This window comes from Pleurodeles waltl, chromosome 7, assembly GCF_031143425.1.
Source record: "Pleurodeles waltl isolate 20211129_DDA chromosome 7, aPleWal1.hap1.20221129, whole genome shotgun sequence".
Classification (NCBI taxonomy): Eukaryota; Metazoa; Chordata; class Amphibia; order Caudata; family Salamandridae; genus Pleurodeles; species Pleurodeles waltl.
In genome coordinates, this window is record NC_090446.1 from 798328676 (window position 1) to 798472854 (window position 144179).

The following is a 144179-nucleotide window of genomic DNA, read 5'->3' on the forward strand; positions in this document are numbered from 1 at the left end:
CCATTTTTTGCTTTGTGTTTCTGACATGTGTGTGACACAACAATTTGGTCAAAAACTTGTGATTGTAATTGCTTGATTTGTCTCTTGCATCCATACAGGCAAACGCCCATCAGAAGAAGAAGATATAGAGGGCCATCACCCGGAAGGTGCGGGCCCTGGGGATCCACAGCCGGTAGAGCATTCACTATTGCAAGAGGTGGGAGGACCTGAGACAGTGGGTCTGGAAGATCACTGGGGTCCAACGAGGGCTGGCCTCCCAAAGTGGGCAGGGTGCACATCGGACTATGACCTCCTTAATAGGCCGCATTCTGTGGGTGGCATACCCAGACCTTGATGGGCCTTTAAGTGGAGCACAGCAGCCACTAGGGGGTGAGTACAGGGCATATTCCTGCCTGTCAGATTGCCAATTTAATGTGCTAAGTTCTGACATTTTCCCCTGATGATTAGGGATGAGTCATGTGTGACACAGTAAATGAACAACTGTATGTGTAGATATGTCATGTGGTGCATCCTGATGTGCCTTGCCTATTTGCCCAGGGACCTAGGACACAACTGGGTACATTCCACAAGCAATGTGTTCTCCAGGGACAACACATGACTGTGTACATTGCTCAATCAAGTAATGTTTGGTGTGATTGTGGGTGCAAATTGTATCCTACAGACCATTACTCTTCAGTGTTATAGGCCAAAGGAAAAGAAGTGATGGATCAGCCAGGTGTCTGGTTAAATGAGTAACTTGGCATCTGTCCCCCCAGAGGCTACTTGTCTTCAATGTAGGATGAGTGCTGGTGCCTCACCAGTGTCTGTAATGTGAAGATGCCCATCATACATGTGACAGAGAGTACATTATTCTTTGGGTCAGTTACAGATCAATACTTTCCCTTGGTAAGTGGAGAATCTCCATTGACGTGATTTACGTGCCATCACTGTTGCCAACATTTCTAGTACCTAAATCTTAGCATGTGTCCCTTTCTCTTTTGACAAAATGTGTACACTGTTGTTTTATTTGTGGTCTACCTGTGTTGATGGGATGATTTCTGTATTCCCTGACATATGTGCATGCAAACCTGTGTTCGTAGTAGGACATTTGCAAGGGGGCTCCATTTCATGTGGTGCCACAGACAGGAGTGTGCCACCATTAATTGTTGGCTGACACATTTCCTCACCCATCATAGCATGTCATTTGGCATGTACAGCTGCAATAACGATGAGTGACATGATGGGTAGGACAAGGGCTTTTACACACAATGTGAATTTCCATGCCATTAATGTGGCATCATGTAGAAAAGTGCACTGCACTTATGTAATGGGGAAGGTTTGTTACCTGACTGTTGGCATGCATCATGGAGTGACTTGCAGTTATGTTAGAAGCACGTGCGCTTGGGTACAACCATTCATCCACAGACTGAGTTTGCAGGACCAAAATGGAGACAGTGATGTAGATTACCATTGGCAAAACAAGTTGAGGACCTTCTACAAGTACTTGCAAATCTCGGTGCCTCTCCAGAATTCAAAGAAGTAAGGCCCATATTTATCATTTTTTAGGGCCACATTTGCATCATTTTTTTATGCAAAAGCAGCGCAAACTTACAAAATACAACTGTATTTTGTAGGTTTGCGCCACTTTTTCACCAAAAAATGATGCAAATGCAGCCCTAAAAAATTATAAATATGGGTCTAAAAGCTTCTCCTGATGCAATCAGAGTATGTCATTGTATACGGTGCAAGACATTAGTGTGATTTCCATGGGGCTTGATGATTCATTGTGTTGTAGAGTTTAGGGACATATCTCCCTGACATTTAGCACAGTTTGTCTACAGTGTGCATTTCCATACTAGGGGCCAGATGTAGCAAAGAAACATTTTGCGACTTGCAAATAGCGAGTCATAGCGACTCGCTATTTGCAACTCGCAAAATGTTATGCAGAACGGTGTCTCAGACACCCTCTGCGAGTCGGTATGGGGTCGCAATGACCCACCTCAATAATATTAATGAGGTGGGTCGCAAATTGCGGCCCCATACCGACTATGGGCACTCACTGACATGGAGGCCTGCTGTAGTCAGCAGACCTCCATGTTCGTGACTGCTTTTAAATAAAGCAGTTTTTTTTTCTTTTAAGTGTAGCCCGTTTTCCTTAAAGGAAAACGAGCTGCACTTTAAAAAAAATCCGAAACCTTTAGTTTCGGTATTTTTTCAGGGTAGGTAGTGGTCCCGTGATCATATTTATAATCTATACAATCTACATCCCTTGGACCACTACCTGCCCTGAAAAAATAATTTGGGGCCCATTCACAAAGAGGAAGGGGTCCCATGGGGACCCCTTCCAATTTGCGAGTGGGTTACCATTCACTTGAAGTGGATGGTAACTGCGACAATATGCGGTCGCAAATGGTATTGCATACCACTCAGACTCGCAAATAGGAAGGGAACACCCCTTCCTATTTGCGAGTCGGAAATGCATATTGCGAGTCGGTACCGACTCGCAATATGCATTTCTGCATAGCAAAGAGGCATTTGGACCTCGCAAACGGCGATTTTCGCCGTTTGCGATGTGCAAATACTTTGCTACATCTGGCCCCAAATGTGTAGCATATCTGAGCAACATTAGTACTACCTCCGTGACTCCATTAGGACAAATTTCACATTATGAATTGTGTATTGTTGGTATTTTTCTAGTGTGAAATAAGTATTTCCATGTCACCTTCTCTAGGCTACTGAAATATTGTCAGCAACATGGCACGTTTTAGGAGCATCATTTCTTATTGTTGTGTTATTGTGTATGTGACAAATAGATGTTTGCCTTACCTTGTATGGGATCTGTGAGAAAGAAGTTGGTATTGGCCTACCACTATATGACACCTGGTATCTGAGGGTTGCTCCAAAAGGCAAAGCACTGAAGGTGATGTGGTCTCCTACTTGTTCAATGATTTCTATGATTACACAACTTCAGCCATGCAAATGTAGTTGTCTGAGATTCTGATTTTCCAGTGGGCAACTCTTGGCAGTTCAGATGGCATGCATGCATATGGTATGGTACATGTAGGAGCCACTTTGGTGTAGTTTGTTGCTGGGGTCTACTTGACGTCATGGTAATGTTTGCTAATCACAGCTACTGTTCAAGTATGATCAGGAACATGTGGTGACTATTTTACTCTTTGTGTTTGTGGCATCATCCCAGGCAAATGAAGGTGAAAGGACACAACCAAGTGAGGAAGCATTTGGCCGCAGTGCCTCCGATCATGACACCTCCGACATGTAGGAACCCAGTGGCCCGGAGGGTGAGGGGAGTGTCACGGAGGAGACAGGATCAACGTCTTCATCATCAGATTCTACCTCCAGTGGCCACTCCCTAGTGGTGGCAGACCCATCAGGACCTACTCCTGTGCCATCTTTGTCCACCACCCCCATTTCTATTGCCAGCCTCCGTGGTGCTGGTCACCCAGTTGGCCATGCCCGCTCACACAAGAGGGTGGGCATCTCCTTTGCCGCAGGCACATCCCTCCCAGCCCCTCTTACTCCTGCTGCCCTGAGTGAGGAGGCTATTGACTTCCTGAGGAGCATCTATGTGGGGCAGACTGCCATTGTGAATGCCATCCAGTGGTTGGCCAGCCAGCTTCATGAGACCAATGCTTTCCTGGAAGGCATTCATGGTGCCATGTCTGGCTGTCACCCACCACATTCCCCCACCTCCTTCTTCCAAATACTAGTCCCCTATTCCCCTACCTGTCCCAAGCACACCGGCACATACGCTCGCACCCACCTTAACACGCATAAGTAGCACACATCGACACAAACACCACCAGACACACCGGCACGCAGGCAGTCAACATACACCCACAAACATGACATCAGCAACCACTTCAACAGACATCCCCACCAACCCACACACCACATCCAACATACCCACAGACACCACCACAACACACACAGACACATCTACCACATCCAGCATGTCCATAGACATCACCCCAACAGACACACAAACATCGACCACATCTAGCATTCCAAGAGCCACCACTCCAACAGACACACAAACATCCACAGCATCCAGCATACCCACAGACTCACACATCCACAACTCCATCACCCAGCACCTCCACCTCCCAGCCCCCAAGATATGCAAATGTCCTCACTTACACATGCGCAGACACCACCCAAACAGTAGCATACCTCACACATGCACACACCCAAGACATCTACACCCACACACCAGACAACCACTCCCCCAACCTCCAAATCTCCAAGCCCTTCTGCAGATCATCCCTGGGTTCTCAAGGAGAGTTTCCATTTTGAGCTTGCCCTTTCCCCTGTTCCCTCCACCTCACCTCCCAATCCCAAGAGCTCCCCATCCACATCCCAACCAATCCCTTCTACATTGAAATCCTCCCATGTCACACCTGCCCCCCATAAGCACCCATACCCCTCACCCCGAAGAAGACCACCCCTCCAAAGAAGCAGCTCCCCCTCCCAAACCCAGCCATCCCAAATCTGACCCCACCTTACCCAAGGTTGGTCCCTGAGAGGCCTGTCTGCCCACTTAATGCCCCTTCCTGTGGTGAGTCCCTGGCAGTGATTGGAGTCAAGCGTGGTCCCATTGACATGCATGGATATATCTATATGGACTGGCCAATGACCTTTGCTCTTATGCAATTTGAGTTAATAAACCCAAGAAGTTGTTTTTTGGGTTCACATTAGGGCTGCAAATTTCTTTTCTACCTTTATGTTATCCATAAGTAACTTGTGTTGTATGCCTACAGTTGCATGTGTTTCAGCCTGATTGCTGATCCGTTTGCTGTTCTTTGCAATATTTAACTTCTTGGGCAGTGCTGGTGTCACCCAAGACTAAGGTAGATATTGACTGTATGGATATGTGGGTGTTAATCCAAATTGGGTGTATTTGCATAGTGTTATATTTAGTATGGTAAGTATTTCATCTTGTGCTGTCCAATGTCAGCATTTATGGTGTTAGACTTGCCCCCTGATATGGATTGTACGTTTGTCTCATGTGTGGAAGCTTAAATTTTGTTTGTTCAGACATGGAGGGTGTTTAATTGTGCTAGCTTCATTTGCATTCGACTGTGCATGTGTCAATTTTGCTGTGTGTAACTTGCAGCTACTTCATCTAGATGTATGGTCCATGCTGTTGCAGTTGTATGTGCTTTCTTGACTTGCACTTCCATATTATGCAGATAGGCATGTCACTTGGCTCTACTATTGTTTGTCCCTGAGACACCTGAAGGGTCAGTTCCTTTGCAAATGTTGTTTTAGGGGCATGTTCCAAGTGGAATGTATCCCAGGGCAGCATCCTTTCCTGGGTGTTCCTGATGCCCCAATCCCTATTGTGCAGGTATTGTTGGCATAGTGAGCTTTAGAAGTTTGGCACTCTAACTATTGTGCATCCCTTTGCCCATCCATTTTGTTGAAATGTGGGTGATTTGTGGGTCCATTGCAGGGCTGTTTCATTGGAGGGGTGTTTGTGTTCAATGGCACATCCATACATCTGTGTGTTCAATCTGACAACAGTCCATGGCATGTGTGCAATGTGAGGGTGTCAGTTGTATTGGTACATGTGATGTTGATGTGTTGTTGCTGTTGTGTTCACTTTGCTGTCCCTGTGCCTGAGATGGTAGGATAAGTGTTTTTGTGTAGTTTGGCAGTGCAGCGTCAGTGACTTATCCAAAGGGGGCATTTGATAGTTGTGAATGTTTCATTCTTTGTGAATGACTCCAACTGTGGACAAAATGACAGGTGTACTTAGTGCCTATAGCGTGGGCCCCACATCATGTGGACGACCTCATGACGATCTGTTGTTAAGGTTAATAATAGAGGTAGGTGTGTGTACTTACCGTTGATTGTGTCCACATCGGCGTGGATTTTGGACACCTTCCATAAGCAGCAGCAGCGGCAGGATGTGTGTGATGGTCTGCATGGCGACAAAGGATGTGTGATGCTGCCTGCAGGTGAGTTGCTTCCTTTATGCTCTCCGTTTCTGTCAGCTTGGATGTGGTGGTTGGGCCGCCACAGTTACGTTGGCGGTGTCAACATCATAATGAGTCCGGCAGAGACACTGGCACGGTGGACTGCACTGCCTGGTTGTGCGGCGGCACCATGGTGGTCCTTGCTCCATAGGCCTGCCAACATCATAATACAGTGGTTCAATCATCAAGCCAATGGTGGTCGGACCGTGCCATCGCTATGGTGGTGCATGGACCACCAAACTTGTAGTTATGTACGTAATCTCTATTATTGTTTTCCTCCAAATTGTCCTTCTCTCATTACTAAGATCACAAGCTCTCATTGTTTGAAAGTCACACCCTTGCTACTTATGCCTAATATCCTCAGACTATTGATTCCACCAATTATCTGCATTAACTCACATATGCCCTCACCTTATGATCACACCTAAATCCTAATAATTTGATCTACCACAAAGGACGTTTAGTAAATGTATGGTATGGTTTCCTTGAGGGCACATGAGTAATTCCAATATCCAACAAAAAACAATCGACATTTGATCAAACACTAACCTTGGCAGAGAGCTGCCGGTTAACAAGTGCTCCAACTCCTCACCAAGTGTGGTAAGTGGGATATAAATGCAATAGTATTGCAGTATGTGATTTAAAACAAAGTCTCCACACTTCACTGAGTAGCACAGGAATTAAGAAGGAGGTTTCAAGTTTTAAAACTGGAACCATGTTGAAAAAGGGTGCACTGTGCATACAGTACCAGCACTGAGCTGGTTAATCCCCTCTGCTCCCTGTTTTCTGTATCCAATATTAACTTAATGCAAACTGCTTTTCTAGCCACATAACAAGTCAGGCCTTGAGCTACTGCTCAAAGCCTGGATAGAAAGGTGGTTGAATCAAATCATTTTGAAAAAAAAACTTTCCTGATGAACGTATGAACATTTTTTTAAAACTTTTTTTTCAAATTACTTAATATTCTTTGACCAAGCTCTATAGCTTTCAATCTTTGCATGCCTATTAAGCACACAATTTACTCCACTATTAATATGTTTCAATTAGCAGCAGAAAACAAATAGTTTTATAACTTTACACAGCTTCAAACAGATCAGAACAACAGTTCTCATTTCACAGCTCAGTGCTGACATCTAAGGCATTACCATTTTCAAATAATTATCTCTTAAATACTTTAAAGTCGATGCAAATGTACACAGCAGTCTTTAAATATATGTGCAGAGGAACTAAATGACAGAGACTCAACTATTATCATGTATTTTAGCAAAAATATAATCCAGTCATGCAGTGTATAAAAGAAATAGTAGAGGTAATGCAAAGAAAATGCTGAATATTAAAAACACATGACAATATCTGAAAAGGATGAGTATGAATTTGCCAGCTTTCTTTTTAAATCAAAACATACATGTAAGAAATTGGGCTATTGGTAGAGGGATGAAACACTACTCACGCAGCAACCACAATCCTTCACGTGGTAAAGTCATAAGCAAACCCCAAATGAACCTGCGTTCAACCCTCTGGTAGCTTTGCATAGAGCATTCAGGCTTAAATTGGAGGCAATGTGTAAAGTGCAGATGCAGTACTTCAAGAAGTAATGAAGTGAATACATAACACAAGGAAATCTCACAATCTATAAAAACAGAGTAGAAATAATAAATAATCTGACACCAAAACAACAAAGATCCAATTAGTAGAGCCGGAGATATGCAGTTTTAAATAATTAAGTGACAATAGTGCCAAAAAGCACAAAATGCCACTTGCGGCTATCTGGTCAGGCCATCCGCCATAAATCACAACTGATACAGTGGCCAGGTTAGTCCCACTGAATGAATTATCTTCAAGTCCAGGGCATTGAGTTCCATTCAGGGGAGAAGGGGTTGCAAAGAGGTAGGCGAGCATCACAGATGGCCATCAAAGTAGCACGAAGAGCAGGCGCTGCAGATGATCGTCGTTGTAGTGCGATATTCCTGTTGGCATCATGGATGGTCCTTGCTGGCACTTCACTTTGACAGCCCCTGATACATCAGAACATGGCATTGATGATGGGTGCAGGGAGCAAGGTTTTAACTCGAACAGGGCTGTTTGCAGTGGAGAAGTCCCACAAACTTTAGGGGAGCTCAACTGATGCCACACCAACTGTCCAGGCCCTGAGGGGCTACACTTGGGAGTCAAGAACTCACTCCAGAAGAGGTTAGAAAGGTTCAGACAGGTCAAGTTGCGGGTCTAGTCACAGGTCCAGGCAGCAGGTCAGCTGTGCAGTTGTAGGAAGCTTCTGGAGCGTGTTATGTCTCTTTAGCTCAGAACAGGAGGTCAGCTGACTTGTGGAGTCACCTTAGCCTGGGATCAAGGTTTCAAGTCCAATCTTCCTTCTGAGTAAGCAGGGCAGCAGGCAGCAGAGGAGCACATTAGCAAGACAGCAGAGCAGCAGTCATTCTGACAGCAAAGCAGCACAGTAGTCCTCTTCTTCTGTTGGGTTCAAAGGTCCTGAAGCGAACTGAAGAGTGGGTGCCTGAAGTCCAATATTTATACCTGTTTCCTTCCTTGAAGTGGGAGAAACTTCTAGAGGATTGAATTTGAAGTGCTCTTGTTTCCTGCCTCCCCTGCCCAGGTTCCAGACTAAATATCGGGGGTTTGCAATGTTTTGTGGGAAGGCAGGGCACAGCCTATTCAGGGCGAAGTAGGGCTGTGCCCACCTCAGCCCTCCCATCCTGCCAGTGATTGCCCATCTAGGCAAACCTAAGCTCTCTATTGTGTGTTGCTCTCTAGTATGAAAGCACAAAGAGAAACAGCCAACTACACCTAGTCATGTGAATCAAAGACTGCTAAAAGGCTAAGGCAGGAAAATGCCAACTTTTTAGGAGGGGCAATTTCAAAATGATAATTCAAAATCTGATTTTACCATAAAAGAGGCTTTTTCACTGCAATTCCAATATCCAACATGAACTGTCTACCGGTTTCCATTTAGAAGATTTCATTATTGAATGTAACAAGTTAACTCCAATTTGTGAGACTTAGACCTTGCAATAGTGAAAAACTAATTTGAGAGTTTTTTTACTGTCAGGACATGTTCAACTCAAAAATACATGGCCTACATTTTGAATACATTGCACCTTGCCCTGTAGGCTGCTGAGGGCCTACCTTAGGGGTGACATATATTAAAAGGGAAGATTTAGTCCTGACAAAAGGTTTATTTTGCAAGGTAGAAATGGCAGGTTAAAACTGCGCACACACACACACACACTACATTGGTGAGCCTGAGACAGGTGCAAGTATACTTAAGTGGGTGGCACACCAATTGCTGCAGGCCCACTTTTAGCATATGATTTGCAATCCCTGTGTGCATGCAGACCCACTTTCCTAGGAACTAACAAGTAAGTTAAAAATGCCCATTGGGTGTATGCCAAGTTTACCATGTTTAGAGGAGAGAACACAAGCACTTTATCACTGGTTAAAAGTGCTAAAGTGCAAAAGTCCTGGAGCCAACAAAAACGTTTTGTAGATGACTCTGCACAATGGGTAAAGTCCAATAATATACATTCAAATCAATTCGATGTTCACACCTTTTTACCACTATTCTTGATGTGTGGAGCAAACATATATCTGCATCAATAAATTTTGGGACATTGTGAGAAAATAATCAAATTGATAGAGTACCATTTTGTTTCATGTAGTATTTGCCAGGTTTATATTTGTAGACGTATTGGAGGAGTTTAATCATGAGAAAAATAAATGCATACTTTTAATTCTGATGAGATTTTCTAAACATATAACTAATAATTTAGCCTTAGGTAATTCCTGAACAACTTTAAAAGAATTCATTAAAAGGCTAAAAAATATAAACAACCTTCTAACATTGACTAGTTAATCTACCCAAGATTTGGATCTTGCAGGACTTTTGCGTGTGTTTCATTTATTCCACGGTTTGCCCAGTAAGTTGAATGATTTTAAATTATCCTTTTTAATGAATCTCTTATGCTTATTTTCTGAAATAATTGCAAATGATTAAACATGTATTTTTCTAATACCAGCGGGAGGAATCATGGAAAATTGTAAAACTTTTAAAGGAATCCCCAAAATGCAGAGATCTGTTAAATCGATAATGAAAACATTTTAAAGCTGTATATTTGTTTTTTACTGTCAGACATGAGCATTGTAACTTTTAGAGCAGAAAGAATGCTCAAAAGGACAGAAGTGGTAAATAGCATTAAACGCTGTTACTGGGAAACACAAACCTGACTAAACGCTTGCAGCATGGTACAAAGATGCTGAGTTGCGAAAAGTAAACATAGAAACAAATACTACACAGACACAGGATATGTGGTATAATTTCAAAACAGAATTATGGAAAAAAGTGATGGATGGAGTGCTTGAATTGCTCTGTGCAACATCCCAGTTAATGGTCATTTTGCACACAATGCCACCTCAGTTTGGACCTAGCCACTTGCAAATCATTCTTGACCCTGTTCCAATAGCAACATCTGAACTGCCAGGCTAGGTCTTCCCTGAACCAGACACAAGCAATCTAAGACTGGTCCCGCCCTTATTAGGACTCACCAGTCAGGTATAGCTTGGTTCCAGTGGTACAGCGCGCACGATACCCACATCTGGACATATCCTTGCCACTTGAAACATAACAACAAACACAAAAAGTTAATGGGAGGAATGTTTGCAATGAGTCTAATGATAAGCAATCACTCAGGGTAGCATTCCAATTTTTATTCTTTTGCCTGGAATCCTACTTCAGGTTGGACACAGTCATATGTAAATTAGGCGTGACCCTGCTCTCATTGAGACAGTCTAACCAAACTATTAGGCGAGGTCCTCCCTGGACAAACTGAGGTTGCATGGCAGGAAAAAGAATAATGGGTTGGAGTGGTACCTTAAGTGATTTCCAGTTGTTAGACTTACTGCAAGTACTCCTTACTTCACTTTTTGTGTGTATGATAGTCTTAAACCAGACTTATTTACAATGAATATGTGATGTGCATCTTTATATATTGCTTCCCTTCAATCTCATGACATGGCACTTTGAATTCGTTTTACACTCAGTAAGCATGGGGTATGCTTAGAAAGCAGGAGGCAGTGTGTTCTAATGATGGGGTCAAGCAGATGGACAGATCGAAATCTGGAAGCTGAACGAGATTATTTAGATATGAGAATCAAGTTCTAGTTTGCATGTAGCAAGTTCCTAGAGAGTTTGTAGCAGGTCATAATATTGGTGACGTATTGTGGGAAAATACTAGGAACCACATTACATTCATTGTCAATATCGTGTAGAGGACCTTGTTTTAAATTGAAAACCACCCAGCATCATAAACACAATTATCAATTCTCTGGGCTTCATACTGGATCAAAAACTTCATCATCACCTCTGTAAGAACAATTTGTTAATAATGCACAGTACCATTTCACGTAACTAAGATGTATCAACGACGTCATGCTTGCCTATGATAATGACCTGTGGGCCAATATTGTGTTTTTTTTTATTAGACTGCCAAAACGGTCTTCATTCCACTTTAATAAAAATTCACCAAACCCATTTTAAAGGGTTCTTCAGACAGAAGCTAGATTAGCGATTGGCATGAGACAACTAAGCCACATTACTCTAGTTCTCTTAATCTAAGCAGGCTTTCCATTAACTTTAGCTGAATCATCAAAACCTTTTCCCTTACTCACAGAATTCAGTACTGGGGCTCACCCTTATGTTTAGAATGAACTCCAGCTATCTCAGGGAATGATTGACTCCTTAGCTGCCCAGATATTCTGAAAATCTAAATTCAGATATTAAGATACAACCATACTCATTTACCATTATACCTCAGGCTGTACTCCTATAATATGGAACTGTCTACTGGGCTCCAGCCGACTTCCTGCCACTTGATATTCAAATTAAACCTCACAAATGTCCTTTTCAGTTGTCAGATGTCATCATAGAAGACATAACCTCTCTCTGTTGTATTAACAATTCCCTGAACTCTACTAACATTATTGTCCCCATTTTCATTCACCTTTTTCTACACCCTCCACCACTAAATGTTGCTGCAAAGTCTGCAGGCTTGGGAAAATTCATGACCAACATCACAGACTAATTCACAAAGGTAAATCTACATGTGTAGATTTACTACTAGTACATTTACTCAAATACGTTTGAGTAACTTTACGACTTTGGATCATTCAAAAATCCAAGTGTAAAGTTACTCAAAATTGGGGACTTACATGTCTCCAATCCATGACACAAGGGTGGAGCCAAATTACACAGTAGTAAGTCGAGCACCGCAAATGGCCAACCAGTGGCAAACCATCCTATAGATAATACTGAAAGCAGGGATTTATATTAGAAAGTAGAAAGTAATGATAAACTAGGTTAAATGATTCTGACTTTTTAATAAACTTGATGTTAAAAAATGTAAATATAAAATATTATAACATTCTTTCATTATTTTATTAATCTTTTTTAATTTAAAAAACAATGTAACTTTTATTTGAAAATATAATTAAATTAATATAAATAAATGATATGCATAACGTTTTGCATTTTAAATACAAAATAAATACATATAAACATTTTAATGTAGATGCAATATTTTTTAATAATACATTTTAAAAAATAATGTTATTTAAATATAATGTACTGAAAATAATTGTTATTTAATTTAGTATTAACACCACTGAAGATTTTTTATTTTGCTGTACATTTTAAATAGTAATTTAACATTAGAGTAATATTTAAGATAACTGAACATACATTTTCTTAGTATTTTATTTCAAATTTTAATGAAAGTTTTACATTTTTTCATTTACCATGGGATATCTCAGCCCTGGTGGTGTCGATCTCCTTATGGTAAAGTATAGGGGAAAGTTAAAAAAAAATCACTTTGATGCACCCAAGGCCAGCAAAGCCTGACATAGGGCCTCATTATGAGGCTGATGGGCCGCGTAGCTGCAGGTCTCCCCCACCTGGCCCCATTACAAGGTTTCCACTGGGCTGACCAGAAGAAACCTCACAATTCTGAGGTTTCTGACGGTCATCCAAGTGGAAATTGTGTGGCGATATTGGCCTCAGCTCCTCATGGAGTCGTGGCCAGTGCCACCGCACAGAGGGTGCCCCCAGCACTCTTGGATTGCACACTGTCTGCTCTAGCTGCAGTGTGTATTTTGAGGGTGTTGGGTGTAACAGTTAGTGAAGGATATCTTGGGGAGGGCGCCATGCCAAATACTAGTCTTGTATATCTTTTTTTCCTGCTAACCACCGGGGTACCAACTGTAGCTGCACTGCCAGGTAGTGAGAGTCAAAAGATGGAGTGCCCAGTTCAGCCTGTCTCACAGGTAACTGGAGCCTGCTGAGTGCCACCAGCCATCGCTTGCTATCCCAAAGTAGGTCTCCCACCATCTGGTTTAGGTTACAGAAGAATTGCTGGTGGGGATTTACAGGTACGTTGATAAAATAATACAGAAGGTGGGGGAGAACAATCATTTTTCAAGAGAGCAATTTTGCCATGAGGGTGAGCAAATGGCATTGCCAGAACCGTGTTTTGGATCTGATGGCTGTAAATGTCCTTTTTAAGTTTTAAGTTATCTTCAAACAGATCCTGCTGCAAATAACATAGATGAATGCCAAGGTAGCAGACCACTGCTGTTGTCTAGGTTTGTGTCTCACCTCCCACGCCTATGACCCGGGGTAGTGCGTACAATCAGAATGGGAAAACGTGTGATTTCCCCCAATTCTCCCAAAGATCTACAGCCTCCTCAAAGTCCCAGAAAGTTGCGATTATTGTCTCAATGTCTGCTGCTGCATCCCAAAGGTACAGCAGCATGTCATCTGCGTATCATGACACGACATGGGTGATGTCCTCTAAGGGGATTATTCAATGCAGCCTTCCAGTCGAGGGCGGATGTGCCAGCGGCTCCATGATGATGGCAAAAAGGCTTGGAGATAAGGGACAGCCCTGACACGTACTGCAGCTGATGGGAAAGGGAGGTGAAATCAGGTGACTGATACATACTCAGTAGTTGTTTTTGATATGAGTGAGCACATGTCCAGCCTTTTACGGTCTCCACAGAGGTTACAGATAGCAAGCTTCTTCTTCTGTTCATATGCAGATTCAGATGTGTTATGAGGAACTGAGGGTGAGATGCTAGATTTTTACAGTACGGATGACAGTGGGTGGGGATGAACACTGTACACTCGCTGACTAATGGGTAAAAAGTTCTCAAAGATAAACCTCCTTTTTTCTGCACACCCTATTTGTCTTACTGTAAACTATCCAACAGTACACAATTTACTGGGGACATCAATATGCTAGAAACTGTTTACGCTGGCAGCAGTGTTGATCTACGGAGGGCGTGTGTATTGTTACAAGCATTCTCATCCTCACTGGCCCTCAGCAGAACTTCTGGAGTTTTATTCCACGGAATTTTGCAGGCTTACAAAAAAGCTCAGCAAGATTCTACAGAATTCTGCAAATGGTAGAAATAAGCATGTTGCGCAGCTCATGTTCTGATTTAGCACCGGGATCACATTCTTTGCTGAAAAATCACCACAAATGGCACCACACAGAGCACCTGAGGATGCAGCTTCTCAAGTTAATTTTGCTGCAGCTAAAGTAGATTTTCTATACAAGTGACAGCTTTCTGACTGTGAACGGTCGTCACCGCCTAAGACTGCCCACGTTGGAGAAATCTTGCTTATTGCCCTCCTAGTGACCAAAAGTCACACTAGGGGATGCCAAATCTCACTTGCTGTAGATTTTTCTAAGCCAAAGTTACAAAAATAGCAATTAAATTGTACTTTGGATTTGTTTATAGAAAATCCCATATCAACAATACAGTGAAAGTAGCTTTGGAAATAAGATACTGTAGGAATATGCCAATCCTCCACTTTTAAATACTATGGAAGGCTTTGTAGTGCTGCCACCACGTTTTCCTTGTACGCCTAGTAGATGGCACAGTGTGGAACCACGCATGCCTGAACAATGTGGTTGGAACAAAGACCGCGTTGTTACCACTAATGCCTTTACCACGAATGCCTTAACAAAGATTTTTCGGCACAGTTCCAGCATGCAACCCTGCCCCTAAAACTACCACGACCCCCCCACTCACACCCCTAAAACCTAAAACTACCCCGACCCCAACTCCACCCCTAAAACAAAAATGTACCCTGAGCCCCCACCACCACCACCCCTAAAACCTAAAACTACCCCGACCCCCCCACCCTGCCCTTAAAACTACTGTGAACCCCATGCCCGCCCCTAAACCCTAAAATTACCCCAACCCCCACCCCTAAACCTTAAAACTACCCTGACCCCCCACCCTGCCCCTAAAACCTAAACTACCCAAACCACCACGCCTAAAACCTAAAACTACTCCAACCCCCATCTCAGCCCCTAAAACTACTGTGAACCCCCTCCCCTGCCCCTAAAACCTCCTAGTACCTGACCCCCCACCTCCACCCCTAAAACTACCCTGACCCCCACCCCTCCCTTAAGAACTAAAACTACCCCCCCCAAACCTACCCCTCATCCCTACTTAAGCCCCACTTACCTGTCTGCATCCTCTCAGATCCGGAGTCTGTTTTTCTCTGCCTTAACCATGTTCATTGTTCAGACATGCTTGATTAAGGCAAAGGAAAACATGGTTGTTGTTCAGGAAAGCGTTGGTCCGCTTTCGTGGACAGCGCCCATGTTGTTCAGCCATCATTGTTTAGGCTGCTTCCCCCTTTACCTTCCATGCCTTGACTGTATTTCCTCAATTATATACAATGACATTTCTGGAAAGATAAATTGGGTATTTTGGGATTAGCCAATTTCATCATGTTTAGGAAAATGAGCACAAACACTAGGGACTGCACAGCAGTGACCCAGTGTGCAGAGTTTAAAAACCAGCAGCATCAGTTCACAAGAATTAGGGGTGACCATACAAAAAAATACATTTTCTCATAATAGTTAATCAACTTGATCTACTTGTTAAAAGAAAGGAAACATGAAACATGAAGAAGGGGCACATGACAAAGTCTTCTGATATACTGTTCTAAGTAATTGTTAAACAGAATCATTGTGAGTTGCAGGTTATATTCAAACATTGTACATGCTATGCTACGTCTTTCACAGAGGTGGTAAAGATGGAATGTGGGGTCAGACTTGTCATTATTCAAAATTGTGACGTGCAAATCACATTATATATTACTGGTGTGTGTCTAGCTCTCTCGGCTACTCTACTAGCATATGCTGAGACTGACTTCCAGAGACTTTACATATACCTCTCAATGGCAAGCAGCCTATTGTGATGTGTGCTAAAGTTCTGGGCCATTTAGACATTTGTGAATGGATCCTATGCGCCATTTCAATGACAGTCACTTTGCGAGATAATGGGTCTGAGTAGCGTCTTACTAACAGTTAGGGCCTTATTTATACTTTTTGGTGCAAAACTGCACTAACGCTGACCGCCAAATTCACCTGGGGGACTCCACCGTCATACCGGTGGTGTCCGCCCCAAACATATTACAATGTTCCCGCTGGCATGACCGGCAGGAACATTGTATTATGTGTTCCTCCTCGGCTGACTGGCAGGAACAGTGATACGATATTGGTCTTGGTTCCCTTAAGGGAGCTGAGGCCAATACCATAGCAAACCAGCACCATCAGAATGCACACCGTCTGCAAAGCAGACGGTGTGCATTCTGATGGTGCTGGGCAGGGTGGGGCCCTGACTGTCTGCCAGACTTTCCATGGAGGGTTGCCTGCCATGAAAAGGCTGGTGGAAAGCTGAGTTGTAATTAGCCAGGTGACGCTGAGTTCAGCGCCTCTGTGGCTGAGTAAAACTCAGACTGCCGTCAGCCCGTTAGGAATGATGTTCCTGGTGGTGAAGGCAGTCCCCTGAAGGGCAGTTGTAATGTGGCAGTTGGACTGCCTGAAGCACAGCCATCCTCAGACCGCCAAACTAGTAATGAGGCCCTTAGTAACGGCTCCAGTGGGGAAAGGCTTGAACCCATAAACTGGACAATACTTTAGTATTGCCACTTTTTGTAGAGCATAATGTGATAGCAGGGACACCGTCTACCAAAGGAGAGCACAGGGCACATTCCAGCTTTATCAGTTCCTGTCTCCTGCCAAGGCAGTTGTAAATTCCTTTTGAAGTGACCTTTGTTTATCAGACAGCAGCTCACATTAACTCTGAACATAAGCTCATGAAAGTGCTCTGTTTTTGCCACCCTTCCTGACTTTTCTTTCTTTCTTTTTTCTTTTATGCTTTTGTTCTTTCTTTCCTAAAGATAAGAGGCTGCAGCGAAGCCAGACCAATTGACTATTTAAAGTCTGTGTTAGCCAAGACCTTTTGATTTTACTGGAATTATGAGTGTACCATAGTTATCTTCAGGGGCATCCACCTCAAATCTGAAGGGGAGGGGTGCAGGGGAAGGGACGGAGACGTAGGGGGAAAAATATTTAATAAACTTACCTTACCACTGTCTCCGTCTCCTGACACCCTGCCCTTCTTCCCTCCATGTTGTGTCCCAGCATTCACTGTGACACAGCACCGGCTCCCCAGCAATCCTGGTGCTGCTTTCATGATAAACATAGCATGAAAGCAGCATCAGGATTGGACTGAGCAGCAGTGACTGCCACTCAGACACAGCCCTGAGATCTACACAGTTTCTCCAGTCCAGTTATTCAACACAGCTGGGCTGGAGAAACCTGAGTGCCCTTGTGTGTTTGGCCAGCCTGAGACAGCTAGCCAAACATGCATGTGCACTTAGGTGCACTCTTTCCTCTCTCCCACCCACCTCCCATAGCCCTGTCTCCCCAACCCCCTCCACCCTTCCTGTACTGCTGGCTGAGCCAGCAGATGGAAAATAAAATGATAGTGCAACTATCGTTTTTTTTCATCTCCTGGCTCTTGGCCAGGAGGCGACACTGCCGTCCCTGGTTCTGTGTTATCTTTAGGGGTTTTCAGCCAAACTTTGCCCATTAGTCTGTGGATCTGTCATTCACATTTTTCTTCCATCCACTCCAGCATGCATCAAGAGGCAATGTGTCGGGCCACAAGAGCCACTTGTTGACTTCACTATGAGTTACAATTTGCTTTCCTTCACAAGGAGCACATCAACACACAAAGTTGTTCCTTTCAGTACCAGGAAGTGCTATGGCAATGTGTTTTTTTAGACCAAAACAATATTTTTGGCCTAAGCCAATGTTTTTGTTTAGATCGATGATGGTCTGGCAGCTTCCCAACAATAAAGTTTTGCAGAAACCGGGACAAGATAAAACAAGAATTGGCAAACAGCTGTCAGCCAACACCAGACCTTTGCCAAAGCTTGTTGTCATATTTGTGGGTGATGTAAATACACACTTCAGCCCAGGTATGATATTTAAATTTCTATGTTCTATTTTCAGCTCAGGAACCATGTACAATAATTTATGGAATGGAAGTTAAATAGGCCAAGTAGTGTGTTCCAAGGTACAGCATACATCTTAAAGGGGCCACACATATAATTAACTGTTTAGCAGTGTTAAAGTGTCGAGTCCTTAAAGCTAGCAAAAGTGGGATCCAGAAAATAGTGAACAATATCAGTGACCATGCAGAAAAGGTGGATTTTCTGTATTGCTGTTGCGACATTGGTATTGAGTGCACTCTCTTCAAATCTTTCCTCTGCATCAAAACTTTATGAGTGGTTTGTTTGTCTATTTCTAAAGAGACCTATCGGCTATGAGAGCACAATTTAATGTGGTAGTTTAGATTGTAATGTGGTAGTTTAGCATGTCTGAATTTAGGTCACAAAGTACATTTTAGAGCTATCGACTGCTAGGTTATGTACAATGGTGCTTCAGGGTGAATCATTGATCTGCTTTCAAGTTATTTGGTGCTTTTACAGTGCTGGTTCACTCACGCGCTCAGGCAGTCGCTCTCTACCTCACCCACCTGCTAAATCGCTCCTTTATTCGCCCACTCAAAAATTAGTCCCATCACTTGTTTTGCACCCATACGTCTGATCACATGGGTCAAATCGTGCCCATCAGATAGTTGTCGGGGCCTTGAATGTCATATGAGGGCGAATTCAAAGACTGTAATAAATAGATACATGAAACAGAAATTATTAAAGAAAAGTAGTGGTAGCTGAGTCAGCCCTGTAACTCTATGAAAAAACTGACGTTTCTCGTTGTATGTCGCATGCCGTGTTTATATACGCTACGAGTTTCATCGACTCAGCCCTGGATGCAGGTCGTTCATTTTAAGCGTCCGCTCTTTCATACCTTACCTTTTAAGGACAAAGAAAATTACAATGGGCTCTAATAACTTTAGAGATGAGTTTAGCTACCACAAAACAAACCAAGCGAAGACCTCGAAAGACAGTTCCCAGTCTATCGCAGCTGTACCGTTTCATGGAGAATAGAGTTTTGCTCAGTCAGAAAGTTTTTAATAAGGCGAATGAACCACAGACGACTCGACACAAAAGTAAGTACATCAATATTAATAATAAGTGCTTATGAGCCTGTATGAGTAATAGTTTGTGTGTTGTATTGGGCATTTAATTGGCACCTTCGTGAGTTACAGGTGAACTCTTACCGACGCTGGTGACAGTGGAGAAATGGCGCCACTGATGGGATCTCCCTTACACCACATGGTCACGGGTTCGAGTGAAGTGCATTCAGCTTTTCATCCTTTAGATTTTGGTAACAAGAAACTTACAATGACTGTTAATAGTGCTAAGTGGCCCAGGGGCATAACGCAGGCCCCTGTTGCGCAAGGGCGCGCCGAACCCTGTAGGGGGCCCCAACCATTCAGAAGGTCTCCTTCATTCAAAGGTAAATGCATATCTGTAGGCCATAGGAGACTCAGGGGCCCTCATCACACCCAGGAGGGGGCTATCACTTTGTTTTCCGCTATTGAAGCGCTCCGCCTCTGGGACGGAATGGATGGTTTAAAAATACGCCGTTTTAGTTAAAACTGGCGAGAATTGCGGAAACGCTCGGGGCAGGTTCGAATGTGAAAACCGTGTCATGGTTTAATTATATGTACCTTACTTGACACGGCGATCCCTCACTTGAGTCTGTGAAACAAAGCAACTCATCAGGCAGGAGGTGGACATGCAGTGGGTAGCAAGGGTGCCATGGACCACCTTATAGGCCAAGGAGATGCCTCCCGGTCCTCTGTTTCACAGAAAAAAACACAGCCACAGCAGATTAGGGGGTCAGAGGACCCCAGGGTCCGGTACTACTGCGCCTGCTGCACCATGGATAGCTACGCACATGTGCATGGTGCTCAAACATTTGTCCAATTTCGAGTATTTTTTCTTGGGAACATAAATGAGAATGTTCTGCGAACCACTTTCCAGATAGAGAGCATCTACAGCCATACCTTTTCCTTGGTTGTAAAATAAGCGCCATGAAAAGGTTGGCTTCGTGAGCACTTGCTGCATGGTAACTATACAATGTAATCCTTCATATGGAGGCTGCACGATAACAATAGCGGTTTAATAGAAACATGCTCAGAGGCTGTGCTGCGGTGATCCGGAGCTCTGTAAAAATAGCCGTGGGAAACAAATGGAAAAGAAGCAAAGGTCATTACTTCAGAGTGCTTAAGGCATGTTGTGTCCAACGCTAGCTAAAAAATAGAAGTGTAGTTATTTTTCCCCTTTGACAGTGAAAAACTGTCCCTTACATTCCTATTTCGGTTCCAGTGCATGTTCAATGGAGAGGTGAAACACTGATTTCACAGGATAGCGTTTATTATTGCTGCCAGGCTCTGCAAAGCAACATTGGATATCTCAAAGTGTCTGGTAGTTGTACATCTGAAGCCCTCCTGTTGATCCGTGTGTGTGTGGAAGTGCGTGGCTGACCAGGGTTGTGCACTGAGAAACAACAGACCCGCTTCATATGCACCCGCCCGTCCAGTGTGGGTGTTGTGGTTCAGGTGAGTAATGTGTCATCATTTGAACCCGTTCAACATTGAAGATTAACCGGCTGTGGATTTGGCAAAGTCAACTCAGCGTTTAATCCTGGAGTAACTAGTTTCAAATGTTAAATAATAGTTGAATGCAAGATTTACTCCTTATAATACATGGCTGTATCATAACCCTATCCACAAACCACTAAAATACTTGATGTTTTCGCTTTTTATGTGAAAGAGTATGTTCATGTTCATGAAGAATAAATTAAGATTCTGTAGTACAAAATTAAACACACTAAAAAGCAGCGAGATATTTGTTGCAAAAGATAATAGGATCAGGTTAATACAGGTCAGATAAAAAATGGCAGTAGTTTTGCATGTGTAGAAACCTGCAGAGAGACTATTTTTCCTCAGGTTCCTAAAGCATGGAAAGAAATCAGACAATTGACGTAGATATCTCAATAATTCTGCCTACTACTGTTCACGGAAGAGCCACGTTTCATTTTAATTTGTCAAATTACAGCTTTAATTACGTCCCTTGACCTGCCTTTCAACTCTGCTGCTGGCAGGCATGGTGATATCAGAAATCAGATGTAATAAGTTATTGAAGTTGAACTGCTAAGTCTTTTCATTATTACAGGCGACTAGATGAGTCACAAATGATCTGTAATAAGGAAATACAAGATGGGCTTTTACACAGGAATTGCAGGTAGTTGTAGATGGGTAACAGTGAATTATGAGGATGCTCTTTACCAAGGGGTTCTCAGTAACATTACTAGACAATGAGAGTGAAACTTGAGTTTTCTCAGAACTCACTTAGAAGCCCATGGTGAAACATCCTTGTAATTCACTTTTTACCGATCTATAATTTTGTGTTATGTATGGCTCTCAAAGTCATCTGCCCTTGCTTTCAGCTGCTATGCGGGGCAGATGAGCAATAGCAGAACTATACATAACGTAGCCTCACTTCCTTATTCTAAACTAGAAAAAAATACGGTCTCCTGCCACCTACACCACCCCTCTCTCTGACTTTCCTTCCCTCACATCTAGAAGCATAAGCGTCTTTGCCCCACAGATAATTAGAATCAGTCAAAGAAGAAAACATTAAAAAAGATATTGTTTTTTATACAGTCCGTATGTCAGACTTGGTTTTATTTGACCACGGTTTCTCAAATTGTGGGTCGGGACTGGCTAGTGGGTCATGAACTGGGAAAGTCCAAGCAATAAAGATGCTTTCAGATTCTGTATTTATCTTGTCACATTTGCTGCAGTTCAAAAACAGAACACAAATATCAGGCTATGTCCTCTGGCAAACTGCTGCTTATTTTTTAACATGGGGATTGGTGTTTACAAACTCCTCTCTCCTTGCAGTCAGAGAAAGAAAAGTAAAATGAGTATGTGACAGCGTTGCACATATTTAATTGTTATTATTGTTAAAAAAATATAGATCTCACCAAATACTCCACAAAAGGAATTCACACTATAACAAAAATAATAACAACAAATTACGCTGCTCAAAGCTCTTAACATACTATAACAAAAATAACCATGAAGCAGGAGTATGGAAACTGCTATTAAAAGACATTTTAAATAGAATTTGAACAAAATAAAGATATATCCTGAACCCTGTTTAGACAAACATATTTTGAATTCTTTCTAAAAGGCCATTTAAGATAGGCTTAATCTCTAAGAGGCTGACTTTTTATGGATCACAGCAGTAGTGCTTGGCAAGGGTAACACCATCACCAGGTACAGTAAGCTGAATCTGGCTAAATACATTGATTTCTTCAAGTACACAGGTGATATGAATTTTATTGTTCTGTAGGATTGTCTGCATGGTTCTTGGAGGTTAACTGCACAGAAGAAGTGTGTTTTATCTATCTGCCCATGTCTTTCGAGAGCCACAAACAGAAGACCTGTATCCAGGAGATATTGAAACTTATACCTTAGTGTGATAGGGCTATCAAGACATACTAACTGCTGGTCATTTGGGCATGATGTACAACCAATTTTCCTGGCTATCCCGTTGAGAAGTGGACTGGGACATGATCACCTCTGCTAAGGTAAAGGAAAAGGTTGTAGTCAATGAAGCTTTTAAGATTGCTGAAAATATCGATCAAAACTACTAAGCATTAAGCTGTCTTGAAGAACCCTGCTTGCAATCATGAATTTATAGGGCAATAGAATTTCAGAATTGATGCAAGCATGTACTTACACTTATTAGTAAATCACATTACTCTGATTGTGGCGTAGGGAATTATTTTACATGGTTCTATCGTGAAGACGTGTGTGTTATCCCAACTGAAACCCCCAAAGAGAAAATAGTAAAACAGAGAAAGAAGTTTCTCTGTCCGTCTGCCTATGCTAGAGTGGGCTGACACAAGGCCAGTTTTCACTGGTTGTCAGTGCCATAAAATGTGGAGGTAAGGGGCAGTGAAAACCATTAAATTACTTTCACACCATGGGAGAATGATCCCATGGCTAAGGGGTCATTGTTCTATTTATTTTCAAAAAGAAAACCCTGCTTTGTGATTTTCTTTTTAAAAATGAAAAAAGAGGTACATTTGATGTATGGCTGCGTCATATTGAACTGTCAAACTTACAATACATTTTCAGGAACCACTGTGACAGGGTTCCCTGAAAATGCAAGAGTTATCTGCAGGGGAAGCAAGCATATTTAAATATGGCAGGTGAGATACTGTCGCCATGGTGGGAGTGAAGTACTTCACCATGGAGATGGTAATTTCTCCATCTACCAAGAATTAAATCATTCCCCATGTATGGAATTTGTAACTGTGGTTGATCAGAGGATTACACAGATGCATTCTTTCCACTTAGCAATGTAGTGGTGCATATGTTTATTAGACAAAAGTCTTCATGCAAATAGATTTACATCTGCTCATAAAAGAAGTAAGTCCCTTTACATTTTCAGAGTGCAAGTCTACCTTCAATTGTTTGTAGGTTTGGAGCAACATTCACTCTTAGACAACTCCATAAATATGCCGGAGCCCAGATAAATTGCATGTTTGATCACAGGGAAGTATGACCATGCTATCAGAAACTTCCTGTAGACATAATTATTTTATAAGAGCAGAATCACATCCCAATAGTCATGGTTGTCAATTTACCAAAAACGCAGACGTGACGTCACAAAAACTTTGACTTTAATAAAATCACACCCAGTGACTTTAAGTGCCCTTTGACCCTGAATCTTCCAAGCAGTGATGTCACATGACCATATTTGATGACATCACAATAAATGACATCACCGAAATTCCTGCAACACAATTATAACAAAATATAAACAAATCTCAATTTTAGATACAAACTTTGTTAGGGTGCTGACATGTTCTTTGAAAGTGATGGTGCATAATAGATAACCTGAACCATAGTGAGACAATAAGATGAGCAACATCTCTTCTTGGAGAGTTGGGGGTCTCACTCCTGAGAAAAGTTTGAAAACCAATGCAGTCAAATAGTGCATTTTCACATACATTTCCTAAGAAATCATAGGCTCCAAAAGGGCACTTCTTAAAGATTCAGGAGCATATTTAAGAGCCCCTAGGTCCAGTCCGACGCCACATTAGCGTAATCTTTTGATGCTAATGTGGTATTAGAATGCCAAAAATGCTGTGCCATATTTATAAAGTGGCACTATGCAATGCAGTGTGCCACTTTGTAACCTCTTGCACTACATTATGCCTGTGGCCATTTTTTTCGGCACTTTTAACGCCTGTTCAGAGAAGGTGTTAAAAGGAGGCTTCTATTGCTTACTCTGGGTGCATTGCAGTATTAGCGTCAGAATTTTTGCCACTAATCCTGCAAAGCACCGGACTAGTGTCAACAATTTTGACGCTAGTCCCCTAAATACTGCCAGGGTGCACCGTATTTTAAATATAGCGCACACATGGTGGCATGGGGGGGGGGCTAAAGGGTGCAAGAAAAGTGGCACAACACTGTGTGCAGCGCCACTTTTCCTAAATATGCCCCTCAATTTCATTCATGATGTGTTAAGCCGGAGACACCTGGGACTCTGAATAGGATTTGATCTCATGTTGTACAGAATGTGCTATGGGTGATCCCAAATGTCAGAAATGAATTCCATTGTGCCAAGTCCAGCAGATTGTCATGGGTGCCCACATGTGTCATTGGTGCCCCCTTATGCCAAAAATTACATAGAACCTGTCAGTGCCAGAATTTTAGCATTAAAGTCATGCGTATACCACGGGTAACCCTTAAGTAAAAAATTACCACTGTATATCACGCCCAACATTTTGTCATGATTGTCCCCTTCCATATGCCACGGTAGTCTCACTTATGCCATGAATTACTTCCAAGTTGATAGTGCAAGCACTTTGTCACAGGTTTCCCCTATGCCAGTGTCAGCATTTTTCTATGGGTGCCAAGTATTACCTCTGTTTTGGCAGTCCTAATGTTTTACCATTTACCTTCTCACTCATTCATACTCACCTGTACAAACTATTATGCTTGACTCATTCATTCACACTCATGCTTACTCACATTCCCTTTTACTGATACTCTCAGTCTCATCCTTTTCTCTCACTCAGTTTGACTTACACACTCACACATACACACACTCAGTTTCACAGAAATAATCACAAGCACAAAAACAACATGCATCTTTTTACTTATCTAATCTGTCAGTGAAAGTCCTGTTCTAGCACTTGGTGCTTCACTTTTTATTCCGCTAATAGTGAATAATAGACTATTGTTCATTATTTTAATGGCAAAAATAAGCCTCCTGTGTTCTTAGCACCTACGAGATCAGGGGTCAGAAAGGCAGTGCCGAGGTAACAAGATGCAGCTCTTGGAAACTCCTATTTCATGTCCATACCAATGGTTAAAAATCATTCACCCATTCTAGCCATGTGCCTATCTAAAATATCATGTTCTATAACCCTTACCAACACACCCAAAAGACCATCTACCGTTCTCTTGGTGAACACTGGAAGCGTTTCTATAACATATTATGTTAACACAATGATTGTACAATAAGTAAGTTAATACAACTTGATTGGTCTACTATGCACAAAGACTCCATGCTATAGCAATTGGCATGCAAATAACATTGATCAAGGGAAAGGTGACTGATGTACTAGCTTCCTGAAACGTTCTCTTAGAGAAGAGGTATATTCTCTGAGGTTGAGGACGTCCCATCACATAACTTTTCATGGCATTCTACCCAAAGAAGATATGGTTGAAGGAAGAACCACCACTATTTGTCACTTTTAGGGGCTTATTCATTGCATTTGAAAAGGTTGATAGACTCAGGGGTAGAAAGATTCATAAGGGGTGATTGATATGATTCATGAATCTATATTCTAGCACCTTTTCAAATAAAGAGGTTGAAACCTGGGGTCCTTTTTTGAACATCCTCATTAGTGAAAGTCTAAAACATTGAGCTAATACAGTTGGCTGGATGATAGTAGTAAACCTTTTGTGCATTCTGAAAAATGTATCTTGCTGTTCAAGAGATGCAGGATAAGAACAACCCCCCAAAAAATGCATATTGGAGCCCATTAAAAAACACAAATCAATTTTTAACCTTTTATGAAAGGTGTTATGATCAGAGACAGGCTATAGAGTTGCACAGATAAGGATCCAATATTTGCTGCAATCAGTAAAAAAAACCTACCTCTAAAGGTGTTTGTTCTGATTTTGGAAACCAAAACAAGGGTTTTTGAGGTAGAACAAAGGGGCCTATTTAGATGTATTTCTTGATACAGGCCCTCAGTGTAGGATCCGACTCTCCCTGTAGAGCCTTGTGAATCAGGCAGTGTGTCTTAAATTATATTCGTTGGTTTACTGGAACCCAGTGTAATGTAGGTCTGTGTTCAACAATATGGTCAAATGCATGCAATCCATAGGCCAAACTCATAGAAGTGTTCTGAATAAGTTGTAATCAATTCAGTAGCTTAGAAGGTAGCTTAATGTTGCAGTCATTAGCATAATCAATAAATGCATGAATAGCAGCAGGTACTACTACAGGCATATGTTTAAGTGACATCATCTTCAAACTCTTTCTCAATGATATGAATTGATATGAACAAGCGGATATCGCTGAACTGATCCGTGCTTCAAGTGATAATTCTTTATCCAGTTTAAAGCCTAAGCTCTGCACCACCTATAGTGGTAGGAGGGGGAGTCAAGTCTAGCCAGTCAAAGATTAGCCACCCAAGAACTACACATCAAAAGCTTGATTTGAAGTTATTTGAAGTTATTTTAGCTCATCCATAATTCACAGAGCAGAGGCAAGGGTTATGTTGATTTTGAATTTCATCCATTAACGACTGAAACTGAAACACTCCTGGGTGTCATCTGCATACAACACACATTTTAAGCCAAATTACTGAATCAAGGAAGTCAGAGGGCGTATATAAAAAATGAACATAATGAGAGACAGGGATGATCCTTGTGGACCCCATGAATGACTTGTCTCTTCTTTAGTCTGAAGGTTGCAAATGCCAGAGTCTGATAGTGACTTTCAAGAATGGAAACAAACCAACGAAAGGCAGAGCCATGTAGACCAATGTTTGCTAGATGATCAATCAGATTGGCCTGGTCAATCATACTGTAGGTGTCTGAGAGGTCTAAGAACAGCAGGCTGTTAGCAATGGGGTCTCTCCTTGGCAGTCAGTTTGCACTCTGTCCAAGCAGGGAACCTCACTCCAGGCAGGCCAAGGGAGATACTCACTTAAGATAACCCCTTCTCACCACCTTGGTAGCTTGGCACAAGCAGTCCAGCTTATCTCAAAGGCAATGTGTAAAGTATTTGTACCAACAGACACAGTAACACAGTGAAAACACTACAAAATGGACATCACACCAGTTTGGAAAAATAGGCAATATTTATCTAAACCAAACAAGACTAAAACAACCAAAATAATAAATTCTCACTCCACAAAAAAACAATGGAAATGTTATTGTTACACAAAGAACCTGATTTGCATCAAAAATAATGCCACATGGGCGAACATGCATCGAAAAAGTCAGCGATACGTTGTTTTTTTTTATCCCACAAGGAAGCGATGCGTTGATATCCGGACGGGGCACCTCGGGTCCATGCAGGTTCACCTTGATTTTGACGCCTAGAGAGGATGCATGTGAAATTTGGCCGCACAGTGATGGAAAACCGCGCTGCGTAGGGTTTGCGTCATTTTCAGCAGCCGCAAGCAGGTGTTGCGTCATTTCTCCTGCCGCAATGCAGGTGATGCGTCAATTTCCCAGCCATGATGCAGGTGGTGCATTGATTTCAGCCGCAAAGCGGGTGGCGCGTCCGTTTTACAGCCGCACTGCAGGTGGCGCATCAAAATTTTGCCTGCACGCCTTCCTGAGCGTGGATTTCAATCCTTGTTCTACCAGCTTCACCTTTCAGGGGCCCAAGAACTGGATAGGGCACCCCTTGGCAGGGCAGGAGTCTTATCAGAGAGTCCAGGTGCTGGTAGAGGAAGCTTTTGATGGCCCTGAGACTTCAAAACAGTAGGCAAGCTCAGTCCAAGCCTTGGAGACACAGTGAAGCAGGAATATACCACAAAGTCCAGTCTTTGTCCTCTTTCAGGCAGAAGTAGCAACTGCAGGCCAACCCAGCAAAGCACAATCACAGGCAAAGGGGTAGTTCTCCTCCTCCAGCTCTTCAGCTCTTCTCCTTGGTAGAGTTTCCTCTTGGTTCCAGAAGTAATCTGAAAATCTGTGGTTTTGGGTCCACTACTTATACCCCTTTCTGTCTTTGAAGTAGGCAAACTGCAAAAGAAAGTCTCTGCTGTTCACAACATCCTGCCTTGTCCAGGCCAGGCCCCAGACACATACCAGGGAGTTGGAGACTGCATTGTGTGAGGGCAGGCACAGCACATTCAGGTGTAAGTGTCAGCTCCTCCCTCCACTCTAGCCCAGATGACCCATTAGGATATACAGGCTACACCCCTGCTCCCTTTGTGTCACTGTCTAGTGTAGCTACTAATTCAAATATGCCAATCATGGGAAAGCCAATTACACATATAATTTACACCAGGAGCACTTGCACTTTAGCACTGGTCAGCAGTGGTAAAGTGCCAAGAGTAACAAACCTAGCAAAATCAAAGTCCAGCCCACAGTCAAAACATGGGAAGCAGAAGCAAAAAGACAGGGGACACTATGTCAAGGATGCCAGGTCTAACACAGGCCATTTACGTGGTCCCATCACCACTGTTTCTAAGATCATTCAGTAAATAGACTAAAACAGTCTTGGTACCATGTTGGGTCTAAACCCATTCTGTGCTGTATCTTACATACTTTAGAACTCACGATGATTTGAAAAGGCATGTAGCAAGAAAACTTTGGCTGTTTTTGCCAGCATGGAGGGCAGCAAAATCAATCTGCAGTTAGAAAACAGGGAGGGAACAAAAACTGGCTTCTTGAACACAGATTTGACATTACATTCATTTAAGGTTTGAGGCACCTTTCCTGAAGCAAAATGTTCATTTATAGTTTTAGCCATGGCCAGAACCACTATCTGCACAAAAGTAATTGGGAAAGTCAGATTGTAATGACAAAAGTAGCTTCAGACTTTATCCGTAGCTGGCATATTGTCAATGATAGGAATACCTAATTTCTTTATCACAAGACAATGTGATATTTACCCACAACCATGCCAATATAATTGTATATTCTTGGGATTTTGTTAATAAAGAGGTCCAGTGGGGTAACAATAGCCCTCGCAGCCCCTGTGGTGTGGGCAGGCCCCAAAACTCCAGGGGGCTCCTTCAACTCTGTGCAGGGGTGAAGGACCCCTCGGCGAAGAGCTCCTGACTGGGTCTGGAGCATGCGGGGGTCCCTTACCATGTATATTGCAGGAGGGACCCCTCAAGTTTTGTTACACCACTGGAGAGGTCATGATAATTTTAAAGAGAGTTCCAGGAAAGTTAGAAGTTTCAGAAATCATGGAGTCTTGTTATGGTGTCTTTGCTTGCATTTGATAGATATTGTACTTTTTAAGTTGCAATTTGTAAAATTTTAATGTGCCATACGTATGGATTGGTGCCAGTCTCTCTCCATTTACTTCCCCTTCAGCTTTTCTGCCTTCAGTAATGGAGAAAATCAAGGCTGCTAGAGCAGTGCTCCTTATCTGTGGAACAGTGTCCTTAAAAGAAGAGGCCAGTCAGTTACTGATGTCCACAAGAGACATTTCTGTGTCAGGTCAGCAGGGCATACCTGCCCATTGCCTTTCAAAACATTCAGAAACCTCAGTCAAATTTCTCCTATTATAAAAATGAGATAGAAGTATATATTCCAAAGAATATTTAAGTTTTTGAGAATGACGAATGAAAAGAAAACATTTTACAAGCTTGTGGTTTGTCCAACCTAGTGTTGAAGTATTGACCTGATCCAGTCCTTCAGAACCAAACAATTCCATCAATGATATGACCAACGTGATGAGTTGAGTGACTTTCTAGTTGCGATAAACCCCAACTAAATACAAGGTGAAAAAGAGACCAAGAGTTACCCATTTTGGGGCATGGCCAAGATGACAATGTGGGTTGAGCGCTCCTTGAGTGAGCTCCGCACCAGGCCCACCTTTGTCAATCCCATGATTGCCACCCTGAATTTACCCCCCACATTTCCCCGGGACACGTGGCTAATGGCATGAGCCACTGCCATCTCCCGACAGGGCACCCTGGTGCTGCCACTACTTGGGCAAACTGCGGCCTGAATTGGGCTTTGCAGCAATTGGACCCACCGAGCAGGCGAAACCTAGGTGGGGGCCCTGCCAGAGAGGCTGATAAATAGGCCTGCACCCGGTGGGAGACCCAGCGGATTGATGGGGGGCCGAGGGAACCCAAATTTTGTTGGTGGCTGGTGCCTGGAAGCATTGTTGGGATCTATGGGCATGAGATCACCAGCAGGATTACGCTGGAGGTGAGGGTTTCCCCCGGGACACAAACATCGAAGCCCCGACCAGGCTGATCCCCTTCGCCCTGCCTGATTGCTGAGGCTTACTGGGAGTGTTGCGGACACCTATGGCCTGCTGCGTTGGTGCTGTCCAGAGGGAGCAGTGGAGAGGCGGTGTTGGATTTGCGCAGCTGGGAGGTGAGTGTCCACTGGCCTAGTGCTTTCTTGGTTGGGGTGGTCCCAGCCCGGGTGTCTGCAGGGGTGAGAATTCCCTGTCATCCATCCTCCCACCATCTCTATACTTATGATAGGCATCCGGGGAGGCGGTGATGTGAGGGTCATGAGGACTTGCCTGGATCCACTCAGAGTAGGGGAGGGCCCGACTCACTGGGGTGTGCCTGACCCATGCAAAATGGACATGCAAAATGAACATCATCAGTGTGTTCTAGGACTGGTGTCTGCAGCAAGGTATACCATCAGTCGAAAGAGACCTGGGTGCAACTAGAGACCCTACCACCAAAACAGCAGCGTGGGATATGGTGGGGGCAGGCCCTCTGACTCACCTGCAAGATCGCAATGGAGCCCCCCCCCAGATTCAGGGCCTAGTTAGACTTGGACTGGCCAGGCAGATACAGTGATCTGAGAAAGGGACCTCTCCTCCTTGACTGTTTAGCCTCGGGGGGGGGCATACTCGGAGCCTGTGCAGGCAGTTCCTCCTAGTGTCATTCTGACACAGATGGGGATAAGTGAACATGAGGATGGCCTGCCCCCTGGACTGAGGAGCAGGCGTTATGTCCTGTACTGCACCTCGTGCCTGTAGTCCTCTGCTTGGGATACTGCCCTATCACAGCCAAGCTGAACGGTAGCAAGGAAATAGGGGTAGTGGGCTGAACATGGGAGTATGGCCTGTGACAAGGACCATAAGCCCCCACGTCAGGGGAAAATGGACTGCTACGGGAAAGTGGTAACACCCTCACGGATGATGCCCCATTGGTGATGCAGGATAATGCTGCCCTTCTTGTAGCATCCAGTTTTCCCGGGAGGCCCTAGAGGAGAGAATGCACTCCAAAGTCACCCTCCTGCACCACCTCTGCAATGTGGCGGAGAGAGTAATCTCAGCAGAAATCAGGATCTCCGAGCTGGAGGACACGGTCCAGGGGTGCATCTGCAGATAGTGATGGAAGCCTGAGCCACTACTAAGGATGTGGTGTGGAGGCTAGAAGATCCTGACAACCACGCCTGGCTGAACGACCTCTGATTTGTAGGATTCTCTGATGGAGTTGAGGCCCAAATATGATACAATTCCTGGATGGGTCACTGTGACGTATCCTGCCCCAATACAGTCTCTCCTCTCACTTCATTATTGAAAGGGCGCATCAAGCACAGGGGGTCAGCACACCACCCGGAACCCCCCTGAGGCTGGTAATAGCACACTTCCTGAATTTTCAAGATAGGAACACGATCCTCATAGAAGATAAAGATGGGGGAGGTGTGCCTTTAGAACTCTAGGATCCAAATTTTCCCTGACTACACCAGAGAAGTCCAGCAACAACTGCACACATTTGACTGTTTGAAAGCCAAGCTTCAAAGTTTTCAACTCCCATATATGCTTTTACTTCCTGCCAAGCTGAAGATCTTATTTCAAGGGGAATTGTTTTTCTTTCAGACACCTGAGGAAGCATGGGAGTTGTTCGAGGAGCATCCCAGGCTGCACAGGAGGAGGGGGGCTGGTCCTGGCACACACCCTACTGGTGGAGAGGGAGCCTGACCTAACGAAAGACAGCAACCTTGGAGGAAAATCAATGTCTCTAGATGAGAGTTGAGGGGACACCGGAGTGGAGCACGAGCCCTGAGAGGTGACCAGAAATCTCCTCTGACTCAGAGAGGGACCGAACCATGACTATTTAACAAAGCAAAAGTACAGTTTTTTAGGGGAAATCCATGCATGGATATACAGGGGATGACCAGGAGACTGGCCTAGAGACCCCACACACTCTGGTGGTCGTCGTCTCTGACCTGGAACCTGAATCTGGGACCCACCCCGATGCCACAGCATCCAGTCTTGCAGCAGCACTATAACTCATGAGACTGATGATGAAATCCGGGGCCATGAAGTGAGAATCTCCTTGCCCTAACCTGGACAGCTCATTGAGTTGAATTAGACTACATTTCTATAGCAGGTACAGAGCCACTGCGTACAGGGGCAGAAGGCTCTAACTGTGTGACATTAAGTTAAAGGTTTGAATTGGAGAGGGTGGTGGGCTACAGACCTCTCAGACTCCTTTGTTGACTAGTTATTAGTTATGTTCATTGACACACACACTTGCAGATGTCCTTTGGGGTGGGTTAGGGGCAGGTCAGCCACTAGTTATAGGGTTTAAATTTGATAAAGTTCAGAAGGGGAAGGCTCAGACATGTTGGCCGCTGTCTGGCCTCTGAGGAGGTCACACGCATTACAAGATCATTAAGCTAGCAACCTGGCAGATACCCCTTTCTCCACATCTCATGCTACCATCAACACAGACAGGATGAGTCCCCTACCCCCAGAGGACAAGACTTTATCTGTCCTGTCTTGGAATGTGAATGGCCTGGGGGACAAGGTCAAGACAGGCTTGGTGACCCAATACATCAAACAAACACGAACAGATGTGGTGCTTCTACAAGAGACCCATTTCATAGAGACACAGTGCATTTTACTGGGAGGGGAACTTACAGCACATTGGCACATTCGGAGTACCCGTCCGGGTCTGGGGGGTGGCAATACTGGTCAAGAACAGCCTGTCTTTTGGAGTAACAAAACAGTGGCATGACCCTTTGGGTAGATATGTGGGAGCAAATGGGCTTGGAGGACGAACAGAAGACACGCTGATCAGTGCACCTCCCCAGTTACAGGCCCATGCTCTGGAGAAACTTGCTGAGATTCTTCTGGAGGAAAACGACTGACTACACATTAGAGGAGGAGATTTCAATGATGTTATGGCAACAGAACAGGACAGGAGAGGAGAGGGACCACTAGTTCAATCACACAACCTAATTCACTTTTCAGATTCGCAACCCCCTTGGCCTCTCAAACTTTTATAGGCATCTACACCCTACCCTTAAAAGATTCTCCTACTTCTCCAGAGATCAAAGAGTGCTCTCTCCTAGACTATATATTTGACCTTGCTGGGGAGGTGGGAACCACGCAGCATGAAGAAGACTAGGCCCGGGGTCTCTCGGATCACTCCCCTCTGCTGGTGAATCTGGGTAGGCAATGTGGTGGAGGATTGGGCTGTTAGCTCAACGCATGGGAGTTATGGGACCGGGAGGTGGCAGTAGGGTTATGGGTTGACTCTGAGCTTTATTTCAAGGAAAATTAACACTCAGTCATGCCTACAATAGTGCTCTGGGAGGCATATAAAACGGTCCTCTGGAACAGAACCCAGAACTTGATTGTGCAGAAAAGGAGGAGGGAGGTGGAAACCATAGAATGGCTTGAGAGTCAAATTCTGGACCTCGAAGGAGGCCTGGGACCAAAGCCGGATTCCTCAAGCCTTAGGAAATTAGAAATCCTTAGAGCTAAGTGCTGGCTACACTACCCAGGTTATATGACACCAGGGACAAGGATAGGAAGCTTTTGGCAAAGTTGGGATGAAGAGAAGCAGAGGCCAGTTAGGTACACCAGATAGCTGACCCAGAGGAGACTGCCCAGATACCGATGGAGCCATAGCCCGGGCCTTTGCTCGCTACTGTGAAGACTTCTACAGGGCTGGGCCACTGCAGGAGCTGCCACAAATCAAACAATATCTGAAATACGTAACCACTCCTATATTAGAAACCGAGGGAAGTGCTGAGCTTGATGCAGAAATTACACTGGCAGAAGTTCAAGCTCCTACAGCGAAGCTGAACTCCAACATGACCTGTGGGACCCAACAGGATCCCTGCGGAATTCTATGAACGCTATACAGAATTGTTGGGACCCCACTTTTTAAATATATTCTCAGAAGCTGCCCAACAAGGTATTCTCCTGCCAGATCTTAGGAAAGCTGTCATAGTGGTTATCCATAAAGAGGGCAGACTGAAGGAGGGTTGAGTCATATCGACCAGCCTCACTTCTCAACATCGAAGTCAGTCTTGGTCACGGTGTTGGCCACTAGACTCCTCCAAGTCATCATGCCCCTGATCCATAGAGATCAGCCAGGCTTTATACCCGATGGGTCAATGCGGTACAATCTCAGGCGTATGCATAATTGGCTGAATGAGGTAAAAGACCGTCCAGAACCTTATGTCCAACTAGCCCTTGATGCAGAAAAGGCATTGGTGAAGTTTGGGTTTGGTCCCCGTTTTTGGAAACGGGTAAAACTATTATACCAGGCCCCACTGGCTGCAGTTAGAGTAAACAGACTGATGTCCCAATCAGCAGAGGTATATGACAAGGATGTCCAATGTCCCCTCTCCTATTTGTCCTCACTATAGGGCTGCTGAAGTGTATGGTCCATGACCATTCCGGGATACACAGCTTCAGGATAATGAGAGAGACAACTGTGGAGGAGAAGATCTCCCTGTACACAGACAATATTCTTCTATATAGAGAAGCATTAGAACCATCTTTGACCCTCATCTTAACCTTTCAATTATTTGAAGAATATGGGAGTTATTATAGTTGTTGAAATAACTGGGACAAAATGGTTCCTTACCTTACACAGGACGGGACGGACATGCCTGCATGTCCCCGTAGCCTGACCAGTGAAAGGGACGAATTTAAATATGTAGGTATATTCATGACACTGAGTAAGGAACCCTGCTTTGAGTGCAACCTGGGGAGGGTGTTAAAAGCCTGGCGGGAGGAGATGAAAAGGCGGCAAGGGCTCCCCCTCATGATAATGAGGAGGGCAGCCATGCTTAAAATGATTTTACTACCGAAATTACTATGGGGGTCATTCTGAACCTGGCGGTCCATGACCGCCAGGGCCGGGGACCGCGGAAGCACCGCCAACAGGCTGCCGGTGCTTCCTGGGCCATTCTGACCGCGGCGGTAAAGCCGCGGTCAGAAAAGGGCAACCGTCGGTTTCCCGCCGGTTTACCCCTGGCCCAAGGAATCCGCCATGGCGGCGCTGCTTGCAGCACCGCCATGGGGATTCCGACCCCCTTCCCGCCATCCTGGTCCTGGCGGTAAATACCGCCAGGAACAGGATGGCGGGAACGGGTGGCGTGGGGCCCCTGGGGGCCCCTGCACTGCCCATGCCACAGGCATGGGCAGTGCATGGGCAGTGCAGGGGCCCCCTAACAGGGCCCCATAAAGATTTTCAGTGTCTGCTGTGCAGACACTGAAAATCGCGACGGGTGCCACTGCACCCGTCGCACCCCTTCAACTCCGCCGGCTCCATTCGGAGCCGGCTTCATTGTTGAAGGGGCTTTCCCGCTGGGCCGGCGGGCGGCCTTCTGGTGGTCGCCCGCCGGCCCAGCGGGAAAGTCAGAATGACCGCCGCGGTCATTTGACCGCGGTACGGTCTTTTGGCGGTGACCGCATGGCGGGCGGCGACTGCCGCCCGCCGCTGTCAGAATGACCGCCTATATGCCTTGCAGAACACATTCTATCAGATATCTCCAGACATTTTTACTCAGATCGAAATTGACATGCTGTTTTTATTGTGGGATGGTCACTGTTAGACCTGACAGCCTTAGGGTGGTCACCCATAACTTTTTGCCTTCCTCCCTCCACTTTTTGGACACTGTTTTTGCTGGTTTTTAGACTCTGCACACTTTACCACTGCTAACAAGTGCTAAAGTGCATATGCTCTCTCCCTTTAAACATGGTAACATTGGATCATACCCAATTGGACTATTTCATTTACTTATAAGTCCCTAGTAGAGTGCACTATGTGTGCCCAGGGCCTGTAGATTAAATGCTACTAGCGGGCCTGCAGCACTGGTTGTGCCACCCACTTAAGTAACCCCTTAACCTTGTCTCAGGCCTGCCATTGCAAGGCCTGTGTGTGCAGTTTCACTGCCAATTCGACTTGGCATTCAAAAGTACTTGCCAAGCCTAAAACTCCCCCTTTTCTACATATTAGACAACTCTAAGGTATGCCCTTGGTCACCCATAGGGCAGGTCCTGTGTAGGCAAAAGGCAGGACATGTACCTATGTAGTTTACATGTCCTGGTAGTGTAAAACTCCTAAATTCATTTTTACACTGCTGTGAGGCCTTCTCCCTTCATAGGCTAACATTGGGGCTGCCCTCATACATTGTTTGAGTGGCAGCTACTGATCTGAAAGGAGTAGGAAGGTCATATTTCGTATGGCCAGAATGGTGATATAAAATCCTGCTGACTGGTGAAGTTGGATTTAATATTACTATTTTAGAAATGCCACTTTTAGAAAGTGAGCATTTCTCTGCACTTAAACCTTCCTGTGCCTTACAATCCACGTCTGGCTGGGTTTAGTTGACAGCTCCTTGTGCATTCACTCAGACACACCCCAAACACAGGATACTCAGCCTCACTTGCATACATCTGTATTTTGGATGGGTCTTCCTGGGCTGGGAGGGTGGAGGGCCTGCTCTCACACAAAGGACTGCCACACCCCCTACTGGGATCCTGGCAGACAGGATTGAACTGAAAAGGGACCTGGTGCACTTCTAAGCCACTCTTTGAAGTCTCCCCCACTTCAAAGGCACATTTGGGTATATAAACAGGGCCTTTGCCACTTCCAACCCAGACACTTCCTGGAGAAGAAACTTGTAACCAGAACTTGCATCCTGCCAACAAGAACTGCCTGGCTTCCCAAAGGACTCACCTGACTGCTTTCTGTGAAGGACTGCTGCCTTGCTGTTGCCCTCCTGCCTTGCTGCTCTCTGGCTGTGGTGAAGAAGTGCTCTCCAAGGGCTTGGATAGAGCTTGCCTCCTGTTCCATGAAGTCTCAGGACCAAAAAGACTTCATCTCTTCAAGAAGGACTCCTTGTGCGACTCACCTCCTGTGACTTCGTCCTGCCAGTGCAGGAAATCCACGCACCGTCCCCAGGGCATCGGAAAACCCAGCAACCCGAAGAGGATCCATGACCGAGCACTGTCCCTGCGTGGAAGCTAAATGACACCTCGCCGTGTGCGGCCCAAGATATTGACACACGCCCCTTTGTTTCCACGCTTCTCCTCCTCTGCGGCTCTTTGCGTAGATTTCTCACACGAACCAAGTACTTTGTGCTTGAAAGAAACTTTGTTTGCTTTAAAAAGACTCAAGACACTTTATAACACTTTTCAGGTATATCTCTACATTTACTTATTGCATCTTTGATCGTTTTGACCTGCAAATATCCAGATAAATATTATATATTTTTCTAATCACTGTGTGGTGTATTTTCGTGGTGCTATATTGTGTTATTGTATGATTTATTGCACAAATACTTTACACTTTGCCTTCTAAGTTAAGCCTGACTGCTCAGTGCCAAGCTACCAGAGGATGGGTACAAGACCATTTGGATTGTGTGTGACTTACCCTGACTAGAGTGAGGGTCCTTGCTTGGACAGGGGGTAACCTGACTGCCAACCAAAGACCCCATTTCTAACAGACACCACCCCAGAATAGCTCTAAAAACTCTGTAACATAATCCATACAATGGAGGACTTACTCTACCTTATCACAAGGCATACTACTGGGCAGCCAAACTCATTAATATTAATGATTAGCTCTTCAACCTGTTGGATCACTCCACCTTTAGATTTGAGTGGACACAATGGGGGATGTGGTCCGGCCTGCACTATTGTTATGGAGGCGTGGGGATACAAACATTTCTCCCGGCTACCAAGGTTGGACTTGCAGCCTGGGACAAGGCTATAAAATTCATAGGTGGGAATCGTAGGTCTTTGCGGTAAACACCCTTGTGGGAGGGACAGTGGCTTCCAGAAATGTTGAAGTTGCAGGGATTTGAAGCCTGGGATCTGATTGGGATATCCAAAGTTGGCGATTTAATGGAAGGAGGCAACATTATGCCACTCTCCTAGCTCCAACATGAGTTCAGATTGCAAGCTAACCAATTCCTAAAATACGCTCAAGTAAGACACGCATGGCAGGCCGAGGGGCACCCTGGAGGTGGCATTCCAGAATAATCCCCGTTAGAATTTTGACTAACAGATGAGTTTATGAAGGACACAATTTCCCTAACTTACAGCACACAAACTGCGGGGGAAATGGGAAGAGGAAGTAGGCGATTTGAGAGATATTGACTGGGAGGCAGCCCTGATGCACCGGAGGGAGGTGTCAATGAAGGCAAGACTTCATCTAGTACAATTCAAAATACTCCACATAGTGTATTATGATAGAAAGAGATCACATCTCATGGGGAAAGCACAGACCCCACTTTGTTTAAGGTGCCATGGGGAATATGGGTCCTTCCATACCACTTGGAGGTGCCCCCATATTCAGGGCTACTGCATTGCAATTACCAAGGAACTTGGGGAGACTCTCTGCATCGATCCTGCTTGAAACTAATTTCATTCTGTTGGGGATCCCTAATGATATCGACCTACCATGGGCTCAGCTCCTGCTTTGCAGCGTTGGCCTCATCATGGCCAAGAGGGGCATAGCTAAACGGGGGTGGGGGGTACAAGAATGCCCAACATTATGGGAGTGGAGACAGGGCATGAACATACTTATTCCAGCAGGGGATGTCCCCAAAAGTTCCATAAAGTGAGGGTAGCTGGATTTAATATTACCCCCTGGATGTACTTGAAGAAAGTAAGGGACAGAGCCAGGGAATACCCTAATGGATGTTTGTATGCTGTGGCTAGGTGCTGTCCTGAGTAGAATTTTGTATTCAGTTTTGAAATTGCAATTGTACTGGCCGACTGTTATCTGGGGATCTGGGGATCTGGGGAGGGGTTGCGGGATAGGGTGCTGATTGAAGTTTTGGATTGTCGATATTGCTTCATTGATACTTGAGTTGGCCTTCTGATAATCTGTGTGGTGTTTTTCCACGCTATTATTGCAATAGTTTGAAAAAGAAATAAAAATGCATTAAAAAAATATATATATTAAAAAAAGAATTATCTACTTGAGAATCGAACCTCCCAAAATAGCTAAACGAGAGTTAAAAGAGATTAAAAGGCTTGCAACTTCTGTTAATATATCTATAAGTGAAGTAGGTGATTTTAGGGGCCTCTAAATGACTAACACCTAGATTGAACCTGGGGGGAGACATAATTAATCTTCAGCCAATATCTTCTTCCATATAAATAAGATTATCAAATGAATAACTCATATTTTTATGAATAATTCGGCTTCCCAGTGGAATGTCAGTGGACGCATCAAGAGTAAATGTCTCATGCATGCATTGCTCAATAATCTATCTATCTATCTATCTATCTATCTATCTATCTATCTATCTATCTATCTATCATTCTCTCTATCTGACCGTCCATCTATCTCTATCTCTCTCCGCACTCTCTCTATATATATAATCTATATCTCTATCTATCTCTATCTATCTATATCTATCTATATATATTAATAATAAATAAACATGATAGAGGTTTAATATAAAGCAAGCATAATTTATTCAACACCTTGGTTTGCAGCAAATGACTCCCTTAGCAGTTTTACTTTGTATTTGTAGGCCAAAAAGGGCCTTCTTAGCAGTCAATGTTACAGAAGTAACAGCAAACGTGTACTCTATCATCCAGAAAAAATACAATAAAATCAGCAATAAAGGCCACTGAATTGTTTTGACTTATACCACAGAGGATTTTTGTTCTTAGTGAGGAAGGATGAACGTTACGGCATCCATTTTCTAGAGATTTCTACAATATTTGCCCAGTATTATGTCCAAATAGCCGATGGCCAAAGATTCTGTTAATCAATGAAGATCGTGTACTTTATCTGTGTTTGTGTGTGTCTGTTTCTGTGTGTTTAGGTGAATGCTTCCTGTTGACTGTAGCAGGTTGCTTTTATTTCCGACCTCTGACCAGCCCTTTAGGGGTTCTCGCATTCTCTATATTTTCTATTCAGCCTAGTGTGAACTACATATAGGCCAGTATATGTGTGCTATTTTAATTCCAGTATAGTTCCAACATCAACATCTTCGATTATAAGCTTGTCAATGTTCATTAAATGCAGAAATATTTTCCTAAATGTCCTATTTTTGAGTTTAGTAAAAAAATGCGTTACATAAACACCAGCTTTAAATGTCTTACAATTTATTGAGCATCCAACAGCCCTATTTTACGTTTTGTAAACAAATGTTTTTCCTTAACATCATATTTCACCTTTTTAAAATATGTCTCAAAAATATGAGTTTTTAATTTCTCTTTAATTTACTATATTTGTCACTTTACTATTCCTCTGCTTAAAGAGATGCTACCTAATTTGCCCATATCTTGATTCAAATGCCCAGGTTTAACCATCAAGTCGGGTGAAGCTTCACATGCCCATGTGCTGGCTGGTGGTAATGACAGTCGTAATCAAGCACAGCCTCTCATGGCCTGGCACTGTTGCATATGGCCATATGCTACCTCATGCGACCATGCAAAATTATCATTTACCAGGAACAGCTTCTTACTGTAGCTTCACATGTTCATACATGTCCTTTTATATATGTTTTTCCATGATTTCCATACATTGTTCTACATGATATGTTCCTCCTGCTCATATGGTATAATGTGTATACAGCTTCAAGTGCCCAGGTTTAGCTTCACATTTCCATGTATTGCTTCATATATCCATGGACCGGTATCATATTTCAGGTTCAGGCACATAAGTCTAGTTTAGCCTGGCATACCCATGAACATATTCATATGTTTTTGTACAACCATAATATAACAGCTTTATATGCCAAGGTCTGGCCTCACTAACTAATGTATTGTCTCACATACACTTGTGTTAACTCATATGCCCAAATAAAGCAGGCATGTTCCGGAAATACCTTTATTTGTCTGGGTTCTTCCTACATATATTCAGCCTTGAGCCCCTATAATGCCAGTGTGCTTCCAGCATTTGCCAGCAGGAACATCATATTCCCAGATTTAACCTAGCAAACCAATATGCAGCCTCTTGTGCCAATGTGATGCCTCATATGGCCATGTACAGACTTATGAGCCTTAATGTAACAACAACAATCTGCCCATTCACAGCATTTCTGACTAGTGGTGCCTGATGTGACATTATACTCGCTCATTTGCCGGCACTTCAACATAAAATGACAAGAATACTGTCACATGTCCAAGCTTAGCCTCACATGCGCTCGGGCTCCTTATGTTCGGGACCAGGTGTGCTTTACTACAAGGAAGGTGAATGCTGGAATGACTTCAATTCTGCGTGCGGTGGAGTCTGTTCTGTGGGGCCTAGTGCTCTTCAGGCAGTGCACAGCACCTTTCGAGGCCTTTCCCCTTATCCAGGCTTGCATTTTTTCTTTGCATCTTGGAACTTATATTAGTGTTCCCATTATAAAAGGGAGAGCTGAAGTTACCAAAGTTAAAGAAAAATAGACAATGGGCCCGATCATGAGTCAGGAGAAATGGTATCCCCATATAAGAAAACACACTGCCTAACTACAACAGCAGCCAAGTCTCGTACCCCTGCTCCACCCTGGCTTTTTCTTTGGCAAGGGTGGAGTATTCAATGCTCTCCATTGCCAGAAATAAATTTTCCCCTACTCCCCCCACCTTCACTACCTCTCTCCTTAGAGTCTCAAACCACCCAGGAGCTGCCACATAGATTTAACTGCTGCTCAGAGCAGGTGGGAATTGTGTGCAGTAGGCCCCTCTGAGAAGGAAATACCCCAAGGAATATTGCATGGTAATTCTGTGTTCACACATTTATCCCTAATTTCGACTGACTTAACTTGTAATTGCACACACTGGTAGGGTGTTATCGCACGGTAATGTTAAACACTTGCTCCGAGTTCCCACCTTGCCAATAGCGTGCAACCTGTAAACAAGGCCCAAATTTGCTACTTACGCCTGTCTATTTGTAAAAAAAACAGAAAGGCATTAGTATCCCTTTTTAATGCATTTATGATATTTGTTGCTTGTGGTTCAAAACTATTTGCTGTTAGATTCAGTATTTAAAACGGACTGTTTAAAGTAGGTAGTCAAGAACACGTCTAATATAAGAATTTGAATATGTGGCCTCTCTTCTTCACAATGATAGCACCTTTGGCTTTCCACACCCTGAGAGCAACGCTCCAGCCCTCTGTGAGGTATTTTATTTGTTTGAAACATAAAGCTGCAGTAGTGGCATTCCCAAAAAAGGGGGTATATTCAATAAAACCTCACGCAGCATAGAAACCAAAGCCTCTGCCGAACTCTGTGTTGGGTGAGAGGCAGAGAGCTGGAAAGGAGCATATCTACTAAGGTAAGGCACTGCCCTGCTCCCTCCCTAGAGCTAGGGCACAATAAGGCTGCCTAGCACCATGCACTCACCTATGCACCATAGTTCAAGGGTATGTGTATGATGTTTAGTACAGGTTTTGCACTGGAAGGGTATCTTTCCAGTGAACATTATAATGCTTAAACAATCTTTAAAACTTTACCCACTTTGGATGGGTTCTGTGTAGTGCAGCACACTTACAAATTCGGAAACGTATGGAGAAATAAAAAACATTTCATTAGGCCAACACCACTCTCAAAAAGGTGTTATTTTGGGGGGCAAAGTCCTGATTACTATTGTCTGTAGATAGTGCTTTATGTCAAAACAGATGGATGGTTGCATGGAAACAGCCATGCAAAATCCATACAATGCCCCTCTGAAGCAAAGTCATGCAAATCAGTGCAAAGATAAACATAAAAGTAAATAGCACTTCTTTCTGCTATGCATAAATCACTGCTATGGATGGGAATTAATTTGTACATCATTGTTTTCAGCATACACTTAAAAAGTGTATGAACTTTTCACAAAAATATAGTAGTGGAGCATGGACCAAAATGACAGCTCCAGCCCTCAGAACTTTTGGACATTCCCACAGTGGTGCAAGGCTTTTCAACAGCACTAGGGATCCTGCAAACTGACTGGCGCCATATATGAGGTGATCTGATTCTTATTGCCTACTTTCTCACCATAAGCAAGGCTGACCAGGACTCTTAGTAGCTTTCCATGAGGCCCCTGAATTTTCTCCTGAATCAGCCTCCTTAGGGAGCAGTGATTACTTGGCGCCCCCACAGTGAAAAATTAAGTTATTTGCCCATATGCTGCATCATTGTGGTCCTGTTATGCTGCTGTGTGAAGCATGATGAGTGCTGTCTTCTTGCTTTCTAAAACGTTGTCTGTCTCTCCATCTTTGAGACATGTCCCAATACTACCAGAGCTGAATGCTCATCCTTTTAATGGGTCTTGGGGATTTGTTTCTATATTTTTGAAAGACTCTCTTGACACACTCCATCTCCTCCCACCACTGGGCTGCCGGGAGAACTTTCATAGATTTCTCGTGGTTGCATCTATACATTACACTGATACTCATAATGTGACCTTCACCCAATCTGTCCAGTTGACTCTCCAAAAAACATTCTTCCTCCAGGACTAGAGTTGTCTGCAGCATTCCAATTAGCACTGCAGTTGCGTGACAACTCTATGTACTGATGGTAGGCCCATTGGGTCTGAATTCCACCCCCACATTTGCTCCTCTCTGGCATTCCCAGGTTTCTTTCCCAATTTGTCAAAAAATACTATTTTCTGAGGCACTGTCTGGTGGCAAGCAGCCCGATCACTCACATCAGCCTAAAATGCCTGATGTTACCCATGACAGCCTTAATGAAAGAGGCACTGAGTTGGGCAAATTTAAGACCATGACGAATTAAGTATTCTCAGAAACCAAATCTATGTTATCTGACTTTGCCTCATTGCACAAACACCTCCGTTCCATTGAGATAAGGTTCAAAGATGTTGAGCAGCCGGTAAATACCATGGTGGACTGGGGCTCACAAGTTTGGCACCGCTTATGAAAGTTTATGGACCTGTACGAATGTTCATGGATAGACAATGTATAGCGTACTAAAGTAGGCCATGAAAGTTGATATGATCACATTCTTCAAAGAATGCATTTCTTGTTCACTGGTTATACAATTTCTGGAACCACTTGAACTTCAGAAGTTATACAAACCCTGGTCTCACTGTCACAAGAAGCTGGATAGTTCATGTTCTACAATAGCTTGGCTACTGAGTCATAGACACACCCGGGGCAGATCCAGGGTCAACCCACTCATTCAAGGCCCATAAAATCATTATTTTGTGCTAAAGCTATCCGTGCAATCATCACAAATCATGATGCCTGCCCTAATGTCCTTAATTGACTCCTTGCAGTGCTCAAGGTAAAAGATGAATTACCACCATAGCTAGTATTGCCAGCTTCTCCATGAAATGCATCCAGAAAGGCTTATGCTACATGGGTATCGTCTTTACCTAAGACCTTGTCAAATTGGTTGATGATAACTTACTCTCTTTGATAGTCATCTCTTGCTCTGATATTGGTAGGTGGTCTATCTTCAACTGTCTTTATGGAGTAGAGTGGAGTAAACTAAAATAGTGGGTGCACTAAGGTGTAATTACATTTTGGGTGTTCTACCCCTGGTGGACCATAAATTGATCCTCTCATTGTTTTGAACATTGAGTGTTCTTTGGGGTGGTTCAAGACAGATGCTAAAACCTCCAAGAAAGGTTGAAACCCAACAAATGACATGCCCACACAGAATTGGATGCCCTGCGCATAACCCTCATGAAATCTTATTATTTTGCCCACCACTTCTCCCAGCTGATGCAAATGATGATGTCCATGCTTCATCTGCCCCATTGGGTTAGCAAAGAGAAGGACACTCTGAACAGTAAGCACCCTCTTTATGCCTTATTTAAATCCGTGTCCCTACGACCTTTGCTTCTGATCCCATCATAGGAGCCATGCTACCTTGGAAACTGGCACACATATGTGTTATAGTGGAATGATGATTCCATACAACATCACAATTCTTGCCCAGTGTAGGCCTGAGAGTGGACAGGGCCTTCCATGTTTTGGGAGGTCTGGAGCTCAACTGGCATCAACCAAATAGACACATTACTTCTGGACAATATGCTAAAGCCGTACCAAGACCTAATATCTGTATTCAGGCTTGGTCCATCCCATCTGAGGAGCTATTGCCAGATTGACCATTTGTGGTCGACAGGGTAAGAATTCAGTTAACATCCACATCTCTTCGGTAACTTCATACCTTGAAATACTGATTTTTTTAGGAAGTATTAATTGAGCACAGCTTCTCTGCCCTGTGAATACTGCTGCCAGTCTTCTGCCAACACCCTACACCATGACTATATGGCTGATGGGTGAGTGGCCTTGCTTGCCTTTCATAGCAAAATTCTAAAGGAGTCAATATTGAAACTGGAGAGTGCTACATGTATAAGACAAGTGACTAGATGTTTTTCTTTGAGGAGATATTAGATCCCACTCTTATAACGCCAGCAGATGCAAGCTGTTCCTGATTGTGGATCTGCTTTAAGGCCATGCGGTGATTCTTCTGATGGCCACTGGGTGATCCTCGTCCCGGGTCATTGATGGGGGGGGATATTCGTATGGTGCACCAATATATGGATGGGATTTTGATGCAGATCCATTTTACACAGCCTCAGTAACTTGGGCCAATATACTTGGACCCTCGATGGGTTAGGATATGTTTGCATATTTCCTTTAGATGACATTGTTGACAACCGACGTGCTCCTGGGACAAATGTCAACATCCAGTAGGCACTTCTACTCTTCCTCCTGCTGCCTTCACCTAATTGATAACAGGAGGAACCTCACGGTAGCCAAGTCACTACAGGGCTGATGTTGTGCACTTCATCTTGGGACTGCAAAAACCCGGCTAATTCGATGTATATGGCGTTGTGGTTTGTATCTTTTTTTTGATGCTTCAGATTTTCCTTTGCTAAAGTGTTTACTTGGCCATCTTTATGGTGCAAATTGTTGATCTGATTATGAGTTCTAAGGGACTATTTCTGTCAGCATGTTTTTTTAATTCTGAAATGCCAATAAATGTTGCAAAAATGAGAAAAATATGTTAGTTGGCAATGTGATAACTTTTGCCCGATAGTACTGTTTTAATTAAGGAAAAAACACGCACATTTCCGTGATGCGTGCATTTTTTTTTTCCAAGCAAATGAATTACAGTAAGAAGCCAAAGAAAGATCAATGTTTACTTTATTGGGGCTGTATAGAGTTGTTACAGGAGCGCAAAATAAGTGTGCAGTTACATAAATCAAACATTCCTATGCACTTCAGTGCACAAACGCATCGTCCAGTTCACTTGCATTAATAAAATACAATACTGAAACTGCTGGACAGTTCGTAGTTTCTGCCATTGTACTGACTGGTAAATTATTTCTCATTTAGGAAACACACGCAGAGATTCTATAAAGGTTTGCACCGGCACCTTGGGCAAATTCAGATTTAACTGCAGCAAGCAGGAGTAAGCAGGCTGCCTTCGTTTTATTTAAGGTTAAATAAAGGGTACGCCACTAAATTAAACACAGGAGACTGCGTGGAAGGCAGAGTGTACAACATAAACGCTATGTATTGAGTCTGAATTGATTATTGAACCTAAATGTGTCCAAAAAGACCCAGTTATGCAAAACGGACAATCGATTGATTGTATTTCAAAGAAAAGCAGAGTTGCAAAGAGACTCGGTGAGTTAGGTCCCTCCTGGGGCACGAAAGTCTTCGGTGTCAGCTAAAAGAAGACAGACTGCATTATTGCACTGCTAATTAGAGAGCTTTTAAATGTCTCGCTTCAGTTGTTGATGTCGCTGAAGCTCGCGAGCCGGACAAATGCAACGGAAAGAGAGGCAGGCTCCTCCTAAAAAAACACAAACCACGCTCTCAAGAATGGAGTAGCCAGTTTTCATGACCGCAATGAACTGTCTTAAAGGAAGGTTGGATTGACCTGTGAGCAAAAGTAATAATAATAATAATAATAATAATAATAACAAATACATTGAAATTTGTTTTACAGCATTTCTGCTGCTCCTAACCACAGCAAATAACAGGTGTCAATTGTCCCAACTAGTCCAGGGCCACTAAAATTGTGTAGAAACGGTGGACTAAATTATGCAGCAAAAAAAGGCAAATTATGCAGCACAATGGAGCATATTTTAAAGCAGAATCACTTCACTATTTTGCCACTTTTCCAGGTTAACCATGTATGGACAAAGGTTTCACATCCTTAACATCAGTACAAACATCTAAATATGGCAGGGTGGCTTGCCTCCGTGTGAAAAAAGGTCAAACATTTTGTGGTAACATGTCTGGTAGTGTTTTGGTAACTTTTGATCTGTTTCAGCTAGAAACTATTTTTTGTTAAAATATGCAAATTATGCAGAAGATGATAGATTGAATCCATTTCACAATTATGTGGAAAACCAGTGTATGAAGATTTGCATAATTTCAGAGGGCTTGACAGGCATTCCTATAATTTTATGTTAATATATGTTGATTGTTTAGCACACTAATCTCCAATGAGGGTATCCAGGTGCTTGAGCAGGTGTATAGGCATGAGGTTCTTGCAGGGTTATTTGAGGAGTCAGGTCTTCAGCCTGTTGCAGAACTCAAGAAGCAAGGAGGAGGCACTGATGTTTTTAGGGAGGTCATTCCATGTTTTGGATACAATATATGAGAACGAGTGACCTCCTTCTCCTTTTTTGTGAATGCGGGGTGCGTGTGCAAGTGAGCCTGAGGCTGAACTAGGTGCCTGGTGGGCTAGTGAAAGTGTATGCAGCTTTTCAGATATGTTCGTCCAGTGTCGTGCAAAGCTTTGTATGTGTGTGTGTGAAGAGTATGGATTAGCTGCGTCTGGGGAGCCAGTGAAGTTTTCTGAGGTGGGATGAAATGTGGCTGCAGTGTGGGTGGTTGAGTATGAGTCTTGCAGCGGCGTTCTGGATGGTCTGAAGTCTGTGTAGGAGCTACTTGGAGATCAAGCAAAGAGTACATTGCCGTAGTCAAGTCTACTTGTGAGTGCTTGCATTACAGTTCGTCTGGTCGAGTGTGGCAACCATTTGAAGATCTTTGTGGTGTATGAAGGATGTGAAAGCAGGCAGCACTCACTGTGATGAATTGTACCATCATGTTAAACTTGTTGTCTAGGTTGATCCCCAGATTTCTGGAATAGTCGGTGGGTGTTGATCCTAGCTCTTGTAGAATCACATGGGGAATTCTTGTTTCCAAGGACTAGTACTTCTATCTTGTCAGAGTTGAGCTTCATGCAGTTGGTAGTCTTTGTCCTACAAGAATGCCTCTATACAGATGGCAGTTTCCAGAGTGGGATGTATTGGTGAGCAGTTGACCTATATAGAAGAACCTTTCTGACATTGCAATTTGAAGTAATATCAAGCTTTTAAGAAGTGCCATGTCAGGCCAGAGGAAAGCTGCAGGGAGAGAGCCTTTTGATGTCTCACAATGGGAAAGTCACTGAAACAGACTCATAGTGCAAATACATGTAATATATTGCATAAATACTTTTGTATGTGCACAACTCTAATGGGAGAGAAAATAAAGAGGGGATAAATGTGCTCTACAATACACAAAAAACAACTATTCACAAATGGAAGTAGGGGAAAATGCATTCCCAATTAGGTCAGGGTTTCAGACAAACACTCTACCTCCTTTCTTCCCTCACCCATCGTGGGGAAATTATGAGATATGGAGGAAACTCAATAAATTCTCAAATCTGCTGAACAGAGACTACCCTCTACTTACTCCTACAGGAGTACTGTAGTCTTCTCACAGTGGGGAGTGTTCAAAATATGTCTTCTTTCAAGGCACAACAGCACCCTACCCAGAGATCAAAATTCTATACAGAAGCTCATGAGCTCAGTCTCTGTTTCAGTCATGCCCTTTAGATTTTACAGAATTGAGGGAGCCATTAGCCACAAGTACAAATCATGCAGGCCATGATCACTCAATTAAGGATACGGTTCTGCCTTCAGTTCAGACGGGAAGGGATGGATCATATTCCTTTGTTTATACTCACAAGATTGCTTTCAAGAGATAGGTTAAGAACGTGGGTTCACATCTTCCATACCACTGCTGTCCCTGTAGAAAGACACAGCTGATCACTTACACCCTGGGCTACTCAGCTTCCGGTGGAGCTTATACTTCTGCTCAACTGCAATATGAGGATTGCTATGTGTACTAAGCACACTATGTTGTCATTGTCTAAGCCCAGTACCCATTAACTGCTATCTCATTGTGCAGGCTGAAGTTATCATCCATGGAGGCCCGGCTCTCCCACAAAGAAGACCAGCATGTTAGTGTTTCTAGTTTTTGTGCCATCCTGTGGATACTGTTTCGCCTCTTAGCTTAGAGATACAAGTAAAATTCCAACAGGGATCTGTGCTGTAAAAGACTAAACACCGATATCTTCCCTTTATAAATCCAGGCATGGGATTCTCACTTCCATGAAAACATGGGTGGAGACAATTGTTTGAGTATAAGTTACTACTGTCAAAAAGAAAACAGTATTAAGTCTAGCACTACACATAGTCAACCACAGATAATACAACAACCTCACTTAGAAAATAATGGATGGAGGGACTTAAAATAAAACCTGATAAGAAATTATGTTAAATTAAATTAACAATTTTAAAATAGTTAAATATAAATACATATAAGTTAATGTTAAACCAAATATCCAAAAGAAAAACATTTGTACGATTTATTTATAAAATATTAATATAACATCAATTTATATTAAAGTATAATGACATTTTTCTAATCCATTCTATATATCACGTTTAATGCAAACTATGTTTTTATTTAGTAGATTTAAATCAATTAAACACAGTTTAAAATTAGCGGTGCTGTAGCATCATTTTATTTTGTTCTACATTGAAAATAAAGTTATAAAATTAATTTATATTTCCCTATATTTTACCATAAGGTGGACTCCACAGTAGGGGTGAAGATCTTGCTGAAGCAGATGTCTTAATTAGAAATTATTAATGAGTGTTTATGTATTTTGAATAATGACTTATGTAGAAAATGAATAATGTAGAAAAAATAATGTACACGTTTGAAATTGTGACCTCGAAGAATGGCCACCAGTGTTCACAAATTGTACTAATTAATGATTAATACTTATGAAATATTGAAAATGTATTAGATTAATGTAGTAATATGTCATATTAAGGTTTGTGAAGTATGCTCTTGCTTATTAATTGTAGGCCTTAACTTAGTGTTGCCATGCCTCATGCAGAAGCTGTATTTTTTAGCGCTTAATAGAAAATGTTGACAGAGTAAACTGACTGTGAGTTGTTCATTGTTTTAAGAAAATGCTTAGCAGAAGCTTGCCATGAGAACCAACTAACAGTAGACAATGTCCTAAAATTTGTAACAAGTTATGTGTAATATGTGTGAGAAGTACTTCCCCAGGACGCGAACAATGAAGACACTGACTGGAGAAGAAGATGCAACAAATTCGATACCTGACGAGCTGGATGTGAGAACATCGTAAAGCAGACCAATCCACGTCGTGTGAAGGGTGAAATATTAAAATTCATAGATTTGGTGTAGAAATATTATTGGGTAGGGTAATAACGTATGATTAATTGATCAATTGGGAATTAGGGGATAGTTTGAGTGACTTTGATATAACAACGCGACAGCAGAAACTTAGACAGACGATGAGACCAGAGATCTAGAGTGACTTTGGGAGAAGAGGAGATTTGAGATTCTGTCATTAGGCTCATACTCTCTGACTGAGGGCCTGATGTTTGCTATCGATTGATGAACTGAGGACGAAGACTGATTCTGTTTGCTGACCCATACTGTGGATAGGTAGATATGACAATTAGGGCCTGATTACAACTTTGGAGGAGGTGTTAATCCGTCCCAAAAGTGACAGTAAAGTGACGGATATACCACCAGCCGTATTACGAGTCCATTATATCCTATGGAACTCGTAATACGGCTGGTGGTATATCCGTCACATTTGGGATGGATTAACACCTCCTCCAAAGTTGTAATCAGGCCCTATAACTGAAATGTATTTTTATGCCATTTCTTTTTAGGTACCAGCTGTGCTGTCTTGATAGTTTTCCTAGCTAGATGTTTTCTAAAATTGGGTTCTGAATTGTTTTGCATGAAGCCCCACATGCTGATGCTAATCCAGGTTAGTTGAGGCTATCTACATGACGACTGACAGTTTGCAGGGACAGATGTTTGACAAGCTATCTTGCTGAATTCTATGTATCATATAACACTATCGCAGCTGACTTTTCTATTGATTTGCACCGTTGCCTTAGAATGTATTGTGATTCAAACTTTAGTTAGATTGCATTCCTTTCGTCGCTTTGGTCAACCAGTACTGTTCTTATATGTGTTTCATTTGATATTGAAATTAATCTACATGACTTTAGCATTGTTAATATAAGGGAAATAAAATTGCTAAACTTTACCAAAGGTGTGGTTATTCATGGCTGAAAAGTCATGGTGCATGACAACTACTGACTCCATTGATTATTGATTATTAATTTGACTAATGATTATTGATTATTGTGTATTGATTTTTGTTTCTGTTCTGGAGCTATGGTAAGACCATCTTAAACGAGTCAAAAAGGTTCATCGACCTATAAGCGTCCCCTTGTAAGTTTACTTATTAAGGACCAACACGCTTACAATCTCCTTATGGTAAAGTGTAGGAAAAATGCAAAAGGGTTGCATAAAATAGTGTACACAGAATTTTATGCTACCTTTGTGAATTTTCCCCTTAGAGTCAAAAGAGGTGAGATTTTTCGTTTTACCAGTCAGGAAAAAGTCTTCTTCATATTTTCTTTGCTCATAGAAGATCACTTCCTCCTTATTGAGAATTGGAATCAACAGGATCAGAACACGAAGATCACACAGCAAAGTGAATCCAGTCACAAAATCAAAAACTAACAGGGCTACATCTACCTTTCAATCAAACTCAGAAACAAATTTGTGTCAGTAAAGTATGGATAATATTCACTTCTGTGCCTGTAATAAAATGTAACTCTCACACTTATTAGAGAGATTCTGTTACGAAATTAGAGGCTCTATTATGCTCGTTCAAAGCACATCAATCATCTTTTGAAGTTTCTAACACAATACAGGTTTGTTAAGTAATCTGTATCTTTTAGATCATCATCCAGTGTTCCTGCAAGTTCAAGAATATGCTTCCTCACAAATGGGGGAGCAGAAAAAGACAGATGATGTGTCCACTAGAATTGGTGAGACTGAATGATCAAGTGCAATCTGAATGGAAACAAAAGAAACCCTTGACATATTCTGACTTTGTTGGGCCACGTCCTTGAGGTCCACTTGAGACGTTTTGCAAGAATTGTGGAAAGCAAACTTTGTAGGTCTTTACGCCTTATTAAAGCAAATGGAAGACATCATTAATGACATATGAATACTAGAAACAGTATGAAGATCCAAGTGTGCCAACAATTTGTGAAAAGATGAGTTTGACAGTCACTTAAATACAATATAGGAATTCGCTCAAGAGGTATTTTTTCTATTTTGGTTCACCCTATAAACCATTGGTGTTGTCATGGCTTCCTGTCATGCTGTGTGGTTATCATAAACATCACCCTTCTTCTATCGTTCAGCTGGTTAATCTCCCCCTTCCCGTACTCCGCATGGATTCAAGTCTTCCTCTTGATCTCTTTAGCAGGCTTCTTTAACTACATAGTTTGTCTGACAGTCACTTTGCTCTGTCTTACGTTATGTGGAAATCACAGTAATAACCTACGGCATCCATGTCACATTTTCTACATTTAGATCCACTTATTGATTATTCTTTTGCATATTGCCTTGTGTTTTGGCATACAACTACATTTCATAAACCTTTACAGTTTGCGATGCGTCCATTTTATTATAAGCAATCTGAGAGATATTTGCAGAGAAAAGGTTGTTCCATTGGATTTGGATAGCTACTTGTTGGAAATGGCCCTTCTGCAGGGTTGTCCCCAGACTTTTTGCCTTCCTCCTTCTCTTTTTCTGACCTCATGTCTGCTGGCTTTTAGACTCTGCGCACTTTACCACTGTTAACCAGTGCTAAAGTGCATATGCTCTCTGCCTTTAAACATGGTTACCTTGGATCATACCTGATTGGACTATTTAATTTACTTATAAGTCCCTAGTAATGTGCACTATATGTGCCCAGGGCCTGTAGATTAAATGCTACTAGTGGGCCTGCAGCACTGGTTGTGCCACCCACTTAAGTAGCCCCTTTACCTTGTCTCAGGCCTGCCACTGCAAGGCCTGTGCGTGCAGTTTCACTGTCACCTCGACTTGGCATTTAAAAGTACTTGCCAAGCCTAAACCTCCCCTTTCTCTACATATAAGTCACCTCCAATGTGTGCCCTAGGTAACCCCTAGAGCAAGGTGCTGTGTGGGTGAAAAGCAGGACATGTACCTGTGTAGTTTACATGTCCTGGTAGTGTAAAACTCCTAAATTCGTTTTTACACTACTGTGAGGTCTGCTCCCTTCATAGGCTAACATTGGGGCTGCCCTCATACATTATTGAAGTGGTAGCTGCTGATCTGAAAGGAGTAGGAAGGTCATATTTAGTATGGCCAGAATGGTAATACCAAATCCTGCTGACTGGTGAAGTTGGATTTAATATCACTATTCTAGAAATGCCACTTTTAGAAAGTGAGCATTTCTTTGCACTTAAATCTTTCTGTGCCTTACAATCCACATTTGGCTGGGTTTAGTTTACAGCTCCTTGTGCATTCACTCAGACACACCCCAAACACAGGGTACTCAGCCTCACTTGCATTCATCTGCATTTTGAATGGGTCTTCCTCGGCTGGGAGGGTGGAGGGCCTGCTCTCACACAAAGGACTGCCACACCCCCTACTGGGACCCTGGCAGACAGGATTGAACTGAAAGGGGACCTGGTGCACTTCCTAGCCACTCTTTGAAGTCTCCCCCACTTCAAAGGCACATTTGGGTATAAAACAGGGCCTCTGCCCTACCACCTCAGACACTTGCTGGAGAAGAAACCTGAACCAGAACCTGCATCCTGCCAAGAAGAACTGCCTGGCTGCCTAAAGGACTCACCTGACTGCTTTCTACAAAGGACTGCTGCCTTGCTGTTGGCCTGCTGCCTTGCTGAACTCTTGCCTTGATGCAGAAGTGCTCTCCAAGGGCTTGGATAGAGCTTGCCTCCTGTTCCGTGAAGTCTCAGGACCAAAAAGACTTCTCTTTTTCAATTGGACTCCTTGTGCGCCGAAAAATTCAACGCACAGCTTGCTCCGCGGAGAAAAATTCACCGCACGCCGATCCGGAAAGACGGCGTTCGACCCTGCAAGGAAAAGATCGACGCGACGCCTGCGGTGCGACCGGAACTTCGACGCACGGCCCGCCTGGACAACGCCGCCCGACTTCCAGAGAGGAAATCGACGCAACTCCTGCTGTGAGGGAAAAAGTTCCACGCACAGCCCACCGGAACGACGCGCAGCCAGATAACAAGCTCAGGATTCCACGCACAGACCCCGGGACATCTGGTAATCCCACGACCCACAGAAGGAGACCTCCCACACGCCGGAAAACGACACATGTCTTCCCCGCGTGAAAAATAACGACGCAAGTCTGTGTGTGAAGGGGCAAAACTGACACACACACCATTTTTCCCGGAAGACAACGCACGCCTTCCCCGCGTTAAAAATAACGCCGCAAGTTTGTATGTGAAGGGGCGAAACCGACGCACACACCATTTTTCCACGCATCTTCTCCTCTGCGGCCCTCTGCGGAGATTTTCCACTCCAAACCAGGTACTTTGTGCTTGAAAGAGACTTTGTTTGCTTTTTAATCTCTACAAATTCATATTGCATCTTTTATCATTTTGACCTGCAAATACCCAGATAAATATTATATATTTTTCTAAACACTGTGTGGTGTACTTTTGTGGTGCTATATTGTGTTATTGTATGATTTATTGCACAAATACTTTACACATTGCCTTCTAAGTTAAGCCTGACTGCTCAGTGCCAAGCTACCAGAGGGTGGGCACAGGATAATTTGGATTGTGTGTGACTTACCCTGACTAGAGTGAGGGTTCTTGCTTGAACAGGGGGTAACCTGACTGCCAACCAAAAACCCCATTTCTAACACTACTAATATGTGATATGCAAATGAGGCATAAACAGCCGTCATTGGAATGCTTATATCTTATTAATAAAGATACGGATAGCAATTTACTTTGCTTCCTCCGAAAGGACGTCTTAAGAGATGTGGTGTTGCCGAATCTTTCCACCTTACAAAACATTTTCAATAGTGGTTATGCTTACCTAGCACTGAAGTGGTTCAGTCAAACAGTTGCCAATGGAGTGTAAAGGCAAAGAAGGGCTTAAAAGAGAGATGAACAGGTTTAGGGACAGTTAGTCACTGGTAGCCGAAGTAAAATACTTGAAGGGAATCCATAGGTATTTTTGCTCAACTTGCATTACTGTCATTGATCAGTGTAAATTAGGTAAACCATCCGTTCACACACATTGACTAAATTGCTATTATTCTGTGATTATCAATATGCTATGCCTTCTTAACGTCACCTGCATCGACAAATGTTTGAGGGTTGTCAATTTACCTCAATGTATTTTACTGTAATTTAATTTACTGTCATTGTAAATAGGATGTCGACGTAGTTTAAAGATTTGTGACCAAACGATATACTAAAAAAAGAATGCTAATGATCTCTAATGAGTGCTCTGCAGCCAATCAACGAATAATTATTCAAACTGAACTCCATGTAACTGAATAGAAGGAAACCACGTTTTGCTCAAAATTGGTTTTCTCAGAAAATATTAACCTGAAGGTGGTACTGTCCTGTAACTTAGCCAGCAATCAAGCAACAAGGAACTTAAGAAATAATGAACTTAAGGGTCCAAACTACATACAAATATACATTTTAGTGTGCAAAACACTTTTGAAATGATAATACTTGCATCATGGGAATCAATGTTATAGCAAAAATGAAACTGATAAAAAGTGAGAAAAATTAAAAGCATGCTTAACACTAATGACCATCCAAGGACAGCAGTGCATAGAGGCTGATCCTTGAAGGGGAAGAATGAAACTCAAGGGAAATTTCAACAGGCCAGACTGACTAGATGATGGTAAAATACATTAATTTCATGCATATTGCTCTTCTAATTTGGACATCACAAAAAAGATTCATCCTTTTTCACCGGTATTGCAATATTTAGGTGTTCTGCATGTGTTTTAAAAGACTCATACATCATGGAAATTTCTTAGTAGGAACCATATAAGTATACGTTTGTCATATCGTTTTCAGCACCTGAGGTAAACAATAAGTTCGTCCAGGTCAGCAAGACAAATCTATACATCCAAATTCGCAGGTCTTCAGAAAAGGATTTCCAAAACTTTATAAATAGGTGGTCAGCACATCCCTTTAGTTCCAGGACCTGTTTCTGCAGTCAATTTTCCAAGCTCAGACAGGGTCAGACATCCCTGTGGAACGAGTCTGTTAACCGGATCCCCCAGGTCTGGAACATGTTCTAGATACATAAATTAAAGTCAGGGTGTGGAACAATCTTCCAATGCTCCACTCAGTGGTTTTAGACAGAGTACCAGTAGCAGTCAGGGAGGTTTTTTATGCTTTTATATATTTAAGTATATATGTATGTCAAATTACACATATAGGCCAAGATTTATGTTAAAGTGTCGCAGCGCGATGGTGCACCAAAAATAGCAGCGCCACTTCAGAAACGCAGAGGTGCGCCGTATGTAGAGGAATACGGTGCATCCCTGCAATTCCCCCTGTGCTGGCGCTGAATTAAGTTGCCTAGTGCCAACGTAGGCATCCTTGCACCATAGTGTAAATTCAACAGGCTAATTTGCGATAGTTGCTCATAGACATCATTTAGGGAGTGCAGCTTGCGAACCATGGCGGGTTCCTTGCAAGCCCTCTTCAGGACAAAACTAGATTTTATTGGTTTGCTGCTCTGCAGCACTAAATACATGTAACTCAGATTCTGCTTCTGTCTTGTTTATTTTTTTATGGGTTAGTTCAGTTTTTCCTGGAAAACGATACTTTATGCACAGATCCCTTCCGGCATTTGCTAAGGCAGTTATGGAAAGTCTTTGTGAAAACTTCCACTGTTCACTTGACCTAGGTCGCTTGAAAAGGCCACTATCTGGGGAAAGGTGAGCTTGTTAACTCTTTCATGATGTCGACAGGAATTTGCTTTTGCAGTTTTATATAGCTCAAACCTGTCCCAAGAGCTTGAGAGTGCTTTTCGATGAGCAACAGTTACGTTACAGAGTCAGATTATTTTTTAGGCCGGGGAGAGTAAGTGATTTGCCTGGTATCAGAGGTGGTGTGCCAACACCGAGACACAAAGCTGCTTCACCTGTTCCAAAGTCGGCAACTCGGACCATAATGCCATTTGCATGACCTGAGGGTATGTCAGAAGCTACTGTTTCATAAGCATAGACAGTGGCACTGTGTTTATAGCAGGGACACGTATGGAACACTTGAGAAAGAAAATATAACTAAAAGATTACAAATGTTTCGTTTTTCATATGCTAATTTCTGGCAATAAGACTTTATTAGGGAACAAAATAATGTTATTGATTATGTATTTTTCCATCCATTTATAATTGTAACATTAATAATTCTCTTGAACTTGTGAAATATTGGGCAAACATGAAGTTTTAATTGAAAGGAGGGATTGGGACTGTTTTGCAGCTAAAGATAACAATGAACTGGGTACATATGTGTAATAAAGCCTCATAATTAATGCAACAGCTGTGGTGCCTGCATGCCTATCTAAAAATTACACTAAGGCTCTCACTAGGGTGGCAATTTAATTCCAAAGACGCAGATAACGACAATACTGAAATTATAGGATCAGCTGGGAAAACCTTAATTTCAATTGAAACTTGGGCCCAAATTTACTAACACTTTGCATCAGGTTTGTGTTACCTTTGTATAACAGCCTTGTTAGAAATGGGGTCTTTGGATGGCAGAAGGGTTACCCCCTGCCCAAGCAAGAACCCTCACTCTATTCAGGGTAAAAGAGAATCACCCTCAGCTAACCCCTGCTTACCTGCTTGGTAGCTTGGCACTAGCAGTAGGATTAACTTCAGAGTGCTAGGTGTAAAGTATTTGTACCAACACACACAGTAACTTAATGAAAACACCAAAAAATGACACAACACAGGTTTAGAAGAATAGAGAATATTTATTTAAATAAAACAAGACCAAAACGACAACAATCCACGATACACAAGTCAAGTTATCAATAAAAATGCGAAAAGAGTCTTCATGTAGTTTTAAACACACACTTACACTGTTAGTGTGAAAATAACCCCGCATGGGCGTGTGTGCGTCAAAAAGGGCTTGCGGTGCATCGATTTCACTCACAAGCGAGACATTGCATTGTTTCTCCTTTCGTCGGGTCGGGTGCGTCGTTTCTTCTCTCCGCAGGAGAGCGATGTGTCGATATAGTCAGCACTCCCGGGTCCGGGCAGGCCTTGCATTGTTTTTACATGTCCAACGGTACTTGTATCGGAAATACAGCTGCACAATGATCCGAAAACCACAAAGCGCAGGTTGCGATCTTACCAGCCTCTGTCAGCGATGCTCGGCGTAGTTTCTCCAGCCCCGGCCATCGATCTTCGGGTCGCGTTGCAGGCGAGCGTCGATTTCCAGCCGCAGATCGGCGTTGCATCGATCTTTTCCCTGCACGGCATTCTGTGCGTGGATTTCTTCCTTTCAGGGTCCCAGGAACTGGATGGGCACAACTTGGCAGAGTAGGAGTCTCTCCAGAGACTCGAGGTGCTGGCCGAGAGAAGTCTGTGCTGTCCCTGAGACTTCAAACAACAGGAGGCAAGCTCTAAATCAAGCCCTTGGAGAGTTCTTCTCAGAAAGCCCAGTCTTTGCCCTCTTACTCTGGCAGAAGCAGCAACTGCAGGATAGCTCCACAAAGCATAGGCAGGGCAGCTCTTCTTCCTCAGCTTGTCAGCTCTTCTCCAGGCAGAGGTTCCTCTTGGTTTCCAGAAGTGTTCTAAAATCTGTGGTTTTGGGTGCCCTTCTTATACCCATTTCGCCCTTTGAATTAGGCTACGTCAAAGGAAAGTCTCTCTTTATTGTGAAACCTGCCTTGTCAGGCCAGGCCCCAGACACACACCAGGGGGTTGGAGACTGCATTGTGCGAGGGCAGGAACAGCCCTTTCAGGTGTGTGTGACCACTCATCCACTCCCTCCTAGCACAGATTGCTCATTAGGAAATGCAGACTACACCCCAGCTCCCTTTGTGCCACTGTCTAGTGTGAGGTGCATCCAGCCCAACTGTCAAACTGACCCAGACAGGGAATCCACAAACAGGCAGAGTCACAGAAATGGTATAAGCAAGAAAATGCTCACTTTCTAAAAGTGGCATTTTCAAACACACAATCTAAAAATCAACTTTATTAAAAGATACATTTTAAAATTGTGAGCTCAGAGACCCCAAAGTCCATATTTCTATATGCCTTCAAAGGGAATCTGTGCTTCAAAGTTATTGAAAGGCAGACCTCATGTTAACCTTAATGTTAATGAAACAGATAGGCCTTGCAACAGTAAAAACCGAATTTGGCAGTATTCCACTGTTAGGACATATAAAATCACACAAGTACATGGAAGTGGTGGTTTAGAGAGGAGGTGAACCATTTTGATGCGTGTAAGAATTGGGTTATTGGTTAAGGAGATTGTAAGCCCCACTGAGGCAACAACCACAGACCTTGTCAGGGTGAACCACAAGGGTCAGTAAATTAGCCTATGCTTAACCCTCTGTTAGCCTGGCACAAAACAGTGCTTAACTTAGAGGCAATGTGTAAAGTATTTATGAAGCATACAAGCAGTAATAAAATGAAAACAAAACAGAAGAAAAATGTCAAACTAACTTTGAAAAAGAAAGCACATGTTAATACATAAAATGCTAAAAGAGTGGAAAAAACTCCACCCAGTAGAATATGAGATATACAATTTCAAAGTTCCAAATAAATATGGCACTTAAAAGAACAAAGTGCCACTCACACTCATCTGGTTGTGGTGACTAGGGGAAAGTCACAAGTGTAGACCATTCACAATTGGTAGCAGGTCGGATAGAGGGACTAGGTTAGTCACACTGAAAGACTCACCTTCACAAAATCCAGCAAAAAGAGTTCTGTTAGTGATGTAGGATGCCACGAGGAGCAGGAGAGCATTGTGGGTCGTTCCCCTATAGCACAAAGAGCAAGTCTGCTGCTGCAGACATCATCGCTTTAGCACAAAGTGTTGGTTGGGCTTCACTGATGGTCGTATCTGGAGCTTCGTGTTTGCGGTCACTGAGGACTGTCATGCTGTTGCGTGAAGCGCAAATCTGGATTTGCCACTTAATGCTGGCGGTCACTATAGTGCAAACAGCAGGTCTTCACCTGCGATTCGCCTTGGCAGTCATCACAGGTGGCAGAGTCTTGACACAAATTGGCCTGTTTGGGATCATAAAGAGCCAAAACTTCAGAATTTCACCTTTTCCGTTTGGGATCAGCTCAGACCGATGCCAGCCAAAGGTCCAAGACCTGCAATGCACATCTTGGGGATTAGAAACTCCCTCCAGCAGAAGGCAGCAGGGCTCAGGCAGGTCCAGTTGCAGCAGGTCAGTTGGGTAGTTGCAAGGAGGCCATTGGAGTTTGTTATTTCCCTGCAGCTCAAACAGGAGGTCAGCCAACTGACCTTGGAGTCAATCAGGTTAGCCTGGGATGAAGGAACGCAGGTCCAGTTTTCCTTCTCAGACAGCAAGGCAGCCCCTTCAGCAGCAGGACAGTAATCTTCTTTAATGTCCACAGGCCCAGGAGTGTTCTGAAAAGTGGGTCTGGAGGGGCAATATTTGTACCTGGTACCATATGCTGGAGGTAAGCCCTTTTAAGTACAAGTGTGGTAGGGCACATCTAAACCTCCTGCCATCCTGGCAGGATGGCCCATGCTGCCCAAACTAGTCTCCTTTATCTGTCTGGGAAGAATATACAAACCCTAACAATAGAATCATTCACAGTCATATGACCCAGGACATTGGCAGAAGGCTCAAATAGTTATAAGAAAATGCCACATTCTAAAATTTTATTTTTCAGAATTGTAACTTAAAATCCGACTTCAACATTAAAGAAGGTTTTAAATTACCTTTAATTTGAGTCTAGGCAACATACTTGTATCTGCTCCTAATCTGATGTTATCACTTATTAAATGTAATAAGGTAACTCACCGTTAGTCAACGGGTAATTCACTGTTAGTCAACAATGAAAAACAGCTTTAAAGGTTTTTCAATGCCAGGACATGTAAAAATTAAGTACATGTGTCCTACGTTTCAAATACAGTGCACCTTGCCCCATGAGCATGATGGTGTGAGGTTGCTTTTAGGACCTACCTTATAATTATATGTATTAAAAAAGAAAGGTTTAGGCCTGGAAAAAGGTTTGTTGTGCCAGTTCTAAATGGCAGTGTAAAACGGTGCTACAGACTGCAGTGGCAGGTCCAAGACATGTTTTAAATGGCTACTTTAGTGTTAGCAGAATGAGTGCTGTATGTTCACTAGTAGCCTTTAGTGTACAGGCTCTGGATACATGTAGTACCATCTACTAGGGACTTACAAGTCAATTTAATGTGCCAGTTTGATGTAGGACAATTTTACCATGTTTTAGGGAGATGGTGCAAGCACTTTCCCACAGATTAGCAGGGAAAAAATGCACTGAGTCCTAATGCCAAAAAAAAAACATGTTCAGCAACAGAAGGCACAAATCTGGGGGAGACTCTACAAAATGAGCCGGGTCCAACAATGTACTTTCATTGGAATGAGCTACAGAGGCAAGTCTGTGCAAAATGATGGCATGGCCCACCCTATTGAATGTGGCATACAGGCCATTATCATAAATTAACACCAGCAGGCATCCAAATCTATCATCTTTGAACCAGAAGGCATAACTCCAGAAACTGAGCAGTGCATTTGTTATAATCTAGGGGGTGAAACCGTGATGAAATTAGAGAAAGACTGTTGCCAATTTCTAAGAAAGCATCCTGAAACTGTTCGGTGACATTTTGTTCAAGAACTTTGGATAGATCTGGTAAGTTAGTGATTGACCTAAACATATATGAACAGAAGAGTCTCTGGTACGTTGGTGATTCACCTACACATTTATGGACAGAAGGGTTCAGATTGTTATTTTTTGAATGGGTAGGTATTGTTCCTCTCTTCCAGCCTGTTAGTACGATCCCTTCAGAGAAAGGACTAAGTCTGAGGTGGAATTAGTAGATCTGCAAGAGCAGAGGAAATTTGGTCAGAGGCAGAGGGCTTAGCCGCACTCTAACATGTTCTGGATAATAGTGTTTAATAGTTTTGAATTTATCTATAAATAAAGAGTTAAGGTATTTGCAGAGATGGGAGCCTGTGTTTTGGACCCCATTGACTCTTTGTCAATTTTGAAGGCTCTTTTGTAATCTTTAAGAAGCTCTAGGAAGGGCAGCTAGTCGCCTGGGCATAGGCGTTTCTATTACTTTGTTACAGCACAGTAGTTAGCTTGTTTTATGTTCTTAAGTTTAGTAGTAAATCAAGCAGCGTGATGAGAATTCTGCCTCAATTCTATAGATATGGTGGCCAGTGTAAGGAAGTTCATCATGGGAGAACCACAGATGTGATATGCCAATGTACAGGAGGTATTAGGTGAAGGAAGGGGGAGCATCTGCCATTGCCATTTGAGCTGCTAGTTTGTAGGTCTCAGATCTGTGGGACCCTTGAGTTATGGAAACGCTACTCCCAAGAGGTGATATATATGAGGAGCAGCTTAATATGTGAAGAGGTTAAAGCAAATATTAGCATGATCTGATCATGCAATAAATTGGCTAGTGTCCAGCACACTATCCACTTTCTTTAAGAAGGTAAGGCCAGGCCCTGAATTCTCCATTTGAGACCCATGTCAATAGGATAGAGTAATATAGAGAAGCAAGCTGGTCAGTGAGCTGTACATTTCAGTCTCTCAGAACATTAGGTGCAGCATCTTTTACTGAAATAGATTCTAGTAGGTCAGTGAAGATGTTTGAAAGTTCTGCCCTTCATCTTTAGTCAACAGATTGAGTGTGTAGGAAATATTATTAGTTTAAAAGGCAGGTTTCGGCATCCAGCACAGCTTAATAGAAGGCAAGAACTAGACACATTCTGAGAGTTACACACACAATAGCAATTCTTCCACATTGACCCTCTTGATTGTGCTGATATAGACTGGAGTAACCAGCATAAACCATGTTGGAAATGGCCATCCAGTTGCCTTCTGTCAGCCGTGTTCTAAGTTCTCCAATTTTGGTGGGCCACACAATGATGTTAATAAGGGAAGTAGCATATCATTGGTAGGTGCCACTAATCTGTGAAACGTTTTCACTTTTACTCCTAAGTGGTGCAGCTTTTTTACCTAGTTGGACTCAGACTCTACAAGCATAGTTTGTGTCTAAAAGTTCAAGATGTGATGAGAGGCTCTTAGCTTCCTGGCTCTCATGTCCACTCGCCACTATGTGAAGTAGGCTATTCAGGCAGGGGGGACTTTATGTTTATGAAGGCAACCTCTTAGAATATCTATGTGTGGCCTGCCCCATTCAGTCATAAATGGCAGTGATACGTCTATTCTGCACTGATATTTATGTTGTCTTGGAAGCACAGTTGCTTAGTATCTTTCAGAAACATACTCAGTAGGTGTGAGCTGGAGGGGTTCTCCCAAGGAGAGGTAAGAAATAGGTACTACAATACATCACTTATAGTATGCTTCTGTAGTTATATTAGTCACATAAAATTGACTGCTTCAAAGTCCCAAAAACTTAACTGAACAATTATGACAGAAGACTGCAATGTATTGTGTCATATTACAGGTGATGTATCTTTCTGATTTTGATTGCATTTTCCAGATAAGAAATCTAACTTGATTAATAAGCAGGGTTTGAGTTCCAAAGAGAAATTGGTATGCAAACTTAAGGTCCTAGTGCTAATAATAGGAGAGCTGATGGAGGACATAAGCTGCTCTCCCAGGTTGATACTTGACCTCTATATAGCAGATTTCGCTTCTCCATTCAAATACTGTTGACACACATAATGAGGGATTCACAAACAATGTAAAGGTCTTAGTGACAGTCTAGTGCCATAAAGTGTAAGGCAACAGCATCAGTCCTGCACACAATGCACAAAAACCCATGACTTTTGAAGAGTTTATGGTATTGAGGAATATTTTTAATTAGACCATGGTGCTCAATAGAAGTCAAATATGCTATGTTTAACATCAACATTGGGCAAAGCTACAAAGCTGATGCATTTCTCAGGGGACTAACGGCTCTGCAATGAACAGACAAGGGAGCAATTCAGGTTAATAGGTTTTGGGCCTCATTTTTATGTTTGATGGATGTGCTGCCAAACTGCTGGGTCAATGGAGAGCGTGGCTGTGGAAACCACATGAAAACCTACCTGCCAGGCATATAGTTTTCTGCATGTCAGTGGATATTTCCCATAAGTTCTCCCAATAACATAACAAGAGTCTCTTACAGTGAAACTGCAGTGCTTGTCATGGTGCCTGTTTGAGATTATTTTTTGGGTTTTCATAAACAAACACCCCAAGTAAGGGTTTGATACTGATAAACAAAACATTAATGTCCCAAAGGCTTTGAGTTTTCTTGATTGCAGTGAGCATTTTTCTCCCATCTCTTGTTTTTTCCAATTGTATATTTGGCTGAGGCTTGACCTCTGAAAGATAAGTAGTCTCCTACCTCTAAATGCGGAGGTAAACTCTTAGAACAGGAGATGGGATACCCACCAATATATGGTTGATTTCCCATTTGCACTGACTCTAAGCTCTTAGGGCCTCATTACAAGGCTGGCAGTTTTGAAACCGCCAGCCTCACGGTGGTGGTTGGACCACCGCACTCCAAGTGGTCCAACCACGAAATTACGACCCTTGCAGGCAAGATGCCAGGGGACTGCTGCCACTGCCAGGAATATGGTTTCTGGAGCAGGGTGGCGGCGATCGGAGTCGTGGTCAGCCACGGCAGTGCTGAGTTCAGCGCTGCCTTGCTGATCACAGGTCCAGTTTCCACCAGCCTCTTCATGGCGGGGATCCCACCATGAATAGGCTGGTGGAAAACAAATTGCTGGGGCCACAGAACCCTCAGAATGCACACTGTCTGCTACTGCAGACAATGGGGGTCATTCCGACCCCGGCGGGCGGCGGGCGCCGCCCGCCGGGCGGAAACCGCCCAAACACCGCCCCGCGGTCAAATGACCACAGGGAGCATTCCAACCTTCCCGCTGGGCCGGCGGGCGATCTTCAAAAGATCGCCCGCTGGCCCAGCGGGAAAGCCCCAGCAAAGATGAAGCCGGCGGATTTGCTGGGGTGCGACGGGTGCAGTTGCACCCGGCGCGATTTTCAGTGTCTGCCAAGCAGACACTGAAAATCTTAATAAGGCCCTGTTAGGGGGCCCCACGACACCCGTTCCCGCCAGGACACCGCCAGGAACAGGCTGGCGGGAAGGGGGTCGGAATCCCCATGGCGGCGCTGCTTGCAGCGCCGCCATGGATGATTCCCTGGGGCAGAGGAAAACCGGCGGGAAACCGCCGGTTCCCCTTTTCTGACTGTGGCTTTAACGCCGAGGTCAGAATTGCCCCGGAAGCACCGCCAGCCTGTTGGCGGTGCTTCCTCTGCCCTCTGCCCTGGCGGTTAGAAACCGCCAGGGTCAGAATGAGGGCCAATGTGTATTTCAAGGGTGCTGGGAGCACCCTCTGGGCGACAACATTGGCCTCGGCTCCATGAGGAGCTGAGGCGAGTACTGCTGCATGGGTTCCACTGGTCTGACCTGCGGAAACCTCTGATTTCAGAGGTTTCCGCAGGTCAGCCCAGTGGAAACCTCGTAATCGGCCTGAGGGGGAGACCGCCAGCCCCGCTGCAGCCTCCTCTCCACTGGACTGGCGGGCCAGCGGTCGGCCCACCAACCTCGCCATGAGGCTCTTAGTCTTTAGATTTTCTGTTTTCTTGTGGCTCATAAAGCTTTTTCTTACAGAAGCTATCCTTTCATAGATTTCTAGGAGCTTGGGCCTCATTTATAAGCTGGCAGATAGCCCGTTGTTCCACCAGGGGTACAAGGTAAATTACTCAGTTCGCCTGGTGGAGTGACTGCCTGTCACATTTATAAATGACCGCCGAGCATGGGGTCATTTATAATGCATCATCAGGATCCACCGTCACCAAAACATTTTCTTTTTTTTTTTTTTTTAAATAAATTCCCAAACCAGGATTTTCTTGTTGAGAAAAAAAAAAATAATGCTCCCCTTACCATCGGAATTATCTCCCATGTGCCGGGGGACGGCATTCCTAGCATTTTACTGTCCCTCACTGAAGGGTTTGGCTGGCGGTGACGTACAACAAAAAATGGCTATATGTCCACCCATCCTGAGTGGGAGGGCAGATATACAGCCATTTCTCCCACAACCTTTACTCGCTCAGGCCTTTGGAGAGGATTGGCTATGGCGGTGATGGAGTAGTCCTTGATATGTCAATGCCATCTCCTCCTCCTCCTCCTTCAACACCCTCCACATGCTCCGAAAGATCTTCAAATGGATACCCACTGAAACCAGAAGAACAGTCACCCAAGCCCTCATTAGCAGTAAGCTGGACTACGGCAATGCCCTCTACGCAGGAACCACGGGCAAAGGCCAGAAGAGGCCGCAACACATCCAGAACACCTCCGCACGCCTCATCCTGGACATCCCCGCCACTGCCACATCACAGAGCACCTGAAAAACCTGCACTGGCTCCCAGTCACCAAGAGAATTACCTTCAAACTCCTCACCCACGCTCACAAAGTACTGCAAAACACCAGACCAGAGTACCTCAACAGACGACTCTCCTTCTACACCCCGACCCGGCATCTCCGCTCCACGACCTCGCCCTTGCAACCGTCCCACGCGTCAGCAGAACTACAACCGGCGGTAGATCATTCTCGCACCTCGCTGCCAAAACATGGAACACTCTTCCCACCCACCTGTGCCAGACCAAAGACCTCCTTACCTTCAGGAAACTTCTCAAGACCTGGCTGTTCGAGCAGTAGCAGCACCTCCCCCTTCTCCTTTTCCCCTCCTCAGTGCCTTGAGACCCTCATGGGTGAGTAGTGCACTTTACAAATTCCTGATTGATTGATTGATTGCTTGATAGCCAAACTTATGGTAAACCAACATCTAAATCAAGCAGGTGGATCATTATGTTTCCACAATGGAAAATGCACCCTGTGCACCAGTTAGGAACAGTGAATTACAACTGTCATATGTTATTTCCTTTTTGTTCCAGGAGTATACCTTTAATGTTAAGAATCCAATTCTCTGAAACCCACATACAATTTGTATGTCATCCAGCCTCTATCCATCCTGCAAACATATGTGAAGCAGCTTTTTATTGGTTCAATATCATATGTGTTCACAGACTGAAACCTACCAGACAATCATTTGGAATTGCATTAAGTTCTCATTTTTTTGAGTTCCAAATTTTTTATTTTGTTGTCTCAACTCTTAATTCCTATCACTTCTTTCTCTTCTGCCTTCCCTTTCCTGCCACATAAGTGGAGTGTACCATTTGAAAGGCTTACCCACTCATAAACACTGATTCTGCAAATGTGACTTCCCTTCCAGGAACTATGACAGCTTCTTTGTTCTACATTAAATCTATGGTCACTAAATCCCCTAAATAAGAACATTACTTTCCATATTATCTTTGTACTAGATGCAAAAGGTTCTCTAATACACTCTCTCCATCAGAAAGTGTTATTCTCTACCATGTACTAATTGAATGATTCATAGTAATATTTTTTTTTATTGCATTACACCTGTTCCCAGTAAATTGATATGACAGAGGCTGCCAATTATATTGCTTGATCTTAGCATCTTTATTCTTTCTGTTTCCTTTAGAAATAACAACCACACACAATATGAGTGAATGAACACATTCCAAAAATGGCTAAAGCTGAGCTCAGGATGGGAAAAAAACTCTTCACTGCATATAAGCGGGGCGAGATTCGAGCTATACGCCTTGGACAAGGGATGATCTTATGTTCTGTGATGATGTACCTTATATTTGGACTTACCACACTAGGGTCCTATATCAAGGGGTAAGCTATAACTATGGAAATAGATATATATGTCACAAACATAACTCTTAAAAAGGTTAATTTAATTTTTGTATGGATTTTATCTGGATTGTAACTGTAATATTTGCTAAGTAAAATAGACATGAAACACACTCAACTTGAAGGCAAATGAGTAGATTAGTAGAATTTGATTCCGCAGTGTTACCAGGCAGACAAGCATGTGACACACGAAGAAAATAGGAATAAACTATTTAGAAAAAATAATTTTAACTAAACAGAATGTGCCACAAATTTTAATAAGTAACACTGCAGGTTACAATATGAAGCAGAGCATGAACATTTTCAAAGTGTTAACACTTCACATTTGAAGTCACATTGCCTCTCCCTTGGGGATGGTGAATAAAGAAGTCCTCTCAGCTGAAGTTTAAGGTGGCCACCTCTGTCAACAGTGACAATTTCCAGCTGCAGGATGCTCTACAGTTTCAAGAATTGGACAATGCAGGTACATAGCGGTAAAGACAATAGAATGCTGGGGAGTGAGTTGTACATTCAGGAGATTGTATCTTTTTAGAGGAAAAAAAGAAAGGCACATTTTCTCCGGGCTCTTTCAGAGGAGCTCAGTGCAGGTGACACAGGATGGCTACCAATGAAGACCAATCCACCTGCTGCCCTGAGCGACAGTGAGAATGCTTTTTCATTGCTGTGACTGCTAAAACTCACTTTCTTTATAAACTTCATAAGCTTCAATCTTTGCAATTGCATAGTTAGAAAACTTTTCAGATTCCCACACACCTAGTTAAATGTTAGGCTGCCGCATTGCAAGTGAGATGTATTTTTCTATTTCAAATTCATACACATGAAAACTTGGAAATTGTACACGCACCACTGGTAGGCATGTCAGAAATCCAGTCTTGCATACTGAGATGCTTACTATGCTTGTATAAATTCCACTCTGACTGTGGATATTTATGCATTTGTATGTATTGTTGGCAGTCACTGGTAGCACTCTAAGCAAATGAAGTTAATTTAACACTCTTATGACCAGATGCATAAAGGCTGTGCAATCACAAATTCTGAGATTCATAAAAGCACAGGATTTGTGAGCTTAAAATCACATATGTGTTAGGTGTGAAACCCACTTTGGAAGTCAGAAAGACCTTTCTGGCTTGCAAAATGTAAATGTGTCTAGCAACCCATACCAAATCTCAATTTGGATCGTATGTGAAGCTAGTGTTCCAAGTTACAGGGAACCACTGATATCCCGAACCTTTCCATAAATGGGAATTTCCTTTAGAGAAAAAGCAGCACCAGTTACTGTAAAAAACACGTGCCTCTTTAAAGAAAAAAACAAAGTTTCCAGTTTGGGAATGCAATCACAGGGTTGGTGGTCCCCTGTGCCCAGCAGGCCGCGATCTCTTTGTTTGAAGCTAATCGGTGGGTTACTTTTCTAAGTAATGTTCAGTGTGCAGGTTATTCTGTGATCCTCCCTGACTGGAGATTTGTTATGTGAACTGTTAGTATGTAAACTGCTTTACAAAATAAGAGATAAGTTGCAAAACGTCATCATTCACCACCACTATCTGTAACCTGCCTCTAGAACTTCTGGCCCATAGATTCATATTTTTGTGGGCATTCACAAACATTAGCATTGCATTTAGCTCTTATAGTGCACTTTAAAAATCTAGGCCTTAATGAACTGCATCTACAAGAGTAGAAATCGTGGTACAAAAATATCAGAGTAACCACATTTGCCATGGTTGTGTGGAGATGGGAGCAATTCACAAACAAAAGACATTCATGCACCCAGTAAAGCTTGGAATTAAGATACCATGCCCTTTGAATCATATGGTGGCACTTAATGTTGAGCAATGAAGGGATACTCCCCTGAAGCTACAAATATATGAGCATATCCTTGTGCAGGACTGATCTATTGAGTATCAAGTTTATAGTCCTAAATCTCTGAACGATCATTGTGAATTAGGCTCCAGTGCGGTGCATAGGTGTGAAACAGTTCCCAAAAGAGAAGAGAAGCTACATTCGAAGGAAAGTGAAACCATCACATGCAAAATATGAATAGAAATTGGAAAACGGCATATTTCGTGCTTGACAGTCTGGAGGAAGCTGTTTTTCGCTTGCCTAAGTTGCACTAAGTGCAAAATCTTCACTATGATGTAAGACCAGAGAAATGGTCAAGGGCAAATGCATCCAAGATTCACTGAAGAAAAGATCATGCATATGTATCCTCACCGTTCTGCCTTTTACAGCACCTGTAAGAACCTGGTTTAAGGGAAGGCACAATGAACACAGTGGACACATCATTCGTCTTTGTGCATTGGCCTGGACTCACACACAAATGCTCATGAATTGCATGGCTTTTTTGTGCAAGATTCTGTTTCTCACTTTTTCTTATTATTGCCAATAAAGTGATTATCACGTCGCAACACAGGCCTCCAAAGCAGAGCTAGACAGGACATTCTACCACTCTGGCATTTCTCTAAAAGACTGCAGGCTATGGATCTGTTTGCAGAGCAGGATGAGCCGTGTGACACAACCACCCTCCTGTGGCCACAGTGAAGGCATGATCCCCTGTTATCTGGTTGAAGATCTTTGCCAATGCTAATTTTGATTTCTAGGCCTGCCCTGCTTTAAACACATGTGCATTAATTGCACTCAAGCACTTACATGGATGGAAAAGTAGAAAGATGGTCATGTTTGCATCATCATGTCATCATGACCCCACACCAGCAGTTTGCTGGCAACCTATTCATTTCAACATATTCGTTGACTGCACAATACTTTATTATGCACACGTCAGCCAAACAGCTGTGATTGTTTGTGTGCATTACCTATGCTGACTGCTGCTTGGCCAATCAAAGCCAGATCTAACAGGTGGGAGAAACCATAGGCAAATTAGCAAATCATGCATTGGACAAACGAATATATGCTAAAAAGTTTTCACAGCAGCAAAGTTACTTCCACAAGAGTCACATTTTAGGAAAGTATTACAACCATATCCAGATAATGATATCACAGGGCACACAGGGCAGTCTGAATTTTGGTCAAAGTTTAACACTATTTTTGACTTTCTATGGTGAACTTGTAATGAGGTCTAAGTACTATGAAGATAATTTCATTTTAGCTATTTGAATTGTAATGATGTCTTGTTTTTCCAGGGTTTGGTCGGAAGAATTAGAGTGCACCCTGCTCCAAGCTACTATAAAGGGCAATGAAACCTGGTCCTCTGATTGCAGCCAAGACTGCTGTAGTATATTGCAGTACCCTTGTTTGCAAGTGTTTGTCAACTTGAGCTCGTCAGGGCACAGGAAATTTCTTTTCCACACAGAAGACACACCTGAGACAAATCCAAAGGTAATTGAAAATTAAAAAATAAAAGTATTATGGCGTCTGCTTTTGCTGCCAGAAACACCAAAACAGTTTATGTTTTGAGGGCATCCTTCTTCAAACTAGTTTTAGTGGTGATGAAATGCAAGAGAAATAGACCTCACAAATGCAGCACCAGTTAAGTGGTCTCTCCCATTAAGTAATTCTTTTTTAGCAGTCAGAAAAAAGACCAATGGCTATATTCAGTGCTGGCTCTATGAGGGCATTTGCAACATTGGAGGGCCTAGGACAATAATGGCTACCTCTTACAAAGACCTTCCTTTGATACAAGCTGCTTCCAGTGAGTGGATGCGGTTAAAAGTGAACTCCCTGGCAAGAATGTCAACCTGTGTTCCTGTGTGAATCATGGTTTTAAAGTTTTGAAAACTGGTAAAGTCAGATTAACCTTTGTAGGAGTTTCCTAAACCTTCAGGTCAGGTCAGGTCAGGTCAGGTAAACCATGACACTGTCCAATTATGTTTGGTTGACTCCAATCCAGTCCATTTAGAACTGCAACACTCAGTACTCCAAACATCCAACACAGGCTAGTACCTCGCTGTAGAATCACAGTACCCTTTCAAATCAACAGCTTCCAAGTAAAAAACACCCTAAGGTAGCCAACAGATCTCCAACAGTGATGGAGGTTTCAGTAGACCTGGATGGCCAGCCCAGACAGGCTAATATGGGGAAAAGGCTTGGGAAGCTTCCGGAGCTTTTTCTCCATCGACTCAGCAAGACTTTCTCCAATGTCTCTCCTCTACTTGTCTTGAACACCAAGAAACGTTGATTTGCATCACTATTTAAGAAAACATCTACTTTCAAGACAACAACAGCTATAGATAGGGCCACAATTGATGGTAATTATTTGTTTTACATATTTCTGTCTGTAATTATCCATTTTATTTTTTTTGCTCTTTTTGTAGTACCCAGATGTATTTATGTGTTGGGAAAAATACATCCGAGACTCATATATATCCAAATGTATTTAACTGATAAAGATATCCTTGCAATTGGGTCCCTCCTGGGTATTAGTCCTGTACAAAGTCATGTATAATTCACACCCATATGCACTACAATCATATGACATTAGCATTTTAGTACACATGTGCATCTGCAACAGGTGAACACTTCGGCCCTCATTATGAAAACCACGGTTTACACCGCCGTGTTCATGCTGGCGGTCTCTCCAGTGACTGCTAGCTCCCCCAGAACTCCGCCAGCCGCATATTGTACATTCCTGTGGGCCGGCGGACGGAAACATTGTTTCTGCCCGCTGGCCCAAAGGAATGCCTGGCCGGGACACTGCCGGCAGATCCACATGGAGTCGCCGTCAATGTCTCTGTGTGGCAGGTGCAGCTGCACCCGTCACGCAGATCACTGCCCATAAATCGGGCAGTGACCTGCGCGATGGGGCACTGCACAGGGGCCAAGTGCATGGGCAGTGCAGGGGCCCCCAGGGGTGCCCCGGTGCACCCCTTCGGCTAACCTTTCCCTGGTGGGGAAACCCGCCATGGAAAGGCTGGAGGCAAAGGGATCATTATCCGAGGGGCAGCAGCGATGCCCTGTCATTCAATGATGCCGTCCACCACCAGGCTACCTGATGGAGGCAGCCTGCCGGTGGGTGAGGGCTGCCTATGGCGGCCCTCCATGGCTTCATTATGTGGCACTGTGGGCCGCCATGCCGGCTGGCGGGATTTCCCACCACTGCCGGCATGGCAGCCCACACACCCACGTTCATAATGAGGGCCTTCATTAGGAAAATGTTTACTCTTTTTTCTAATTCTGCCGTGTGTCAGTCTCCTCACCTATTGACAGGCAATCATGATACACAGCATCACCCTACACTCAGAAAGTCCTATTTTCCATATTTTAACACATGTAAAAATGAAACCAGGCAGCGATATAGATTACTTTCTGTTTATCTATACCTGAAAGAATCAGTAAAAAAGAAAAGTGAGAGCTTTATCGATATCCCAATGTTTCACCTGTGAAAATTACAAATGACATAAGGAATCTTCACAGGGAAAAGGCTCTCCCAGAACGTAAAATAACTTCCATAAAAGCCAAATATTTAATCTAAAACTACATGCGTTTGTGGAGTCAGTAGGATTGACCTCCTTAAACGATTGTCTGGAAATACCAAGGGCCTCATTTGCAATAAAATGATGCAGCATGGGTCTGCAAGCCAGCTTGCTGCACAGCACCATTTTAAAGGTATAGGGATGCATAGTATTTACAGAAATATGACACATCCCTATACTTTCCTCAGCGCTGGTGCACAAACAGCTGCCTAGTACTAATGCAGGCACCCTTGCACCATGGTGGTAGGGATGATTGTTTTCCTCTATGTGTGCTGAAAAATGCAGTACACATAGAAAGAGGAGGAAATGGAGAGAAATAATATTACCCTTGCACCCTTGAACAATGGTGGTGGGGATGATTGTTTATGTGCCGGAAGGGACACCTTCCTACACATAGATAATCATTAATGGCGATTTTCTATGTGTGCTGCAGAATGTGGCACACATAGAAAGAGGAAACAAATAGAAATAGTGTTATTTCTCCCTGTAGCACCACTTTAGTGCTACCCTTAGGTGGCATAGGCATCTGATGCATTTCCAGCCCTTTAAATCTGGGAATGTATCAGATTCCATCAGGTTACATGGGTGTTGCATGGGAACACCCATAGCAACACCCATGGAACGCCCCTTTCTCGCAGTGTTATACGTGAAAGGGGACCATATCTACAAGGTCATGAAAAGCCACACAAGGAGACTTTGCGTGGCCTTGTAAATATGGGCCAGCACACTGAGCCACCGGAGTGTCAAAAAATTTGACGTTCCAGTCCTGCAGTGTGCAGCTAGGGTCTTGTAAATGAGGACCCCGGTTTGCTAAATGAATTGGAACAACATGGATGATTCACACATTCAAGAGTTTCTCCCTAACAACACTTTCTTTTCCCTCATCCTGATATTTGTTCCGGACGCCTTTAAACTGCTAACTGTTGACACAGTTCCAATCGGGTCTCTTCACATGATAAGTTAATTATTTAAATTAGCTATATCCTAGATAGTCACATGTCTCATGAGTTCCCATTTATTCTTTCAGAACTGAAACACTAAAATAGATATTTTGTAATTTATTTTCTAATTTAAGTTATACATATCCTTATGCTGTGACCATGAAGCCAGACCTGGTCACTTAAAACATGTTTGAATGTGGGATGTTATCTAATGGTTTGGCATATTAAAGAACACTGATGCAAACTACATGCTTGGTTTGTTATCCTCCGGACAAATTTCTGGTTTGTAGCACTTGATGTATAGCTAATTTACAGCATGGCAGACTTCAGTATTATACATTGAGTTCTAGTCTAATGTTCTGACTTCATCTTAGAACATGCCAAAAACCGTAAGTTGTGGTTTGGTTATAAACGTTATCCAATTTCAAGCAGACTATGTAAAGGCTGAAAACCAATTAGCATGTCCCAGTTCATTATCAGAAATAACTTTCTTATAGATGTTCTTCCTTGACTAGAGGTGTATAAAATATACACAAAATCATTGGCATATCTATGCGGTGGTGACACACCATGGACAGCCCCTCTGCTCTATTATGGAAACTGACAGATTTTAGATTTCCGAAGGTTTCTAAGGGAAAAACTCATACTTCAACAACCACCATCCATAAAGCAACCAAATAAAGAGCATATCTCTATGCAGGCACCCTAACTGTAAGGTAGAGGCTTTTAACATGGTACAATTCACACTCATTAGGGTGCAACATGCCCAGTGACAGCCGATGACTTGCTGTTCACTTCCCGGTCCGTATCAGCTCTGTGCTCCCACTCAGAAGAGATATTTAGAGACACTCCCTGCCCCTTTCTCTAATTCTTGCATATTCCTGCAATCTCGGCCCCCACCAGCAACCACTGGCTCAAGTTAGGCACTGCCTTATAAGAACGTATTCTTGGTGTCTGCCCACTCATAGATAAGCCACTTTGAAGACCATATATGTGAGCGACAAGAAATTAGTTACAGGCTCACACAATCTCCTGTCTCTAAGCAATCCTCACTGGCTTACTGTATGACAAGGCCACAGTGAGCCTTCTCAACCCCACATCGACAAGCCACTCCTTCCCTTACACTTGAAACCTCTTTACCCACTTTACCCAACAGGCACCAATTCCTGGCACTCACAAGGTGTTCCAAACCTTTAGTTCAGAGTATTAGGGTTCATCACTGCATCAGTGCTGTCAGGAAGTCTGCCAACTTCACAGGACCAGTCACCAGACTCTTCTGTGTGCTATTCCCTGAGAGGAACTCCCCTAGACACAGTCTGTTCCTCCACTAAAGGCCAAGATCGAGTACCCCCGAACCAAGAATTGAATAGTCCGTCAAAGTAATTTAAAGTCTTCGCTGTATGACATTCCTGACGCCCCCTAAGCTAGATGAATTCTTACTGTCTCTTTGACCATTAATCATCTAGTATGTGCAGAGGCAAATCCCTCTGAAAGGGCACATTACACTTCTTTGCAAGCAAAAGGATGAAGGTCATGGCTTTGAAAGGCTTTGCTACCATCACTACACCATATATTGCTGCTATTGACATTAGAAAAAGTCAGTATCTGGAAACACTCAAACAACTCATAAGGTCACCTTTGCCCTGTTTTGCATTTTACCTGTTTTCTTCAAGTAGAGGGTGGTTGTTTTTTTATTACAGATTGTGCTTGTTTGCTCAAAGTGATGATCCCCAGTCTCAGGTGATTAGGCGAGTACAGTGCAGTCCTAGAGGAATCCACTGCTGCTACTCACCATACGGTGTCACTCCTGCCATGTTTACACTCCCTGGGATGTGCCATTTCCCAGTACTGACTGTTTGACTTGACATCCGTTAATCAACGCCTATACCACTTCCAGATCAATCAAAAGGTCCCCCAAATCTGTCGGTAGACAGCTCTCCAGCACTAACCCACCCTCGTCTCTGTATTATTCCAGATCCTGCACTATTACTGGATTACTGTAATTGCAGTGTGGGTCATACCTGCAGTGAAGGTAACACTGCATTTCAAATGGATGTTTGTTTCGGTGATGTAGAATTTGGTTATCTGCAGTCTTTGAAATTGTCAGTAAAAGAAAAAAACAATAAGATATGCAACAAAGAAGGGATGGTGAGTGCAAAGGCGGACATTCGATGTGTGAATGCTGTAGGTAGTGATGGAACATCTACTTCTCAGGTTCACGTTTCGAAACAAGGAGCCCTCAGTCCACAGAGAGTGCACTGTTCGGGAGCTTCAGTGAATTTACCCAGGTAACATATCACTGTGCTGAAAACCCCGTTGTCTCCTTTCATCCGTAGCTGCACTTTGTTTACTGGCACCCAAGAAACTTTCACACATTTCCGAGCAGTAAAACCCATTTACTCACACCGCTTCTGCTGCCAGCCCTGCAGACTCGGATACCCCGACGTGCTTGCTGCAACATTCTTTACTTAGTGGGAGCTTGGTAACCTGCCGGCTAAATTAACAAACGTATTGAAGCATAAAAAAAAAGTCTTCCGTTGAAAAACAATCTTCACATACTTTAGCTTATTCATCCTGTTCTAACATAGTAGTTGAAACTTTTCGTGTTTTTTTTATTATCATATATTGCAGGTTTAAGTTCTCAAGCTAAATCCCATTTGCCTTCTTAAATGTATCCTGGTCCATTTTTTCACGATGTAGTAATGAGTCGTAAATTATTCCCCGAAGTGTTAAGCCTTATTTTTTAAGATGTTTGCTCCCTGAGGAGTCACATGAAGGGCAGCTACAGCTGTGCTGTAAATTATACAAGTTTATCATTAATGCACACTACTGCCCTGGGACGTCCAGCTATACCACAGGGATCATTGAGGTTTTTGGGATAGTTAATGTAAAGCCCTTCTTTTTAATAATGTGCATGCTGCTATGCGACATTTGCAATAAGCTAGCATCTTTTATGAACACTATTTACCAAATGAACAAATTTACAGATGTAGGCAACCTCAAAAAGTATATTTTGTAGGGCGTCTATAGTAGTAATTATGTTAATCACATTATTGCTTTGACAATCTATTTGCACATGAAGAGACTGACTACTTGGTTAGCCTGTGGATTTAAGGGAGGAGCCAAAGAATTGATACAGCCCTGACTTTCAATCATGTCCCAAATAGCTCTAGCGAATGGGTAAAGCAAGTGACCTAGCAGTCATTCAGCAGATAGCTCTCTTGAGGGAATTCTTAAATTTCCGTCTTTCTCCCTATCCTTCTTTCAGTGTTTTGTTATTCTTTCTCTCCATCCTTTTTTCTGTATTTGCTCTTCTCACTCCATCCTTCATTCTTTTCACCTTACCTATTTCTTTCCTGCACTTTGTTTTATCCATCCTTCCTTCTCCATCTTTCCTTCCTTACTTCCTTTCCTTGCATTCTTCATTGCATCCTTATTTGTCTTTTTCTTTTCTTACATATTCCCCGTCATCCATTCTTCCATCCATCCCTCCATCTTTTTTCTCCTTCCATCATCTTGAATTCTCTCCCTCATCCTATCTTCTATCACTTCATCCATCCACACATTCATCTTTCCTATCTACGTTCTTCTATTTGTCTTCCCTGTCCATCCCTCCCTCCCTTGCACTCCAAGATATTGTAGTTATGAGCTTCTTGAAGATCAGAGTCTCCTGTCAAAGTCAAAGGAGTAGCAAAAATCTTTGCTAGACCTGGCATCCTTGGCTTGGATTCCCCTGTTTTTTCACCTCTGCAGTATTTATTTTTGACTGTGTGTTGGATTTCGTTTTTTGCTGGCTTTGGTACTCTGGGCACCATACCTCAGCTGTTCACTGCTAAAGTACAATCACTCCCTGTGTAAATTGTGATTATGATTGCTTATATATGATTGACATATTTGGTTTACTAATAAGCCCCTGTTATAGTGCACCATGTGTGCCCAGGGCCTGTACATCAAATGCTACTAGTGGACCTGCATCACTGATTGTGCCACCCACATGACCAGCCCTGTAAACATGTCTCAGACTGGCCTTTGTAGTGTCTGTGTGTGCAGTTTTAAAGCGAGTGGTACATAAACCTGAGAAGACTTTTGGCGGCATTTCAAGCAACCCCACAGACTTGGCTGCTCTCTGCTGATGACGGGCTAAACCTAGAAACACGTGTCCAGAGATACACAGCACTTGCTGCACCTACTTAGGTGAAAGACTTTTGATTACTTTTTCAGCACAAAACGAAGTGACTGCATTTACCATGATGCATTGGGGCTAACTTTTTGCTAGAGTGTGAGGCAGTGTGCTCCCTTTTTTCTTTTTGTACAATGACTGCTCCCTTGAGCTAACGAGCTGACGAGCTCTGGAGAGGCACCTGTGCGCCAGCGAGTGGTACATAAACCTGAGAAGACTTTTGGCGGCATTTCAAGCAACCCCACAGACTTGGCTGCTCTCTGCTGATGACGGGCTAAACCTAGAAACACGTGTCCAGAGATACACAGCACTTGCTGCACCTACTTAGGTGAAAGACTTTTGATTACTTTTTCAGCACAAAACGAAGTGACTGCATTTACCATGATGCATTGGGGCTAACTTTTTGCTTGAGTGTGAGGCAGTGTGCTCCCTTTTTTCTTTTTGTCCAATGACTGCTCCCTTGAGCTAACGAGCTGACGAGCTCTGGAGAGGCACCTGTGCGCCAGCGAGTGGTACATAAACCTGAGAAGACTTTTGGCGGCATTTCAAGCAACCCCACAGACTTGGCTGCTCTCTGCTGATGACGGGCTAAACCTAGAAACACGTGTCCAGAGATACACAGCACTTGCTGCACCTACTTAGGTGAAAGACTTTTGATTACTTTTTCAGCACAAAACGAAGTGACTGCATTTACCATGATGCATTGGGGCTAACTTTTTGCTTGAGTGTGAGGCAGTGTGCTCCCTTTTTTCTTTTTGTCCAATGACTGCTCCCTTGAGCTAACGAGCTGACGAGCTCTGGAGAGGCACCTGTGCGCCAGCGAGTGGTACATAAACCTGAGAAGACTTTTGGCGGCATTTCAAGCAACCCCACAGACTTGGCTGCTCTCTGCTGATGACGGGCTAAACCTAGAAACACGTGTCCAGAGATACACAGCACTTGCTGCACCTACTTAGGTGAAAGACTTTTGATTACTTTTTCAGCACAAAACGAAGTGACTGCATTTACCATGATGCATTGGGGCTAACTTTTTGCTTGAGTGTGAGGCAGTGTGCTCCCTTTTTTCTTTTTGTCCAATGACTGCTCCCTTGAGCTAACGAGCTGACGAGCTCTGGAGAGGCACCTGTGCGCCAGCGAGTGGTACATAAACCTGAGAAGACTTTTGGCGGCATTTCAAGCAACCCCACAGACTTGGCTGCTCTCTGCTGATGACGGGCTAAACCTAGAAACACGTGTCCAGAGATACACAGCACTTGCTGCACCTACTTAGGTGAAAGACTTTTGATTACTTTTTCAGCACAAAACGAAGTGACTGCATTTACCATGATGCATTGGGGCTAACTTTTTGCTTGAGTGTGAGGCAGTGTGCTCCCTTTTTTCTTTTTGTCCAATGACTGCTCCCTTGAGCTAACGAGCTGACGAGCTCTGGAGAGGCACCTGTGCGCCAGCGAGTGGTACATAAACCTGAGAAGACTTTTGGCGGCATTTCAAGCAACCCCACAGACTTGGCTGCTCTCTGCTGATGACGGGCTAAACCTAGAAACACGTGTCCAGAGATACACAGCACTTGCTGCACCTACTTAGGTGAAAGACTTTTGATTACTTTTTCAGCACAAAACGAAGTGACTGCATTTACCATGATGCATTGGGGCTAACTTTTTGCTTGAGTGTGAGGCAGTGTGCTCCCTTTTTTCTTTTTGTCCAATGACTGCTCCCTTGAGCTAACGAGCTGACGAGCTCTGGAGAGGCACCTGTGCGCCAGCGAGTGGTACATAAACCTGAGAAGACTTTTGGCGGCATTTCAAGCAACCCCACAGACTTGGCTGCTCTCTGCTGATGACGGGCTAAACCTAGAAACACGTGTCCAGAGATACACAGCACTTGCTGCACCTACTTAGGTGAAAGACTTTTGATTACTTTTTCAGCACAAAACGAAGTGACTGCATTTACCATGATGCATTGGGGCTAACTTTTTGCTTGAGTGTGAGGCAGTGTGCTCCCTTTTTTCTTTTTGTCCAATGACTGCTCCCTTGAGCTAACGAGCTGACGAGCTCTGGAGAGGCACCTGTGCGCCAGCGAGTGGTACATAAACCTGAGAAGACTTTTGGCGGCATTTCAAGCAACCCCACAGACTTGGCTGCTCTCTGCTAATGACGGGCTAAACCTAGAAACACGTGTCCAGAGATACACAGCACTTGCTGCACCTACTTAGGTGAAAGACTTTTGATTACTTTTTCAGCACAAAACGAAGTGACTGCATTTACCATGATGCATTGGGGCTAACTTTTTGCTTGAGTGTGAGGCAGTGTGCTCACTTTTTTCTTTTTGTCCAATGACTGCTCCCTTGAGCTAACGAGCTGACGAGCTCTGGAGAGGCACCTGTGCGCCAGCGAGTGGTACATAAACCTGAGAAGACTTTTGGCGGCATTTCAAGCAACCCCACAGACTTGGCTGCTCTCTGCTGATGACGGGCTAAACCTAGAAACACGTGTCCAGAGATACACAGCACTTGCTGCACCTACTTAGGTGAAAGACTTTTGATTACTTTTTCAGCACAAAACGAATTGTGACTGCATTTACCATGATGCATTGGGGCTAACTTTTTGCTTGAGTGTGAGGCAGTGTGCTCCCTTTTTTCTTTTTGTCCAATGACTGCTCCCTTGAGCTAACGAGCTGACGAGCTCTGGAGAGGCACCTGTGCGCCAGCGAGTGGTACATAAACCTGAGAAGACTTTTGGCGGCATTTCAAGCAACCCCACAGACTTGGCTGCTCTCTGCTGATGACGGGCTAAACCTAGAAACACGTGTCCAGAGATACACAGCACTTGCTGCACCTACTTAGGTGAAAGACTTTTGATTACTTTTTCAGCACAAAACGAAGTGACTGCATTTACCATGATGCATTGGGGCTAACTTTTTGCTTGAGTGTGAGGCAGTGTGCTCCCTTTTTTCTTTTTGTCCAATGACTGCTCCCTTGAGCTAACGAGCTGACGAGCTCTGGAGAGGCACCTGTGCGCCAGCGAGTGGTACATAAACCTGAGAAGACTTTTGGCGGCATTTCAAGCAACCCCACAGACTTGGCTGCTCTCTGCTGATGACGGGCTAAACCTAGAAACACGTGTCCAGAGATACACAGCACTTGCTGCACCTACTTAGGTGAAAGACTTTTGATTACTTTTTCAGCACAAAACGAAGTGACTGCATTTACCATGATGCATTGGGGCTAACTTTTTGCTTGAGTGTGAGGCAGTGTGCTCCCTTTTTTCTTTTTGTCCAATGACTGCTCCCTTGAGCTAACGAGCTGACGAGCTCTGGAGAGGCACCTGTGCGCCAGCGAGTGGTACATAAACCTGAGAAGACTTTTGGCGGCATTTCAAGCAACCCCACAGACTTGGCTGCTCTCTGCTGATGACGGGCTAAACCTAGAAACACGTGTCCAGAGATACACAGCACTTGCTGCACCTACTTAGGTGAAAGACTTTTGATTACTTTTTCAGCACAAAACGAAGTGACTGCATTTACCATGATGCATTGGGGCTAACTTTTTGCTTGAGTGTGAGGCAGTGTGCTCCCTTTTTTCTTTTTGTCCAATGACTGCTCCCTTGAGCTAACGAGCTGACGAGCTCTGGAGAGGCACCTGTGCGCCAGCGAGTGGTACATAAACCTGAGAAGACTTTTGGCGGCATTTCAAGCAACCCCACAGACTTGGCTGCTCTCTGCTGATGACGGGCTAAACCTAGAAACACGTGTCCAGAGATACACAGCACTTGCTGCACCTACTTAGGTGAAAGACTTTTGATTACTTTTTCAGCACAAAACGAAGTGACTGCATTTACCATGATGCATTGGGGCTAACTTTTTGCTTGAGTGTGAGGCAGTGTGCTCCCTTTTTTCTTTTTTAAATTTTCATGTCGATCTGGCAAGTGCACCCACGTGACAAGTGCACCCACGTGACAAACCCAAACCAACCTACCCTTTTAGTACATGTAAGGCACCCCTAAGGTGTACCCAAGGTATCCCATGGGCAAGGTGCAGTGTATTGAAAAGGTAGGACATGCACTAGTGTGTTTTACATGTCCTGATAGTGACATACTGCAAAATTCAGTTTTCACTATTGCAAGGCCGATCTCCCCATAAGCTAACATGGGGATTGCCTTGAAATATCTTTTAAGTGTAATTTCCCATTGGGAGCAGATAGTGATGTGGAGTTTGGGGTTTCTGAACTCACAATTTAAAAATACATATTTTACTGAAGGTGGTTTTTAAATTGCATGCTTGAAAGTGCCACTTTTACAAACTGGGCATTTTTCTTGCTTCATCATCCTGTGCCTCTGCCTGTCTGTGGAATACACCTCTGGGTGAGGATGACTGTTGGATTGGTTGTGAAGTCACTCTAGACACTCAAACAAAGGAGGCTGAGGTGTGCCCTACATATCTTGATGGGTCTTCATGGGCTAGAGTGGTGGGATGAGTTGACACTTGAACCTGAATAGCTGTGCCTGTCCTCACACAATACACCCTCAGAGTGTGTCTGAGACCAAGGCAGGAACGGCAGGGCCTTGTGCTCTACAAAGACTTTCATTTGAAGTCTACCTGCTTCAAAGACAGAAATGAGTATGAGTATTGAACCTAAAACCCAGACATTTAGAACACTTCTGGATCAAGAGGAGACTGTGCCGAGGAGAAGAGCTGAAGTTTGAGGAGGAGTACTGCCCCTTTGTTGTGTGTGCTTTGCTGGGTTGGCCTGCAGTTGCTGCTTCTGTTTTGGAGAGGACAAAGACTGGACTTTGCTGTGTATCCTGCTTGTGAATTTGCTCCAAGGGCTTGGAATGAGCTTGCCTCCAGTTAAGAAGTCTCAGGGACAGCAAAGACTTCACCTGCCAGCCCCTGGGTTCCCTTGCTGGAGACCCTGACTTCCCAAGAGATACCAACTCCAGTTCCTAGGCCCCCGGAAGTAAAGCTTGTCAGAAAAACAAGAAGAACCAGGCACACTGCCTGCACCTGAAGCTGTGGTCCCCGCTGAAGTGTGATGACCACAACCAACACTGCAGGCCTGACTCCGCCGCAGCGCTTTGACGTCCATGACACCCGACTCCACTGTGGTGCATGTGACCCCGTCGTGTGAAAGTGAAACTGCAAAGTCGCCTCATCATGTCTTGCCCCGTTGTTCTTATCAACCCCACCAGATCGTAAGGAACAGACGCCTTGCCGACGCCACCTCACCTCCGCTGCCTCCATCAAGAATCGACACCTCACCTCCCCTGACTAGCAGTAAGGAACCAATACTGCACCCGCTTCAGTGACGCCTCACTTCTCCTACTTCATGCCACGTCTTTGACTCTGCCTGATTTCTAAGATACTGTACCTGGGGTCCGTGGGACTCCTTGACTGGCGCCACACTCCCTCTTGAGTGGCATTGGACTGTTGGGAACAACTCCATCACAACACATAATAGCACCAGTTAGTAAGAAGGAATGAAAGGAGAGCAATAAAAAAGTAAAAAGAGCAGAACTTGATGCAGAACAGTTTCAAATGGATACAATCTGGTGTGCTGTGAAAAAACAGCAGCCAGAAAAGCAAAACAGCATTGACAGGAGCTGTGATCTGATAAAGATGTAATGTGCATCAGAAGTTTCCTGCTGTCACATCAGGTTCTAAAGAAAAACACCACAATAAAGTAATTATAAAGTAAAAACAAAAACACTGGTGCTGAAAGGAATTAGCTTGCGTGTGGATGTGCTCCTTGTGAGATAGCAAAATGCAGTCACTCAAAGTGAAGTTAAACAGTTGCTTAAGTAGGTTGCTCCCCTGCCCCATGCTATATGTTGTACTGGGCAGTAGGGAAATGTGAGTGACACAACAGAATAATGGATGAAGACAGATTGCTGAAAGCCCCTATAAATAAGTACATTACACATATTTTAATAAAATCATAAGGTCTTGGCGAATGCCAGAACAAAAAAGAGCTTCCCCCTCCACACAGCTATGTTTATTTTGTTTGTTTATTCAGCAGCCAGTGGCAAAATAGTTCTCTTGACCTTTCTGTGGCTCTGTAATGCTGCTGAGTTATCCGAAGTACATTATTTATGCATTGTTTTGTTTTTTCTACCATTCATCAATGTTTTGTGTTGTAAGAGGCAATATTATTAATCATATATCTATTAGGCACCATTACCTTACTGATTAAAATTTTCAGTTTCATAAGCCATCACTAGATATCCTAATCTTGGAATCTCGTCCTTGACAGCAAGAGGCATGTCCTGTCTGTCTCTGCATGACCTATGCCTTGATGCTCATAATTATCTAGAGCAGTGAAATGATCAAATCTGTCTTTTGGGTGCAAAGGATACTCAAGGCCTTTACGCCACAAAGGGTATTTTAATAAAAATTAGCAATCCATTCAACTCATGCATATTAATGAGGCAGAACTCGGGGTGGGACTCCATGTATAAAGTTGCAATTGTTGAGATAGAGGCCTCTATGCAAAAGCAGACCTACATATCAGCATTTGCATCCACAATATGTCTGTTGTGTGAACCATGTCCCTTAATGGCACAGAGGTCACAATGCTGCAAAATTTGGAACATTATGAATGCAGATAGAAAGTCTTCTGAACATCAAGACCCTGACCTGATAATCACCATTGTGCAGGGACCTGACACGTTAAAGTCTATACTTCTGTTTTAGTAACCAGATGTTTTGATTGAGTATCACTACTTTGAATTATGCTTACAACTTTTTCAAAGAAACTCATCTAAATGCCCAGTTTTTCAAATAATATTTTAAAATATGTCATTGTCCTGCCTAGCAGAATGGTTTAGACCACAAACCTTGGTATTTTTACATAACACAGTAAAAAGTTAACCAATTGACTGTAGTTGAATTTCACATCCAAAAAACCTTGGGTATCAAAAAGCTTTTCAGATCTCGTCTCCCGACAGCACATGTGCTGTCTTCTGGGAGGAGTATTGTTTACAATATAGGAATTAGCCCTTCTTAGACCTGGCATCCTTGGCATGGTCTCCCCTGATTTTTTGTCTACAGACATCCTGTTTTGCTGAATTTAGGACTCTGGGCACTTTACCACTGCTAACCAGTGCTAAAATGCATGTGCGCTCTTCTTAAAACATTGGCTTATTCATAACTGACATATTCAATTTTCTTATAAGTCCGTAGTAATATGCACTGCCTGTGCCTAGGACCTGTGTGTCAAATAGTACTGGTGGGCCTCCAGCACTGAATGTGCCACCAATTTCAGTTGCCCTTCCAGCATCGCTCAGAACCTGTGAGGGCAGTTTTATTCTGCCATGTCAACCTGGTATGTTAACCCTCTTCCTTTTTAATACATGTATGTCACCCCTAAGGTAGGCTCTAGATAGCCTAAGGGCAGGGCACAGTATATTTTAAAAAGTAGAACATGAACTTTTAAGTTTTGCATGTTCTTGTAGTGAAAAACTCTTAAATTCATTTTCCACAACTGCAAAGCCTATCTCTCCCATAGGATAACATTAAGACCACCTTATTACACTATATAAGTGTAATTTCCAATTGGGAAGAGATGGGACCCACAAATTTGCTGTCTCTGGAATCACAATTTAAAATCACAACTTATGGTGAAGTTAGATAAAGTTGTCATTTTTCTTACATTAACCATTTGGTGCCTTCTGCCGCCTATTTATGAATACATGTCTGGATGGGTGATAGCTGGGTTTGTGCATTCACTCTAGACAGCCACACACAAAGTGAGCTTAGGTGTTACTGATGAACTATCCACAGCCTGATAGGCCACCCTGTGGAGGATGGGAGAGAGGAGCGCACAGTAACACCTGAAGAGGCTGTGTCCTGTCCCCACACAAAGGGCTGAATTCTCCCTGTAGTGAGTTAGGAGCCAGAGCAGGAATTGCAGGGACTCTGTGCACTTTGAAGGCATGCTTTCAAAGTCTCTTCTACTTCAAAGGCACAACTGGATATAAGTACTGGACCTCAAACACCACCAACCCAGTACACGTCTAGACCTGTGGATACTCTGACAGGAAGAAGGACTGCTCTGCTTCTACAAGGATTGCCACTCTGCTGGGCTGCTGCTCTACATGGAATTGCTGACCTGCTGTACTGACTTGTTACCTGCTGCCCTCTTGCACAAGGAAGGAGAACTGGACCGTTAAAACCTCCATCTTGAACCCAGGATGCTAGAGCGACTCTAAGGGCTAGTCTGCTAGCCTACTGATTAGAGCCTCAGGGACATAACAGACTCTCCACAGCTCCTGGACCCATCTCCAACAAGCTCCTGGCCCCCAAGAGGTGCCTCTAAGGTCCTGGGCCCTTGGAAGTGGTTTTTGGGCTCCTGAAATCAAATTTTTGGGCTCCTTGTGAGCACAAACAGGTCAGTTCGCTCGAAGAATCAATGTGAGCTGCTGCAAGTTTATCTCTTCGCACAACAAAATTTGCAGCTTGTGACCACAGTACTCCAGCCTTCTCGCCTGCGAAGCTCAGCTGACTCTCCGTGCCTGCAAACCACCACCAGCTACACTCTTCTTCCTCCCAGCAAACTTCTTCCCCGTGAACTGGATTCTTGGCCCAACTCTTGAGAAGGTAAAACTTCAGTCTGACTTATCTGAACTGTATTCGAACCATTCTCCATTATGGTTGGCCTAAACCTTTGGATTTAATACAGATATCCCTGGTTGGCGTTTTATGCTTTTGAGCAATATTTTGCGTTTTAATCTTTGAAAATTCATAACTCAAGATCTACTTATGCATTTTTGTCATTTAGTCTTGTTTTTTCATTAAATCAATCTCTATTTTTCTAACAAGATGTGGTGTCTTTTTGTGTGGTATTTTCACTGTTTTACTGTTTGAGATATGGCACAAATACTTAACACATTGCCTCTTAGGTTAAGCCTGACTGCTCTGTGACACGCTACCAGAGGCTGAGCACAAGGTAACCTAGGGTGTGATTGTGACTTACTCAGACTAGGATTGTGGTTCCTGCTTGAACAGGGTGCTTACCTCTACCAACCAGAAAGCCAATTCCTAACAGCCCTTTATTGCTTACTAATGAATGGCATCATTCTCGCTCTACTTTGCTACTTCCTAATTGACCAGGCCATGCCTGGCATCACTTCCTGTTTTTTCTGTTGAGCATGAGCCAAGCACAAATCGATTCATTTTAGTTAGTGTCTGTCCGCTGCTGATGCTATGATTGAGGTACCATCTCTTCTCCCCCAACCCCCTTTGTCTATGGTGCATCTTTCCTTTCCCACCCATCCCTTCTTTCTTTTTTGTCATTCAGTTAATAAAATGCAGCTACCATTGTCATAAACGTGCTTGCCTTGTATAATCATATATTTGAAGCTACACTCATGCCCTCCCTTGACCTGAAACTGGTATGGCACTTCATTAATAGGCAGATACTGTGTTTTCCTTAACATTTGCAGCGTGCAACTCATAGATTCTACATGTTGCATTTCATTGCTATAATTTAATCTGTGTGCAAACATCTGTAAAAAAAAATGGAAGCTTAAGGCATTTTAATTTGTAATGCTATATTGGAGCAGCCCAACAAGCGTAATACAACCATCTGATTGGCTATGGTGAAATGTGACTGTAGCAGTGCAATTTAGAGGAAACAGAGAGAGGGATAATGAGATGTATATTTATGTCATACAATGCCATAAAAATTCCACTCTACTTCATGCCACACAATGCTACAAAATTCCACTCCACACCACACGAAACAATGATACACAATTCCATTCCACTCCATTCCACACAATTCCACTCCACTTCATTCCATGTCACAAAGCTCCACACGATTTCTCGCCACTACAGGCCACTCAATTCCACTTCACCCCACTCAATGCCAAACAGTTCCACTCCACTCCGTTCCACATAATGCCACACAATTCCAATCCATACCACTCTATTCCACTCAATGCCACATAATTCCTTCCACTTCATGGAAAACAATGTCACACAATTCCACCCCACTCCATTGCCACACTATTCCACTCCACACTAGGCTCGACAATTCCACTCAATTCCAAAGAATGTCACTCACGTCCATTCTACTCCATAACACACAGTGTCACAAAATTCCACTCCACTCCACCCAATGGCAGACAGTTCCACTCAATGCCACACAATGACACACAATTCAACTCCACACCACTCCACTGCATGCCACACAATGCCAAACAATTCAATTCCATTCCACTCCAATGCATGTCACATAATGTCACACAATACTACTCTACTAAACACAGTGCCACACAGTTCCACTCTACTCCATGCACTGTTACACAATTCCACTTCCTGCCACCTAATGCCACACAGTTTCACTCTAATCTCCTCCACACAATCCCACACAATTCCAGTCCATTCTACTTCATTCCAGTCCTCCCATGTCACACAGTTCCACTCCAAGACACACAGTGCCACACAATTCTACTCCAAATCACTCCACCACACTTCCACGCCATGCAACTTCATGTCACACAATGCCACTCTACTCCAGTCTACACCACATGATGCTGCATAATTCTGCTTCACGTCACACAATGCCACACAGTTCCATTCCACTCCACAGAGTGCCACCCCACCCCACACAATGTCACAAAAGTCCATTCCATGCCACACAGTACCAATCCACTCCATTCATTGATACACAATTCCATCCATTCCATTCTGTACTATTCCACTGAACTCAAAGGGGCACTATCATACTACACACCACAAAATAGCACTCCACTACATTGCACACAATGCCAAACAATGCCACTACACTTCATGACACACAATGCAACTTCAATCCAAACCTCACAATGCCACACATTACCACTCCACACTACACATTGCCACTCCACCACATTCTGTACCACACAGTGCCACTCCATGCCATGTCAAACAACGCAAAACAAAGCCACTCCACTCCTCACATTTTCCATTCATTTCACACAGTGACACACAATTCCACTCCACACAAGGTCAGTCTGCTCAATTCCACTCCTCCCCACTTAGTGCGACTCCACACAATGCCACTCCACTGCACACCACACAATGCTAGTCCCCTTCACACAACACAGTGCCTCTCCACTCCACACAACAGCATTCCACTCCAATCCACGTAACACCATGGCACTGTACTTACACAATTGCACTCCACTCCACACAATACAATACCACTCTCCTCCAATCCACACAATGCCACTCCACTTCACAGAATACCACACAATATCACTCCACTCCATTCCAAACAATGCAACTCTATGCCACAGAATGACAATCCACACCACACAATGAAACCTTGCTCAATTCTACACAATGTCTCTCCACTCCAGCCCATTCCACTCCATGCCATTCCATGACACTCTATTTAACTCTACTAAAGCCAATAGATCTCACATAGACAAGATTGTTTGGCTCTGCCTATTCTTGTTCAAAAATATTATTTGGAAAACGGCCTAACCTTTGTTGGTCAAAACTATTATTTGTTTTTGGAAAGAGTTCTTAATATCTCAAACACTCTGGATATAAACTGCACCAGGTAACTGAAATAAAAGAGGGAAGGGGTACAGATCTGTTAAGGGGCGTGGTCGGACCAGGATTTTTTCTGATATATGGTGTTTTTCAGCTGTGAACATTGGTGGTGAATAGGGGCTTGGAGGCCAAAGTGATAAACATATTAGCAGGAAATATTTTCTGTCAGCTAAGTGTTTTGTGATTAAAGAAAATCAAGCATTCAAAGCTCTTCTGTTGCTAAATAAAAGCAGGTAGATAACTATGCATTTATCCTACATTAAGTTGGGTTTTTTTATGACCCGCCCACAGTTTGCTAATGGACTGCTTTGTTAACTGTTTGCATGACTCTTTACTTTTCACAAGATTTTATTTTAATCTACCCCTTGCACTTACTTGCAGTGCTCCTACATCCCCGAATGCTCACAGAACTATACAGAGGTACAGAAGAAAGTGGAAGAAATTGCAAATAATTTCAGAAAGTATCGTCGATTCCCTTGCTATTATAATCCAGAATGGACTCCTGAAACTGTTATCCTCACCAAACTTTATAGCTGGAGAGGGCTGCTGGAGACCATGGTTTGGCCCACATTTATGCTAATATGTGGGGTTTCAATTATCATGATGGTGAAAATTAGCCGGCGTTTGTTTGTGCTTGCTGCTCAGAAAAACTATCCCAACTTGTACGGAATTTAAGAAATTGATTTCCAGATCTCCTTTTTTCTCATTACTGTTTCTCATAACCATTTCACTCAAATGTTCTCCTTACAGATCATTTAAAAAGACCATATTGCTATGCTTATTTTATTGGTTATAAAATAAATCAGACAACATTAATTGTGTTTGCCCTTTTTTCACATTTAGGCCCTCATTCTGACCTTGGCGGGCGGCGGAGGCCGCCCGCCAAAGTCCCGCCGTCAGGTTACCGTTCCGCGGTCGAAAGACCGCGGCGGTAATTCTGACTTTCCCGCTGGGCTGGCGGGCGGTCGCCTTCAGGCCGCCCGCCAGCCCAGCGGGAAAGAGGCTTCCACGATGAAGCCGGCTCGGAATCGAGCCGGCGGAGTGGAAGCTGTGCGACGGGTGCAGTTGCACCCGTCGCGTATTTCACTGTCTGCGCAGCAGACAGTGAAATACATTTAGGGGCCCTCTTACGGGGGCCCCTGCAATGCCCATGCCAGTGGCATGGGCACTGCAGGGGCCCCCAGGGGCCCCGCGACCCCCCTACCGCCATCCGGATCCCGGCGGTCGGACCGCCGGGATCTGGATGGCGGTAGGGGGGGTCGGAATCCCCTCTGCGGCGCAGCAAGCTGCGCCGCCTTGGAGGATTCAATGGGGTGGCGGTACACTGGCGGGAGCCCGCCAGTGTTGCCGGTCCGACCGCGGCTTTACCGCCGCGGTCGGAATCCCCATTGGAGCACCGCCGGCCTGTCGGTGGTGCTCCCGCGGTCCTCCGCCCTGGCGGTCTTTGACCGCCAGGGTCAGAATGACCGCCTTAGTCTGGTAATTCACACTCTGCATGTGCTAATAAACAGGTAAAGTCCAAGAAATTGAAATGCTTTGCAAATTTACACTTTCATCGTTCTGCCGTTGCACACTGTTAGTGCATAGTAGGTAAGGAAAGGCTGCAAATTAAAATGTTGATGTTGAGATGTGTTTCTAAATACAGCAGAACAGATGGGTTTAGGAATCAGGAAGTGAGTGGGGAGATGATGACAGAATGGCTATTGGCCATTGGGAAGAGAGTTGTGCAAGTGGCATCTCATAAATGTATATTCTCTGATGTGCCACACGAGTTTCTGCTGATGTGTACCTTGTTTCTCAAGTGAGAACCGTTGCTTGTGGGAGGAGTGGAGTGCACAATAAGTGCGCATGTCTGATGGCCAGCCGTGTTGGGCCAGCCAAACAGACATGTGCACTTTGCATTTCTCCACCTGGCTGCATTGAGCAGCCAGGTGGAGAAAGTGCACAGGCTCCCACTCCCTTTGTAAGGGCCTAAGCAGGGCGCTCACACCAATCACGACGCTGCTGTCATGCTGGTAACAGCAGCATCGTGATTGGCTAGGAGCCTGTGTGCTGCCGGAAAAAGGATGGAGAAGACACGAATGCGTCTCTGGAAGAAAGGTAAGTGTTTTCTTAAATGTGCAACCACTTGCCAGACCCAAACCTTCCCTTTTAGTACATGTAAGGCACCCCTAAGGTAGGCCCAAGATAGCCCCTTAGGCAGGGTGCAGAGTATTAAAAAAGAAGGACATGTACTAGTGTGTTTTGCATGTCCTAATAGTGACATACTGCCAAATTCGGTTTTCACTATTACAAAGGCCTATCTCTCCCATAAGTTAACATGGGGATTGACTTGAACTATCTTTTTCCCATTGGTATAAGATAGAGATATGGAGTATGGGATCTGTGAGCTCACAATTTAAAAATACATCTTTTAGCAAAGGTGGTTATTAAACTTCGTGTTTGAAAATGCCTGTTTTAGAAAGTGGGCATTTTCTTGCTTAACCATTCTGTGCCTCTGCATGGCTGGGGAATACATGGCTGGTTGTGAATTCAGTTTAGACAGTCACACAAAGAGAGCTGAGGTGTGCCCTGCATATCCTGATGGGTCTTTCTGTGCTAGAGTGATGGGAGGAGCCGGAGCCGACACTTGCACCTGCCCTTACACAAGGCAGTCTCCCGCCATCTGGAGTGTGCCGGGGACCAGCGCAGGAAAGGCAGGGTCTTGTGCACTATAAAAACTTTCCTTTGAAGTTTTCCTACTTCAAAGGCAAAAACGAGTATAAGTATTGGACCCAAAACCCCAGACCATTAGAACACTTCTGGAGCAAGAGGAGAATCTGCCAAGAAGAGCTGAAGAGCTGTTACTGCTCCTTTGATGTGTGTGCTTTGCCTTGCTGGCCTGCAGTTGCTGCTTATGCTTTGTGGAAGACAAAGACTGGACTTTGCTGTGTGCTTGTGAAGTTTCTCCAAGGAATTGGTCTCCTGTCAAGAAGTCTCAAGGACATCAAAGATTTCACCTGCCAGTACCATGGATCTCTTGCTCGTGACCCTGACTTTTTAATAGGGGCCCCATTGAAGTGCGATGACCGCGACCAGCACTGCAGACCTGACACCTCCAAAGCATCTCCGAAGTCCCGCAAGAACGTGAGTCCAGAGTACCGTGTCACTGACGTCTGTGACTCCTGACTTGCCGAGGCGCCTGTTACCCTGTAGTGTGACCACAACACTGCAAAGTCGCCTTATCGCATTTTGACCTGCTGGACTCATCGACCCCGTCAGATTGCAATGAACTGATGCCTCGCAGGCGTTGCCACCCCACCTCCCCTGCCTCCGTAAGGAGCTGATGCCTCACCTCCCTTGCACAGCAGTAAGGAACCAATGCCACACCATCTCCAGCAACGCCTTACCTCACTGAATCCGTGCCTCGTCTTTGAATCCGCCTTGTTTCTAAGGTACTGTACCTGTGGTCCATGCAACTCCATGACCGGTGATGCCATGAAAACACTAGTTGAAGCTATTGTGTTTCTAACTGCTTTTATTGGGATTTAATCTTTTAAAATTCATATCTTTGCTTCTGTATGTTGGGTGTTTGTTGTTTTGGTCTTGTTTTATTTAGATAAACATTGGCCATTTTTCTAAACTGGTGTGGTGTTCATTTGTATTTTTTTCAGTGGGTTACTGTGTCTGGGTACAAATACTTAACACTGAGATAAGCCTGACTGCTTGTCAAGCTTCTGAGATAAGCCTGACTGCTTGTGCCTCTGAGATAAGCCTGACTGCTTGTGCTACGCTACAAAGGGGGTGAGCAGGGGTTATCTTAGGAGTGTGACTCCCTTACCTTGACTAGAGTGTGGCTTGCCTACTTGGACAGGGTGTAAACTGACCTCTGTATAGAGACCCGATTTCTAACACTGGTGAACAGTGATGAGGAGAGGGCTTGTGCTTGTACCTGACATAGAGTGATTGGTGTACACTTCTGCCTAGTGCAGACCATTACACAACTACATACTGCTTTAGCCATAAGTTAGCCATAAATCATGTCTCTAGTGAACCAGCAAGTGAAGTTGCAGAGGTTGTGTTTGGGATTGAGAACTTGAAATCCTACATGGTGCCTTGACAGAAAGAGTTCTGCAAGGATCTTAATTGCCCTGTGAAGAGTTCCTCTAGGAAAGAGAAGCTGCAAAAGGCTATGAAGGCCTGGTGGTCGGCAAGAGAAGCTGGGGAGACTGAGAATGAGGATGTCGAGGTACAGAACCCACAAGGGATCTTTGGAGCTCAAAATCTGCCTGTAGGGACGGTATCCTCCAGGAATGGCAGCAGTGTGCCATCCAGAGATTTGTCCCCAGAGGAGCTGGAGGACAGGCAACAGGCCAGAGAGCATGCACTGGGAATTGAGAAGCTCAGATTGGAAACAGAAAGCAAAAAGGTTGAACTTGTTGTGGATCTATTTTAGTTTGCTAGGGTACAGGAGTTTAGCTAAGCCTCTGCTGGCAGGCCTGTGCCTTCTTATCTAGATAAATATACTTTGTTTTAATATTCAGCTTTTATTCATTGTTCATTGGTTTTATTCATTGACTCCTGGTCAGTGTTGTCCTTCCGCCCTCACAGCTCCAGCTGCTGCTGCCGCTGTGACTGCTATCCTCCACAGCCTGCTAGCTCGAGTTCAAGGCATGCCTCGTCCCGCAGGCACTCGGCTGCACCTCATCCCTGGTGGCCTAGTGGCAATCGGCTTATATCTGTTTCTGTCCTTCTTGCTTTTTACTCTTTTTGTCTATTTCTGTCTGTTTTTGCCCTTCTTACTTCCTTTCTGCACTGCCTTTCTCTCTTTTCTGCCTTTAGCTCTTTTCCGTTCCCTATGCTCCCTCCTTGCCGCTGCTGCCCCTGCGGCCCCTGCAGCCCTGCCTTTCTCCTGTGAAGTGCTTCCCCGACCTCCTGCCTCCCAGATGACCAGACCCTCCCACCTCCCTCCCCTTCTAAAGGATGGCCACTGTGCAGCCATGCCGGCAGGGTGAAAAAGGCAAGCCAGTCTGTACCCGTCCACACCTGGACCGCACCCAGCCCCACGAACCCTGGATTTCTCAGTATCTTCTGGTACAACGCCAACACTCTGCACGCCTTCAACCCTGGAAGATCCACAGCCTGCCATCTATCTGACCCAATTCACACTGATGGACCCTTCTCTTGCCGCACCTGCTCCCTCACCTGCCACCACCCGCTACACAACCCTGCACATAGAGTGATTGGTGTACACTTCTGCCTAGTGCAGACCATTACACAACTACATACTGCTTTAGCCATAAGTTAGCCATAAATCATGTCTCTAGTGAACCAGCAAGTGAAGTTGCAGAGGTTGTGTTTGGGATTGAGAACTTGAAATCCTACATGGTGCCTTGACAGAAAGAGTTCTGCAAGGATCTTAATTGCCCTGTGAAGAGTTCCTCTAGGAAAGAGAAGCTGCAAAAGGCTATGAAGGCCTGGTGGTCGGCAAGAGAAGCTGGGGAGACTGAGAATGAGGATGTCGAGGTACAGAACCCACAAGGGATCTTTGGAGCTCAAAATCTGCCTGTAGGGACGGTATCCTCCAGGAATGGCAGCAGTGTGCCATCCAGAGATTTGTCCCCAGAGGAGCTGGAGGACAGGCAACAGGCCAGAGAGCATGCACTGGGAATTGAGAAGCTCAGATTGGAAACAGAAAGCAAAAAGGTTGAACTTGTTGTGGATCTATTTTAGTTTGCTAGGGTACAGGAGTTTAGCTAAGCCTCTGCTGGCAGGCCTGTGCCTTCTTATCTAGATAAATATACTTTGTTTTAATATTCAGCTTTTATTCATTGTTCATTGGTTTTATTCATTGACTCCTGGTCAGTGTTGTCCTTCCGCCCTCACAGCTCCAGCTGCTGCTGCCGCTGTGACTGCTATCCTCCACAGCCTGCTAGCTCGAGTTCAAGGCATGCCTCGTCCCGCAGGCACTCGGCTGCACCTCATCCCTGGTGGCCTAGTGGCAATCGGCTTATATCTGTTTCTGTCCTTCTTGCTTTTTACTCTTTTTGTCTATTTCTGTCTGTTTTTGCCCTTCTTACTTCCTTTCTGCACTGCCTTTCTCTCTTTTCTGCCTTTAGCTCTTTTCCGTTCCCTATGCTCCCTCCTTGCCGCTGCTGCCCCTGCGGCCCCTGCAGCCCTGCCTTTCTCCTGTGAAGTGCTTCCCCGACCTCCTGCCTCCCAGATGACCAGACCCTCCCACCTCCCTCCCCTTCTAAAGGATGGCCACTGTGCAGCCATGCCGGCAGGGTGAAAAAGGCAAGCCAGTCTGTACCCGTCCACACCTGGACCGCACCCAGCCCCACGAACCCTGGATTTCTCAGTATCTTCTGGTACAACGCCAACACTCTGCACGCCTTCAACCCTGGAAGATCCACAGCCTGCCATCTATCTGACCCAATTCACACTGATGGACCCTTCTCTTGCCGCTCCTGCTCCCTCACCTGCCACCACCCGCTACACAACCCTGCACTAAGCCCAGACAGACTCCTCAACACCCCCTCCCTTGTCAAGCATGCAGCAGAAGTCTGGGACCTTCTCGACTCGATTGCCGCAGACGTTGCCTTTCTTACAGAGACCTAGAGCACTCTCACCTCAGTACCCGGACCTCGCCACCGCCATTCCTGATGGCTGCAAAATCATCCACAAAGACCGACTCATTCGACCAGGGGGAGGCATCACCATAGTCTACAGGAAAACCCTCTACCTGTCGACCAATATCGAGACACAGATCCAGTCAACCATTGAACACCTACAATTCCAGATTCAGATCAACCTGAACACCTCCCTTTGTGGAACACTCTTCTATAGATCACCAGGGCCGGCCCCAGTTCAGAGAGGCCATCGCCAACCTCGTCGCCCCCCACCCGCTCATCTCCACCAACTACATCCTACTCAGTGACCTCAACATCCACCTCGATACCCACGACGCCCCAATCACCACAACCCTCTTGGACAACCTTGCAACCCGCGGTCTCAAGCAACTAGTCAACCATCCCACTCACTCAACGGGTCACACCATCGACCCCATCTTCTCAGCAGGGAACAACATCACCATCTCTCACACCTCCGAACACCATTGGACCTACCACCGGTGAATCCATTTTGCCTTCACGAAAAACACTACATGCCACTACACCCTCGCTCCCTGGCAGACACTGGGGTAAAGTCACCGAAGTGCAGCTCACCAATGCACTCAGCCACTCCCCCCACTGGGCGCCAAGAATGCAAACAATTCAGCGCACAACCTGCACCTATGGATCACAGAATGCGCCAACAGCATAGCTCTCTTCAGAAAATCTACTGGAAGCCAGCTGTGCAAGAAGCCAAGATGCATCAAGTCCAAGAGTCAAAAAGCACCTGTAGATGACTGGAATGGAAATGGAGGAACAGCAAAACAACCGAAGACAACACAGCCTACAACAACGCAGTCACCATGCACCACTAGTGCGTCAGAGTCTTCAATAAAGCTTACATTCAAGATCACCTCAGCACCAGTGCACACAACAGCAAGGTGCTCTTCTCCATCGTCAAAGAGTTCACAAACCCCTGAACAAACACCTCAGACATTCCCCCTCGTGAGACCTCTGTGATGACCTTGCCACCTTCTTTCACTGAAAATCAAGGACATATACTAGGGGTTCAAGAACCAAAACCTGCACCCACCAGCACCACCACGGATCTCACGCCATGCCAAACCCTAAACCATTGGGCCCCCATCTCCACAGAAGACACCCGGAAACTCATGAACTCAATCCACTCAGGGCACCCTCAGACACTTGCCCACATCACATCTTAAACCTGGCCAGCACCACCATCGCACCAGAACTCTGTCAGGTTGTCAACCATTCCATAGAGACCACCACCTTCCCATCTGACTGCAAGCATGCAGAGATCAACCCGCTCCTAAAGAAACCCTCTGCTGCCCCAAGGGAGTTGAAGAATTACAAATCCATCACTCTGCTCCCCTTCCCAGCCAAGATAATGAAAAATGTAATCAGCATGCAGCTCATGGAATTCTTTGATGCAAACTACTTTATAGACCCCTCCCAGTTCGGATTCAGGAGCAACCACATCACTGAAACGGCCCTCCTGGCAGCCACTGATGACATCCACACCATACTGGACCACGGAGACAATGCCGCCCTCATCCTTCTCGACCTCTCCACAGAGTTCAACACAGTCACTGCTTCCACCCTCTACACCACAAAGCCGGCATCTGTGGTAAACCACTGGAATTAATCCGATTCTCCTCACCAGAAGAACCCAGAGTGTTAGACTCCCGCTGTTCACCTCATCACCCAAGAAAACATGCTAGGGAGTACACCAGGGATCCTCTCTAAACCCAACACTCTTTAACATCTACATGGCCTGCTCGTTAAAATCATCAGACAGCACTCCCTAAACATCGTTTCCTATGCTGACGATACCCAACTGACCGTCTCCTTGACTGCCGATCAACAGCCAAGAGAAATTTCCACAATGGAATGAGAGCAGTCGCCATCTGGATGGAAACCAGCTGCCTCAAACTCAACTCAGACAAGACAGAGATCCTCGTGCTTGGCTGCACCCCCTCCACCTGGAACGACTTTTGGTGGCCAACCGCCCTAGGAAACGCCCCAGCACCATTGACCATGCACGCTATCTGGGCATCATCCTGGCTCCATGCTTTCCATGACCCTTCAAGTCAACACTTTCTCATCGTCATGCTTCCACACTCTGCTTCACCTTCGAAACATTTTTAAGTGAAGCCTCACTAAGACAAAAAAGGATGGTCACCCACACAATTGTCAGCAGCAAACTGAACCACGGCAATGCAATCTATGCCGGCATCACAAAGAAACTTCAAACAAGACTTCAAGGAATCCAGAAACACAGCAGCCAGACTCATCCTGGACACCCCCCGGTCGACAAAAGCATCACTTACAAGATAATGATTGACACCATTCTGGATTGGAAACCCCCCAAGACCCAGACAGAGGTGAGAGCCCTTTTAGGCCTCACCAGTTATCACAGGAGATTTGTCAAGGGATGTGCCACCATTGTTGCACTTGTGACTGAGTTAACCTCCAAGAAGCAATTCAAAGCAACCCAAAAAGGTGATCTGAACTGAGGCTTGCCAGACCGCTTTTAATGCCCTGGAGCCAGATATGTGCACGGCACAGGTGGTGAAGGCGCCTGACTTCTCCAAGGAATTTGTTGTGCAGACCGATGCTTCAGAGCATGGTGTGGGGCACTTCTAACATGGCTAAAGGAAGAGGGCCTAGACCAGCCTGTAGCCTTCATTAGCAGGAAGTTACTCCCCAGGGAACAGAGGTGGAGCGCAATTGAGAGAGAAACGTTTGCTGTGTTTTGGGCACTGAAGAAGACCCTACTTGTTTGTCACTCCCTTGAGGGTTCAGACAGCCCACAGGTCCTTCAGATGGTTGATGCAGATGAGGGGTGAGAACCCAAAACTGTTGAGGTGGTCTGTCTCCATACAGGGAATGGACTTTATAGTGGAACACCACCCTGGTTCAGAACACACCAATGCTGATGGTCTGTCCATATTCTTCTGCCCTAGTGATGAGAACTCCCATGAGGTTGGGTAGTTCTCGCAACTCTTTCCTGGGGAGGAACACATATTAGAGCTGGTATTCTTTGCATGGTTTCCCCCTGTCCTTTTCCCTTTGCCTCCTATATTGTTGACTGTGTGCTGGATTTAGGTGTTGCTGGTTTTGGTACTCTGGCACGCTGCCCCTGCTGATCAGTGCTAAAGTGCAAGTGCTCACTGTGCAAATTATGATTATGATTGGTTATCCATGGTTTGCATATTTATTTTACTAGTGAGCCCCTAGCATAATGCACCTTGTGTGCCCAGGGCCTGTCAATCAAATGCTACTTGTCGGCCCGTAGCAATGATTGTGCCACCCACATGAGTAGACCTGTAAACATGTCACAGACCTGCCATCGCAGTGTCTGTGTGTGCACTTTTAAACTGTCATGTCGATCTTGCAAGTGCACCCACTTGCCAGGCTCAAACCTTCCATTTCAGTACATGTAAGGCACCCCTAAGATAAGCCCAAGGTAGCCCGCTGAGGAGGGTGCAGAGTATTAAAAAAGTTGGATATGTACTAGTGTGTTTTACATGTCCTGATAGTGAAATACTCCAATTTCGTTTTTCACTCTTGCAAGTCCTATCTCTCCCATAAGTTAACATAGGGACTGCCTTGCAATATCTTGTAAGTGTAATTTCCCATTGGGAGTAGCTAGAGATATCGAATTTGGGGTTTCTGAACTCACAATTTAAAAATACATCTTTAGTGAAGGTGTTTTTTAAATTGCGTGTTTGAAAATGCCACTGTTAGAAGATGGACATTTTCTTGCTTAACCATTCTGTTCCTCTGCCTGGCTGTGGAAACACATCTGGGTCAGGATGACAGTTGGGCTGGTTGTGAATTCACTGTTGCCAGTTATACAAAGGGAGCTGAGGTGTGCCCTGCATATCCTGAGGGGCTTCCTGGGCTAAAGTGGTGGGAAGAGCTGACACTTCCACCTGAATAGGGCTATGCCTGTCCTTACACAATGCAGTATCTAGCTCTCTAGAGTGTGTCTGGGACCAAGGCAGGAACGTCAGGGTCTTGTGCACTACAGAGACTTTCCTTTGAGTATAATCATTGGACCTAAAACACCAGATTATTAGAACACTTTTGGATCAAGAGGACCCTCTGCCAAGGAGAAGAGCTGAAGAGTTGTGAGGAGAAATCTTGGCCCTTTGCTGTATGTGGTTTGCTGGGTTGGCCTGCATTTGCTGCTTCTGCTTTGCAGAGGACAAAGACTGGACTATGCTGAGTACTCTTCTTGGGAAATTTCTCCAGGGGCTTGGACTGAGCTTGCCTCTTATTAAGAAGTCTCAGTGACATCAAAGACTTCACCTGCCAGTCCCAGGGTTCTCTTCCTGGGGACCCTGACTTGCCAAGAGATGCCCACTCCAGTTCCTGTGCCCTTGGGAGTGAAGTCTGGCAGTAAACCAAGAAGAACCAGGCACACCGACTACAGTTGACTCCAGAACAGGTACTGCTGCCTGACTGCACCCAAAGGGGTTATCTTAGGAGTGTGACTCCTTTAACCTGACCAGAGAGAGGGCCCCTACTTGGACAGGGTGTAAACTGACTGCCAACTAGAGATACAATCACACAAATACAAATATCATATGTAGAGTGTGGTGTATCTTTAAAACACCCCCATATATGACTAAAATGAATAACTCCAGGGAGTACTATTGAGTTGTGGATGACTGAAGTTAGAGAAAGGTGTTCTGCCATGTAGAAAGTTCTACTTCCTACACTAGCTAAGTCATCCCTACGTTTGCCATATAAGTTTATAGGGGTGGATGCTTGATGTATAAATGTAGAATATACTAAGCAATAAAGACAAGTATACGCCCACACACTGGGCAGTTAGCAATAGTTTTATGTCACTGAGAAAGGCATAGGTTTTTTTTTAGCATTGGAGGGCCTAACCATGAATGAGTTTATTTTTTAATTTTCACCAGGTAGGATTTTAGAAACGCGCTTAAAATGATTTTACTAATATATCAACAGTTTAACTCAGTTGGGAAAGTATATAGTGGAAACGTAACTTTGAAAAAGTTAAATTTGTGCCTGAAAGCAAGCATAATTAAGTCATATCTGCTGGTCTAAACAAGATCTGCTAGCCTGCCTTCTCCTCAGTGGCCACAATTGACATTCTACTTAATTGTGAAATACTGTGTTACGAGGAATCAATACAGCAACGTCTTAAGCCAAGAAGGCATTTGTTGGGTAAACACTTTATTTAGATACAATGGGTAATTTGGGAGGAGACAGGAATAGATGACATCACAAAAAACAAGCCTTCATGTTCTCATAAAGATACTGTAGTAGTTGCTTGTGACTTAGGACTTTCATCCAGAGGGGCTTCTCAGACGCTCTTTTCTACCCATAGCAGGAGGGTAAGCTCCTTAAGGAAACAGAGAGAATGCTGGCTCCCTATTTAAAAAGTGCTGGGCGTAGGAAGGGATGCAGAACTCTGGAAAGGGAACCTTGCTTGTCAGTTTGAGTACAAGCGTCTGGAAAGGTTTATTGTCATGTAAAACAGGAAGTTCTGAGTAACATAGCTGTGTTTTGGTGGATATTATGCAGGGATTTGAAACAGGAAAACCTCCAGTCATTAGCTAAAGCACTGGATGAAAATGGCATCATGCCACCAAAAACTCATAACATTCTTGGACCTCGGAAAAACATCTAAAGAAAGGAGAATAATCCTGACTGATTTAAGGAGGACAAAGCCTCAAAGACTCCTGATGTCTATTTGAATCTATGGACCGGAACTGCTCTTACTGGGTCAGCTTGCTGGGTTCCGGGTGTTGGTACTGCCAGAGCTGCCAACTTTGGAACTGGGGAATCAAGTTTAAGTCTCAACATCTGCTCAACAGTATGTGATTCTGGGCAAATCACTTAATCTCACCATGCCTAAAAATATGACAGCTAGTAAGGGTGGCCAGAAGGACCTGGAGACTGAAAGAGTGGCCCTGGTACCTGCCAGGAAGAGGAGTCACGGGGGCGTGGAAATCCCCCCACCCCCAGGAGTTCCCACAGTCCAGTAGGAGGCTGAACCTGCTAAAAATATGAGACCAGTGTAATGTAAATGATGCTCATGTAAAGCACTCCACTACCTTTGGGTTGAGTTTGTTCTTTATGAAATTGAAAAAAAAACTTCTTCAACGATGCAAAAGTCTCAAAAAGGGGTCCATCTTGTGTGGAAGAACCAATTGTGGAAATGGGAGTTGACTGCAACAGACTCCTTTGGAGCACTAGCTGACAAGAGGCATGAGGTTTCCCTGATGACTTGGGAGAAATAGAAGGGGCCAGGGATCAACATCCCAGCATGAACAAAAATTCTGACTCTTGGTTACAGCAGGAGGCAGGGGTAGAGAGACCTGTCTTACTCTTGGAGCTGTAAAAGGAGACCCTCAAGAGAGTATCTTTGAGACTGACAGTATTTGAGTATATCAGACTGAAAGGTAACTGACTCAGCCCTACCCTCCCAGCTCCTGTAAGGCAAAACAGTTTGTGCGTAACTTTTACTTGTTTTTTTTAGCACAATAACTGGCTCTTATTGGTGATTTTGATTAATGCATATAGAATAACAGTGGCATTTACACCTGCATTGTTTGTATGTTCATTTTTAGGTTGAGCGCTCAAGTGCTCTGACATGTTGTAATTTATCTCGGCTTTTAACTACGTCCACCGAATGACCATCACTATCACACATTCATGGGCTTGCCTTTCAAAAATCCTTTATCATCATTGGTAAATGCTTTACGTTTGTCCCTCCTTGGGTCTATTTTGTTACCTCCTTGGCCATCGGCCCTGTTATATTGATAATTGCATGTTTGCCAATATGTATGACTGCAAGCAAACTTTTTCCTTTCTTGTCTCTCCTTCATGCTCACGGCAGCCATTGCGCTTTGAATTGGCTCACTTATGTCAACTGTTTTACTTTTCATTTTCAATTTATAGTCTAGTTAGGAATTTAAAACGCTAATAGCTCTAACTTGAAAAAACGGGAGACCCATTGCATTTCAAATGCTTGTTTATATTGTCTTTTAAAACACTTCTCATGTTTGCTTAATCGATTTTTAACACGTTTGTGTTGTTTTGCTTATTCGTTCATGATTTTTCTAAAAGGTATTTTTATTGTGTTATGTTTCACGATGGTATAAATGTAATGTTACTGCTTTACTCTATCACACAATTCTCTGGGGCACTGCCTGCTACTTGCACCATAGCTACGAGGATTTAAGCAGAGGTTCTCAGTGAATTCTGTTGCAACCTACCTTCTCACGGGTGGGCATAGTTTGCAGGAAGAAATACAACAAAGGGATGGGAAAAACAACTGGCTGAATTGGTAGGAGGCAGAAGAGAACCTTCCTTCAGAGGAATGGCTTCAGTGGAAGAGTGGGGTGAAAGGAATCCCCCTAAACATATTGGTAATTCTACAACAGAGTGTACCCCGACTGAAGAGATACCAGATTAAGCACCAGTAGCTTCACAAGACCTTCTGTATGCCTTCTGTATGCCTTGCAGGCCAGTAAAGCAAAGTTAGGGAAGGATCGCAGAGTTGCTTTTCGGGTAAGGCAACCATGCCGGTTGGACTAGGCAGATCCACATGGTCCTGTAGGCATGAATAGCAGTGATGATTGTCTATCCTTGTCCCTTTTTCGAAAATTCAATTATGGAGTTAAAGGACCTGAATGCCAAGCAGTGAATATGAAGCACATCAGAGGCATTACATGTGGGGTATGATGAGCACACTAAACAACACTTCTTGTTTAAAAGCCAGTTTATATGCATTCTTGAGAGTAGTGCTGAAAGAATGAAGGAGCTTTCTGAATACAGGACGGATGAGTCCGTCTCTGTCTTTAAGAAGGATCCGTTTCTTCCAATAAAAAGGTGCAGGGGTGTCTGTTGAAGAAACTATGTTGAGCTGTTGGATGCAACATTAATGGGTGAATCACACTAAACCTTTGTGGAAGAAGCGTCACAATTATAGCAGGAACAAGACTCTGCTTGTCCCAATACTACGTTCTGCAAATGTTATATAAATCACCGGAAGAAATGAAGCTGCATGAGATGCTCTCATTAAGTGCAAAAGGTTTGGATTTTCAATAGAAAAAAACACTTGACTCAAAATGCCACCTTCATGCCCAAGTAGGCTACGCCATGTCCCGGTGCTGGCCAAGATGGATCTGATTTGCTGGCATTTGGTGCAGGCTATATTAATAGCAAGAGACAACACCAGTCACAAAAAGATAAATGTAGCAGTGGAGAGTTACTCTCTGCTTCAACATAATTTTACATTTTGTTTCAATTCACCAAACCGCCAGGTGGAGCTTTCCAAGCGCAGTACTGGGAATGTCATCTGACATATTGCCCGGGCTCCACTTTACCGTGTGCCGGTATTTGTATAGCATTGATAAAAACAATGGGAGAATACATCCTGCTATTCTTATGCACGTTTTCATTTTATTTTATTTGCTCCATTGAGACAACATACTTCAACTTGGGGAAAACCCTTCCCCTTCACCCAAATAAAGCTTGGTGTGATTCCCTTTACAAAGCTAGAACGCCTTCAAGCCCTTGGCTGGAGCAAATTTCTCACAATTTACAGCGAGGGAAGCGGGCTGCATCAGAGTTTGGGAATGACCACCAACACAGCTTTGTGAACATTGCCAAACTTTCAAGGAAAACTATACCTTGTAACGCTGATTTCTCACTATTTATATAGGATTTAATACTGCCTATTTCCCTGAACTCGTGGAGGAAAAATTCTCAGTAGTAAGTCCATGTACTTATGGCAAGAACCATTTTATGAATTCCTGGCTGATATACATTGAGGTATTTTAAAAGATAAGTTTAAGACCAGAAATACCTTTGTGAATTGGGCTCTACAGCTTCCTAGAGACTTTCCAGGCATGGCTCAGTAAGGAATACAAGGGCCTCTTTGACCAGGCTCAGACTATCGACAAGTTTAGAATTCTACAAAGGCATGGAACATATATTACTCATACACCCTGTGTTCCCCTTGCAAGAGACGAATCAATTGCAATATCTGAAGGTATGATACAAAGGCACATCTAAAGCTTATAAGCTATATGTTACTATATAAGATGTCGAGCAATACATTATTAAGATCAGCCTAGCTTAATATTCTGAACAATCTTCCAATCTTTCTTGAATTTACTAACCTTCCCAGTTGCCCGTTTTTGTTAGTTTTGCTCTATTTTTCTAAAATCCAAAGAAAGCTTTGCATAATATAATAGAAATGTTGCGTTATAGAACTATGCAATAATGGTTATGCGCTGAAATCAATACCATTGTGAATTGATCGGTGCTTAAAATTAAATCCAAGCAATTATTCAACTACCCATTATGTCCTAAATAACTTTGGGGACTGTACCGCTTACCCCTTACCAGTACCAGTACCCCTTACATGATTACCAGTGCCGCAGTGTGTAACATCTCCTGAACTGTTTGCAGAGAAATCATAATGACAAATGGTTAACAACAACCAATAATTACTATGCACTTTAGTCACCAGCTGTGGAGAACCCCCTTAACAGCCACTTCATAGACTTCAGGCAGGTAAAACTGGCTGAAATGTAGCATTTGAAATAGGCCTGGTAAATACGGGACATACAGACTTTGGAAAGGAAAGTACCAATTCCACACGGTGTGCCTCATTTCAAGGGTGCTAAACACAACTAGCCACAAGTACGAAAGCTAGTCCATGGAATCAGATTTTATCCGGTTCGATAATTATCGCTTAACGAACTGGGCTTCCCATAATCAGGATTGAAATATGGTTTATATTTAGATTTTCCACTTTACTCATACTTTCTATTTCAATATGTTTTATTCTTTTTGAGGATTGGTTTAACCACATTGATTCTTTACACGAGCATTGCCTGAGCCTTTTTTGCAAGGAAATATGGATGATTAGTACTCAGTATGTAAAAGATTCTGGAGCATTATGAAATTAAACTGATTATTCATATATATTTTCAAGTTCAGCTAACAGCAGAAATGATCAATGTCAATAATATACAGACTGTCCATTCTAGTCTCAAAGTGAATGCATTGTATTTATTTTATGACGTTGGGAAAATGGCTGCACTTTTTTCCTTAGTTTTTTTTCCCCAGTATTATTCGGTATTCATCCCTCCAAAGAAATGTAATATTACCCAGGTAACTCATATTATTTGTAATACTTACTTTGGAATTATTAGGGACGTAGAATGTCTTGTCCCATAACACCGGACACAGGGGCGAATAGCCAGAATGGGAATATTATTTTAGCTATAGGTGCCCTCTGATTGTAGCAACATTGATAAAGTCTAGTCCATAAATTTGGAAACCTAACGTATTTAAGATATGTCAAACATATCTCACAATATTATAACAAACTCTTTCAGGGGCTGTTGTCACCTGTTAGCAGGCCATACTTTTGAAGTTGATAAATACTAAGAGCATTCATTAAAAATTTGTCTTCCTGGTTATTTATGTATGTGTGTATTTATTTATTTATACCAATTTCACTAACGAATTTCTTATGGAGAACTAAACCCACTAAACAATGGAGCGACAACAAAATGAAAACTTCTTTAAAGTAGGATTTCCAGGTTTGCTGTCGTACACGTCATAAAATGCACTGATTTGTATATTTTTATTTTTTAAAACTGCCCTGTCATAACCTGGAGCAGAGGGAAGCTTTGTGTATGCTGGCTTCAGGTTTAAGCGAACGCTGTATGAGAAGGTAAGCGATTAAGCAACGGACGTATTGCCAAAGGATAGGGAGGAAGTCATTATGGGTTTCACGGATGTTTTCAGAAGGAGGAAGGGTGGAGGAAAGAATCAGGAGAAGAAGAGGATAAAAATGGAAATTCTAAATGGAACCTTCTCATCAATATTCACATATGAAATTCTTCTAGAAAGAAATAATCAATGTGAGAAGCCTTTTCAAAACATCAGTCAGTGGATAATTAGTATGCAGAGAGAGATTAAATAAACATTTGATAGCAATGAGTGCAAGTGAAAATCCCTGAACCCCAAACATTGGACCATGAGCACCTCAGGAAATATTTGCTCTTATTCCTTAGCTCTTGAAGTCAATTTTTTATGAACTGCTCGGAGCAGTATCAGAAGAGAATGGGTAGTTTAAGGCAAACATAGCGTCCATTTTAAGGAGGAAATTCAAAACGTAGGCGAGGTTATTATGATGTCTAGTTATGAGAAGCTTCACCAAAAAGTTACTAAAGATCAGAGTCCTTATGTGCTCTGAAGTAAATGTTTACGCACTAAGTAACCCAATTGGAAAGGATTAAAACTTTTTTCCCAAACGTCAATTTTAATGCAAATTACACAAAAAACTTACAAAAGAAAACGCACGAATCGAAAGGGAAATTGAATTGTTCATTTACCACGTGTAAAATACCAAGGTAAATGTTCCAATCTTTTCGTTTGCTCCATTCATATTCTGTGGAATCTGCACTATACATCATTTTGGGTTCTGCTGCTGCCCTTATGATGTAAATAAAATGTCCCAAAAGGAAAGGTAGGAAGGGTATTAGGAAACGTAGCACAAACCCAGACAAATGGTTTAAGCCTCCAAACCGACAATGAGTTCAAGGGATAATTTAGGTCATTTCTATTTTGTGCCTTTTAGAAACTGGGGGGCTTATTTTACAAACCCCCATGTGCCACCGGAACATCACATTTCGATGTTCCTGTGGCGCACACTGCAGAGCCATAGCTGCTAGGCCGCCACGTCAAGCCACCTTGTGTGGCTTTTCATGGCCTTGTAGATATGGAGTGAAGCAACGCAGTGCAAGTCGCTGCGTTTCCTCACAATGTGATAGAGTACGTGCCATGGGTGTTACGGTGGGTGTTTCCACATAACAACCATGGCATTTGACACATTCCCAGATTTTCAACATGCTGTAAACCTGGGAATGCGTCAAAAGTCTATGCCTCCCCAGGGGAAGCGTAAGGGAGGAGCAAAGAGGAGAATAACATTGTTTCTCCTCGTTTTTTTCCTCTTCCTTTGTGTGCTGCACTCTGCAGCACACATAGTAGGAGGAAATCACCTCCATTTATTGTTTTTGTGCAGGAAGGTGACCCTTCCTGCACATAAACAAATATGCCTACCAGTAAGACCACCTTGCGCTATGGTGCAAGGCTGACTGTATTGGTGCATGGCAGCCAATTGTTTACCAGCACTGTGGAAGAGGACAGGAATGCACCATAACTTACAGATATGGCACATTCCTGTCCTTTTCTTTTGACACAGTGCAGCACAGCAAGAAGGCTTGTAGCGATGCCCTGTGCCAAATACTTGTAAATAGGCCCCATGTTTCTGGTTGGCAGAGGTGTGTCCGCTGTCCAAGCAGGAACTGCAGTCCTAGTCAGGGTACATCACAAACACACCCTATGGTTAACTTGTGCTCTGGTAGTTTGGCACAGAGCAGTCAGACTTAACTTAAGAGGCAAAATGTTAAGTATTTGTACAACACTCACAAACAGTAAAACAGTGAAAAAACACACAGAAAGATACATGGTTGGAAAAATAGAGCTTAATGTAATAAATGCAATATGACCAAAAAATAAAAAAATCCAATAAGTAGGACCTGAGATATACATTTTTAAAGAATAAGCTGTGAAATAGTGCTTAGAAACCTACTGGGGAGATCTGGTCCCACAGGACCGGGACAAAGTCAAAAGTTCAGGCTGACCGAGATAGAGCGGCTACAGGAACCCTGTGAGTCCAGCTGAACAAAAGTACCCTAATCCTAGTTGTATGGACATCGAGGATGCGGGGAACACAACACTAAAATGATGGGTCAATGTTGATTCCTGGAGTGGAAGTGATGTGTCTATCCTTTCCACTCAATAACGAAGATGCGTTGATTTTCTCCATGCAACAATGACACTGCATCTGGTCTGAGATGTCATGGTTTCAGAGATATCAAACGTGGGGGTCCCAGCTTTTCCCAATTGGACTTTACACTCATAAAATGTAATACACTAATCCCAATGTTATCCTATTGGAGAGATAGGCTTTGCAGTAGTGAAAAACGAATTTAGGAGGTTTTCACTACTAGGACATGTACAACATAACAGGGCATGTTCTACTTTCTAAATACATTGCACCCGGCCATTTAGCTGCCCAGGAACTACCTTAGGGGTGACCTATATATAGTAAAAAGGAAGATTTGTGCCTTGGAAGATAGTTAACTTGCCAGGTCGACATTGCAGTTTAAACTGCACAAACAGGCTTTGCAATGGCAGTCCTGAGACATGTTTGAAATGCTAGTGAAGCAACAGCGGCTTGCATCTGTCTAAGATGTGATGGTTCCAGAGACATCAAACTTAGGGGTCCCTGAAACATGTTTGAGGTGCTACTTAAGTGGGTGGACCCCTAGTACAGTTTAACTTACAGTCCCAGGGCACAGGTAGGGTACTTTACTAGGGACTTATAAGTACATTAAATATGCCAATCGTGCATAAGGGAAAGTTACCACGTTTTAAGTCCAGAGATCACACACTTTAGCACTTGTTAGCAGTGGTAATGTGCCCAGAGTCCTAAAGCCAGGAAAAACGAGGTCTGCAAAACAGGAGGTCTGAAAGCAAAAAAACAGAGGAAACCATGCTAAGGATGCCAGGTCTATCAGTGCCAGTATGCTTTATTAGCCTAGATCTTGCCCTCTGACTCCTAGGTGTAGAGCATTACTTGCTGTATTGAGAATTCTCTAACCGCTTGGCAGGGACTGCTTTCCTTAAAGTGCATTCGCTAATATGGTGGAAAAACTTTAGCAAAGATGAATGTCAGTCCTGGTGCCATTTTCTGGTCACATTTAACATTTACCATAGGCACATCCCAAAGTGGGGGTTTGTGTTGGAAAAAGAAAAGAGAATACAATGCTCCTGATCCGCAGGGTGCTCTCCACCTTTGCAGGGCTGCCATTATTTGTTTTCATTGCCAGACTCTGCCATGCGTGCAGGAAAAAACTAAAGTATGGAAAACACAAAGCATGTAAAGGATTGGCTTCTGTCTTTGATTGGTGGCCAGGATGGCTCCACCATTGGTTGAGTCAGTCTACCTATGAGTGAGCTGAGGGGAACCACCATTTTGGTGGGGCAGACAAATTCCACTGAACTCTAAATATCCCCTCAGGATGGTAATTAAAATTAATAGCTAGATTTCAGATTTGCATTCCATGTTTCTTTCATGTTTTATGTTTTCTTGAAAGGGCAGAATAGGAGCTTCAAAAAGTGATCACCACGTGGAATCGACACTGAAAGTCAAAGACAAATCTTCAAGCAAAGATGAAAGGCAAATCTTCAAGCAAATCATGAAGGAGGTGATGCTATAGCTATAAAAATCAAGATATACTTAGGATATTGTCTGGTGATTTGTGATATAATTAATTTGTTCAGTTTTTGATAAAGTCTAACAAATCAAATCTGTCTGGTGTGGCCTACTCATCTTTATTTGCATTCTTGTTTGTAGCAACATTATAACAATTACTCCTTACCTTGCTGATTAATGATTTGGCCTCCTGGTCCAGTTCCAGAGATTTTTTCAGTATTATGAAATCTGCTTCAACATATAGGGGGTCATTCCGACCCTGGCGGTAAAATCCACCAGGGCCGGGGACAGCGGATGCACCGCCAACAGGCTGGCGGTGCATCCCTGGGCATTCTGACCGCGGCGGTAAAGCCGCGGTCAGAAACGGGAAACCGGCGGTGTACTGCCGGTTTCCCGCTGCCCTGGGGAATCCTCCACGGCGGCGCAGCTTGCTGCGCCGCCATGGGGATTCCGACCCCCTTACCGCAATCCTGTTCCTGGCGGTTTTGGCCGCCAGGAACAGGATGGCAGTAAGGGGTGTCATGGGGCCCCTGGGGGGCCCTGCAGTGCCCATGCCAATGGCATGGGCACTGCAGGGGCCCCCGTAACAGGGCCCCACCAAGATTTTCAGTGTCTGCCATGCAGACACTGAAAATCGCGACGGGTGCAACTGCACCCGTCACACCCTTTCCACTCCGCCGGCTCCATTCGGAGCCGGCATCCTCGTGGAAGGGGGTTTCCCGCTAGGTGGGCGGGTGGCCTTCTGGCGGTCGCCCGCCCGCCCAGCGGGAAACTCAGAATAACCGCAGCGGTCTTCTGACCGCGCAGCGGTATTCTGGCGGCACCCGCCGGCCCTGCGGTTACCGCGGCCGGCGGGAGTCAGAATGACCCCCATAGTTTGATACCTTTTTATGCACTTAATCTTGCCTACGCGTCATATCACAGGTGCGCCCTGCATGTGTGAATATGTTGACATATCTAGAAGGAGTATCTCATAATTACTCCAATTCTTTTGAGACTGTCTCTAATGGAATGGATGCCATGAGGTCAGAGCCGGGAGGTGTCCACGTAAATAAGACATTGATGTAGCAGACATTTTTGTACTGTCCCTCAAGTCACAGTGATCATCTGTATATGACAGTTTATATATTATGTTAATCAAAGTACTAATAATTTAATTGTAAAGTAATGCTCTGCAAAGTCGTATTAGAGCAAATTCACTCTAAACTAGCTAATGAAACCCGTGTGGTATTGTCATTATATTTCATGTTTGAAGATTTATTTTTAATCATGTTATATTTTAGAGTGAAAGCTAACACAATACATTAAAACAATATTAGATTTCCAATGGAAAATGTCTTAAACTTTTATGCAAAGATAAAGTAACGTAGTGCTGCTTCATATCAAAAGCAATGTATTAACAGAGTCATTTCATTTTAAGTTACTGTAGCATGAATTGTAATGACCACAAGAAGGAGACTCTTGACTAAGCTTCTAAAATGCTGATGTCTTTCCTTTTTGCCACTTTAGGTAGTGGTTTGTTGTCCAAGATTTTCTTTTTCCAAACTCATTTTGCCCTTTTTGTATTTTTTGTCTTTTCTCTATATGTGTTCAGCACATGTGAATCCCTGATTGGCTAATCCGCAGGATTTTCCCTTGCCAAAATTAGTTCCACTCAGATGATTTAAATTACGTTGATGCGTCTTAGAACTGAGTAACACTTGTTTTGGGTACATCAGGTAATTCTGCTGATGTTCTGTTATTTGTCAAGTGTTTAGTTTTATTGAAGTTAGTTCCCCTGAATCTATTTTGTCACCTTGGGCAACCTTTGGTGATTTTGTATATTTAGAACTTTGCCTTGAAAGTAGCTTACATGACTTTGAGTCTGTGCTTGTAATAAAACCCCTTGACTTTATTTCCGACTGGGGTTTTCTTTGGGTGGCCACACTGGTCATACTGTGTAGCTGAATTGATTTGTATTGAAATGTAATGACTCTTTCTCCACATCTTTATGTTGGGTCCAAAAATTAATTGACCTTGTCAGGCATTGATTCCTGCGAAGGAAGAAATGTGTTAGCAATGTCATGAGCACACAATGCAAAGAAGCTGTTTCATACTTCCCCATTGACCACATGTCGTGCATATCAAGTTTATATTATGACCGATTGTTGCTCAATAGTAAAGTACACAACAATTAATAAAACTGAGTGTACATATAAAACATCACTGTGCAGTGTCTTTCACTCTCACTACAGTGGTAGCGTAAAGCCATATAATCCAATTCATTAAGTCATGGCCGAACCCAAACTTCCTTTTAACTAACTACTACAAGCAGTGAGTAATTTGAGCTGGTGGCTGCCAGCCAGGGCTCACCAGCTCTCAATTTTGGGGACTGCCACTTATGTTTCCTCATTAGACAATTACAGAGAGCAAGTGTTTGGAAAACAAAGGGGAAAGATGGAGGAAGAGAAAGACAGAACAATTGTCACAAAGCGAGAAAACAGGAGCCTGAAGGACTGAGTTAAAGGGGCAGACAGTGGACCTGATTCTAACTTTGGAGGACGGTGTTAAACCGTCCCAAAAGTGGCGGATATACCACCTACCGTATTACGAGTCCATTATATCCTATGGAACTCGTAATACGGTAGGTGGTATATCCGCCACTTTTGGGACAGTTTAACACCGTCCTCCAAAGTTAGAATCAGGCCCAGTGTCTGGTAGTGGATTTAAGAGATGGATTCAAAATCATGCAGTATTGGTATTCTGTTCCAAAATGTAATACCATTGGCACGAGCCTTCGAGCAGAGATTTGACACCAGCATTTATTCTTTCACAAATTTAGGACTGACTACAAATTAAGTAGTTGAATTATCTTTTCCATTTCCAGTCTGCCACCTACAAACATTGACTAGTCTGAGAATAGTATCGCATTCCATCCATGTTTCGAAAGCTCAATTCATTTTCTTATTTAACTTAGGACCGCTTTGCAAAGACTGTCCTAGAAAAATAGGTTAATATTTTCTGACCTACCTAGATCTGAACATGTTTATCAAATGTTCATCTAGATAACACATTAATCAAAATGGTTGATAAAACCAAATCAAAATGTTCATATATTTTAGAGCTTTGCTATTGAAAGCTATGTACACAATGTTCAAATGCTTTAAGGTACTTTGAGATTAACCAGGCAGCCGTCAAAGATAATAATGCACAAGACACATATTCATTCTCACAGAGGAGCCTGCGATAAAATGGGCTTCTTGGTTCTCTCACAGGAGACATTTTTCTTAACCATTCACTAGAACAAAAAAGTACCGTTCATAGTTATAAAGGAAACCCTTCAAGCAGATGGAATTTTGTGAGACAATAGAGAGGTTCATTATCCCTACCTGACCATCTTCCATGTGCAGCTACACATGTAACAACTCCCTATGAACACTGTAGGGTTTTAATTTGTAAGACTAGAATCCTATAAAAGAAACACTTCACATTAGGAGACACACTCAAGACACGTATTGTGACAACTAAATATAAATTGTATGCCAGGTTTAAAGCTATGTGTTGATGGCACCACTAGCTGTTTAAAGCATTTGTACTGGCGCATACTAGTTGCTATTTTCCCTGTCCTAAAAATTATCAACCTTGAGTTCCTTGGAAGTCTGCTTTGCTTAAACAATACATCCTTATGTGGACCTGCAACATGATCAGGAAGAACTAATGAACATCATTCTGGCATTGCTGCCTTACTCATTCATAATGGCAGTGTCTAATGGTATGCCTCTGTTTTTAAACGGATGGGTAAATCTTGGCATATGTATATTTGCTAGGATGATAGGTTACATAAACTTAATTGTTGATTTGGGATATGTGTTTCCTCTTTTCTTTATTCAACTACATTATAGGGCTGCATAACAAGGGGCGGGGGAATACAGACATATACATTGTCATATCATATTTTGATGTCCTTGCTCCAGGCACACACTGATTGCTGTTGCCTGTCATTTCATGTTTATGTCAGCTAATTTCCATTTTACGACAATTGGGAAGATGTTGATCAATACTAAGTGATTACCATATAAATAATAAATATTTGGCCTTCTACTGTTTGACTGTTAAGATTTTCTCCCTTTCTGAAAAGTGTCCTCCAGAATACAGGTGAGGTACCTAGGTTTCAAGAATTACAACAGTATGCTTTTAAATTTAAAAATCAGCATCTGAGTTACCTCTCTTCCTCCACCATTTGTCCGAACACTTATGCACATACATCCCAGCTAATCCATCATCTAAAACTGATCATCTTTTTAGCACCTCCGTTGACTGTTAGACAGATCACCAGTCAGTTGCATACTTGGGGCCTCATTTACTATGTTTTGGTGCTGAGCAGCGCTGCAAGCATTTTTGCTGTGCTGTCCAGAGTCAAAAAAGGGCAGAAATGCACCATATCTATATAATATGGTGCATTGCTGTCCTTGTCCCCTGCGCTGGCGCACAAATTGGTGCCTAGCTCCAATGCAGGCACCCTGCACCATTGTGTAAGGGTGCCTGAATTGCAGGGATGATTGTTTATGTGCAGGAAGGGGTGCCTTCCTGCACATAAACAATCATTGATGGCGTTTTTCTCTTTCTATGTGTGCTGTAGAATGCAGCACAAATAGAAAGAGGAAAAAACAGGGAGAAATAATGTAATTTCTCCCCATTGCGCCACTTTAACGTCAGCCCTGAGGTGGGGTAGGAATCTGATGCATTCCCATACGTATATATCTAGGAATTCATCAGATTCTGTCAGATTCCATGGGTGTTGCATGGGAAGTCCCACAGTAACACCCATGGAACACCCCTATCACGCAGTGTTATGAGTTAAATGGGTCTATAGTTACAAGGCCATGAAAAGCCATGCAAGGTGGTTCTGCATGGCCTTGTACATATAGGCCAGCACTCTGAGCCATGGGAGCATCAAAAATGATGCTCTGGTGGTGCAATGTGCCGGTAGAGCCTTGTAAATGAGGCCCTTGATTCCTGGCTCTTGCTGTCATTCGTCACCGACTTTGCACTATCATTTTGTTGCCTTTTCTGTTGATATCTACCCAAAACATGTTTTTCACCAGTAGTGTACTTGTTTCTCTCGCACTGCCTGTTTATTACATCAAACCTTTTAAAGAAATTCTGGTTCTCCTGGCCAAAATGTGGGCAGAATGAAATCCAAGACCTACTGCTCTTAATCATTCCCTGCTAACATGTCACGTCTTCAAGCCTCATAACCATTATCATGCATGCAATTATGCCCTCGTGTAGTTTCTGGAAGGGGCACAGTATTTATAGATATTCCTACCAACATCATAGGGTTGGATGTGATGAATCTTTCTAAAAATGTCTACATCTTACACTATTCTGTACCTTGCAAAAGGCTCAAATTGGGCAGAATGTTCCCTTTCAAGCTGCCGACCCTCTCTGGTAGTGGCGAATTCTGTCTTGATCAGTCAATTTACAGTCTTGATATGTGTTACGGGTTTCCGCTCATTTATTCTCATTCACACTCATTCAGCTTTCCATTTGTGTTGTTCACCCTACAAGCCACTGTGTGAAAAGGCAGGGTAGGTTCAAAATGGTTTATTCTGACAACCTTCATGTAAAACTGTGCTGCTTCTTCATCTACATGACATGCCTGTACATGAATTGTAAGAGGCAACATAGTTTTAGAAGTAGTTTGTAAAAATATACATAGGCTACTTTATCTATAGTAGCTGGCAGCTTTGCTTTAGAAGAGTGTCATAGAAAACAGAAGTGTTGTTGTTCAGGATGCACTTCTGCTCTACCAAGGGTAGGAAAGAGTAGATGTTGAGTCTAGTGGATTAATGCCGAGGTTCTCTAGAAAAGGGGCACCTATGCACCCATGTGAACTCCATCCAAGCACTGACACATGCTCTCTCTGTCGTGCAGTGGGGTGTGCCATAGATGACCTGATAAACCCCTCTTTGTTGGAAAGATAAGATGTCTGACTTTAAACACTTGGCAATGTGGCAAGTGGCCTGGCTATGGTTCTTTCTATAAAAGGCCACTTTGCAAACTGTCCTGGCTACGTTGCTTCAGTTGTTGGGGAAAATATGGATAACGGCTTGTCTGTATCATTTTACCTAGTGGGGATTGATGAACTGCCATGGGAGTAACATTTTCATACTGGTGCGTTGTGGATATTGGCCTGCCTGACATATATATAAAGCTCTAGCTGAGGCATTTTATGTGCAATTCTCTTTTTCAACTAGACTACATATGTCGCTTTACATCCTGGAACAAAAAGTATACTAGTATTTCTACAGTGCTTACTTACCAGAGCATTGAGAAACCTTACATGGAAACAGTGCATAACAGAGCTTTGGTAACTAGCGTTTTCCATGAGCTGCTCTTATGCACCCTGAGAAATCCTGTGCCACAATTATCAACCTTGTTCTGTTTGATCATCAGATATCCGCTACTACACGGCCTTGTGTTCCTGGGTGCCAAAATCCTCTAAAACTAAGGCCTTTTACTTTCACTTCTCATCAACAAATACCTCTCTGGATAACTCTCTTCCACTCTGAAATTCACCTTTGATGCCAGAAATCTTGAGGCTTTTTTCAGCTTTTCTGTGATTATTAAGGCCCTCATTCTGACCCTGGCGGTCGGTGATAAAGCGGCGGCCAACCCGCCAACAGGCCGGCGGTCCAAAATATGCAATTCTGACCCTGGCGGGAACCGCCAACACAGCCCGCCGCATTAACACTCCGCCCGCCACGGCGGAACAAACAAACAGCGCGGCGGTCCCCGCCAACAGCCAGGCGGCAGACAATGTACCGCCCACCCTATCACGACCCACCAATCCGCCACCTTTTCCGGGGCGGGAGCACCGCCGATAAAAACACGGCGGAAACAGACTACGAACGGGAAAACGCTCACCTCCACATACTCCACGCGAGATTCCGGCAGTATGGAACCCGAGTTGCAGGTCATCCCCGCACTCCTATACCTGCTCCTGTACCAGGAGCACGCCCGGCGGCGCGGAAGACATCGGTGAGTACTGCACCTACGACACAGGGGAGGGAAAAGATTACCGGCACACACCCACCCACCCACACCCACTACAACACACACATCAATGCATTCCCACAGATCACTGTCACAACCCACAAACCCCCCCCTCCGAAATAATGCAAAGACCAAAAGAAGAGATCTTAAACGGGCAGATATATTGAAAAATGGACAGCAGTAATCCCAATAAATAAATAAACTATGTACAAAATATATACATCTACTAAATGTAGTCCAACCACTGTCCGTGGACCACAGGGGTCCTGAGCAAAGGGGCAAGGCCCAGTCCCACGACAAGAACTCCACGGAGAGAACACTGCAGGGGCATCAGAAAGAAAAAAGGACAGGCACCTCAGGGGGAAGGGAAGGGGGGGGCACCTCAGCCACTTGAGTACACGACGCCAGATCCACGAGGGGACTCCATGACCACTGGCCCATCCTGGGGAGAGCAAAGCCACAGTCCATACAGTGGGTGGCCTGCCCACTGGGCCATCCTGGGGAGAGCAAAGCCACAGTCCATACAGTCCATACAGTGGGTGGCCTGCCCACTGGGCCATCCTGGGGAGAGCAAAGCCACAGTCCAAACAGTCCATATAGTGGGTGGCCTGCCCACTGGGCCATCCTGGGGAGAGCAAAGCCACAGTCCAAACAGTCCATACAGTGGGTGGCCTGCCCACTGGGCCATCCTGGGGAGAGCAAAGCCACAGTCCAAACAGTCCATACAGTGGGTGGCCTGCCCACTGGGCCATCCTGGGGAGAGCAAAGCCACAGTCCATACAGTGGGTGGCCTGCCCACTGGGCCATCCTGGGGAGTGCAAAGCCACAGTCCAAACAGTCCATACAGTGGGTGGCCTGACCACTGGGCCATCCTGGGGAGAGCAAAGCCACAGTCCAAACAGTCCATACAGTGGGTGGCCTGCCCACTGGGCCATCCTGGGGAGAGCAAAGCCACAGTCCAAACAGTCCATACAGTGGGTGGCCTGCCCACTGGGCCATCCTGGGGAGAGCAAAGCCACAGTCCAAACAGTCCATACAGTGGGTGGCCTGCCCACTGGGCCATCCTGGGGAGTGCAAAGCCACAGTCCAAACAGTCCATACAGTGGGTGGCCTGCCCACTGGGCCATCCTGGGGAGTGCAAAGCCACAGTCCAAACAGTCCATAACAGACTCCACTGCCACTGGAGGAGGCATGTTGGCCAGAGGACATCCTGCAGCCCTGCCCGAGACAGATCCTGCCCTGCCACGTCTGCTAAAGGGCCAGCGGTTCCTGCCTGGAAGGGCCCAGTTCAGCGGTTCTTGCCTTGAAGGGCCCAGTTCAGCGGTTCTTGAGACAGCGGTCCCCAGCGGAGCGGTGCTGGAGACGGCGGGGCCCAGTTCAGCGGTTCTTGCCTTGAAGGGCCCAGTTCAGCGGTTCTTGAGACGGCGGTCCCCAGCGGAGCGGTGCTGGAGACGGCGGGGCCCAGTTCAGCGGTTCTTGAGACGGCGGTCCCCAGCGGAGCGCTGCTGGAGACGGCGGGGCCCAGTTCAGCGGTTCTTGCCTTGAAGGGCCCAGTTCAGCGGTTCTTGAGACGGCGGTCCCCAGCGGAGCGGTGCTGGAGACGGCGGGGCCCAGTTCAGCGGTTCTTGAGACGGCGGTCCCCAGTGGAGCGGTGCTGGAGACGGCGGGGCCCAGTTCAGCGGTTCTTGAGATGGCGGTCCCCAGCGGAGCGGTGCTGGAGACGGCGGGCCCAGTTCAGCGGTTCTTGCCTTGAAGGGCCCAGTTCAGCGGTTCTTGAGACGGCGGTCTCCAGCGGAGCGGTGCTGGAGACGGCGGGGCCCAGTTCAGCGGTTCTTGGCTTGAAGGGCCCAGTTCAGCGGTTCTTGAGACGGCGGTCCCCAGCGGAGCGGTGCTGGAGACGGCGGGGCCCAGTTCAGCGGTTCTTGAGACGGCGGTCCCCAGCGGAGCGGTGCTGGAGACGGCGGGGCCCAGTTCAGCGGTTCTTGAGACGGCGGTCCCCAGCGGAGCGGTGCTGGAGACGGCGGGCCCAGTTCAGCGGTTCTTGCCTTGAAGGGCCCAGTTCAGCGGTTCTTGAGACGGCGGTCCCCAGCGGAGCGGTGCTGGAGACGGCGGACATTCTATGGCCAACTGCTCATTGCCTGGTGGTGCCCTCCTGGGCAGCGGGGATGGTGCTCCTTCAATGCCCACCTGGGCTGTGGGTGGTGGGGCCCTCCTGGCCAGCTGGGCTGGGTCCTCCCTGGGCAGCGGCTATGGGGGTGGTGGGCTCTCCCGGGGCAGCTGTGCCGGTTCCTCCCGGGGCAGCGGCTATGGGGGTTGCGGGCTCCTCCTGGGCAGCTGTGACGGGTCCTCCATGGGCAGCAGGCCTGCTGCCTAACTTCTCCGCCTTGCTGCCCTTGCCCTCCTTAGTCGGGAGTCTGTGGCCCTTTCCTCCCTTTGGAGCTGTGGCTGTTGACGGTGGCTGGCTAGTGTCCTGGGGGGATATAGAACCCGGGCTCCGGCGGCGGCCCTTCCGCCTTCTGCTCCTCTTCCCAGGGGGTGGGCTTGCTGTCCCCTTGCTGCTGGGCGAAGATCCAGACCTGCGGGCTGGTGGGCTCCAATACCCCTGCACCCTTGTCAAGGGGGCTGCAGGGCTGGTGGTGGCTGAGGTGCTCTTCTTACCCCGACGAGAAGGAGGGGGGGGGCTCAGGGTCAGGAAAGAAGGTAGCAGTAGAGAGATAGATTTTCCTGGGACAATGGATAGTGGTAGGTACAGTGGGAATGGGAGTGGAGGGAGAGGATGTGGTTGTAGGCGAGACAACTTTGCTGTCTTTGCGTGCAGGTGCAGGAGCGGGAGGCTGTCGTGAGGTGGATGGCTGTTGGGTGGGTGGGTGGCTGCGTTTGTGTGGTGTGGAAGAGGGGGTGACAGACACAGTGGGAGAGGACACAGGGGACGTGTAAATGGCAGTGGGGGTGGTGACTGCACGTGTGCGGACTGGACTGGAGGGTGTGCTGGTGATGGAAACACTGGCTGATGGTGAGGTGAATGAAGGTGTGATTGTAGACGTCACAGGGAGGGAGGAGGGAGACGAGGAGGTGGGGGTCACAGAGGTGGTAGTGACTGTTGGCATGTCTGCATCGGAATGTTGCTTGTGTGAATGTCTGCGTGATCTGTGGTGCTTATGTTTGGATGAGCTGCTCTTGGGTGTTGAGGTGTGTGCAGGCTGGTCTGATGGTGTGGGTGGGACAGGCAGAGGAACAGGAGACTGGGAGGAGGGAGGTAGTAGAGGGAGGCAGGAGACAGGGACAATGGCTGCCGTCAGTGCTGAGGCCAGAGCCTGGAACGATCGCTGATGGGCAGCCTGACCCGAATGAATGCCCTCCAGGTACGCATTGCTGCGATGAACCTCCCTCTCCACCCCCTGGATGGCATTCAAAAGGGTAGTCTGCCCAACAATGAGCGTTCGGAGGAGGTCAATGACCTCCTCACTGAGGGCAGCGGGGGTAACAGGGGCAGGGCCTGAGGTGCCTGGGGCGAAGGAGATGCCCGGCTTCCTGGCAGAGCGGGCACGGGGCGAACGCTGAGGGGCTGCTGGGAGGGCGGAGATGGTGCGCTGGGTGGTGGCTGTACCTGTAATGGTGGGGGGCACGGATGGTGCCACCCCCGCAAGGGAGCTCCCTTCCGAGGACGTGTCCGTGTCGCTGCAGGGTCCAGTCGTCCCCGTTGTGGAGCTCCCCTCGCCCTCCGTCTCACTGGTCCAGTCAGACTCTGTGGCATGGCCCTCCTGGGCCATGTGAGATGCAGCTCCCTCCTGCCCCGATGCCACTTCTCCTCCGCCTGATGATGCTGATGCACACAAGCACAGAAAGACAAACAAAAAGGGGGGGGGAGAGAGAAATAAAGAGATTTTGAGTACATGGATCACCGGTACAGTTAGCGGACATGACAGACACAGATGCCCCCTGCACTAAGTTGCGCACTTGGGGGTCCCCTACGCATTCCGTGGAACATGCCCTACACGCCTAGAGTTGACAACTGCACCCATGGATGACACGGCCCAGGGATGGCTGTACTGGCACACTACTGAGGGTGGTGGCTGGGGACTCAGGGGCTTACGGGGGTGCCCAGCCTACAGATATCGCCCTGGCCTAGGGGGACCCACAGCCCTCCTCCCCCACCCAGACACCTCCACTGCGCGACAACAGAGTAGATAATGCTTGTACTCACCCCCTTGTGTCTGCTGTGCTGCCCTCACGCGCCCATCCAAATCAGGGTAGGCCACCGCCAGAATCCGGAACATCAGGGGGGTCAGTTGACGGCAGGCACCCCGCCTACGTTGGGAGGCCATCCCCAGCAGAGACTCGGCGGTCTTCTTGGTCCCGCGGCGGATGTCCTCCCACCTCTTGCGGCAGTGGGTGCCCCGTCGATGGTGGACCCCCAGGGTCCGGACTTCCTTGGCGATGGCACGCCAAATCCCGATCTTCTCATGGGCGCGGACCTATGTGACACGTACAGGGAGGGAGAAATACCACGTTCAAGTTTGTCTGCATTTTCGTTGCCAGTGGCCCAACGCCCCCCATCCCCGCCAGGCCCCCCGCCAGGCCCAACATGCCCCCCATCCCCGCCAGGCCCCCCGCCAGGCCCCCTGCCAGGCCCTCCGCCAGGCCCAACATGCCCCCCATCCCCGCCAAGCCCCCCGCCAGGCCCCCCGCCAGGCCCAACATGCCCCCCATCCCCGCCAGGCCCCCTGCCAGGCCCAACATGCCCCCCATCCCCGCCAGGCCCCCCGCCATGCCCCCCGCCAGGCCCAACATGCCCCCCATCCCAGCCAGGCCCCCCGCCAGGCCCAACATGCCCCCCATCCCGCCATGCCCCCCGCCAGGCCCAACATGCCCCCCATCCCCGCCAGGCCCCCCGCCAGGCCCAACATGCCCCCCATCCCCGCCAGGCCCCCCGCCAGGCCCCCCGCCAGGCCCAACATGCCCCCCATCCCCGCCAGGCCCCCCGCCATGCCCCCCGCCAGGCCCAACATGCCCCCCATCCCCGCCAGGCCCCCCGCCAGGCCCCCAAGCCAGCCAGTGGCCCCAAATCCATATTGAATTAAACTCACTTGTTGGTCTGGAGGACCGTAGAGTAGCGCATACTGGGGGAGGACCCCATCCACAAGTTTCTCCAAATCTTCTCCAGTGAAGGCAGGGGCCCTTTCCCCAGGCGCAGCAGCCATTGTCCCTTCCAGACCGAGGTCACAGCAACACTTGCAGTATAGGTCCTCTCCTGTGAAAGTTCAAGTCGCAAGTGAATAAGTAGATAGAAAATGGCGGTCACGTCCGCGGCGGTGCGTACCGCGGCGGTGCGTACCGCCACCGCCGGCGCCCTTCGCCATTGGCTCCTGAAACCCATAGGCTTCAATGTTAACCAATGCGGCTTCGCGCCGCGGTCTTAGACCGCCGACCGCCGCGGTGTGCCACGCCAGCGCATTGACCTCACATCCCATTGTCACACTTCACAGGTCAGGCAGCCGCCATTTTGAGGGTCCACATGGCTCAATTTCAACTGCGTCACACAGGCCTAGGCCTTGCATAGCCACTCAGACACGCCATTCACTGCATAGAGAATCGTTTACTGTGCAAGCTGTGAGTACGTACCTGTGGGTTGCTTGACTGTGTGCTCCATGTTGTCCTTCCTAGGCACCGTCCGCTGGGTTTGGCGAGGAGACGGATGAATCCTCCCGTGTACAGGCCGCTGGTGGACCTGTCGACAATGGAAGCACGCCACATTATCCTGACCTACCGGCTTGACCGTGCCACTATACATAAACTGTGTGCCCAGCTGGAGCCCGACCTGATGTCCCCCATCCGCCAACCCACAGGGATTCCCCCTCTGGTGCAGGTCCTGTCAGTACTCCACTTCTTGGCAAGTGGGTCATTTCAGACAACAGTGGGAATTGCTTCTGGGATGTCTCAGCCCATGTTTTCGAAGGTGTTATCCAGAGTGTTGTCGGCCCTGATGAAATACATGAGGAGCTACATCATTTTCCCTGAGGTGGGCGAATTGCCTGCAGTGAAGGGTGATTTCTATGCCCTTGGACATATTCCCAACGTCATTGGTGCCATTGATGGGACCCATGTGGCTTCGGTTCCCCCAAGAGACAGGGAGCAGGTGTACAGGAACAGAAAAAGTTACCATTCCATGAACATCCAGGTGGTGTGTTTGGCTGACCAGTACATCTCGCATGTAAATGCCAAATTCCCAGGGTCAGTGCATGACGCCTACATCCTAAGGAATAGCAGCATCCCTTACGTGATGGAACAGCTAGAGAGACACCGTGTATGGCTATTGGGGGACTCTGGGTACCCCAACCTGTCGTGGCTACTGACCCCAGTAAGGAATCCCCGGACCAGGGCAGAGGAACGGTACAATGAGGCCCATGGGCGTACTAGGAGGGTGATCGAACGCACCTTCGGCCTCCTAAAGGCCAGGTTTCGGTGCCTGCATATGACAGGTGGATCCCTAATGTACTCACCTAAGAAGGTGTGTCACATCATCGTGGCCTGCTGCATGCTTCACAACCTGGCTTTGCGCCGCCAGGTGCCTTTCCTGCAGGAGGATGGTCGAGACGGTGGTGTTGTGGCAGCTGTGGAACCTGTGGAGAGTGACGAGGAGGAAGACGACGGGGCTGAAACAGACAACAGGGACAGAATCATTGAACAGTACTTCCAATAGGACACAGGTAACAATTCAAACATAATTTAGTAAATGTGAACTACTCTCCTGCATCTCTGCTGCCTGTCTATTTGCCCCAGTGTATGATGACTGAGTTGTGGCTTTTCCCTCCCTATTTCAGATCTGGGGTCCCCACTACGAGTCCTGTGCTTCGTTTCCCCATGGACTACAGCTTTGTGGCAGCTGTTTGTTGACTTCACTATGTACAAGGACATATTTGCACTGTCATGTCAATTACAATATTTTGAAATCACAGCCAGACTCCAGATAGTTTTGTGCAAAATAGGTGTTTATTTCAGTGCTCAAAATGGGATGGGTGGTTTCAAGTGGGTGGGGGCTATGGTGAAGGAATGTCCATGGCAGAGTCCAGAGTAACAGTCACACAGGTGCATTGTCCAGAGGCCTGTGGAGAGATGGAGCATGGGCAGTTCAAGGATGGACAGGGTGACAATGTGGGACAGTGGGATGACATCAGGTGGTATCCTTTGCTGGCGGGGGTCTTGACATCCTACTCTGTCTTCTTGCGAGATCTCAGGGCCCTCTTGCGGGGTGGTTCTTCTCCTGCAGGAGGTGGGGGTCTGGTGGGCTGCTGTTGTGCGGGGGCCTCCTGTCCATTAGCGCCGGCGGAGGTGGTTGGCTGTTCTTGGTCCAGGCTAGTGGCAGGGGCCCTTTGTTGTTGTTGAGTGTCCGTCCTGGTGTTGATGAGGTCCTGCAGCAGCCCTACCATGGTAACCAGGGTGGAGGTGAGGGCTCTGATGTCCTCCCTGTACCCCCGATAGTGTTCCTCCTGCAGTACCTGGATCTCCTGGAACCGGGCCAGTACCGTCGCCATCGTCTCCTGGGAGCGGTTGTATGCTCCCATGATGGTGGTGAGGGCCTCGTGGAGAGTGGGTTCCCTGGGCCCGTCCCCCCCCTGTCGCACAGCTGCCCTCCGAGTTGCCCTGTTTCCCTGGGCCTCTGCCCCCTGGCCGGTGTGCCCACTACCACTGCCCCCAGGTCCCTGTTGTTGTTGGGGTGGTGGGTTATCCTGGGTGCCCTGTAGTGGTAGACACACCGCAGATTGACGCGCCCTGGAGACAGAGGCATGGGCCCGCTGGGTGGGAGCTGTGCTGGTGTTCCCAGAGGGGTTTGGGTCTGTAGTGGCCTGTGCCTGTGTGAGGGGAACCGACTGTCCAGAGGTCCCCAATGGTCCGGGCTGGTCATCAGTGTCCAGGTCGACAGAGCTGCTGTCATCGCTGACGGCCTCTTGGGTGGGGGGTGTGGAGAATTCTGGGCCCTCCATGGCGGTGTGTTGACGGTCGGGTCCTGCAGGGGTATAGAGGTATGGTTATAGTTTCAATGTGTGGCATATGGGTGTATCTGTGGGTTCCCGTGTCCCCAAGTGCTGGCATTCGTGTGTGGGGGCTTTGGTGAGGGTGGCTTGTGGGGGGGATGTGTATATGCATTGGGCATGCTTTGGTGATGGGTGTCCATGCTTAGTGGACGCATGCAGGCCTAGGTTTTGGGATGTGTGGGTTGTGATGGTGAGACATTGGCAGGGAATAGGTGTGCTGGGGGTGGGGGTGAGGATGGTGGTGGGGGTGAGGATGGTGGTGGGGGTGAGGGTGGGGGTGAGGATGGGGGTGGGGGTGAGGGTGGGGTTCGAGGATGGGGGTGAGGGTTGGGGTATGATTTGGCATGCAGGTGGGGGGGAAGCAGTAGTGAAGCTTCAACTTACCAGAATCCATTCCTCCGCCGACTCCTGCGAGGCCGTCAGGATGCAGGATGTTCAAGACTTCCTCCTCCCATGTTGTAAATTGTGGGGGTTGAGGTGGGGGTCCTCCGCCAGTCTTCTGCACGGCAATGTTGTGCCTGGATACCATGGAACGCACCTTCCCCCGTAGGTCGTTCCATCGCTTCCTGATGTCTTCCCGATTTCTGGGGTGCTGTCCCACAGCGTTGACCCTGTCGACAATCCTCTGCCATAGCTCCGTCCTCCGGGCAATGCTGGTGTATTGGATCTGTGTGCCGAAGAGCTGGGGCTCTACCCGAACAATTTCCTCCACCATGACCCTGAGTTCTTCGTCTGAGAAGCGGGGGTGTCTTTGGGGTGCCATGGAGTGGTGTGTATGATGGGTGGGGTGGAGTATGTGTAGTTAAGTGTGTTGAGTGTGGTGATGTGTGTTGTTTTGTGTGTGGATATTGTGTGGGTGATGGTGTAGTGTGCCTCTGTGTGATGGTATTCTGTGATCGCTGATGTGTCTCTCAGTGCTTCTTTTCGGATTTTGGTCGAAGGGGTTTGTGGGTGATGTGGGTGTGTGTTTTATATTGTATTGTGTGTGTGGGAGTGGTGTGTGTATGTGTATCAGGTGTGTGGAATTCAAATCGGCCAATGTGGCTGAGTTTTGTTCGTTTGTGTGTATTCTGACCGCGGCGGTGTGTACCGCCAATGGAAAACCGCGTTTGAAAGACCGCCGCGTGGATTCGTGGGTCGTAATGGCATGGGCGTATTTCTGTTGCCGTGACGGTGGAGGTTTGGTCACCTCCACTTTTCCGCCGACCGCTGGTCTGGCGGTCTCTTGTGGCTGTTGGATTTTCAGAGGTTTGGCTGCTGCGGGTCAGAATGACCGTGGCGGGTTACCGCGACCGCGGCGGAGTTATGGAGGATTTCTGACCGGCGGTAGGCGCCTTTTACCGCCGAGGTCAGAATGACCACCTAAGTGTTTCATAACCAAAACTAGATCCGCCAGCACAGTCCACTTAATACCGATAAAACACTTAACAATTCACTGATCCTCTGGAAATTGGACTGCAGTATTATTTTTTTCCTAGGTCTATCCAAGTCTTTGTTTGCCACGCTATACAAAGTATTACACTTTACAACAAGAACTGTATATATTCTCCCCAGACATACTCTCACTTTTGCAATCTATGTTTTGTCATAATGTTGTCTCACTCTCATCTAAGAACAGAGCCATTTACAAGCTACTTATGTTTGTATACAAAGCACTGAAAAACATAATTCCCAAATACTTTTTCTATAACGTCCTATAACACATCTTAATACACTCCATTTCAGTACCTAAGATTAACTATCTCCGTTTTTTGTGGCCCTCAAGGCACAAATACTGTTTCAAAGTTCTGATCATTTGACAAGCTGACTCATCTTTAGTGGAGCTGTTTAGTGGAATTCTTTATTAGATATTCCGGTAACCAAGTCTCTGAATGAGTTGAAAAAAATCTGAAATGCCATTTCATGTAACATGAAAAAGAATAATGAATGCTGCCCTGTTCACTTCACACTGTTGTAAATATTTAAAATTCAATTATGTATACCCATAAAGGGCTGTAAGTTTAGGGCCGTTATTTGTTGTATTGGTTAGTCAAAACAGATTATAATAAAAAAGGTATCTCATATTGTAAAAAAGAGAAAATATGGTAATTATCCGGTAATTCAGCATGGACTGTTAATGTAATAAGATAATTCCTTTAACTTGCTGCTCATTAAATTTAAACGTTTCATTGTAGAGCCAATTTGTATACTGTTTTTAAGTTAGAAACTGAATTACACAGACATTATAATAGTTCTAACTCGAAGAGCTTGAAATATAGTTCTCAAGTACTTCTCCCTTTGTTCTAATAAGTTAGGGCATAAGCAAACAATGTGTTCCTTGCATAGAACCACATGATGAGTATAGTTTTTTTTCGGTTTGATCTCTTCCACTTCATACACCCTCAAACTGTAAACATTTATTACATAATAATGTGATTTAAATAAGGTAATTTTCGGTTGTGCTTTAAGAACACAGGCCAAATAGGATTGATGTTTCATTGAGATGTAGAATGTATGGCCCTTTGTTTTCATCTCAGATACTCATGAAATTCGAAGAACTCAGCACTTCGTCTCTGAATTAATGTTAACCATATCACTTATTGTGCTGTTTACCATTTATTGAAAATGCTCCTAACTGAAACGGTGTAGTTGCTTAAATCTGATAGATTAACATTTTTTTAAGTGTATGGTTACCCCCAAGAGTGTCCTGAGGCTGACTATGAAGTCACATATCGAACAGATGCAAGCTTGTAGGTAAAGTGTTTCAGCACTGAGATGCAACCCATTATGTTTTAGGTCAAGCATGCAATCGCTCAGGGCTGTTGGAATCTATTTGTGGGCTTTTAATCACGCCCACTGCACACCCATGACTATCACTCGTTCGTGGGCTTACCTTTCAAAAATCCTTTGTTAACATTAGTAAAGGCTTTACGGTTGTCCCTCTTTGGGGCATTTTTATTACTGTCTTGGCCATCAACCCTGTTACATGGATGATTGCACGATTGCTCATATGTTTGCCCGCGAGCAAACTTCTTTTTCCTTTATTGTCTCTCCTTCTCGCTCACCCTCATGCTGGTCGTGGCGCTTAAAATCAGCTTGCTTATGTCAATTGTTTTTCTTTCTATTTTCAGTTTATGAGGCAAGAAAAGTCTAGTTAGGAATTTACGATGCTAATAGCTCTTACTCAAGCAAACACAAGACCTGTTGCATTGCAAATGCTTGTTTTTGATCTGATAGTTAATCAGATCACTAGTAGTTGCTGATGCAAGTAATGAGGACAGCCAATAAATCCAAATTTGCATTGTAAATAGGGCAGCCCTTTCAATAGACGGTTCAATGGCAATTACATTTGTTCTGTATGATAGGGTGCAAGCACTAAGAGGCCAGATGAGCAGACATGTGAGTCAAGGCTTAACATAAGGCATGACACCACATTTTGTGTGATTTGATCCTTGCTCATAACAAATGTATACACTAAACTGCGCAGATGACACATAAATACATCTTAAACTGGAAAACCCCAATGAAATTGGACACTCAGAAGTCAGTTGCCTCAGAGCCGTTGATCACTGGATGACATGGAGCCATCTCAATTTGAATGTGTCCAAGACTGAAATACTCATGTGTAGCAGTTGGAAAAATGATGACCCATTCTTCACCTGGCCTGATGATTTTGGACCATCTCCTAAAGTATCAAAGGAAGTAAGAAACCTTGGAATTACCTTGGACTCCAAGCTATCAATGAATGTCCAAGTGGGTAAGTTACCAAAATCACGGTTCATTACTATGAAAACTCTGCAACACAACTTCTCCCACCTAAGTCTAAGCTATGATCTCTCTTGTACTGTCTGAACTTGATAACGCCAGTAGCGTTTATCACAGATCATTTTTTTATCAACTATGAAAAGACTATGACAAATTCAAAACTCTGCTGCCAGGCTACTCATTCATGTAAAGCAACAAACCCACATCTCTCCTGCCTTGAGAGTCCCACATTACTTACCTGTTATAGGTCACTGTATAGTTTGCATATAAGTTATTTAATTATATGCTTATGGGTCTCTGTTTTATTTTATTTTATCTATCACAATCTGAAAATATAATAACAATTGTATCTATGTGTTTCACTATTTATATATTGAGCAAAAAATAAAAATAAAATAAATAATAAATATAAATATGAATATACATAAGTAAGTAAAACAAAAAAACAAAAAGCAATACCATTTCCAAAAAGATTTAGTACAAATACATAAATAAATTAGCTTTATGTACAGCAACACTTGAAAGTCAGCGTTTCCAACTATTTATCCATACATGCACATATCGGACTTTATATAATACAACTTCATATGTCTTTATTATTTTCCATATACATGTATACCATTCTATGTGTTTATGTATGTATACATATATTACTTTACTCCAACTCTCTTCAATTCACTAATCTGTCACATTCTACACCAGTTTCAATATATCCTCTACCTCCACTCTGATTTATCCCAAACCTCATTGTACTCATATGATCTCCCCAGTAAACCTTTCTAGAATCTTCCTTCCTCCATCCCTCCTTTGACTCAACCCAAACCTCTTTTTACTATAATGACATGTGTTCTATGCTTGTCATATATATTCTAAGTGTTGTTTGTTGATATTCCTGTGCAGTTCTAGTAACAACATTCTAGCCCCAGCAACTAAAACTACAATTTCAAGAGCTATGTTCATATTTACTAATACACACTCATTCATTAAACATTCACCATGTACTCCTTACTGTGAATTTCCTTTATCAGTGTTTCTTGGTGCTTTCTTTTGATACTATTTGTTAGGTTCTGGGCAGCAGGGCCGGGCTTAGGGCAATGCGGCCGGTGCGGCCGCACTGGGCACTGACCTCGAGGGGGGGGTGATGTGTTTAACAATAACTATGGCTCACAGTTTTCCATTTTTACAGACAAACACAGACAAAAAACTATGGGGGTCATTCTGACCCCGGCGGTCATGGACCGCCGGGGCCAGGGTTGGCGAGAGCACCGCCAACAGGCTGGCGGTGCCCCGCAGGGCATTCTGACCGTGGTGGTTTGGCCGCGGTCAGAAGAGGAAAACCGGCGGTCTCCCGCCGGTTTTCCGCTGCCCAAAAGAATCCTCCATGGCGGCGCAGATTCTGACACCCCATACCGCCATCCTGTTCCTGGCGGCAGGATGGCAGTATGGGGTGTCGTGGGGCCCCTGGGGGCCCCTGCAGTGCCCATGCCAGTGTCATGGGCACTGCAGGGGCCCCGTAAGAGGGCCCCACAAAGAATTTCAGTGTCTGCTCAGCAGACACTGAAATTCGCGACGGGTGCTACTGCACCCGTCGCACCTTCCCACTCCGCCGGCTCCATTCGGAAAACCCAGAAAACCCAGAATCACTGCAGCGGTCTTACGACCGCGGTGCGGTGTTCTGGCGGGGGTACTTTGGCGGGCGGCCTCCACCGCCCGCCAAGGTAAGAATCACCCCCTATGTGTTTCCCCACTGTATTTATTTTTAAAAGTGGAAAAATACAGAAAAGTTGACTTCTTGTGTGGGACCCTCAAAGGTGTCTTTTATGAATTTCAAGCCATCAACTAAGCAGATAGACACATGGATAGTTAACAACAGGATAGCATTTCATTAAATATAGGCATTTGTTACATATATTTGGAGTATAAGGCAATTATTTGCCTGGGAGGTAATGTTTTGCTATATTTAGCTAGTTGTTTTGCTAAAACACAACACGCAAACAAATATAGATACATACTGATAAGATGGCAAAAAATAAATATAGATAAATACAAATGGAAATGTTAAAAAAATAAATACCATAAAACCGGGAGCCTTAGCAATAACTTACAATTTGAAAAGCACTTACTGCAGAGTTCTTTGTGCATCCAGCTTTCAGGCAGCAATACAAATGTGAAGATAACTCTTGAGATTAATTTTCCTGCTAGAGAGGGAGGTCAGAGTTTTATGTCCTGGCAGTTTTGATTTCACAATAAAGTAGCGCAGAGGGCTAATATGCCTGCTGGAAAGAACAGATCAGTATTTTATGTGGATAACTTAGTGGATTAGTAAAGGCAGCCTTTACCTAGGAGTGACTCGCAGTGCTAATTAGGGGAAGGTGTGAGGGGGGATTAAAAATAATTTTAAAAAAAACCCTTACCTGAATCGTCGCCACTGCCACCTCCGCACTGCTCCTCTCCTGCGCAGACAGGCTGCAGGTACAGGCTCCCAGTCTGTGCTGCAGCCGATCCTGAGCAGAGCAGAGCAGCGTCAGGATTGTCTGGAAGCACCCAGCCAGGGTCTGGCTGGAGAGAGCCTACTGCGCATATGTGTTTGGCTGGCCCGAGATAGATGGCCAAACTTACATGCGCAGTCACCCCCCTTCAGTGCATGTCACAGTCTGTGGCTCCACCCCTTTTTCCCCAAAAAATAGTTTATTATCATTTTGTGGTAAAAGGTTTGCAGCTGATGCTACTGGCGTGGGCGAGCACTTTAAAACAAATGACATATGTGTGAGAGAGGGATTTTGGAGAGATGAGAGGCACTTTTGCCAGGTGGCAGTGAGGAAATCCGAGGAGGAGGTCATGGGGGAAGGGGAACACCAAAAAAGATTGTTGCACCGGTGGCACCAGTGCTAAAGCCAGCCCTACTGACAGTTTGAGCTTTCAGCTGTTTTTGCTTGCCTCACTTTCTTAAAGGGTATTATTTCTGTTGTTCAGCCTCATAAGAGTTTACATTATCTGAAATAAGTTAAAAAATCCAAAGTTGTTCTGAAAAGGAGATCCACATTTTTTTTTTGCCAGGGCTCCAAAATTACTTAAAATGGACATGCAGTGTGCACTTTACATACTGTTGTGCACGCCCACTGAAACTGTTGTGCAATGCTATAATGCAATAGAAAGTGGAAACACTTATGACCGCTCCCAAAATGGCGTGCACACACATGAATATCGAAGTCTAAATGTTAAAAATGACTTCTCAACGTATAACGCAGCATGGCTAGCGTTCCACTGCAAGTGTTAGAGGGAAAGACAGATCTTTGGCAGAGAAAAAAGAACGAAGAAAAATAGAGTGGGAAATACATACATATATTAGTACATGTAATGCCACAGATTAGTGCACAAGGGCACACGTCTCTCATGCAGAGCACTGCGCACAAACAACCTTTGAAACTATCGCTTGACAGACAGTGTAAACCAAACAAAAAGAATAATAAGAAGCAATTGACCCTTGACAAATCGAGAAAGGAAAGTAGAATATACTGTGATTTCTCTTTGGCTAACACTATCTCAGTGATAGCTTCTGACCTGCCCCTCACTGGGTAAACCCCTCCACCTCCCAGGCTATAAACCCCTATATCAAATTAGACCAGATGGTGTACTGTTATGCTTATATCAACTTTGCATGCTATGTTAGAGGTGTGTCTGTTTTTCGCTTCTGCTTTTTTGTCGTTGTCATACGAACCAGTCATGTTTTTTGGTGTTTTTAGTGATGTGCAGCTTTTGACTTTACGTTGGCATTGTCTTGTTTATGGATGTGTTCTGTTCGCAAAGTTGGTTTGAAATATGGGAGTTTAGCGAAATCCCCTTTTGTACCTTGTTTAGGTCTGATTCCATTTTGCGTTGCCTGTCTCTCTAGAGTGCTAATTGTGTCTGTTAATCAGATCACACTTGCCTGAGCTACCATCAGTGTTTAAGGCTCTGCTGAGGTGGAATGTATGACATACTCTTGATGTCCCTGTCCTCTTCACGTATCATGTGAGTGAACCTCACTGTGAGTTGTTCCAGACAGGCATTTTGACTTGGAGGTTAGTATATCAATCTGCTTCTTATATAAAAACAAATATTTGAGGGGGCGTGGCTGGGAACATGGCGGCCGACTAAGGAGCCGGTCGCGGAGGGCACCGCTCCTGAAAGAATAATGGGAGATAGTTACAAGCCTTACCGGGGGATCGTGGGGCTTGATAAGTTGATGAAAGGGGTCAGTTTTTCCTGTTTCTTTGGGGGGGATCCAGCGGCGGTGTGACGGACGAGGGAGCTGGCGAGAATACAGAGTTCTTTGGAGCATGGAGCTGCTCCGTTGTTGAGTGCTTCATCGAAGCTCAGCTGGGTCAAGGAGGTGACGGCTCGTGTTTCCCTCTGGGGAAATCAAGGCAGAGTCAGCACAAGAGCAGAATCCGGTGGAAGGAAGAGCAGGAAGAACAGGTGCTTCAGGATTTTCCAGCGTGCAGAGAACCTGGGGACTTTTGAGACTGGTAGGAAAGTACCAAGATTGGAAGGTTTTTGGCTTCAGGGTTATGTAATCTTTGGTATAAGTGGTGTAGAAACTTATTTAGACCTTATGGTAGACAGGGTAAAGGGGAATGTGGGGTTCAGGAAAGAAGGGGGGAAGGTGGCATTTAAAAATAGTCTTGGTCAAGTAGCGTATTCTCTCTGTAGCGCTAAGAAACGTAAGAAAAGAGCTGAAATTGAAAGTCTGATCCCTCCTCCCCAGAAATCGTATACAGTGAGAAGTAAGGCAGAACATGATAATAGTGCTGTTATAAAGAAACTGGATGCAAAGAGTTTTGGTGGATTGAGTTACAGGAAAGCCCGTGTCACCCCTTCAGTTAGGACTTATTTTCGATTATTGCCAGGCTCTCCCAGAATGTTAGCCGGGGGTACGAATATGCAAGAGCTGGACAAAATGGACAGATTAGAGGAGGCCGCTAGTTCAGAGGGTAGCAGCTTAGACCTCCGGGTGGACGGGGGAAATGTGTTACAGCATTCTCTCCCTGTGAGCTCCATAGAGAGGCAAGCAGAAGCGAATGCAGTGCAGGTTTCCCAACCTGTCCGAGAGGATCAGGGGCAATCAATTGCGAATATGTTAAAAGCATTATCTGTGGAACTGAAGAGCTGCTTTGAGACTTCTAATGCCAATCAGATGGAGATTAGGGGTCTCTGCGAAGAGTTAGGGAAGAAAATTGATGATCCCGCCGCTTTGGAGGAGGAGATGGGGGAGTTAAGAGTGGGGGTGGAAGAAAATAAGGAGAAAAGAAGATATTTAAAATAAGCGGAAACAGGGGTGATGGCTAAAATGGAATCCCTGGAATATAGTTTGAGGAGGAATAACTTGAAGTTTCTAAGGGTCCCGGAAGGGCTGGAAGAAGGTGACTTAAAAGGTTTTATGGCTCGACTGATAAAGCAAGAGGTGAATGTGGAATTATCAGTGGAAAACATTGTTAAAGATATTCAAAGGGTGCACCGGGTTCTGGCAAAAATGCCTCCCAATAGGGACAGACCAAGGAAAATCCTTGTTTATTTTCAGACATACTCTCTGAAGTAACATATTCTCGCCCTGGCTCTAAAAAAGAAATCGTTGATGGTAAACAGATCCCCTTTTGAAATTAGGTCAAACCTTGCGTCTGTGACTTTCAATAAACAGTGGGAACTGGGTAAAAGAATAGATATTTTGAAAAAACTTGGGGCAACAGCTCAGTTGAGATTTCCTGCTTCTCTAAAAGTCATGGTAAATAACAAGATATATAATGTTATGGACTGGAAGGAGGTGGATGAATTGATTATGAAAATTGAGAAAGAAGGCAGGAATGAGGCAGGTTTAACTTAAGATTGGATTGTTCCCCGGTGAGGAGGTTTTGTGGGCAATGCCCTAACTTAGGAGTGGTGACCCTCCTCTGACCTTGGTCAGGTCAATGTTTGGGTGGGTTCCCAGGGGAGGAGGGTGATTGGGTGGGGTGCAGGAAAAGGGTGGAGGGGAGCACTGGGTGGGGAGTATAATAGGGAAAAAAAGATTATCTTTGGTGTAAGTAGTTTGGGGGCAGCGGGAATGAGGGGGTGATGGTGAGCACTGGGTGGGGAGCATATTAGGGGAAAAAAAGATCCTCATTGTGGCAGGTGGACCTGGTGGATGAGGGAGGGATGGGTGGGGTGATGGAAGAAGGTATGTGGTTTGGATGTCAGAAAATGGCGATAAAGAACTTGAGACTCCTGTCTTGGAACGTAAATGGTCTCAGGGTAAAGAGTAGGCAGAAAAGGCTGGTGCAATATTTGAGGGATGTCCAGTTTGATGTCTTGATCTTACAAGAGACTCATCTTTCCAGGGACAAATGTTTTGAAGTTTTTAAGGCATGCAGGTGGGTTCAGCAGATAGCTAGCTCAAATTGCTTGAGTGGTAGTAAAGGAGTGGCTGTTCTAATTAAGAAACATGCCAGTATTACTTTTCTGGAAGGCCCCATAGATAACTTAGGGAGGTGGGTGGTGGAGAAGCTGTCTGCTTTTGAATATGTCTTTACTTTGGTAGGATTTTATGGTCCTAATAGGGATGATGTAGGCCCATTAAGGGAACTCTCGGATTGTCTCTTACAATATTTAGATCCTGTAATATGGGCAGGTGATTTTAATGTTGTACTGAACTATGAATTAGATAGATCAGCCGGTAGTAGGTCCAAAGTAAATGAGAAAATGCAGGGTCAGATTTGGGTAATGATGTCCCATTGGGGGCTATATGATGTTTGGAGGGATAAAAGGGGGTCAGAGAGAGGTTACTCTTATAATAATAAGAAGCATCGGCATCAGTCCAGAATTGACTACTTCCTGTTGGATACAGGTTTGAGGGACTTTGTTGAGTCAGTAGTACATATTGGGGCCCATTTATCAGATCACTCATCAGTTAGTTTAGTTCTTAGGTTGCCAACGAAAAGGAGGGGAAAAAGGTGGACTCTAGACAGAACTTTGCTTCTGGAAAATGAGGTGGTAGCGGAATTGCAGGCGGATTCAGAGGAATTCTTTAGGATAAATTTGGGTTCAGCTCCCTTAGCCATAGTTTGGGACACATTCAAGGCCTTTCTGAGGGGATGTCTGATTAGGATAGTTGCACATAGGAGGAAATTATATAATGAAGAAATAAGTAGGCTGGAGAGTCAAATACGACAGTGTGAGCAGGGAATGCTAAGTGAGGAGCAGGGTGAAGAACTGGACAGCTTATTTAAGCAAAGTCAGACAGCCAGTCTGGAGTTGGCAGCTCTTTTGGATTGTAGGGTTAGTTTGAGATGTGAAGCTAATAGGGTGATGCATTTTGAGTACAGTGAGAACAGCAGTAAATTGTTGGCTTGAAAGATAAAATCAGACAGGGTCAGGAATTGGGTGACAGAAATTCGAGATGTATACTCGGGCAAGATTAGTGAAGGTGCTGAGCAGGTGGAAAAAGGCTTTTTCAATTTCTTTAAGGACTTATACTCTGAAGATTTGAAGCCGCCTTTGGAGATATAGAAGGAGTGGCTTGGGGAATTAGTTACCGACTCTGAATTAAGGTAGAAAGGGTCATTTCAGCAGGTAAACTGGGGAAGGCATCAGGACCAGATGGGTTACCGATGGAGGTTTATTGATCTCTGGATAGTAGCATTCTAAAAGTTCTGAAGCAATTGTGTGACAATATCATGGGGAGGAGGAGAATCTGCCTCCTTCTTGGAATGAGGCGATTATTACGTTAATTCTAAAACCCGGAAAAGACCCTAGGAAGTGTGATTCATACCACCCAATATCACTGTTAAATTGTGATTATAAAATCTTTGCCAAACTCCTGGCTGATAGACTAGCGATGGTAATGCGGAAACTCATACATACAGATCAGAAAGGGTTTCTGAAAGGGAGGCATATGCATGAATTAACACAGGGATTGGTAGGGTCAATTGATTTAGCTACGTCATTGCATATGCCTCTGGCGGTGGTAATGGTGGATGCAACAAAAGATTTTGACAGGGTTTATTGGAGTTATTTGATGAAGGTATGTGAATCATATAAAATTAGAGACCAAATTTTTAGAATATTGGAAAAAATATATCAGGACCCACGGGCAAGAATCTTGGTTAATGGTATGCTCACCCCTCCGGTAAAAATAGAAAGAGGGACGAGACAGGGGTGCCCATTATCCCCTCTATTATTTGATCTTTATATCGAACCTTTAGCTTGGAGAATTAGGAGAGATAGGAGAATACCGCCTTTCTGGTGTGGAGACCTGGTTAGGAAGGTCTCTTTATATGCGGATGAATTAATGATCTACACAGCGAACCTAAGCCAGGCTAAACCAGTTCTACAAGAATTAACAGAGGATTGTGGGGGGATTTCTGGTTATGCAGTTAACAATCAAAAGACCGAAATTATGGCATGGAATATGGAACTAAATGACGATGTAGTGAATGTAAAAAAAAGAGGTTAAATATTTGGGGATCACGGTGACACATGATATAAGTAAAATGGCGGAAACAAATCTTGCTCGGGTGATGAGGGAAGTGGATCTTTTACTGAGAAAAGGGCTAAATCTTCCACTAACTATAATAGGTCGGATTAACGTAGTAAAAATGGTGATTGTCCCTAAATTAACTTTTATTTTTAATGCATTGCCATTAATGTAAAACAAGGTTGCTTTAAAGAAATTGCAGGGGAAAATTAGCAGTTTTATTTGGGCATCGAAAGGTGTTCGTATATCATGGAAAAAGCTTAGGCGAAACAAAGAAAAAGATGTTCTGGCGGCCCATGATATACAGTACTATGCATGGGCCTAAAATCTTTGGTATAATGGTGAACTTAGGGACTTTGATAACCTTAATATTGAGGTAGGAGGAGGGCTGTCTAAGTTTAAATACCTTCAGATGAAGTCCTGGGATGGGAAAGTGACAGAGGAAGTGGGAAGTACTAATGGACTGGTGGACCAGATGCAGCTGGACATTCCGATGAAGAAAGAAGTGGCGAGATGGTATTGGCTGATGATGGATATTGTGGATGGGGAATTTAACCTCCCGGAAGAAATCTGGAGGGAGTGCTTGCCGCAGCCGCAGCTTAAAAACCTTTGGCAAGTATCTACCACACTTCTGTATAACACTGTTAAACTCGCTGCGTTAAGGAGAAATCATCTATTTTCTATCCACAGAGCCTTCTGGACTCCCCAAAAATTGTCCAGGCTGAGACAAGAGGATGTTGTGAGGAGTAAGAAGTGTGGTTTTGCATCAGCTGATGATCTACATATGTTTACTGACTGTCCTTTTCTTCGTAAATTTTGGCAAGAGATGGGTGATGCAATTAATGACATTCTTCCATCAAGCCCAAAGGTAAGACCTTTGATAGTGATGTTTGGCTGTTCATATGAGACACAGAAGATGGGTAGAGATGGAGCTAAACTGTTGTTTTATATGATGCTTGTGGCAAGAAGGGAGATTTGTAGGAAATGGATCAGCCCTGTTCCCCCTACTTTTGTCGAATGGAAAAATTCTCTAATTTACTATCATAAGTTTGACTGTCACCAAGTTTGTAAGAGGATACGATTTTGGAATCCTCTAGAGCAATGGTTGGGAAGCGGGGAGGTAGAAATAGGTAAGACATGATCCTATGATTATATCCTTCCCTCTACTTTCTGCACTAGAGTTTGGGTGGAAAGTCTGTCCCGGACAGGGGTGACGAGGTCAGGCAGTTGGGTGAGAATCTTCGCTGCCCCCCACCCCTATCGGGCACATGAGGGAAATTTGGAAGATAAATGAGGATAAAAAAATATATATATATTTGAGAGCTGAGCATTCTATGGAAAGCACACAATTATATTTTTGAAATATAGATGATTTCCTGCAACAATTCGGTACTGCTTGTGAGTACTGACTGAAACTAAAGCACAGAAAAAGTTCATTGTTTTCCCTTACGAATTTTACAGCTATGCAGATTGCAGTGTATAATGTAAAATGTGCATTTTAACCGCACATTTTCTTTGCGGAAAACCCTTTTTGTAGGTCAAGACCTGCTTTTTACACTTGCTTAGTGCAATATAGTGCTAATTGTAGGTCTAATTCGAAGACTGATTTTTGTTCATACCTACAGGCATTCCATTTCGAGGGCAATAGCTTTATATTATGGGCACCTCTGCTTTTTTAGTGCATTGGCAGACACACTTAATTTATGCCATGTGTTGATCTTGTCAGAGCTACTTATGATGTTCATATTCATTGGTTCCATAGTAACTGTAGCCAATAACATCTGGATTTGTTGGTTTGCCATTATCTAAATTCATTGCTTATCTCTTTTAACACCTGTGATTGTTTGATGTTTGCCTGACTCTTGAAGTTAAACTGGTGTTATTTAGTAAATTAATGTGTTATTTTATTTTTGTGATAAAACCACATCAAAAGGGATGTGTACGGAGAGAAACTGGGTTTTGGGTGAGCAGCGAGGACTTGTCCAGCCAGTCCCTTTCATGTGATTCTCGTGATCTGTCTTTGCTTGAATGGGTTGTCTTTCAAGACCATGTCATGTTTTTTAATGGTTACATTGACCTTTTGTGTTGTTTGTTGATGCAGCATCCAGTCGTTATTTTCTTAGGGAGCAGATGTAATATGGCTTGTAGCTTGTAATTGAGAACCAGCATATAGTCTTTGATGTATAACACACCAGCAATTTAACTAAAGTTTTACAGAGATTTTGTTTTCGGAAGCTACTGCTGTATAAATGTCTATAGCCTGTCATAAAAAGGCAGTTTTATTAACTAAGAGGCCATTTGCATTTACTTGTTTTGATGAGTTGTCATGATGTTGGAGCTATAGAAATTTTGGTTTACAAATTAAAGGCCTGTGCAAATATAGGCTTTCTTAAAGGTGAACAAAAATACAGGTCCTTTGTCAAAAGTATCTTTCATGCAAAATGTTGCTGTTTATGCCTTTTATGGACACTACTTACATACAAAATCCCAGCTATTCAGTGCTTCCTATAACAATGTTCTTTCAAAATACAGTTTACCTCTAGTTATGCAACTTCCAGCAAAGAGACCCTTGATCCAGGTTTCCTATCATTATAACTCAAGATATTGTTTAATTGTGGGATTTTCTTTCTAAGAATGCTGGGGACAGCACACACAAATCACCCAAATATTACCAAACAACTACCCTTACAAAAAGGAAGATGGATACCTTTGTCAATGTTTATTTTTACCGTAGAAAATATATTTATTTTCCTATGTACAACCAAATATATGTTTGTTTGTAACTCTGAATTTAAGCCATATATTGAGAGATTACATAAGAAATTCATACAACCTCACATGAGGCTTGCCAAGGTGCTGTTTTGAGCGAATAGAGCACATCTTCTCTATATAGAATAGTAATAGAAAATATGGTACATAGTCACACATTAGGAATACATTGTGAAACATTCATGTTCAGTAATGCTATGCTGTATCCTCGAGGGTTTGTGAACTCATACACTAAAATACATGCTAAACTGAATTTCTAAATGTGTCATATGGACAGCGTTAGCTGTATTGAAGACTTTGTTAGAGGAACAAAAAAGAATGTATAAAAAGGCCCGTTTATTAGCCTCCACCAGTCTTTGTTATCTGTGGTTCAGCGGCTGCCTTCATCCACTGCTTAATGAAACTGCCATCAGCCCACAAGACTATTTTCTTTTGAGCGTTGTGCTGTCGACTATTAGGTTTAATAATTCTACCCTGAGAGGGATTCTGTTCCAATATATGGATGATGACACATTGAAGCACTGTGATGGACGTGGGCTCCTTTATGCACTCCCAACATACTCTTTCATCTGTTCCTTACTGCAGTTAATCACTGTGAAATCAGACAGAGTTGGTAGCACACTTGTCTACTGTGCCTCACTCTGATGACTTGTCAATACTTTATGTCCAGCACCCCAATAGATACCACCAATTTGTATTCTTGGTCTTGGGAGTCATTCAACTCTCTGGAACTCTTCTTCAACTTAAATACATCTGAAACACCTGCAAGGTAACTGTACACTTTTCAGCTCACCAAACAAACTCCACAAAGCACCTATATGACACTCAGCTGATCCTCTCCCTCACCAAGGACCCCGCTAGCACCTAAAACCAGCCTCCATGAAGGAATGAAGGCCATCGTCGAATGGATGAAGAACAGCTGCCTGAAACTGAACTCGACAGGACTGAGGTCCTCATCCTCGGCTCCACCCCCTCCACCTGAGATGACTCCTGGTGGCCTGCCACATTGGGAAGCACACCGACACCCACCAACCATGCACGTAACCTGGGGTTCATCCTGGACTCATCGCTATCAATGACCCAGCAAGTCAACGTCGTCTTCTGCTCCAGCTTCAACACGCTCCGCAAGCTTTGGAAGATCTACGGATGGTTCCCCACCAGAACCAGAAAGAGAGTCACCCATGCCCTCGTAAGCAGCAGACTGGACTACGGCAACACACTCTATGCAGGAACCATGGCCAAGCTCCAGAAAAGACTGCAACGCATACAGAACACCTCTGCACGCCTCATCCTGGACATCCCCTGCCACGACCACATCACAGCCCATGTGAGAGACCGGCACTGGCTTCCCATCAACAAGAGAATCACATTCAAGCTCCTCACCCATGCTCACAAAGCACTGCACAACGCCGGACCAGAATACTTCAACAGACAACTTACCTGCTACTCCCCGAACTGTCAGCTTCGCTCCGCTGACCTTGCCCTCGCCACCATTCCATGCATCTACAGAATGACTGCCAGTGACAGATCGTTCTCCCACCTCACCGCAAAGACTTAGAACAATCTTCCTATCCACCTGCATCAGACATAGGACCTGCAAACCTTTAGGAGACACCTCAAGACCTGCCTGTTGGAGCAGCAACAGCACATCCCTCCCCAGCACCTTGAGACCCTCACGGGTGAGTAGAGCGCTTTACAAATGCTATGATTGATTGATTGATTGATTGTGTATTCCTCCTAGACAGCCACACATGATAGAGAACTTAGGTGGGCCTGAGCCTGGATGGGACATCACTGGCATGATGGGAGGGTGGAGTCAGGCACAGCCCCAATTACACCTGATTTAGATGTGCCCTGCCTTCAGACAAAGGATTGCATACCCCCTGTAATTAGTTTGTAGCCAGGGCAGGGAATGCAGGAAACCTGAGGACTTCAAGGAGAATGCTATAGAGGTTTTTTCCCACTTCAAAGAATGCACCAAATATAAATATTGGACCTCAGATACCAATTCTTCAGTACACTAAGTACGTTCAATCATGTGGCTCAGAAACCGGCTGAAAGCACTAAAGGGCCAAGTCCGGAAAATGCCAAAGTTCTAAAAGTCATATAAAAACAAATTACATCACTGCATAATTTGACAGTGAAACCATAAATTATCACTGGATCATATG

At 44.5% G+C, this 144179-nt stretch overlaps 1 protein-coding gene across 1 annotated transcript; it reads left to right on the forward strand.

The window, feature by feature from the left end:
• Positions 1-19206: 19206 nt before the first annotated feature.
• Positions 19207-91785, forward strand: KCNMB1 (potassium calcium-activated channel subfamily M regulatory beta subunit 1). Its single transcript, XM_069202013.1, has 4 exons — positions 19207-19424; positions 68670-68869; positions 72022-72217; positions 91351-91785. Exons 2-4 carry the CDS (start codon positions 68715-68717, stop codon positions 91642-91644), a joined length of 645 nt encoding a protein of 214 aa, XP_069058114.1. The 5' UTR covers positions 19207-19424; positions 68670-68714; the 3' UTR covers positions 91645-91785.
• The last annotated feature ends 52394 nt before the right edge of the window (positions 91786-144179 follow it).

Bases quoted from the DNA above. Each gene is read 5' to 3' on its own strand.
- KCNMB1 (XM_069202013.1), top strand. From the start codon at position 68,715: ATGGCTAAAGCTGAGCTCAGGATGGGAAAAAAACTCTTCACTGCATAT. The intron at 68,870-72,021 runs GTAAGCTATAAC...TTGTTTTTCCAG, and splicing joins CTAGGGTCCTATATCAAGGG to GGTTTGGTCGGAAGAATTAG. The intron at 72,218-91,350 runs GTAATTGAAAAT...ACTTACTTGCAG, and splicing joins CACCTGAGACAAATCCAAAG to TGCTCCTACATCCCCGAATG.